The 137157-nt window shown below is 43.0% G+C and overlaps 2 protein-coding genes and 1 long non-coding RNA gene across 6 annotated transcripts in view; 2 read left to right on the top strand and 1 right to left on the bottom strand.

Moving 5' to 3' along the window:
* Positions 1 to 17138: 17138 nt before the first annotated feature.
* LOC143286817 (nuclear receptor subfamily 1 group D member 2-like) lies at positions 17139 to 65703 on the bottom strand. 2 transcript variants are annotated; one of them, XM_076594621.1, is made up of 7 exons: positions 65571 to 65703; positions 54423 to 54600; positions 52404 to 52545; positions 24444 to 25270; positions 22741 to 22969; positions 20651 to 20875; positions 17139 to 19207 (listed from the first exon to the last, which is right to left on the bottom strand). In XM_076594621.1, exons 1-7 carry the CDS (start codon positions 65576 to 65578, stop codon positions 18960 to 18962), a joined length of 1857 nt encoding a protein of 618 aa, XP_076450736.1. In that variant the 5' UTR covers positions 65579 to 65703; the 3' UTR covers positions 17139 to 18959. The 2 variants fall into 2 exon arrangements, with proteins under 2 accessions (XP_076450736.1, XP_076450737.1); XM_076594622.1 differs by lacking the exon at positions 65571 to 65703 and adding an exon at positions 61736 to 61776.
* On the top strand, positions 61888 to 110800 carry LOC143286818 (uncharacterized). Of its 3 annotated transcripts, none has more exons than XM_076594625.1 (8): positions 61888 to 62191; positions 63074 to 63249; positions 71625 to 71781; positions 82352 to 83073; positions 84387 to 84518; positions 93113 to 93209; positions 109979 to 110202; positions 110662 to 110800. In XM_076594625.1, the coding sequence occupies exons 1-7, from the start codon at positions 61888 to 61890 to the stop codon at positions 110152 to 110154; spliced, it is 1764 nt and encodes a 587-aa protein (XP_076450740.1). In that variant the 3' UTR covers positions 110155 to 110202; positions 110662 to 110800. The 3 variants fall into 3 exon arrangements, with proteins under 3 accessions (XP_076450740.1, XP_076450739.1, XP_076450741.1); XM_076594624.1 differs by having other exon boundaries at positions 61888 to 62203; XM_076594626.1 differs by lacking the exons at positions 93113 to 93209; positions 110662 to 110800 and having other exon boundaries at positions 61888 to 62203; positions 109979 to 110141.
* A 16771-nt stretch (positions 110801 to 127571) lies between these two features.
* LOC143286816 (uncharacterized) overlaps positions 127572 to 137157 on the top strand; it is an 11072-nt gene continuing 1486 nt past the window's right edge. Inside the window, exon 1 of the long non-coding RNA XR_013055857.1 lies at positions 127572 to 132168. This is a non-coding gene — a long non-coding RNA (uncharacterized LOC143286816). The remainder of the gene's footprint in view (positions 132169 to 137157) is intronic.

Genomic DNA, 137157 nt, shown 5'->3' with positions numbered 1-137157 from the left:
CTCTTAGCCCTTTACAAACATGGGGTCATTTGCATAACAGGCTGCCTACCTGGGTGGAGCTGACTGACGGCTGCCATTGGGCGCTCATCATTCATTTCCCGTGTCATTCAATCAGATTTCAGGTATGCACACATACACACTCAGACACACATGTAACATTTTACATGTATGACCTTTTCAGAAATCTTTTTTATTTACCCCGCCATGCAGGCAGCAATACTCCGTTTTCAGGGGTGTGCATGCTAGGTATGTTCTTGTTTCCATAACCCTCCAAATGCTGACATGGATTACAGGATCTTTAACGTGTGTATTTGATTTTCTGTGTGCGTATACACATGAAGGGGGTTCAGGCACTAGCAGGTCTGCACATATGTTGACCTGGAAGGGGGTTCAGGCACTAGCAGGTCTGCACATATGTTGACCTGGGAGATCGGAAAAATCACCCTTTACCCACCAGGCGTCGTCACCAAGATTCGAACCCGGGTCCCTCAGATTGAAAGTCCAACATTTAAACCATTCGGCTATTGCGCCCGAGTACTACAGGGAAATACACTAAGCCCCACATTATTCAATATATTTATAAATTAGATTATTGTTGATTGGTTCTTAAATACCCATTCAACAGCAGTTAGTTTGTCTGAAAATAAAAATATCTCTTGTCTTTCATAAGCTGGTGACTTAGTATTACTTTAAAAACCTAAACATGGCCTCAGTTAAAATTACAGCATCTAGATTTAAATTGCAAACAATCGGGTATTTGAATCAATAGAGACAAAACAACAGTAGTCATATTTTAAAAATCAGAATGACAAGTTCATATATATACTTTTTAAATGTGGAACAGAAGTCATAGAAACTACTGAGTATAAATATCTAGGAACAATATTCCATAAATCAGGCAATTTTGAAAAGGCTACAGAACACCTGGCAATACAAGGGAATATAAGCTGATGGAACATATTATCACCAGCCACATCATGTCCCATCTTGAGAACAATGAGATTCTCTGTCCAGAGCAGCACGGCTTCCGACACGGACGGTCATGTGAAACGCAACTCTTAGGGTATGTGGAAGAAGCGACTAGAGAGATAGAGAAGGGAAACCAGGAGGACACTATCATCCTCGACTTCTCAAAGGCGTTCGACAAAGTTAGCCATACCCTACTTGTTCACAAACTACGTCGTTACGGCATCAGAGGACGCACCAATGCCTGGATCAAGGACTTTCTCAAGGACAGACAGCAGGCTGTGGTTGTGGAAGGAACAAGATCCGACCTTCTACCCGTAGAATCTGGCGTCCCTTAAGGCTTGGTTCTAGGGCCGAGTCTTTTTCTTCTATACATAAATGACCTTCCTGATGGCATCAAGTCGAAGATCGCCTATTTGCCGATGACACCCTGTGCAGCAAGACCATCATAAAGAAAAATGACGAGCAAGTGCTGCAAGAAGATCTACACTCCCTTACCACCTGGGAGGAGAAGTGGTCCATGGAGTTCCATCCACAGAAGTGCTCAATGCTGAGAGTTTCCCGGAAAAGGGACAAGACCGCCCCTGCGTATGAGCTACATGGCCAAAAGATTGAAAACGTCAGCACCACAAAGTACCTGGGCGTCAACATTCAGGAAAATATGCAGTGGGAATCCCACATTGACTCCATCACCAAGAAAGCCAGCAAGACCCTAGGCTTCGTCTGGCGCAACCTCAAGATCGGCAACGAGAAGACAAAGGAAACTGCGTACAAAGCCCTTGTTCGCCCACTTCTTGAGTATGCAGCCACCGTCTGGGATCCCTACACTGCAAACGAGGTTGAGGCCCTCGAGAAGATCCAACGAAGAGCAGCAAGATGGGTCTCAAATCGCCACCGCCAAACATCATGCGTGGACTCCATCCTCAATTCACTCAATTGGCCTCCCCTACAACAGCGCCGCAAGAAAGCCCGCTTGGAGATGTTCTACAAATTCCACCATGGTATCATCTCCATCAACTCCAAGTACCTGCCCAAGCCATCTAAGAGCAGGCTGAGCTGTAGGACGAACAACAGCCTGAGCTACGACATTCCCTCCTGCACAACACTGTACAGGCAGATGGCATTCTTCCCAAGGACCATACCAGAATGGAACAAGCTGCCTCAGGAAGTTGTGACAGCCGAGTCACTGGACTGCTTCAAGTCCAGACTGGCCCCTCATCTCTAAAAGTGAATCCCCCCCCCACCCCCCCCATTCCCCCCCTCCTCCTAACCACCCATACACCCCAAATCACCCCCCGCCCCCCACCCCCCACCTCCCCCCGCTCACAGCTGATGCAGAGGCTTGGCATCATGTCAGTGCACGCTGAACGTACACTGGCTGGCCAGGTCGCAAAAAGAAAGGAAGGAGAAAAGAGAAAAAAGAAAGAGAGATTTTTTTTTTTTTTTTTCAATCCTCACAACAGCGCAATCCTCAGCAACCTCCCCAAACTACAACAGAACCATCAATAGAATGATGTTGGTTGTACAAAGGAAGAAGAAGAAGAAGAATAAAGAATCTCACAATCTTAAAAGAACTTTCAAGAATGAAAACACAAGCATACATACATATAATCTTAAAATTATTTGAGTCTTGTTTCACCTATCCTAACGTATGGAGCAAAAATATGGTTCCACACTTGTAAAAAAGTATATAATAATTCTACCTTTGAAAACATGTATTATAATTGTCTCATGAACAAATTTCTACATGAACATGTTCATTTAAGCTTTTGGGAGTCCACAAAGAGCCACAAATTCAACAATATTTGGGGAAGTAAGTAAATACCCCTTAACTGCAAAAGTGATGCCAAATTATAAAGATTTTGGTTTCACAAATCACAGGCATAAAAAAATTTGTATATTAAACTTGTGTGTGAAAATATGTGTAGCCGGGTTGCCTACGATCTTCGTTGGGCCAGCTTAGCAGACGACGTTTGTGACTCGCCGAAGGTTACTGAGGAAGTTGTAAATCGGTCACAAGTTATCTCCCTTTACAGGGAACCGTATGATGATTTTCATCAATTTGTTAAATTATAAACACTTCCTTATAGATGATATTATAGTTTTATGTTATGGGACTTCAGAACGATCATACTTCTCAAATGTAATGATATCATTTGGCCAGAAAGCCTATAACTTTTTAAAACTAATATTTATGCGAACGAGTTTTGGCGCGATCTTCGAAATCCACTCAGTTGAAGCATACAAAATACCTTGTTTTCTGTAAATCGATATAGATGCCGTGGAATTTAGATTGTGCATTAAAATGTAAATGATTAAGCTTCTTCTCGTGTACTGCTTTCCGTGTACACCTAAGTTATAGGCATGCGATGGTACGAAATGTCTGACGGCATTTCGGCGCCACTAAACTATCTCTTCTTCAAGCCATTGGAATTCGTCAGTGCCGATTTGAGCAAAATATGTTTTTACAATACCTAGACATTTTTATAGCGTGTCTTGCAGATGTTTGCATTTCTGTTATTAATTTGATTAGTATCGTGCATGTATAATTGCGTTGTAGTTGGTTTAAACGAAGTATTTCATTGTCGATCACAAGTGCCAAAAGCACCGCCAAGCGGTGCCGACACGGGAGCTGTCCGCTGAGTTTTCTCTTGAATTTTTACATAAAAAATCTTTACTCTACAAGCAGATTCTATTGATGATTTTTATATAGTTGGAAATTCAGGATTTCCAGTTACTTAACTGTTGCAATTATATTACATATCGCGACGTTTTAATTGTTGTAATGTACAAAAATGATACATGAACTCGTTAAAAGCTCGTTCATTCAGTGACTCTTTTTGTTTACAGTTTTTAACGACATTATTTTTGTAGAAAATGGTTTAGCTTAAGAAAATGCTCGTTTCTTGTAGTTTTGTGTGATATATAATATGTCTATGTTAGTTCCCCGAGCCGAAAGTCAGAAGCCGCTAAATTTGGTCAAACAAACACAAGCTTGGCCCCTCAAGGCTCGCGGAGGGCCGGTTTCGTGAGTCGCTTCGCGGCGCTGGCTTTGCGGTTCGGCGGAACAGAATATAAGGAGTGAGCGAGTGCCAGACAAGGAGAGAACTCTCCTGGCCTGGAAGAATGCAAGAATAAAAGAAGAAAACCAGCGCACTGCCTTCCTGAGTCTACCTTGCCTGGCTGCAGGTCTCTTCTGCTAACACCTTCTACCTGTCTTCACCTTCTCTAACACTACCTTACCACCCCATCACATATGCTTACACACGAGACAAAACAGCAAATATGGATTAACTTGATAGGAATCAGTCCACATTTAATATTCACATTCGTAGTCACATTTTCATGAATAAACTTGAATATGAATAATTGTGTCTTATATTGGAAGAAAAACAAATCTTAAAAAAATGAAAATTACTGATGAATACAGAACCGAACCTTATTTACTTGAAGGATATCTTAATTATAATCAAAAACAGTCACTGAGGAACTTCATTAAGAATATCCTGTCATTATAATGCGACAAAAAAGGGTAGATATGCAACACAAAAGAAATGAGGCTATGCCTATAATGTCAAACAATTAAGGTTGAATATCATTTCTTAGCTGATTGCAAACTACAAATACTACTAAACCCAGGATACTGGAAGATAAACTTGTAGAAATGTTTAGAAAAATTATCTGTAACTGCTTCCAAAAATGTCATAGCACATGACAGTTACATAATAACTGAACTTATTGTTCTATATTTCATTTACTGTAAACTTAATTTTTGCATGTGAATATGTGTGATTGCGTATGTGTGTCTTATAAACCTTGTTATGGTTTGACTGATAATCAAAACTGATTCTGATTCACACTCTCACAACACTTGGACAAGCTCAGAAACACATAATCACACAACACATTATGGTAAGTAGGTGCATATTTGTGTGTGTGTGTGTGTGTGTGTGAGTTTATGTCGGTACATATGCACACAAGTGCAAGTAATTCTAGGCAGCTTACAACTCCTAGAATCTGCAATAATAACTATAAATTTATTACCTTACTGAACAGGTGTAATAAATAAAGTTCAAATGTTAAGGTTAATGGTCCCCCATGGCCTTTTAAAGCCATTGGTGCAGTGAATATGTATTCACTGTGACCATTGCTTGGCATAAGAATGCTGGGCCCAATCCTCTCCTGTTGGGAATTGGACCTAAAACACTGATCACTGCTGAGCACTGTATCAGGAGTCCAATGCCTAACTGATTCAGTCACAGCACCCCTAATAAATTAAACAGCACTTAAAAAATATACACATGTGTATTGAACTGCAAATCTTCCTTTTACTTTGCTTACTTTGTGATTACATACAATATATGATCCATAGCAAACATTTCAGGACTGGGTTTTTTTTTTTTTGGTTGTTTTAAAGCCCACTTTTAGTTTCATAATGCATCTTGTGTTACTAATTAAAAACTACTTTCACAAAAAAGGGTTAAAAATGGAGAGGTAATTATGCAGGTACCATACCCATGTTAAAAAACCACACAGAATGTGACCTTAAATTCATAAATCATTCTTCCGAGCAAAACATCTGAATGTTTGTAAGTGGTACATTTCACCCAACACACAACATCCAGACATGGTGTATTTAGTTTCAACAAACAATTATTTTCAAGTCCACCACTTACTTCAAAACACTTTTCAAGTGTCAAACTGTAACAACAATCAACAATAACAAATCACGCACCCAGAACTATCAGTAAAAAATGGGATCATGCAGACTATGACTTGGATCAAGTACACAGACCATGCTGTATATCAGTGTCACAATCAGCAGTCATTTGATTTAAACCCTTTCACTGCTGACATTTTGCTGATAAAATGTCCAGAAAAAAAGAAAAAAATCATGCTTGTGATATCAGTTTGGTCATACTTCCCTAACTATTGGAAGAAACATAAAAAAATTTAAATCACCATGCTGTATTCCTAATATCAATACTAGCAGAAATAGAAATCTTTATATCATGCAACTTGTAAACCATACACTGATACAGACAGCCTGAGACAGAAAGAGTAGGTCACAGTAGTTTTCCCCCATTCACTCAATATCACACACACTTCACTTACATCCCATGTCTAGGAAGATCAAGGGTGTCAATTCTTATTGCCTAGCAGACAACCTATCTGCAATGTTGAGCAAAACAGAAAGTGTGGTATACGGATGTACAGTACACATCAACACAGCATGCAATAGGAGGAGTTTGTATTATACTCCATGTTTGGTGTTACATATACTTACCATGTCAAACTGATGCAAACTAGGTCTATTGGTTTGCTCTGCTTGGCCAAATTTCGTGCGCCTAACAGTGAAAAGACGGGCCCGCCCGCTCTCAGCCAATCAAACGCCTCTAAAAGCTATAAGCGCTGAATCATTCTGTGGCCATCAAAGAAAATGCCCCATGAGAACCACGGCGGAGACGCGGGGACGGACGGGCGGGCATTCAAGTTTGACATGGTAAGTATATGTAACACCAAACATGGAGTATAATACAAACTCCTCCTTTTGGTGTCATATACTGTACCATGTCAAACTGATGCAGAATTTAAAGCAAATGGAGGGCAACGCCTACTGGTTCGTATGGGGAGCCCTTGTAACTGAGACGGCAGTGTTAGCCACGACAAAGGAAATCCCCTTGGAACCGTCAGCCCTGGTCATACGGAAATTCCTGAGGTAGAAGTTGATGAAGGGATTCTCAGACCGCCAGAAGGCTGCCTCCAAGACATGCTGCGTTGGCACTGAGTGCTGGAAAGCAGCCGAAGCAGCTATGGCCCGCACTTCGTGTGCTCTGGGATGAAGACAGCTGATATCCCTGTGTGCATGAGAGTAGGCTCTATGAATGACTTGGGAAACCCAGCGGGAAATTGTGCCTGCAGCGATGTCTTTCTTGTAATTCTCATTGAGGGAGATGAGCAGACGCCTCTGAGAAGAACGCCTATGGTGAGACCTATCCCAATAATATTTGAGACACCGAACAGGGCAGAGATGCCTATCCTCATCATCTTGGGCAAGAATATCAGACAAAGGTCTGACCCTCAGAGAGGGGGAAGGAACCTCAGGGTCTTGGTTCTTAGCCAGAAACTCTGGAAGGAAACAAATAGTGATGGAACCATCTCTGTGGAAGGCCAGATCTTGCGGCATTCCACTAAGACCATGCAGCTCGCTTCTACGACGGCCTGTGGCCAGCCACAGAAGGAAAGTGGTCTTGAGGGTGAGGATGTCAAAAGGAATAGTCCCCAATGGCTCGAAGGGCTGTTTTCAAATGGAATCCAGCACCAGGAACAAGTCCCAGAGGGGCACTCTTCTGGGGTTTCTAGCTTCCTTCAGAGGGGCACCCCTAGCCACCTCTCTGAGCAGGAAATCCGCTTCAAAGGCGGGACCACCTAGCTATTTGAATTGTGGTACAGATGGCAGACCTGTACCCTCGCACAGAACTAGCAGACAGGATGAGAACCGAGGAGCAGTGAGCCAGAAAGTTGGCCACCTGCATGCTCGTAGGGTTCGTAGGGGGAATGCCCTGAGCTGTACACCACCGCAACCATTTCTTCCAGCGAAAGTCATACAAAGTCTCCGTTCCCTGCCTCCTTGCTCTGGTGACTATGGAGAGGAGGTCAGAGGAGGCACACCCCTGGGTCAGTGCAGCCGACACAGAGGCCGACCGAGGGGTCGAAGACTTCAATGGTGATGCTGACAGTTCCGACCGCACAGCAGCCATGCGTGCAGGTGGAGCAGTTGAGGATTGGAATGAGGAGTGCCCGAGCGAGGCTGCCTCAGCAGATGAGATTTGGTTTCAAGTTCCAGGGGTGGAACATGTGTCAGGGACTGAAGGTCCGGAAACCAGGTCTGGGCTGGCCATTTCGGCGCAATGAGGATCAGCTGCGGGCGTTCCAATCTGTCTTTCCGTATCACCTTGGACAGAATTGGAAAGGGAGGAAACACGGAGGCAATCAGACTGCTCCAGTCTAGAGAGAGAGCATCCACTGCCCACGCTTCTGGATCGGCAACCGAAGAGACATAAGTGGGAAGTCTCTTGTTGAACAAGGTCCACCATCGGTCGAAACCACTGTTCCCACCCCCCCTGAAGGCTGTCCTTGTCCAGGGTCCACTCTGTGCGTATGACACTCTTGGATCTGCTGAGAGCATCTGCCAAGATGTTGGCTTTTCCTGCTAAGTGTCTCGCTGAAAGTGCAATGCCCTTGCTGTGGCACCAACGGAGGAGAGCCTCGGTCCGCAGGGAGAGGTCTGCCGAGTGCGCTCCCCCCCATTTGTTCACATAACATGCGACCGTCGTCTTGTCCGTGAACAAGCGGATGGTTTTGCCAGTGGCCTCCCCCATGAAGTGCAGGAGAGCCCTGCGAACTGCCTCCAGTTCCAGAACATTGATGTGGTATAGGCGCTCCTCCGGGGACCAAGTCCCTGCTGCATGGAGTGAGTCCATGTGGGCTCCCCAGCCCAGGGAGGAGGCGTCTGTGAAGAGTGCCACCTGAAGAGTAGGTGGGGCTATGGGCACCCCCTGTGTCCGAAGAGGGGTGATTAACCACTCTGATGTCACCTCGAGGAACCACTCGCCCAGACATACCTGGGTATCCCATGGCTGAGTGCTCTGGGACCGGCGTAACCTCAGTGCCCTCTGGAGAGGGCGCTTGAGAACCCTGCCCAGGGGAATGAGAGGTGCTGTGGACCCCATCATGCCCAGGAGGGAAGAAAGTGTCCGTGCTGTACCTTGGGAGGAGCGGCACAAGTGGCTGAGGAGGCCTGCCAGACGGTCCCAGCGATCTGGCGTCAGAGAGACTATCATGGACCGCGTGTCGAATCTCATCCCTAGTCGAAGAACTGACTTGGGGACAGATCGCATATCTCCTGGTCCATGAGGAAGCCCAGTTGGGAGCAAAGGTCTAGAAGTCTGGCCGTATGACTCAGGCACAGGGCCTGCGACTGGGCCAGGATAAGCCAGTCGTCCAGGTACATACAGAGACAAATGGATTCCGAGCGGACGATGGACACCAATTCCCGCACCACCTTGGTAAACAGGAAAGGGGCAAGGGACAAACCAAATGGGAGGGCCGGGAACTGGAACCCCTTGTCCCTCCACACGTACCTCAGGTACCGATGGGATGCCGAATGGATGAGGATATGAAAATAAGCATCTTCCAGATCGATAGAGGTAGCCCAATCGCCTTGTTGGATGGTCTCCCGAATCTGTGCCTGTGTGTCCATCTTGAATTTGATTTAGGGGAGGAATTTGTTGGGGACAAGTCCAAAACTGGTCTCCACCCTCCCGAGACCTTTGGAATCATGAACAACCAGCCGTAAAAACCGGGGCCCGGGTCCGAGAGTTGAGATATAGCCCCTATGAGGAGTAGGTGCGATATCTCTTTCTCTAAGACGCTCTCCTGCTCCTTCGAGCTTGGCACCTAAGGAGGAGGAGTGGATCTTAGAGGGGGGCAGTCCTCCGCTCAAGGCAGCATGTACCCCGACTCTAGCACCGACACAATCCCGTCGTTGAGTCCCAGAGCACGCCACTGATGTGCATGCCGGGACAAGTTTCCTACTTGGAGGGGCTGAATGACTGGCGGTGATGAATCGGGGCCCAGTCATTGGGGGTGCTGCCTTCTGGCCTTGGGCATGGCCGGTCGGCTTGGACGGACATAAGGTGGTTTATTCCTCTGCCGCTGATTCTGCACACGCTGCTTTGACTTAGGCGACGTGGTATATGGATGGGCCCTGGTGGCTGGTCTCTTCAATGGCATAGAACCCTGGAGCCCCTGAGAGGTGTGGGCCAAATATGAGGCCACCTCCCTGTTTGTCTCTGCCCTGTGGCTGACAAAATGGGGCGCATACTGGCCGAAAAGGGAGTGCTGCTGTGCTGGGATGGACCGCAGGGCAGCCCTCTCCTCCACAGGAATGTTAGAGAGGCTGAGAATGGCATCATGCCGCGCTAGCACAGTATTGAAGTGAAGGCTGGTAGCTGTGTCTGCAGCTGCCGTGAGACCAGATGTTACCCTATTGCCAAAAGCGTTTAACCTCTGGTCGGTGAAGAGGCCAGGTGGGACAGAGGAAGGAGACCCCTGTCCTGATTAACCGGACGCTGTTCCCACAGCTCACTGGCCCTGTGGAGGAACGCGTCGAAGAAGGTGTAAGCCGTGGAAACCTCAAGGAGGCAGCGGCGGGCCAATTTGTCCCACTCTGCTAACGTTTTAAAGGATAGGGTAGCTGAAGTGGGGAAGGTGGTGCGCTGTGAGACCAACATCCTGTCTTGTGCGGAGGGCTCTGCTTCGCTGTAGGCAGGGTGGTCCTGTGTGTACCAGGACCACACCCCTCCCTTGGAGGAATCTTTAAGGAACTTTCCCGGGGAAAAGGCGCCCGGGGCAGAGAGGGACTCCCTGCCTGGAGGAGGGATGGAAGCAGCACCCCTGACAGTACAGGCTGGCTTATTAAGCCATTCCTGCACCATTTCTGGCACTCTGAGTCGCCTTGTGGTTCTGGAGTTAGAGTCACATGGCGTAAGGAGGGTCAAGGGTAACAAAGTAGCCTGAGGGACTGATTTGGCATACGTGACCCTATTGGGGAGGGTCAGTTCGAGCTTGGCAAAGTCTGAGTTTGGTTCAGGCTGGTCCCTAGGGAGGCGTGGGCTCAATCTGTCCCCCCTGGGATGTGGGTGAAGTGTGCTCATCTGCTTGTTCGTCCTCATCCGAAGACAGGGGCTCCCACTCTTGTTCGCAGTCCATCCCTTGCTGGGTGCCATCCCAAGTGGATGTACCCACTGGGGTGTCCTGTGAGCTGTGGTCAGCCCAGCGGGATGAGCTGGGACGATCCCGAGCTGGGACCATGGCCGCCACTGTTATGTCCTTGACACCTGAAGCGGGTGGGGAGTGTGTGGACCATAGGTCCAACCATGCTTGGGATGGTGGGTGCCACACCTTTTCAGAGAGGGCGTCCCTGGATGCAAGAGGGACCCACGAGTGGTGTGAGGGGACAAGCACCCACTCATCTCACTGTAGGACCGAGGGCTGGGCAGGTGGAGACAGAGCGTAAACCTGACAAGATGGCGTGGAGAGCCTTGGCCAAAGGAATGATTCAGCGCTTATAGCTTTTAGAGGCGTTTGATTGGCTGAGAGCGGGCGGGCCCGTCTTTTCACTGTTAGCCGCACCAAATTTGGCCAAGCAGAGCAAACCAATAGGCCTAGTTTGCATCAGTTTGACATGGTACAGTATATGACACCAAAATATGTATATGTTCCATGACTTTGCTGTACATCAAAATTGGTAAGATCAGTGTTTGAATATTGTATCATAATCAAACATTTTCATAACATATTTCTTTTACAGTCAAACAACATGATTTTATTAGTTACACTACACTGTGTGTGACCAGACTTTTTTTCAAAATCAAATCAAATATAATAATAATAATACTAGAAATAAAAACAAGACAATATCTAAATTTTTAATCTATTCTGTGTAACAGACAATTCTAACAAATCTGCTACAAAACTTGCTCAAGAACACACACACACAAAACTGGGCCAGTTTAATTTCAACATAACTGCTAAATCAATCCCTTGCAATTCAAAATATTTTTTTTTCTTGAATCTTGAATACTTCACCTGGATATGATCATAAAACGGAAATAAAATGAAGCTGATATCAAAGTTATTTGTTGTCCATTCACATGGATCGTTTTGTGACAATTTTGTCAGGATGGATGAGCCACCATGGAATAGAAAACCTGTTCTGTAATGTTCTTTCTTCTTCTTCATTTGTGGGCTGCAACTCCCATGTTCACTTGTATTTATTTACATGAGTGGGCTTTTACGTGTATGCCTGTTTTTACCCCGCCATGTAGGTAACCATACCCCTTTTTCCCGTATTAATGTTCATTCATGTTGTTTGTGTACAATAAAGGATGGATTGTATGTTCTTGAAATCAACAGTACTTTCAGATTAATCTAAATTTTCCTCAATAAATGTAGGAAAAAGTATAGATTAAGTAGGCCTGTGCGTAAACATAACTTCCATGCAGATCATTTGAATGTTTGTTATATGTCAGGTCAGAGGCTTTTCTCTGCTACTGGTAATCATGTAACCCAGTACTACCTGCCGCATGTGGGGAGTAAACCCAACTTGAAAAATCTGATCAAGAGAGGGATAATCTCTGCCAGATTCAGCACATCATTAAAGATGGCTTTTAATGGAGGTGGTTGCTGGCCCCCTATACATAACATGCGGCAAGCCTGCCCCACAGGTGTGTGGATACGCCCTGGCACCCACGAACCAGCCCCATGCATGGGTCAAACACCAAGAGGTAATACCAACGGCAGAGCAGGCGGAAGAGGAGACATCTCCCAAAGGCTGCAATGGCAGACAAGGATGCCAACAATGGGCAGGGAGACTTGCCAGCATGCCGAAAGAATTGCCGTGGACCCACAACATTTAGGGCTTGTCTACCTAGAGTGTGAAGCCTGGATTCAGTGGACTGCCCAGAACCATCATTGGTTCAACGGGCAGAAAGGCATTTCTCAGCAATGTGCCATGAAGCACTAAAAGGGCGCAGTGAGACACAAGCAGAACACTGCTGGCAATCCGCTGCATCCTGATCTATCTCCAGCTGTCTCAACTATGTCTTGCTACTGGGTCCAGACAGGCTGGGACGAGAGAGTGAGGCTGACGACCTGCGCAACTCTCCCTCACTCTAATCCAAGTCAAGCGCAAGCCATGACTTCAAAATACACTGCGCAACAACTAAAGTCCTGTGGCGACTGGGAAGTGGTGAAGCAGCAGGTGTGGAAACACTGGAAGCTGTAGTTACAAACCTGTACATTGGCCGCCCAGGGCATAGGGTCACTCTCTACTGGACTGAAGTGGAGTTTGGCAGCCCCCTGAGTGTCTGAGCAGCCCTCTTTACAACTGCTGTGCTCACCTCCATGGAGAAAGGGACTAGAAAAGGTGCCCCAAACATAGCCTGCTTCACTTCTCCATGGCCAGCTTATCGCTCTTGGTGGGGATCCCTCATAGCAGTCAACAAACAAAGAAGAACAAAATAATGGTGCTCAACCTTGGCACATGGAATGTGAGAACTCTGCTGGATAACATCAGGGCAGACAGACCAGAGAGAAGAACTGCACTGGGTGTCAGAGAGCTGTCATGTGGACATAGCAGCTCTCAGCAGAATACGCCTAGCAGACACGGACCAGCTTGCAGAACGTGGTAGTGGATACACGTTCTTCTAGAGTGGTTGCAGCAGCACTGACCAATGAGAAGCAGGCATGGGATTTGCCATCAAAACTCACCTCGCCTGTAAACTTACGAAGCTTCCAGAGGGTATCAACGACCGCCTGATGACACTTCAGCTCCCACTTTCAAACAAGAGTGTAACGCTGATTAGTGCCTATGCTCCCACCACGACCAACCCAGATGACATTAAAGACAAGTTCTATGAAGAACTCAACACCCTCATTTCAGCAGTCTCACAGTCTGAGAAGCTCATTGTTCTTGGGGACTTTAATGCCAGAGTAGGTACTGACTACCAAACCTGGGAAATGATCGCTGGAAGACATGGCACTGGCAAGTGTAACAGCAATGGCCTTCTGCTCCTCAAGACATGTGCCACACATAACCTTGTCATCACCAACACCCTGTTCCATCTAACCATCCATAACAAGACATCATGGATGCACCTTCACTTGAGGTACTGGCATCTCACAGACTACATCAAGACCAGGAAGAGGGGCAGACAGGACATCAGAGTGACGAGAGTCATGTGTGGTGCTGACTGCTGGACCAACCACTGCCTTATTGTATCCAAATTCAGGCTTCGCATTCTGCCCATGAGAGGAACCCAAGGTCAGAAGACTGCCAAGAGGCTGAATGTTTCCAAGCTGAAAAGCAGCAAGGTTGCAGAAGAGCTCGCTGATGACCTTGAAGGCAGACAGCCAGACACACCACAGAAAGATGGGACCAGCGTTGAGGAACAGTGGGGGTGGCCTTAAGAGATACTGTCTACACTACTGCCTTTGAACATCTCGGACCAGCAACCTGAAGAAACCAAGACTGGTTCAATGAGAAAGATGAAGAAACAGAGGCACTGATAACATAGAAAAATAAACTGTTCAGAGCGCATCACAACGACCCCACATCACAAGCCAACGAAGATGCCCTTACTAATGCAAAAAGAAAGGTGCAGAAGAAACTTCACGAGATGCAGGACAGCTGGTTCAGCAAGAAGGCAGATGAAATCCAGATGAGTCCTCCGGCTCCTCAACCATCCTCAATGCAGATGGGACACAGCTGCTGACAGAAAAGAAGCAGATTCTGGAGTGGTGGGCTGAGCACTTCAAAAACGTCCTCAACCACCTTGCCAACATCAATGACGAGGCCATTGCTCGCCTGCCCCAGGTAGAGATCAACGAGGACCTCGACACTCTCCCTACAGAAGATGAAGTCATGAAGGCAGTGAAGCAACTCTCCTGTGGCGAAGTGCCAGGATCTGATGCTATGGCTGCTGAGGTATACAAAGCAGGAGGCCCTGTCATAATGCAAAAGCTGACTGAACTCTTCCAGTCCATGTGGAATGAGGGACAGATCCCACAACAGTTGAAAGATGCCAGCATAGTCCACATCTACAAGAGGAAAGGCAACCGCCAGTCTTGCGATAACCACTGAGACATCTCCCTCTTGTCCATTGCTGGGACGATTCTGGGTTGTGTCCTGCTCAACTGCCTTCTCCAACATCTTGTGTTTGTTCTGTATTGTCCATGTGTTCTGTGTGGCTTGTTCAGGATTAAAGAGGCTATGCCAGACTTGAATAAAAGCTAATTTGTATTTGCACATTTCTTCTGTCTTTGCTGCTGTGTGCACATGCCAAATGATCAGTATAAGGACAAGCCTGGCACCTCCTTTTTTGAGGTTTGTTCCAATGTACCTTTTATTTACCTGTGTGCTAGCTGAATCGGTAGCGTAAGCAACACTGACTTGAAGTTGTGTACCTTGTGAATGGAGAGAGTTACCACTCTTTACTATTTGTTAATCTTGAGCAAGGTCTCCTCCCAGAAAGCCAGTGCAGCTTCCGTGCTGAATGTGGGACTGCCGACATGATTTTTGCTGCGCGCCAACTCCAGGAAAAATGCCAGAAGCAACACAGTGACCTCTTCATGACATTTGTCGATCTGACCAAGGCTTTCGATACGGTCAGCAGAGAAGGCTTATGGAAGATCATGGAAAAGTTTGGCTGCCCCAGCAAGTTCACCACAATCGTCCAGCAGTTCCATGACGCCATGATGGTGAAAGTTCTGGATGATGGAGATTAGTCAGAGGCCTTCCCAATGACAAACGGCATCAAACAAGGCTGCTTTCTTGCCCCGACTCTGTTCAGTATGGTATTCTCCGCTAAGCTAACAGATGCCTTTCCTGACTGTGAAGAAGGAACCCATGTCAGGTACAGAACTGATAGGACATTGTTCAATCTCAGGCACCTGCAGGCTGTTACAATGGTGAAAGTGACTGTCATCAGAGACCTCTTGTTTGCTGATGACTGTGCACTCAATGCCAGCAAGGAGCTGAAGATGCAGTGTGAAATGCACTGCTTCTCACAAGCCTGCGACAACTTCGGTCTCACAATCAGCTAAAAAAATACGGAAGTTATGTACCAGTGTGCCCCAGGAAAGTCATACCAGAAGCTGCGCATCACGGTAATGGGGCAGAACCTCCAGAACTACCTGGGAGCATGCTCTCTCGTGCAGTGAACATTGACACTGAGGTCAACAACAGGATCGCCAAAGTCAGTGCCGCATTTAGGAGACTCCGTGAGAACGTCTGGGAGCAGACAGGACTCAGCTCAGAGCTACCACCAAGCTGAAGGCCTGCTGTGCAGTGGTCCTTACCACCCTCCTTTACGCCAGCAAGACCTGGACAGCAGACATGCCAAACAGCTCAATCACTTCCATCTGAGCTGTCTCCACAGACTCCTCCACATCAGGTGGCTGGACAAAACCCCCGACATGAAAGTCCTGGCCTCTGCAGTGTCTACAACCTCCTGCAGAAAGCCCAAGCCAGGTGGGCTGGACATGTGATCAGAATGCCAGACAGTCAACTGCCTAAGCAACTGCTGTACGGTGAGCTGTTAGGACAAGAGCTCAGTTGGAGGGCAGAAGAAACACTACAAAGACTGCCTCAAAGTGTCCTTCAAAGACCTGGGCATCGACAACACATAGGAGGTTCGCTTACTCTAGACCGTCCAGCTTGGCACAGAGAGATCACCACAGGAGCCCATGCAGCTGAAGCTTGGTTCATCACCAAGGCACAACAAAAGTGTGCTGTGCGCAAGGCCCGAGCAGCATCCACTGCCACAATAGCACCTGCTCACATATATCCCACAAGTGGGAGAGCTTTCCGGGCCCATACTGGCCATATCAGTCACATCTGGACTCAAAGCCATCAATCTTCTATCTGATTTTTGCAGCCATGGTCATCTTTGAATCCGAAGGACGATCATCAATCATCTTCAGATGAACAGTTTGAATCATATCAGGAAAACGATAAAACATGACATTCATCAATAATATTGGTATTCCTAGGAGACGATATGATTAACAAATAGTAAAGAGTGGTAACTCTCTCCATTACACAAGATACACAACTTCAAGTCAGTGATGCTTACGCTACCGATTCAGCTAGCACACAGGTAAATAAAAGGTACATTGGAACAAACCCAGACACTTCCTCAAAAAAGGAAACGCCGGGCCTGTCCTTACACCAATCATTTGACATGTGCACACAGCAGCAAAGACAGAATTATTTGTATAATTTCCAGTGGATAAACTACCGAGGCAACCATGTATTTGTTCTGTATTGTCCATGTGTTCTGTGTGGCTTATTCAGGATTAAAGAGGCTATGCCAGACTTGAATAAAAGCTAATTTGTGTTTGCACATTTCTTCTGTCTTTGCTGCTGTGTGCACATGTCAAATGATTGGTATAAGGACAGGCCCGGCACTTCCTTTTTTGAGGAAGTGTCTGGGTTTGTTCCAATGTACCTATTATTTACCTGTGTGCTAGCTGAATCGGTAGCGTAAGCATCACTGACTTGAAGATGTGTACCTTGTGTAATGGAGAGAGTTACCACTCTTTACTATTTGTTGGTATTCCTAGAAAAATTAATGCCCAACATTTTGTAATCATGTCATTAAAGTATATCAACTGTCCATTGCTGTATTTCATGAGTTTCTATGATAGTCCTATCAAAGAAATATAACACATACCACCATTAACCAATTCCAGATGTTGAATACCTTTTATGACTATCATATACACCAAACTAACAAAGAACATTCTGTTTTGAAGTGATTAAGTTTCCATGATTGTCAAAATCAAATTATATTAGACATATACTGATATTTGTAGAAAGACCAGTAATTCAATTATTCTATTCATGATAATAAAACCATTTCATAGAATTGCAGTGCCCTCATTCCTGACAGCTCATGATCCTATTCTCCAGAAAATATGATAATAATAATAATGAAGAAGAAGAAAAGCTGCAAGATCTCAATACAAGCACACTACAACAATAAAACTGATTATCATGTCCACAACAGAAGCAGTAATAAAGCAAATCCTAATGAACCCTTGCCACCCATCAACATCTCACTAAACACTAATGAACCACTCTGCCCCCCATAAACAATCTCATCAAATACTAGAAAACCACTCTGTCACTAATGAACATCTCATCAGGAGGACCATTCAGCCAACCATGAACATCTCATTAACTCTTTCGTTCCTATTTTTCTATGAACCATCACTCCCCCTTGTTCTGAGATCCCTACCATCCGCATATTCCCTTCATTCCTGGATTTAGAGAAGTGAAAGAAAGTATGAAGCAGGGTACTTATTTTGGAGGCTTACGGTAACACGGCTCATTACAGTACACTAAGATTGTCATATACTGTTGTGTTCACAACTGATGTGAGAAGCTGTCTGAGACCCTGTTGACACTATAGGGTGACATCTCTGGTGACACTCAGGTGTAAAACGGGTGACTTTGGGGTCAAACACAATGCATACAACTACGTACTACATGCAGGACAGTGTTTTGCTTGCAGAGTATGCACATTATGCAGGTATCTCAGTGCCACACTGCTAGTCATATCCACAAAAAATTGTCACTACTATTGTCCTTATCATATGAATGATTTGAACTTTGTCTCAAAGAGAATATATGCCTTTCACTACACTAGCAGTCACTGAGCCAGAATCAGATCATTATCTACACAATTCTTGAACAAAAACTATTCAGAAACGATACTGTCTCTAAATACGGATGTCCATGTCACAATCATCACGTAATATGCCACACAAAGGTGACACGTGTGTGATATACCTTGAAGCAGTCATGCCAGTTACTGCACAAGTATACACCACAATTTTCTTACTTTTAACTTTTCATCACCCGCTATCTGTGCTTCTGTAACAACAGCTAACTGCACTCTCTCCTTATCATTCATTTAAAACAGATCAAAATCATTATCTGTTAGAGCGTTGTAAAACTCATGTTCAGAAAACTGGTCACAATCCGAACTTTCTACACATTCCGTTTTTCTGTGTCCGTGTGTCTACACAGCACATCAGCAAGAATGTAGTGGCGCCCACTTTCCCACGGCCTAGGGAGGGGGAAGCAGGTGTCTGGCATCCATTCCACTCATAAACACTGCCCCGCTAGTGACCCGATCAAGGATAGATGACGCGCACTGATGACGCGACTCGCAGGAAGTTCAAAGCGCTTACTGCGAGAACCGATTTTCCGGGCTGCAGGAAGGAAAGGGGGAATTCTCTGCTGCACGGTTTTCCGGCCTCCAGGAATGAAGTGTAAAAATCCTGTAAACCGGTAAACCATGCTGCAGGGATGAAAGAGTTAACGCTAGAGGACTACTCTGCCAACCATGAACATATCACTAAACACTGGAGAACCACTCTGCCATCAAAGCATTCTCCTGAAGTGGTTTGAACAGATGCACAGGGTTGGACTTCAGCCAGGTGTAAAACCCCACTGATAGTTCTCGAATGTAACACATTTTGCTGATGATGTGTGCAAACATTCTGTTGGGGTCTGGGCGGTTCTGCCTGAGCAGCCACAGCAGACACTGGGCTATGCGCCACTGGATAATGCTGACCTTGTCTGACTCCTCCATGTCCTCTTCCCCTGTCACATCAACAGCCAATGGCAAGATTATACATCACATCAATTGCATGTCAGTAAATAAAATAATACACAGTCTAAGTTATTGTCAGAACAGAGAAACAGCAAAGTGATAAAATGGTTAAGAGGCTTATCTAACAATAGTGTTCATGAGGTTCTGGGTTCAAATCCTGTTCTCACCCTTTCTCCAAAGTTTGACTGAGCATCTAGCCATTTGGATGAGATGATAAACTGAGGTCCCGTGTGCAGCATGCACTTGGCACACTGAAAAAGAACCCATGACAACAAAAGTGTTGTCCTCTGGCAAAAATTCTGTAAAAGGACTCCACTCTGATAGGTACACAAATATAAATGCAGGCACTCATTAAGCATGTTGGGTTATGCTGCTGGCCATCATTTGCCAAACTGATGTGGTGTAGTGTATATGTATTTGTCTGAATGCAGTGACACTTCCTCGAGTCTTGTGTGTATGTTTGTGTGTGTGCATACAAGCAAATCTAATAATAATAATAATAACTGGACATTTATCAGTGTTCTCCTCATTGCACAAAGCGCTTTACAATCCACACACACACACTCATAAGAAACAGACTCAGTCCTCAACTCACAATCATGCACAATAAACATATGTATGCGCATAGAAACTCGTATGTACAATACAAAACATACATACATGAATGCATACATGCAGCCATACATACATATATTTGATGCACACAAAAAACAGCATTACAAATATACCTACACAATCAACTACTTTCATGTATGAGAGAGGGTCTAGAGGAAACGCTGCTGGAAGAGGAAAGCCTTGAGGTTAGATTTAAAGGAAGGTAGTGAGGGGCTGTGACAGACATGGTGAGGCAAAGAGTTCCATATCTGAACAGTAGATGATGAAAAGGCTCCACCACTGTGCTGTTCTCTTTTGTATTTTGGGACGTGGAAGGTTCTATCATTGGCAGCACAGCAAATAGAACGGGAGGGTTCATAGATTTGAAAGATGTCACAGAGGTACCGGGGTGCAGTTCCAGATATGACATGGTAGCAGAGACAGGTGGCTTTGTATTTGATTCTTTGCTCTATGGGTAACCAGTGCAACTCTTTTAGAAGGGGTGTGCTGTGTGCAGATCTTTTTGCTTTATAAATCAGTTTGTTGGTGGAGTTTTGTAACTGCTGTAGTGGTCTGAGGAGTGTTTATGGACAACCGATGAGAAGAGAGTTGCAACAGTCTAATCTGGAGAGCATGCATGAACTAATAAAGTTTAATGCAGATTTGTATGTAACTGAGCATGTCATACCCAAACTACATTCATCCGTGTGGAAAACAAATGTGCATGTATACATGAGTGTGTGAGTATGCTATTGCCAAAGCAGAAGTCTTTTTTTCTTTCTCTCTTTCTTTCGTCCTTCCTTTTCTCTCTCTCTACATGAGGGAGACTTGACACTGACCAACAGTGACCACCAACAGAGACTGCAGCAGCACAGCCTCATCACGTGACAGACCAAGCTTTCTGATGGTGTGTGCGCAGTCAAAGCGCTGCAGCACGGTGTGTGTGTCCAGGATCTTGGCCATCTCGTGGAAACAGATGGTGCTGCCTGACTCCAGTGTCATCACTTTCAGCTGGTAGTTGTAGTTCCTGAAGGTACACAGCATTCGGAACTCACATCTGTTGTCTGTCAGACAGAAATGTATAACTGATCATTTAGAACTCACATCTGTTGTCTGTCAGACACAAACATGTAAATAGGTAAATAAATAAATAACAAGAAAGGCAAAGCCATCAAGACTTGTGCACTTAACCCGACAAAGGAATTAAGAAGAAAAAAAAAGAAGAAAAAAAGAAATGGATAATCTGGCAAACACACACACACACAATTTGATCTAGATATATATGTGTGTTTGAAAAAAAAAGTGAAATACTGGGAACGTGGAATGCTTCATAATGGAATTGTTCCATTTCTAGCATGCAATTTTCAATTCTACGAATTGTCGAAGCTACACCTTGCCTCAAAAGCCCACAATACTAGCAAACTATTTACACCGTCTGATGAGAGTAAATAAATAGCGGAGTTGTTACACAATAGTTCTTTCTGAACTGTGAAAAAACAATTAACGGGAATCCCCAAACCAAAAGTATGTGATATTCTGCATTTCCAGAACTGTTCCATTTCATTTTATATGGGTTACTTTGTGACCTCAGTCATGCCACTTGCATGTTCATTATACCAACCTGCCGCCCCTTTCGTGTCAGCTGAATGGACTATTCTGCAACAGCTATTTCTAGACAGGCAGCAAACAACTAAAACATCCTTTGGTACCTCGAAACATCGCTGTCTGTTAGGAGTTGCTTAGCATATTTGTACTTGGCCTCCAAATGATATGAAAAACAGTACATTAAAGATTATGTTACTATCAAAAATGTTTAATACATCTTTCAAAGCTAGGTACCCTATGTTTTAACAGATGCACAGTTGGCAAAGGTCAGAGTTGTCAGAATGCAACATGATGTAACTGAAACTGTTATTGGAAAATCAGTTTTGTATATCTGTATGCTTGTTGGGGACATTTGTGCAGTAAGTTTTTTTTTAGGCCCATGCGCAAATCTCTCTTAGAATAAAAACTCAGCTGCCTTCTTCGCCTCATGTCAATTATATGTTATCGCGAATTACTGAGTGAATGTGGCACACTGTATTCCAAGATATCCACCTCTGTCGATTCGTGTGTGGTCTGTCAAGTACAGTTTCTGTTGTGTTAATTCTAGTTGATGCAGTAACATCTGTAAAACATTTGTACGCAGTAAACACGTCAATGTTGTAGTTAGCATCATTCTCAAATGTAAATAGTGTAAGACCTTCCCACCGAGTATAAAACACAAAAGCCTTTTTCTGGCTTGAGTCATGTTTTAAAATGTAATGTTTAAGATGAGTGTGAGCTGTTGTAAGAAAATTATCTCTCTTACTAATACTGAGTTTTCAGCCTATAAGTGTAACGTCCCATTAACAGGCACATTGAAAGACGTGTGTGTAAATGTAACTTCCACACTGAGCAATGAAGTTCCATTTTCAGCAAAAAAATACTAATGAACTGCTATTATTCACTGTGTCAGTATGTCACATAAAAATGCTAAGTTTTGTGAATAAAAAAGAAAAATGTAACAGTAATTTTTTGGTGAAAATATTTAAATCTATTTTGTGCCCTTCTCAGGGATGCAATATCATTATGATTAGAATGTATGGAAAGAACTGATCATTTGCTATTGTTGTGCCAAATTTGGTATCAACTGACTAAGTATTTCCAGAGAAAATGACAATGTTAAAGTTTACCTCAGACGCACAGACACAGACATACACGCAGATAGACAGACACACACATAGACAAACGAACACCAGGTTATTACACAGACTCGCATTGTTTACACAACCGAGTCAAAAAGGAAAGATAAACAGGAAACATAATTAACATATTAATAAGATGGGACACATGAGTCAAACTCTGTGAACTGAATACTAACACAGCCAAAGGCATTCTCAACCCTCACTTTTGATCAGGTTGATCTGATCAGTTAAGGACAGCTGCGTAAAGCCGGGGATGGTCTTGCAGAAAGCGATGTACTTGCGGATGGTCTGGTCAAGCACGGGCACCAGGTGTTGTCCCATCAGCCACTGCCGGTTATCAATGTCAAGCCCTGTCTTGGTGTAGATGTCCAGGTATTCTTCTTTGGACAGCGGTTTGCAGTGAAACAGCTCTGCCTTTGCCTTGCATGCTTCCTGTGATTGAAAAAGTAATGTATCTCTGACAGTGAGACACGGGAACAGCCAAAGAAATTTTCTGCAACAATCAAGGACTTCAGTGTTTGTGGTGTTGAAACTCCCATGTTACTGACCTCACTAGTTTTCAGGCACTTGTGGTATTTCCTGCGACTGATAAGGGGACGTGCCTTTGACAGTGAGACATGGGAACGACTGATGAAACCTTCTTCTGCAATAGTCAAAGACTTCTGTGTTTGTGGGGATCAGACCCTGTGTTCATTATGTTATGTGTTTCTATTAATGGAGTTTCATCAACCTGTACTTCCCCACCACACAGGAACTTACATTTCACTTTTCTTTCTCGCTTATAAATGAAGACGCAAAGTTAAAAGGGAAGGTGGTATGGATCAGGCACAAGCTGCGAAAACCAGTCCTGACATGGGAAGAGAAAAAGTGGCTGACCAAGGAACACCTGGTGAAGAGACCTCTGGGCAAATACCAAGAAGATGGTACTTATCTGGAGTGAAACACAGGCAAAGGCACAGGATAGGGGACTATGGAGGTCTCTTGTATTTTTGCCCCCCCCTTTTTTTTTTTTTTTGCTGCCCCATCATCAGCACTGTTTCAATGGTGTTTCTCCCATGCCTCTCATTTAGAATCACCCTCACACCCAAAGTTCGTCTGTTCCAGTCTCCACATCAGCAGTCCACAGGAACTATCAATGTTTAGGTCACCAGGAGGCCACATGCCTGAGGAGACCCCGCACTGCTGCTGAGTTACCTTGGTGATGTTCAGTAGCACCTGTTCTGATTCAACATACAAAGGACACCACCTGCTAAGCCCCCTACTGATGACAATAATCACTCACTAAACTAAGTTAGTCACAGAGCCAGACTGAGTAAGTGTATACGCCAGAGTGGAGACCGCCACCACATTCCTCTGACAGTCCCACATGAATCTACCAACACCAGGCTCTTGTTGACAACCATAATCCCAGGTGGGATGAAAGGCCTTAGTAAAGTAACTCAGCCACTCCCACTCATGGGAACAAGCAAAGAAATCTGTGATTATGGGCTGCAACTACCATGTTCAATATTTTGTTTCTATGAGTGGAGTTTTATGGACTTTTTTTCCCTCCACTAAGGCGTTCATGGTATGTGTATGCTATGTGTGCTCATCATGACCAATTACTGCACTGAATGCTGGCATACATTACAGGATACATGAAACTAAATTATGTTTAACAGATATCTGTGTCTCTGTGTGTGTCTGTGTGTGTCTGGCAAGTCATAATTACTGCAACAGGCTGTCTGCTGGTGTAGTTCATTTATAAAGTCCACATATTTTTTTGGCATTTAGCTGTCATGTTCATTACACACACACACACACACACACACACATGCGTTATCATCCAAACAAACACACAAGAACCACTCAGATACACATACAAGAATTTGTTGCTTCTGGATTAAGCCTATCTCAAATTACTCACAAAGCAAGCCATCTGTTTTGCCAACAGTTCCTTGTCACTCAGTCTGTCAGAAGGCATCATACTGATGTTGTCATGGGACCGGAGAAGATGGTGTACAATCCTGGCACACTCCTCATCACTCAGATCCTCCTCTCTCCTCTCACCTGGCAATGAACACGCCTCCTCTGGAGCCTCCCAGTTCAGATGTGAAAACTCAGTAGACAGGGACAAACTGGTATTTGATGATAAGTTTTTCTCCTCCAAAAATGGAGATGAATCAGTAACCAACCCAACACTTGACCTCTGCACACACTGTGACAAGTCAGTATCAGACCAAGATCTTGACCTCTCCAATGACGGGATGACTTCAGATTGTGATGCAGACAACGGCTTTTCCAAGGACTGTGATGAGCTAAAACCAGAGAATATAGAGACATCTGATGCTGATGCTGATGCTGATGCTGATGATAAAGATGATGATGAAGCATCAACAGCTCTCCCTGTCTCACCAAACACATTGATGGGAATGAATGGCAGTGATGAAGGCACTGTTAATTCCAATGGTCCATCCAAAATTGAAGCGACTGATTCTTCTGTGGAGAATGAGATAAGTGAGGCATCTGTGAAATCCATGAGAGGTGATGTGTCACTTGTTGGTGAGCAGTTGTTGACTTTTGGAGAACCAGGTGTTGAGGAATCCCTGCTACAACTACTGCTGTGTATGCTGAAGGGAGTGGCTGCAGAAGAGGTTGAAAGGGGAGAGTCCACAAGTGATTTCTTCATCATCTCTTGATACTCTAATATGTCCTGTGTGCGTTTGGCATGGGTGTACCGCCCTGTTTTGATGGCTGCAGAAAGCACATATGAATACTTTGTTAAATGCTAAACCACTGCTGAATATACACATCAGGTGAAAGCAAAACATCATGATACATAATTTCATGAATTATATCTATACACTTGCTTCTACCCTGTGTGTGTGTGCATGTGCATGCAGGTGCCAGGTGTGTGTACATGCTGGCCTGCACATATAGAGCATGTGTGCATATATGTACCTGTGAGAGATGGTGTGACTATATGAGTTTATTTCTGCTAACATCTTCCCTGTTCTGGGTGGTTTCTTAAACTACAATTCATGGCCATAAAACCAAAATGTGTGCAGACAAAAAAGTTTATATTTAAAGAGGACAGAATTGGTAAGTGACGAAGAACCACAGGAAAAGAGTTCTGTGGTACTTAACATAAAAAAAAAAGTAGTATAAGGGATGGGGGTTCTATATACAACGATTTTGGCGTTAATAAGGCCCAACAACGCCCTCAAGCATAAAAAAAACCCCCGTGCGATCGGGTTTTTTCGGCTTAAAAAGGTGTAACAACGCCTTAAACCATAAAAACGAAAACGGCTTAAATATGTGTATGGAGAGCCAAATCACAAGATAAAAAAAAAAAAAAAATGATGGTTGGATATGTGTATGGAGAGCGAAACGGTCATGGGGGTTCTATATACAACCGACCCCAGCCCAAAACCGCGCAATACCGCCCTCAAGCATAAAAACGAAAAACCGGCTTAAATATGTGTATGGAGAGCCAAATGGTTCTTAAAGAGAGGAGGTTGGGTCAACCGTTCACATATGAACGTTTGACCTAGTTTGCTTTTTGGATGGTTTACCATCTTGAATATCAAATAGATTTTTCTTTAACAACTGAGTTTTGTGTTTCGATTTTATGTCTGTTTTCATTGCATTGAATTTTTCAACTTCAGCCAGAATGAGACTAAATTCTTCATCGCTTATTTTATCATCTTCTAATGCTTTTGAAATAAGATCATTTATAGTGTTCAGTTTTGACTCGGCCAACACGCGAATCTCGTTGTGCTTCATAGCTTGTGACATTAATTTTTTATGAATAAATTTACAAGTTAAACCAACCACACCAAGGAGACCAGCTCCCACTTCTATTCCAATAGCTACGGGAGCAGCGGCGACACTCAACAGTAATCCAACACCCGATGCCCAAAGGGCGAGACTAAGAGTCGTCAGCGTTGTATCCGCGGCTGTAGCGATATTTACACCGCGTTTATATTTTTTATAAAATAAAGTTCTTTCATCACGCTCTTTTTCGAGGTTGTTTTTTATATTCGATATCTCTCGTAGGCGAAACTCCATTATTCTATAGTAATCATTTTTTGTTTTTAAATGATGGTAACAGGATGAGGAGAGTAGCGCAGTCTTTTAAGCTGAAGAGGTCCGATGTGAATAAAGTCGAGAGATATTTTATCTAACGATGGACGTTTGATGACACCTTCGAGCGAGAATTCTATAGAGGGATCGGGTTGATCAGATGGGCCAACCACTGGAATTTTGATGGTAATTCTCAAGAGTTTATTTTTAAGATTTCCAGACCATTTTATCTGCAACCCTTTTAAAACTTCTACAAAATCATCTGGCACCCCACTAAGGAGTATATCTAAAACGATAGTTGACCCCTGAATAGGCGGCTTAAAATCAAACTCTTTAATTAACCGCAGTGTACCAGTCTTTTTACCTTTCATACCAATAACATATCCAAAGTCGTCGCTGTTAACGACGATTAGATCTTTACGCGTATGATAGGAAGCCAACAGTTTACCACTATTTTGTATTTTTTGTAGAGCGTGATTTCTTCCAATACTAACATAGGGTTGTTTTATTTCAAAATCTAAATCCCAGTTATCCACCGGATAAGGTACCCACGTATCATCGTCGGAAAGAATAAGATGATGTGGTTTGTTCACAACAACACCGTCAACGTTCACGTCTGCAAGTTCGCTGAATTTGTTGACACCACCACCATTACTCGTTATTTCTTTTCTTTTGTACGTTCCTTCAGAAAGTTGGAAGGCGTACAACTGATTTTCTATTCCCGACGCATCAAATCCGTCTGTATCTCCGAGATCAACCAAACCGAGCGTAGTGCAGGGTTTGATATTATGTGTTCCTGGCCCTCCGGGATCAACCATTTCTAATATTTATAGTATATTCTAAATGTTCAAATTGGTGCAACGTAGTCTTCTAAAGGAAATATTTTGAGGAAGACGGAGGTTGATCCACACACTCAGTTCTTCATGTATTGTAACAATACCTTCAAGCGAGAATTCTATATGACTACCCTGTTGTATAATATCATACATAACATCATCTTGTTTTTCAATGGTGATTCTCAGGGGTTGATTTGCAAGATTTTTGGGCCATTTAATGTAAAACCCTTGAAAAACTTCTATAAAATCATCAGGCTCTTCACCGAGAATTACATCAAAAATAATACGTAAACGACGGAAGCCCCACAAACTAGTTAGATCATAAAAATTTATTTGAAATCCAGATTTATCCTTCGAGCGTTTCTTAATCACATAACACCTCTTCTGGTATTTTACTAAATCTGCATTAAACGCTTTTAAATCAGCGAACATCCAGCCACTGTTTTTTATTATATAATTATTATTTTCTTCTTGGATAATGTAAGGTGATTCAATTTTTAAATCTATTATCCACTTGTCGAGGGGTTTTAGCTGCCATGTACCGTTTAAACGAACAAGTTGATAGGGCTCATCATTGACAACATCATCCTCACTCACAATATCACCAATTTTTACTTCTTTTCTTTTGTATGTTCCTTCAGAAAGTTGGAAGGCGTACAACTGATTTTCTTTTCCCGACACATCAAATCCCTCTGTATCTCCGAGATCAACTAAACTGAGCGTAGTGCAGGGTTCAGACATATCTTATATGTAATGTAATATTTAAATAATCAATAGAAACGGGATTATGATTTTCATCTACTATAGAAAGTGTTAAACGTGGTAAATCTCCGTGAGAAAGTCTTTTGTATTGGGGTGATGTCAACGTGGTTGTTCGACCACCCCCGCATCTTTCATTTTCTACTGGGATTGATTGTAACAACGTAGAAGGCAATCCGTTATAGAAATTATCGGTGGTACTAATTTGAGAGAGGTGAATGTAAAGTGCTTTATGTATCGCGAGCCGCGGATGCCTGTTTCCTATCACCATTATTCCCGGCGCGATGAGTTTTTTGGGGAACCCCAGAGTATGTGCAAGACGCTCAGAAAGTTCAATCGATTTGGTGCTCTTTATTCTCAGATAGCCACTCGGAGTGTGCAAGTCTAACTCTGCACCGTGGGGGGTGAACACTTCTTTATTCAATTCACACACATTATAATAACCATCTGGGATTATTATCTTACGATCGGTAGTAAAGAAATTGTTTCCGAGCTCATCACTGATATTTTTCCAGTTGGGATAATAAGTTATTTCACGCAGCGCGATTTCTAGTCTTCCACTTTGATTAGATATGCACCGCGGTAATTCGTCTTTTTGAATATCGGTTGTTATTATATACATAGCTATGAATAAGAAAATTTACAGCTTCAATAAGGACACGTCCTATACAACCGGGTATAAAGAAAAAAGAATAAGTTGTACACAAATGATCTACGTGAACAGCGAATATTCTTTTACCGCCAAGTTTCCCGATGTTTTTCAGTCTTATGCGAACCCCACTATGACTGGGGAGATGAATGCAGCCTGGCTTGCGTGGAGAAACAACCCGATAGTGTGGTGGCAGAATCAAATCAATTTTGTGGTATGGTGCGCGACCGCCGGGTGTGGAGTAACGGAAGAACATTTTCAAGCTTCTGATCCGTTTATTCGAGCCGTGTATAGGTTTCATTTTTACTATCAGATTCGGAGGTTATTGGACGAGTTAAAAATCCCGCTACCCACTGACCAAGCATTTAACATGTATAATAATCCGTTTGATAAAACAGTTTATCAGCGTTTGTGTGCCGAATTTGGGCAGAGGGATTGGAGACAGAAAATAGAAAAGCATGGCTTTGGTTTGGGAGAATTTATTCAGGCTGAGACCCCCGGTGGGGCTGCACGACAGGCAATGAGAAACAGAGGAGAGGGACCTGTGTTCTTTAGCCCCCACGATAAAATCAGACATACGGTGGACATCACCCGTGCTTGGACAACATTTATTCCTGATAAGGGGTTGGGTTTTACACATGCGGGGATAGTTCGTCTCAACGATAGCATTCGCACTTATGTGTGGGCTCTAATAGGGTCACAAGCGCAAACGTGCACGAGTATAACAACAAAAGGAACTGGATTTGATGCGCAAAAACAATTTTTAGCCAATGTTGAAGATGCGATTAATGCCCCCGAAAACCTACAAACGGCGATAAAAAAATACCAGGACGTTCTCCAGTACGCGAGATCCGAAGTAAACTTTGCATTTGGTGTTGGCCTTTATATGGCCCCATCTGATATGGCATTGAGGGTTGGTACACGCATTAATTATAATAATAAAATTGTCATTGCGACAGAAGAACAGAATATTGGTGTTAATGATGGATTAAACGAACAACCACACATTGTACCACCTACCCAGAGTGTTCCACCTACTCAACATCCAAGTGTTCCACCACCCAATACCCAAAGTGTTCCACCAAATGCATACTATTTTGTTGCCCCATCAGGAAAAGCTCTTCAATGGTCTAGAGGTCACTGGGCTCTTGTACCACCTTCTGATGCAGACTTGGCAATGCTTGATGCGAGTAATACGGTGCTCGATTATAAATCACACAAGCCTTTGACAACACCGAGGACAGGAGCGGGTGAAACGAGAGTTTTGTTAGGCATTCGCGGGTGGTTCACTCTTACCTATAGAAATAAAAAATTAATACAAACATCTCGACCAGGATTTGCAATAGCTACTGGTGTTGGTAATAGACCGTTTCTGTATGGTGTAGGTTCTTCGGATAACAAATTTAAACTCAAACCAGCGAAAGTATCATACGAAGAAGAGCCAACAACTCACAAAGACTATAAAGTCGCTCTTACTTTAGGATTGATAGGTCTAGATGGTATTTACTTTCTCTTCTTTAAATAATCAAACAGGAGGAGGCCAGCACCGAGCACGAGTGCCCACAGGTTGTTGGCTAACCACCCAACCGCTTTACCCAACGTGCTTAATAACCACGAAACAATAGCCCCAATGACTCCTGGGAGGGCATCAATCGCCTTTAAACCTAATTTTTTAAGTAATTCTCCCAAATCTTTAAGTCTTTTTCTTATCCAGTTGTCATCTTTTTTACCCGGCGGCGCCCGTGGAGTGCCCCCTCCACCCGTGACGGCCAAAACGATAGTGCTGATAATCATACCAAAGGCAGTAAGAATGGAAACGATAGTAATGCCTTGTTCTCTAAAAAGCGTTCGAATACGTTCCGCTAGTGTTGTGTCCTCCTCAAGAATTCTGCGTATCGTTTCACGCATTCTGCTGATTTGAGATCGCAGCGCTTCTTTGTGTGTTGATATCGCTTCTAGTCGTGCAGCACGCTCGATGTTTAGATCGTCTAATTGTAAACGCAAGGGTTTGATTTCGCTTTCATCTTTATCAGCTAGTTCCGCAGACTGAATTCTTATTTTTAAAGTTGATATTTCTTCATCCAGGTGAGAGAGTTTTGAGAGGTTGTCAGAAAGATTACCGCGCTGTCTTTGCATGGCTTTGTCTAAACCTTTGAGTTCACGAATATAACCACCCAGTTCATCGGTGCCATCCAGGGGAGGATCATCTATAGTTTTAAGTACTTCATCGATTGTATTTGGTGAGAAATCATCCATCTCAATTTCTTCGCCCAGTTTGGCTTCAACCTTTTGGAGAGCCGCGACCGTTTGGGGTTTCCTCCTCCAGTCTACAAAACCAAGTTCCTCGCGAATAATATTTGCTCCACCAGGTTTTCCCGCTAGTGTTGAAAGTGCTAGGGGTTGTTTCGTGCGGACGTTAATGATATTAAAATCTGGATTATTTTTTAATCGTAGTGTACCTCTACTATCAAGTACAAAATTGGCATAATTTCGCCCAACATCGGGCTCTTGTCCAAATGCATCATAGTAATCATCAACCGCGCTCTTTAATAATTCTGTTTGCAAGAAACCAGATTCTATTATTGACTCACCACCTTCTGCGAACCCTTCCGCCATATTAAACTTATAATATAAAGTTATATCCTTATATCTATATAAAACAAAAAATGAGTGGAAGAAAGCTTAATCCAATGAGAAGTTTGCGGGAGCCGTGGGGGATAAAGGGCGTGCGGCAGACTGTCGTGATTACTAACAATCCGTTAACTATCGATCAGAATCAACAACTTCTTGTACGCTTTCCTAATTTAGGTGTTGACGATGTGATCGTTCCGGGGAGTGTTCGACTAGCATTCAAAATTTCTTTGACTTCTACAACAGATGTGAACAGAACACTCGTTGATAATATTGGTAGAGCCATAGTACGTAAAACAACCATTCGCATTTCCGGTAATGAAATCATGAGCGTTGAAGATAGTGATGTATTTTATACTTATGGAGATCTTTGGCGAACTCGACAAGAACGAAGAAACGCCGTTTATCAAGGTATTGACTTAACTACAAACCGTAATGTGACACGATTGCGTATTAACGCGGATAATAAAGATGACACGATCGCTAGAGATGCCGCCATTGCGGAGGCTTATGGTAATCGATTTTGATTCCGCTTGATTTCGAATTGCTAGAATCTCATGCACCATTTTATCAGAGTGCTCTCAGCGATCGCCTGGAGTATGAACTTACCTTTAACACTTATAACAAGGTTATCCGCAGCACAGACCCGGATGCATCCTATACGATAGAAGGGATTAGTCTCGAGTTTGAGAAAGTCACACAACCCGAACTTGCGAGACAGATAGCCGGTTATTATTCGGGTAGGCTCGCTATTTTATATGATAGAATACTACGACATCGTAAAATTCCTCTGGACAAATCTGACACACTCTGGAATATTAATCTCAACGTGCCGGCAAAAAGTATGAAGGGGGTACTGCTGTTGTTTGATGAGTATTACAATCCTAAGATCAATAAGGTTGAAGTGACGATCGAAGGTGTGCCCAATCAACTGTTTAGTCAAGGTATGCGTTCCTATCAACAATGGGATGAAATCAGAAAGTTTTTCGGAACGCAAAAACGCGACCCCGAAGTAGACAAAGTGGTAAAAGATTTAGAACTAGCGGATGTCACAGTCGGCGAATATTTCACGAATAATTATGCTCTTTGGTTGGATATGCGCACCACAGATGATAATTCTCTTCACGGGAGTGGACGTCGTATCGAAAATGCGTCTGAAGGCATTACGATTCAGATTCAGAAAAAAGCTGAAACGGCAGAACCGCTCAATGCGTATGTATTTGTAATTATGGATGGACAATTAAATATAGAAGATGGAAGATTTGTCGAGGCTGTTTACTAAAGAAGCACATTCCGCAATTATTTGCGGGCAAACTGGGTGCGGTAAGACCGAATTTATTTTAGATTTATTACAAACGACATATCGTGGTGTGTTCGAGAATATTGTAATTCTATGCCCTACTCTCGAATATAATAAAGCCTATCGATCCCGAGTGTGGGTAAGAAAGGACCGCGGGGTATACACCGTTAATCCCGGTGATAAACTTCACGAATGGCTTGGGCTGTTTTTTGAAATATTTGCCGGGGAGCCAACGTTGTACATCATCGATGACTGTAGTGACTTAAAGGCTCTTACTCAAAAGAAGCAAATGTTGAGTAAACTCGCATTTTCTGGAAGACACGCGAAACAGTCTGTGTGGGTGTTGACTCAGAAATACAACTCGGTTCTTACTGACCTTCGCGAACAAACAAAATGGGTGGCTTTATTTCACTGTAAGGATAGGGACTCGTTTGATGAGTGTTTAAGAGAAAACGATGTCATTCCAACACAAAATGAACGTAAAGAGGTTAGGAAATCATTGGCAAATACCAAACACTCCAAGTTGATATTAAAAACTGATCAACCAGTTGCATATAAAATTTGCTAGTAATAACAATGCTTAACAATTTCTTAACACTGCTTAACAGTTCCTTAGCACTGGTTAGCAATTTCTTAACACTTTTAGTCGTTGGATTTGTAGTTTTTCATTATTTTAAACTTAAAAGGAGGTATATAGAATATAAGAAGAAGATGGACCCATTACTAGCCGAGGATCCCAAACGCGACAGGCTTATGGCGGTGGTCTCAGCCGGTGGAGCAAAAGAATATTTAGGGAAAGAGTTTAGTGTTGATAAAATCGAAGCGATGAAAGATCCGGATATAGACAAGCTTTATACGAGATACGAAGCGAGTTTAGGATCGATGATTACAAAATCACTCGGTAATACAATTATACAACTGTATACCAGAGCAGTTTGTATGTATCTCCCAATTGATGACCAAACAAAATTAAATAGTGATCTCGAGCACGATCCATTCCTGGGACATGCGCTTAACAGCTTTACTTGCGAACTATATCACAGATTTGGTATGTTCTTAGCTCCGCTCACCACAGCTGTAACTACTGTTAAACATTGTCAATTTAATAAATATAATGGAGGAAGTAACGAAACCAAAGAATCAGAAGAAAGTTGAAGCGGGTCGAAAAGGTGCTGCTGCTAGAAAAGCAAAACATGAAGAACTTCTCCAAAAACTTCGAAAAGCGAAAGAACAACAACAACAAGAAGAAGAAGAACCATCATCGAGGGGACCAGATCACGTTTTTATCAATCCCTTGTACATTGCTGCTGCTGCTGCGATGATAATAGGTTGTGGTGTTTACATATATTTTAATCGGTCGAAAAAACCAGTACAACCACCACCACCTGTGGTAACAAAACCCAACCCATTTATCATGTTTTGAACATTAATTTGAACACTATTTATAAACAATGGCAACACCAAATATAAACGGTAAAGAAATTGCAAACACTGTATACCACGCGGTTGTGGTCAGCGCATTGGCCGCTGGTTACTCGAGATTGACAAAATTAATATTTACGAAAGCCCCGACACCTAGACTGGCTTTCAACCTCGAAGATATCGGGATGGTCACTTTGGATATAGCCCTCGCTATGGCTACGAAGGATATGTTGGAAAAACAAGGTATTCTCCCACATGATATTTTGAAGTAATAATAATATCATCATTATAGTATGGCATCAGTAGCGTTACTCGTTGGTGGGGCAATAGTAAACGCTTTAGCATTTACCGGAAGTAATTTTTTATTTAGTAAACTGGGGTCTTCAGACGCGTTAGAAGAACAGAAACGACACAAAAAGCGCAAGAACAACTTCAGGCAGCGACCGCAGAATGGCAGAAAGAGAGGATTCAACGTTTAGATTATATAAATGAAAAACTAAGACAACAACAACATGCTGTGAACACGTTTAAGGATGTGGATATGGCTATGCAAGAATATTATAAAGTGATGGGGGAGCCACTACCCCCTCTTTCTCATAAACCCCAACTTTCAGATTTTTATACACCCTCAGAGGGACAAAAAGATCGAGAATACGTATTTATTATCATGACCATGGTCATTTTTGGCGTTGCGATTTCAAAATATTAAACATTTACTTTCTTAAATAAAATGGAAAAGATCTATTACAGCCCAAGCGGTTATTGGAAGGGTTATTCGGCGATTAAAAAACTCGCGAAAGCAGCCAAGGTGTCTGAGGATGAGGCTAGAAAATGGTTACAAAAACAAGCTATATGGCAAATTTATCTACCCCCTCCAAAGTATATTCCGAGAGCAAAATTTGATATTACTGTCCCAAATGAGGTTCATCAGGCTGACCTTTTATTTTTACCCTATGACAGAATCGGGCGTAAGACGTATAAGTATGCGCTGACTGTCATTGATGTTGCGAGTCGATATAAAGAAGCCGAACCCCTAACAACGAAAGACAGCGTCGAAGTGGCGGCCGCTTTTTTACGTATTTACGACCGTAGCCCATTGAAGTTGCCCAAACTTCTTCAGGTAGATCCTGGCCGAGAGTTTATGGGTGCTGTGAACAAAATTTTTTAAAAAGTAAGGCGTGGAAAGACACACAGAAGCCAGGCTATTGTAGAAAGATTTAATCGTACGCTGGCAGAACAATTGTTTAGTCATCAATATGTGGCTGAAATGAAATCGCCGAATCGATCAACAGAATGGGTCACTAGATTACCGGCTGTTGTGGCTGCATTGAATAATGAGGTGACGAGACTTATTGGTAAGAAACCGTCGGTCGCAATAAAGGTCAAATCGGTAGAAGCCGAATCCTCTGCACCGACTAAAGATGATAAAGGAGAGTTACCGCATGATGCGCAAGTTCGGTACTTGTATGAGCCCGGTGAGCTCGAGGGTGGAGCTCGCAAACGAGCAACGGATCCCGTTTGGTCTCTTAAAGTTTATAATATTAAGTGTATGATGCCCGGCGATCCTATTCTTTATTATTTACAAAATGGTCCATCCAGAGGGTTTGTACACGAAGAGCTTATGGTTGTTCCTCACGATACAGAAATACCATAGTGCCCGTAGGCGTAAGATGTAATACCATCATCTAGCCAATAGCGTTTGGAATCGTACAGTGAGAGTGATGTCTTCATTTGCTTGATCGTGTACATCTTGTGCTTATACGATCTGAACGTTCTCATACAATTAGTAAATTGAACAGATCGATCAATACACTCCTTATACATATCGGGTTCAATTTCATCCTTCACCACACATTTTTTTATGCCCTTGGCTTTCTTGATAACTGATCCATCATCCGCTACAACCGAATACATCTTCGAGCGCAAGCCGCAGAATTGTCGGATCGGTTTACATCCGAGCTCACTTTTCATGTATCCTGGCACTTTCTCTATCGATTTATCGTACAATCGATGATCTTTTGGAAAATTACTGCGGTCATGTACATTATCATCCATACAAGCGATAAAATCCTCGCATTCTACGTGGAGAATGAATGAATCGGTATCAGTATATAACAACCTGCATCCATATTTTTTCTTGTAGTGGTTGTAATACAAATCATACATGAGATACTTTGATAGGTCGAGAATGGCCATCCCGATATAGATAGGTTTATTGAGCACAAGCTTATTTTTTTTGTAGTGAATCGCTAGAAGTTTCTCGTTGATGATCATATGATCGACATAAGCCGGTTTGTTTATTAGTTTGCGTGCCTTGTCCTCTTCATCTAACTTGAATAATTTGATATTCGTTCTCATTCTGATATTTTCCATAGTTTTACCAAATACCGAGTTGTTCATTAATTTATACAGATCTTTATCGGCATCGTTAGTAGCGGTTTGTCTCAGTTTGGTGTTCATCAATATATAGGGCGCCATCCAGGGACTTTGATTAAACTTTAACACTTTTGTGATTTTAGTTACTTTCATGCCAAGTTGCGTGTATAGCTTGAGATTTCTATAGTGAACGACATAACCAACCTTATTCCATAGATTCGGAACTAATTTTCTCGTTTCCTTTCCGCGCATCTCGAGTTTTTCACGAAGGCGTCGTTGATAGGGTGAGAGGTTTTCGAGTTTTATTTCTATTTTCTCAGGAGCTAGGGGATAATCGTTATGTTCGTCGTGTAATTCCTTAGGGTACTCGATATCACACTCCACAATATATCCCGTCTCATCATCGTCGGGGTGATTTAGAATCTTTTCGAGATTGGCATCGTTATCCCAGATAAATCCACCCGTGGGTAAAGCTTGTAACATCGCCCAACCATACAAGTTGTTCGCGTCGAGATACATGATATACGAATCCGTTTTTTCAGGCCTGTAATCTTTCATATACTTGTTATTAGCCTCTGCATATCTTCTTACAGTCATACTGATTCCACCGCGTATTCCCGCCTCTATCATGTTATATTGTTCGATATCCGTCAACAGTTCGAGTTCTATTCCCGTACTCTTGAGTAAAGCATCCCAAGACATTCCGGGAAGCGTGTAATAATGAACAGGATCGAGATTATGAGTTCGCAAACACGTATTTCTAAAATTCTGGAACACATCGGCAAGTAACAGCACATCAGTGACTAAGTACAGATCGTTATAATTGTTGTGTTTCTTTCATTGTATCAATATATACACATAAGAAACTAAATGTGGATTAACAAGATCTATTTATTGAAGAGAACGTTAAGTTGCCATCTTCCTGTCTAGTCGCCAACCAATCATATTTTTAGATAAACAATGATAACATGCATAAGGGAAGTAATTCAAATGTCACATCTCCCTTCTTCAGTATAATGTTCATTAAATCTACATCTCCCTTCTTCAGTATAATGTTCATCAATGTCACATTTCCATTCTTCAGTATAATGTTCATCAATTTCACATCTCCATTCTTCAGTATAATGTTCATCAATGTCACATATCCATTCTTCAATATAATGATCATCAATGTCACATCTCCATTCTTCAGTATAATGTTCATCAATGTCACATCTCCATTCTTTTTATACTTTTGAACAAATTAATATAAACATTTCTACTATGCTTATGAATAAATTTTGAACTATTATAACATTCATTATTCTTTTATAAGGTATTGCTGAAATGGCAATTTTTATAATGACAAACATTTGATATTGCTTTGCTTTCCTTTTTTTTTTTTTTTTTTTTTTTAAACACAGTAAAATATCGGATGATAATAAATATTTGGATCTTGAACAGAAACCAAAGAATTTATACTGTACTCCAAATAAAAATTTAAAAAATCATTCATTCTGTCACTGTCAGGCACTCTCACATTTTTACCACCACTTCTTGTTAAAGAAAATAATCATTCAGTCTTGCAGGCATTTTCACATTTCTACCACTCTTTGTTGTTTTGTGTCTGGTGTCTTGCTTTTCTGGTGAATTTTCTTCACATGTTTTGTTTGTTTGCTGGGGAACAAATCGATTGTTTCTGTCATCATCATTGTCACTATCACTTTCTTCTAAATGAGTATAGTATTTGTCATGTTTTGTTTGTGAGCTATTCTTTTGTGTGCTTTCATGTGTGGTTGACATTGTCTTTTGTTTGGAGTTGTCTGGGTTCATACTCATTTTCTCATTTACCTTTATCAGATCTCTTCTGTTTCTTCTCAATGTACTTTTCTCTGTTTGAACATAATATGATCTGGGTGTTTTTGCTGCTTTTACAACTCTTCCTGGTATCCAACCATTGTCATTCACATAGACTTTATCATCTGGTTTGAGTTTTGATAACTCCTTTGCTCCTTTGTCATAGTAGTCTTTTTGTTTCTTTTGTTTTTCTTTCAACTCTTTCTTGACTTTGTTTGATTTTTTCCTTTTGTGTTGCTTTGTTGGAACACTGAGTCTTGTTCTGAGTGTTCTGTTCATGAGTATCTCTGCTGGCGATGGAAGTGTACTGTTTATTGGTGTGGATCTGTAGTTCAGTACTGCCAGATACACATCTTGTCCACTGTCCCTAGCCTTTTTGAACAATTTTTTTAGTGTTTGTACCATTCTTTCTGCAAATCCATTTGATTGAGGATATTTGGGACTAGATGCAACATGTTTGAATTCCCATTTTTGTGCAAACATGTGAAACTCCTCACTTGTATACTGTGGACCATTGTCTGAGACTACTTCTTCAGGTATGCCTTGTCTGCTGAATATGGATTTCATGTATGTAATGACAGTTTTGCTTTTTGTGTCTGGAAGTAGTGCAAATTCAATGAATTTTGAATGATAATCTGCAATAAGCAAATAATCATGTCCTTCCCAAGTGAACAGATCTGTTTCTACTTTTTGCCATGGCTTTTCTGGTATATCATGATTCAGCAAAGGTTCTTTTTGTTGTTTGTTTCTGTACTTTATGCATGTTGCACACGTTGTGACAATGTTTTCAATTTGTTTATTCATGCCTGGCCAAAACATGTTTCTTCTTGCTCTGTTTTTACATTTCTCTATGCCTAAATGGCCCTCATGAATCCTTTCAAGCATTTCTGACTGCATTGATTTTGGAATTAGGATTCTGTTTGCCTTGAAAATTAGACCATCAATGACAGTTAGTTCTTCATTGTACTGAAAGTACTGTCTGATTTCTGCTGGTATATTTATTTTATTTGCAGGCCATCCTTTGTATATTTGTTCTTTGAGCATGACAAATTCAGGATCTTTGTTTGTTTCTTGTCTCATTTCTTCCAGTTTGTAATCTTTCACTTTTATATTTTCCAAAAGTGTGTTTACATGTATTCTGAGAATTTCCTCTTCCTCTGACTTTTTTGTTTGATACTGTGACTCTGTTGCTGTTGCTCTTGACAGTGTGTCTGCAACATACATTTCTTTTCCAGGTCTGTATGTTATGTCTAAATCATATCTTTGCAATCTCAACATGAGTCTCTGTATTCTGGGTGGACATCTGTTTAGTGGCTTTGACCAAATGCTTTCAATTGGTTTGTGATCTGTTTCAACCTTGCATTGTTTGCCATATATGTACTGATGAAATTTTTCGCATGCAAAGACAATAGCAAGTGTTTCCTTTTCTATCTGTGCATACTTTTGTTCTGTTTCTGTAAGTGCTCTGGAAGCATATGCAACAGGTTTTTCATTTTGCAGAAGTGCACATCCAAGACCAATGGAAGATGCATCTGTAGTGATTTTGACTGGTTTGTTTGGATTGTAATGAGCAAGTATGGGAACTTTAGTCAACATTTCCTTTGTTTTCTGGAATGCTTCCTCTTGTTCATGATTCCATTGCCAATCTGCTTTTTTCTGCAAAAGTCTGCGCATTGGTTCAGTGTAATCAGCCATCTGTGGAAAAAATTTTCCAAGATAATTTATCATCCCAAGATATCTTTGCAGATCTTTTTTGCATTTTGGTGAAGGCATGTTTGTAATGGCCTCAATCTTCTGTGGATCTGGTTTAATACCATCTTTGTTGATGATATGACCAACATATCTGATTTCCTTTCGTGAGAATTCACACTTCTTTTTCTTCAAGGTAAGATTTATCTTTTTTGCTCTCTCAAGAGTTGCTTTCAAAACATCATCATGTTCTTGTTGTGTGCGTCCTGATATCAGAATGTCATCAACCCAATTTTCAACTCTTGGAATGTCACTAAACAGCTGTTTGATTGTTTTGTGGAACACTTCACTAGAGCTAGCGAGACCCATTGGTAATCTTTTAAAAATGTATCTGCCAAATGGTGTCTGCATACAGCACAGCTTTGAGCTTTCCTCATCTAAGGGTATTTGCCAGAATCCACTTTGTGCATCTAGTTTTGTGAAGTATTCTGCTCCATCTAATTGTGCTGTAACTTCTTCAACTGTTGGCATGGCAAAATGCTCTCTTTTGATAGCTTTATTGAGATCTTTGGGATCCATACAAATCCTCAAAGTTTTGTCAGTTTTTTCCACCACCACCATGCTACTAACCCAATCTGTTGGACCTTCCTGTTTTTCAATGACACCTAGTTTTTCCATTCTGTCTAATTCTTCTTTGATTTTACCTTTCAATGCAAAAGGTACTTTTCTAGGAGGCTGTATGACAGGTGTGACTGTTTTGTCCACTTGAATGTGATGTGGTTTACTGAGACACCCTAATTCTTGAAATATTTCAGGGTAATCTGTTTGCACAGTGTCAGCATCAACAGTCAAGATTTGAATTATATTCAACTCTTTTGTTGATTCAAGTCCTATGAGCGCTGACTGATTTGTGTCTACCACAAAGAATTTGAGATTTTTGCCCATCACATCAATTTGACATGTGCCTGCAGTTTTCAGTGTGTTCCCTGAGTAACTGGTCAGTTTTGTTTTAGTCTTTTTTAGTGTAGGTTTTGTTGTGAATTTGTTGAATGTCTTTAGTGGCAAGATGTTTGCTTGAGCACCTGTATCAATTTTAAATTTGATACTTTGATTTTGAACATCTGCAGTGACAAACAATTCTTTTCCTTCTATTTTTGCTTTTGTATCTTTCACCTCTCCTACACTGTATTCGCTCTCTGAATCTGTATCTGAATCAGTTTCTGTGTCACTCTCAGTGCTTGATTTTTTATCATGCATGCCATGTATATTTTTTGTTTTTGTTTTACAGCATTGTTTGAAATGATTGTATTTTGAACACTTTGTGCATTTTTTTCCAAATGCTGGGCACTTTCTTTTTGCATGTGTGTATCCACATCTTGTGCATTTGATTTCTTTATCATCTTTTTCCTTTGCTTTGTCATGTTGCTTTTTGTCTTTTTCTTTCTTGTAACTGGTTCTGTGATTATGTCTTTTAATTTTGTGAACCTTTTCATCTGATGTTGTCATTTTTTGCATTTGTGATTTGGAACTTTCATGTGCTCTGCATATTTCAGTGCATTTTTCTAATGATAGATCTTTGATTTCAAGTAATTTTTGTCTAACAACATCATCATTCACTCCCACAACCATTCTGTCCCTAATCATTCTATTTTCTAGCTGATCAAAGTTACAAGTCTTGGCAAGTATTCTCAGGTCTGCTACATATTCTTCAATACTTTCTGTGTTGTTCTGTGATCTCTTGTTGAACACAAAATTTTTATAAACTTCGTTGGTTTCACCGACAAAAAATTCTTCATATTTTTTCATGACAGTGTCAATGTTTTCTTTTTCATCGTCGTTCACAAACGAGAAACCGTCAATAAGTTCGGCTGCTTCTTCACCAACGCATGACAGAAAAACTGCACATCTGTATTGCGGAGTTTCGTTTTGCAATCTTGTGGCGACTTCGAAGTTTTTCCACGCTCTTTTGAAACGTTTCCATTCTTTGATGGACGATCCATTCTTAATAGCTAATTTTGCTGGTGGAGGAACATTACATGTAACCTGTCGTCTTCTTGATCTTGATGAGCTGCTCGCTGTTCGATAGTCTTCTTCTTCAGACATTGCTTTTCTTTTAAATCTTCAATCGATTCCTGAACGATCGTTCTAGCGTCCTTGGTCACTAACGTCACAACGTGCTAGCAGCTTCCAGCAACAACGGTTTTACAGCTTCGTTTTTATTTCGAAACGATAATTTTCCGTTTAAAAACTCACGATCTTGTTACTGGATCCCACTTCTGACACCATGTTGTGTTTCTTTCATTGTATCAATATATACACATAAGAAACTAAATGTGGATTAACAAGATCTATTTATTGAAGAGAACGTTAAGTTGCCATCTTCCTGTCTAGTCGCCAACCAATCATATTTTTAGATAAACAATGATAACATGCATAAGGGAAGTAATTCAAATGTCACATCTCCCTTCTTCAGTATAATGTTCATTAAATCTACAATAATCACCTAGATTCTTACATTTAAACTTCTTCCACACATTCTTGGCATGCTTGTGGTCACTTTCTGATATATCCGTGTTGTTAAGTTTACTAAAGAAATGACTTTTCTTTGGTAGTTTCGTATTTTCGTATTTACTCCAATCGGTAATATATTCGTACGGAAAGACTCCTTTTCTCGTAACGAGCTTGAACTCCTCCTCATCTGTGAAACGTTTGCGCGTTAAAAACTTCTTATCATCCGGAAGGTTCTTCGCAAGCTGGTCGAGACTCGAACTCAAGAATGCGAAACTATCTAAAAACTTCAGTTTCAGTTTCAGTTTCAGTTGCTCAAGGAGGCGTCACTGCGCTCGGACAAACCATATACGCTACACCACATCTGCCAAGCAGATGCCTGACCAGCAGCGTAACCCAACGCGCTTAGTCAGGCCTTGAAAAAAAAAAAAAAAAAAAAAAAAAAAAAAGGGGGGGGGGGGAATAAATAATAGATAAGCTTACATACATAAATAAATAAATAAATAAATAATAATTATAATATAGAAAAAGGTAGTAGTAATAATAATAGTAATACTAATAAAATGATAATAATTAAAAAAAAAATAAATAAATAAATAAGACAACAATGGTGATAATTAAGCGAATGAATGCAAAATATGACGACACACATTCACACATACACCCACACATGCATAACAGAAATGCACCAAACATGCAGTTTCACAGATATGAAAGTACAGTCAAATACATATAAACGTACATGAGCTCCAACACACACACACACCCACACACACATTACCTTGCACCTCCTCCAACCCCCTCCTCCACACACTCATTTCTAGCCTACGTATCGCAGCTTCCACGGCACACACACACACACACACACACACAGACACACGCACGCAAACACACACTCACAGAGATGAACACTTACTTGTACAAGCACACACATATACGCCCATATCTCCCACCCCCAACCCCCACACATATATACAAAGATACATATATATATATATATATATATATATATATATATATATACACACACACCCCCGTACACAGATCTCTCCTGACACTTGTGTACACTTACACTCTCGCGCATTCACAAACGCACTCAAAAGCACAGACCCACACATCCACACAAACACACACATACACACACGCACAGAGGCTGCCAAGATGGATGGGAAAAGATCTCTGATGCCAAGAACGTGGCGTCTAGTGTGTTGCTCAGTCTATTGTATTTGGAAAGGCCCACAGAGACTCTGTTCCGTTTTGAAGAAATCTGCGCAATGTTGGTTTGGAAATGATGCCGATATTTGTTTGATTTGCAAAGCATCGTGCTCTACCTTTCATGTTAGACTTTCGGCCGCTCCCTCTCTCTGCTTTTATTTCTTTGAGGCGATCGATGGTGTGATGGCCTTGTACCTGTTCTTTTTGGTATTCTTTGACTTTTCTGAGGATTTCCGATTTTCCTAGATGTAGGCCGCTCGTTGGTGTTGCGTTACCAGCAAGTCTGTCAGCTCGCTCATTTCCCTTAACACCTGCATGTCCCGGGCAGTATGACCATGTGAGTTTTTTAATCTGAAAGTTGCGCATTGCCTTATGCCACTCTGGGCTTCCCATTCCGTTTTCAATTTTCTGTATGAGGTTCATTGAGTCGGTTAGAATCATGGCATGTTGGTTTCCGGGCGTATGGATGGACGATAGCCACTGGAGGGCATGTGTCGCAGCTTCAACTTCCATCGTTAGGCTGGAGGTTGTGACTTTGTAGGCAGCATTCTCTTCCCAAATTGTTTTTCCATTTTGTTTCGCAGTGAATCCCCAACCAGACTGGTCTTTGGTGACTGAGCCATCTGTGTATATGATGATGTCCTCTTCTTTACTGTTTTCTTCTATGAGTAGCTTCACTTCCGCATCTGTTTTGCCCTCTGGCCATTCCCGACAATGTCTTCCTAGAGTGGGTGAAATGACTGTGTTGAATAGATGGTTGAGGTTTTTGGGGTTTTTCTCCCATTCTTTTGCTTCTTTCAGGTCTTGTAGTCGGCATACTAGCTGGATTGTGTCTTCTGCTTGTCCCATCCATGATCTTCCTCGTCCTAGACGGCTGCCTTTTGGTTCTTTGACTGCGTCATGCAGTGGGTTTTGAGGGTTTTCTAATGCTTTGAAGTAGGTCTTGACCTGTTCTAACTTGTTTCTGGCCTGTACTGAAGGAAGGTCAAGCAGGTATCGCATGGTTTCTGTGGGCGTGTCTTTTGTTGTTCCAAGGATCAGCCTCATAGCTTCATTTTGTACTCTTTCTAATTTTAGGAGGTTGCTTTGAGACGGTGTTGTAAGCCCAAGTCCGTAGTCGATCACACTGAGGACGAGTGATTGGTATAGCAGGAAGAGGTGGCGTTGTTCAATTCCTTTGGTTGCCATTGCTTTTAAGACTGAAAGGCCCTTTTTGCATTTGAGAACAGTATTTTCCGTATGTTTTCTGAAGGTCAGCATCCTGTCGAAGTGTATTCCTAGGTAGCGTAGGCATTCAGTTTTCTCAATTTGAATTCCATCGAATGACACAGAAGGTGGTGATTTGCTCGCGGTTTTGTTGTTAAGGGTGCACAGCAACGTTTGGGCTTTCGCTGGATTGATGGAAGATCCTGTGTCTTTGCACCATTGAGCAATATTGTTTAGTTGTTTCTGGACGGCTTTAGTTCTTTCCTCAGCAACTTCAACCTTCCCCAACTGAATGTGATGTACTTCTCTTTATTATTCGCGATACACGTAATTCTACCACCACCTTTGTTCGCGAGCTCCGAAATGATCGCGTGAGAGTCGTAACCTTTGAGGTTGTGAAATAATATCGGTAACACAAATTCGTCGGGTTTTATTCTCAATTTAAGATTACACAATGCATGCGCGGCACCTCTATAGTTCCCTGTGATATGGTCATGATCTCTTACTTTATCATTTGCGAGTAGTTCCCCTCTACATATCTAACAAACTCGTTCGTTTTCAAACGATTTGTTATCTTTTTTGGTCATCTTTATTGGAACTGGTTTTTTCAATTCCTTGACAGTATGATAATATATTATTCGAAGTTTATCGAGAAAATGACTGACCGCATTCTCACAACGAAATAGTTGCGGTTTGTACGCCCTTCCATCAGACCTAACATGCACAAACCCGTATGACGAGATGATGTGTTCGCTTTCTTTGATGGTATTATTCGAATGGGAATCGTCTTTTATTTCTTTACAAATTGCCTCAAAATCAGCATATATCACATCACTAACTTGCATTTGTTTTTGAAAATTGGTAAATTTGATCATTTTTGTCTTCTCCGATGGCATTTCAACGCGAGAATAGTTCTTGTGGTTGATCTGCGCGCATCGCTTAACCTTCACCGTACTTGGTTATTTTCCCACTTATCCATATTTTGTGGGTCTCACAGACCCACACTCGCTAAAGAAGGAATCCAGAGCTTACCCCCTATTCATACATCGTGGGTCTGACAGACCCATACAAATTAATGTGGGCTTTTCCAACTTCAATAGACTGAGCAACACGTTCCTGTCATCAGATCTTTTCCCACCCCTCTTCCGGCCAATCAATAGCAGCCTCTGTATGTGTGTGTCTGTGTCTGTGTGTCTGTGTGTGGCAGCCTCTGTATGTGTGTGTGTGTGTATGTGTGGCAGCCTCTGTATATATATATATATATATATATTTGTGTGTGTGTGTGTGTGTGTGTATTTGTGTGCGTGCGCGAGCGTGTACGTATACACGTCAGGAGAGCTCTGTGCGCGCGCGCATGTGTGTGTGTGTTCGTGTGTGTGTAGAGGATGAGGTATGTGTGTGTTTGCATGTGTACTGTAGGAGCAACGGAATATTGGAATGTGCGGGTGTACACACACACACACACACACGCACGCACGCACACGCACGCACGCACGCACACACACACACACACACACACACACATATATATATATATGTCATCGTCAGGAAAAGGGATAGGCAAGATGTACGTGTAACAAAGACCATGTGCGGCGCCGAGTGTTGGACAGACCATCGCCTTGTAGTCTCGAAGCTGAATATTCGAATCCAGCCCAAGAGACGCCCCCAAGGCCAGAAGGCTCCAAAACGGCTTAACATCGCTAAGCTGAAAAACATCACCATCAAACAGTCCTTTGTGGAGCTGCTGGAAGATCGTCTGGAATCCGCCTCTCTGGACAACCAGAATGTGGAGTCTGACTGGAGGACCCTGCGTGAGCTGATCTATAGTACAGCTTCAGAGACCCTGGGGCCCATGACCAGAAAGCACAAAGACTGGTTTGATGAAAACTGTGATGAAATCAAGCAGCTTCTGGATGAGAAACGCCGTCTGCATCAAGCCTACCTCAGCAACCCAAAGTCCACATCAAAAAAGGATGCGTACGATGCCATCCGCAGGACTGTTCAGCAAAAGTTACGCCAGATGCAGGATAAGTGGCTGAGTGACAAAGCTGATGAGATCCAGGGATATGCTGACAGGCACGATATGAAGAGGTTCTATGATGCCTTAAAAGAAGTCTACGGCCCCACATCCTCAGGATCATCCCCCCTCCTCAGTGCAGATGGGAATACCTTGATCACCGAGAAGGAGAAAATTATCGAACGCTGGGCTGAGCACTTCAACAGTGTCTTAAATCGCCCTTCCTTCATAAATGATGAAGCCATAGACCGTCTCCCACAAGTCCCCATCAACGAAACACTGGACGATCCGCCAACACCTCTTGAGACCCAGAAAGCAATCCATCTGCTATCCAGTGGCAAAGCACCTGGCTCAGACTCCATACCAGCAGAGGTCTACAACGATGGAGGCACTGTGCTGACTGAGAAGCTCCATCAGCTGTACTCACTCATGTGGAAAGAAGAGATGATCCCCCAGGATTTCAAAGATGCATCTATCATTCACTTGTACAAGCGAAAGGGGAACCGGCAAGCCTGTGATAACCATCGGGGCATTTCCTTGCTCTCCATCGCAGGCAAGATACTTGCCAGGATCCTACTAAACCGCCTCACAGCACACCTTGACCAAGGTCATTTGCCTGAGAGCCAATGTGGATTCCGGAAAGAGCGCGGAACCACCGACATGGTGTTTGCTGCAAGGCAGCTGCAAGAGAAATGTCAGGAGCAAAATGCTGCTCTGTTCTCCACCTATGTCAACCTCACCAAGGCCTTCGACACCGTGAGTAGAGAGGGACTGTGGAAGATCATGGCCAAGTACGGATGCCCTACCAGCCGCCGTGGCGAAGTGGTTAGCGTCGCGGACTGACGGCTGGGAGGACGCGGGTTCGAATCCCAGCGGAGGTGGGTTTTTCGGCCCGTGGCCGGCTCCTACCCAGAGTTGAGTGTGCTGTGGGCTTAAATGGGGAGACTGGGACCACACAGTCGAGTGTCATCCACTTCAAGGATGCGTCTTTGGGTGTGTTGCTCTAATTACCTGACCAACACTGCAAGTGTCTGTATCTCTTGGGCCTGGTTAACGCCGGGATATCATTATGACAGGAAGCGTAGAGTACAGCCTTGTCACGCAGTCCCAAACCAAAATGGACCTCCATAGCAACATCGTCATCATCATCATCCTCCTCCTCCCCCTTCATCGTCATCAATATAAACAAAATAGTCTCAAAGTCTGTGACCTTTCATGCCCTGCTCTCATGGTGACCTGTTTCGATACCCCTCCACTTCCGTGCTTTGAGTGAGTCCTGTCAATGTCGTCAGTGTCGGCAGATTCATGGGGGGGCTGTTGTTTGAGGGACGTGGTGGCGGTCTCCACTCTGGGAGAGACGCTCGCTCAGTCTCGCTCCGCGACTAAGCCATTATTGTCGTTAGTAGGGGGCTTAGTAGGTGGTGTCCTAAGTACGTTAAAACAGAACAGGCACCACTGAACACCACTGAAGTGACTCAGCAGCAGTGCAGGGTCTCCTCTGGTGTGTGGCCTCCAGGCGACCTAACATCGATGGTTCCCTGTGGACTGCCGACGCTGGGACTGCGACGGACGAACCCGGGTGTGGCCGTGTATGGGGGAATCTAAATGAGCGGCGTGGGAGTAATGCCACTGAAACGGCGCAGATGATGGGGCAGCAAAACAAAAAACAAAAAAAAAAAAAAAGTACGGATGCCCTCGGAAATTTATTTCCTTGGTCAGCCAGTTCCATGAAGGCATGCAGGCTCGAGTCCAGGACAATGGCGAAACATCTGCTCCTTTTGTTGTCACAAAATTAATGGTGTCAAGCAAGGCTGCGTCCTGGCTCCAACGCTGTTCAGCCTCATGTTCTCTGCAATGCTTACTGATGCCTTCAGAGATGGCGATGTTGGAATCGACCTAAAGTATCGAACAGATGGCAAGCTAACTTGATGGCAATTAATAAACTTGATAATCATCAAAATATAACTTGCCTGAGGCAATGACACCGGTAGCCTGCTGTACTGTTGTGTTCTCCGTGAGAGCCGGATGCGATGTGCCAGCCAACTACAGAAGCAGTGAGGTAGCCTATGTGTCATCAGTCATGTACGCACAATCACTTCGTTCCACGTAGTACAAAGGGATTATTGGTTTGTTCCCTTCTTTTGCGAGTATGGGTCTGAGAGACCCACGAATTACGAATAAGGGTACTTAGTGTTTTCTCTTCTTTGGGGAGTATGGGTCTGTAAGACCCACAACGTAGGAATGCAGGTAAAAATTTTCACAATTACGTAACTGATTAACTAATCAGTTAAAGTGTACATTAATTTACTAAAATGATGCATATGTTGTGACAACAAAAGTCATGAAATTTCAAATTAATCGGACACCAAATATATTTTAAAGGCATTTTTTAAGGCAAAAATGGGTCTGTCAGACCCACAAAGTACGGTGAAGGTTAATATGTTCTAAAAGTTCTGATGATGTTGTACCTGTCAAGCAATACTCACAAAAGTACATGGCTGCTTTGTGTTTGTTTGTATTACTAAGTAGTCTGTTAAAGTTCTTAATATAAGTATAATGTTGTCCACCATTTTCATTTTCTATAAGAAGAAGTTTAATACGCTCCATGTTGGCGGGCTGTTTTGATATTCTTGCACGTTCAATCGTTTTATTTTTTAAATAGTATACATTAATAGCAATATTATTTTGAGTCTCAATCTTTGTAATTTGTTTTATAGGTGTAGGAAAGTCAATATTTTCAAAATTTAACCCATCATCAGAAGGATAGGAATAAGTTAAATTAGAATTCGCTTTTGCTGGAAACTTGTGTGCACGTAAACAATGTCTTATACATTGATCATCTTTATTTTTAATATTAATCACAGCTCTTTTATTTTTTAACCACTGTGGTGATTCAATAAAGGATCCTGGAGATGTAATAGAAACTCTATTCACCCATAAACTAAAGATTCTTTTAATGAACCATCCTGAACCTTCATTTGTAAAATTTTCTATTTTTAACATAATATGTTTTATTTGTTTTTCAATATCTTGATCATCAACAACATCAATAATACTTTGATATTCCGATCGAAATACAGCTACAGTAGTATCATTATTTTTAATTTGAGCAAACTCCACCGTTAAAACAATATTTTGTTTGGTCAGTGGAATAGCTCTTTGGTTAATAGTGTCCACTTTACTCATCATAAACGAAAGCGGATCTATTTCATTTGGAAGAGCCGCAAGTTTATAATTTTTAATAATACTACCAAACTCCTCCGTGGATTCAGCTTTATGTTGTAGTTTACGTATATTTTTAATAAGTTCATCTTTTTTCATTCTACTAAAACCACGAATTTTGAGCTTTCGTGCAATATCTTTAAGCGTAGCATTGGTCTCCCCCTCCAAAGCATCAAACCCCAGTGCTTTAATCAACTCAGTTTTATTCATAGATTCATGATTAGGAATCTCTTTTCTTGAAGCGAGATCACGGTAATATTTTTCAGAATATCGTTGCACCATTTTTTTTTTTTCTCTATATATACTATTATATTTTTTTCTCTAATAGGATTTTTTTACAAGTTGATCAATCTCTGAATCCAATGATTACTCCACCAAAGGGTGGAATATACCCTCTTGAATAAGTTTCAAAAGGGTCAATTTCATCATCGTCATCATCATCATCCTCAGAGTCGCTTGAATGTTCTCCACAATCGGGTATAGGATCAATCTTTTTTCTCATGGGAGGAGGCTTCTCTTTTTTATGCTTACATTTACAACAAATAACATACTTCGTACGTACATAAAGGTTGCATTTTATACAAAGTACTGGAAGTGACATTCCTTTTCTATGACATTTAATATGATCTTTACAATAGAGCCCCATGCAAGCTCGACCGCATACTCTATTTGTTTTAACTTGGGGGTACTCACAAATGTTATGTGGAAAAGGCATTATTTTTTCTATATATACAATATAATCTTTTCTCTAATAGGGTGATCACAATCTTCGCGCGCGGGTGGGAAGATACGCGGAGGCAGGCTGTGCGCGCGGGAAGATACGCGGAGGCAGGCTGTGCGCGGGACCACTCCCACTACACACGCCGTGCGGTCGCTTGCCAGCACACACGGGGAACGGGGCGACCGTTTCGCTCTCCATACACGTAACTGGTTATAACTGGTTTTAACTAGATTTTTTTTTTTTTATGCTTGAGGGCGGTATTGCGCGGTTTTGGGCTGGGGTCGGTTGTATATAGAACCCCCATGACCGTTTCGCTCTCCATACACATATCCAACCATCATTTTTTTTTTTTTTTTTTTATCTTGTGATTTGGCTCTCCATACACATATTTAAGCCGTTTTCGTTTTTATGGTTTAAGGCGTTGTTACACCTTTTTAAGCTGAAAAAACCCGATCGCACGGGTTTTTTTTTTTATGCTTGAGGGCGTTGTTGGGCCTTATTAACGCCAAAATCGTTGTATATAGAACCCCCATCCCTTATACTACTAAAAAAGATAAAATATGAAGGTAAAAAACATAACCGCACTCTACTTACAGTCCACTAACCACATTTATATTTTAATTAATCTGGTGTTGTTGTTTCTTTTAAATGAGCATGCTGGCACAGCTGCAACTGAACCATCACAATCAATGTCCCTATAAACCAACTGCTGCAGGATATAAAATATAATGAGCTCAGAAATAATTAACAAATTAAATCAGTTCATTTATAAAAGCTGTTGCCCTTTAATGCTTGGGTGTATGATGGATTATTTCAATAAAAATATTCAAAATGCTGGATAAACAGGACAATTTCTAAACACTCATTTAACAAACACTCTGACAGTAAACTGTGCAGACATAATTTTGTCATAAATGCTGACATACGGTCTATACCAGTTTCTGGAGCTGATATGTGTGCACACGTGTGTGGTATAGAATTAAAACTGAATTAAAGTATTAAAAAGAAGGAAAAAATGAGAATATATATATATATATATATATATATATATATATATATATATATATATATATATATATATATATCTTTGTGTGTGTGTGTGTGTGTGGATCAATCCAGAGAGAGAGAGGTAGGTGGGAGAAAAAGAAAAATCAAGTCTTCTTCTGCTGCATTCATGGGCTTCAATTGCCATGTTAACAAGTATCATTATGCGGCCTTGCTCCATTTCTTGGGATGTGTACACAGTTAATGCTTACTTAACCCACTGAACACTTGCACACATTACATGATCTTAAGTATTCATCTTTGATCTTCTCCAAGTGCACACACTTAGGCTTAAAGTCCAGTGCTGTAACCATTTGGCAAGACTGTCAAACAGATACAGAGACAAGGGTTAAAGGCTAGCACAACATACCCTCTTTGGACATGCCCACAGCCAGGCATTTTCTGTGTCGACACTTGGGACAGATATGTCGCTTTCCAGCCTGGATGTTACAGTTGCCACTTCCCAGGCATTTATATGGCTTTTCCCGCAGTAAGCTTCTTCGAAAGAACCCCTGGACAGGAAAAAAAAGGAAACAAACAGAAGGAAACCCTTAGAACGTAAAGAGAAAAGAAAACTTTGGGGCATTGGATGAGAGATAAATGGGTTGGGTTGGTGGTGGGGAAGGGTGGGGGTGAGGGTAAGGGAAGGGTGGGGGAAGTAAAAAGGGATGGGGTATGTTTGGGGGAAGTTAAAGGCAAATCTACTATAAAGCCTTCACAGTATGGTACAGCTTACAGCTTTACAACTGTTGCAAATTTAAAATCTGTTTATCAAAACATGAAGCCACCACTACTGGTTACAAAATGCCTTTTTAGTTTTAACAATCTGTTGTCCACCACATGGCCCGTATCCCCTCCCTACACAGTCTGCTACTTAACTGTTGGCTGTATTCACAAGGTGTCCAAAACATTACCCTGATTAACTTGAGGGGGAAAAAAAACACATAAAAAAACAGATATACAAATGGTTTTTTGTGTGTATTTAAATGTTAATTATTTACCAGGTATTTATGAATATGCGTGTGTGTGTGTGCACGCACGCATGCATGTGTGTGTGTATATTATATATACATAATACATGTACATATGCACATACACACACATATTCATGCATCACACACACACACACACACAAACACACACATACACACACAGATGTCAACACTAAAATAACATATATTTATGTAAAGCTGAATTTTGTGAGGAAACAAAACAAAGCACATTCACATCAGTCTTTCACATGAATGTATAACTGATTCAGAGGGATGGAAAAACAAACAAACAAAAATGAAGACAAACCTTTTAATATATGAAAACAGGAAAGCTAGAGAAACTATAGACCAGAAAGAGGAAGGGTACAGGGGTATGAGGGGGTATTTTGGAAAGAGGCATAGGGTTTGAGGCCAGACTTGCAAGATCTGAGTCCAAAGATCTGACAAAGGTCCCAGTATAAGGTTCCGGAGACAGGTGTCAAAGTGGTGGCCAACTGTCAAATGCTTGAATCTGGGAATCCAGAAACAAAGTGGGTCTGACGCTGAACACAGATAATATGACATGATATAGATGTGAAGGCAGTCAAAGAGATAGGAAGGGGCAGATTTATTTAGGTGTTTATTACAGACGGTGCTGTCTTGCACTTTATTCTGTGTGAGACTTGGAGATAATGGAAAGACTTCAATGTCAAATGGACTATGGAGACGGGAAAGAAGAACTGAATGGTCTGTTATGCCAAAGGTGGCTGACAATTGGAGAAGAGTGAGAAGCGAGATTTTTCCTGAGTTGGAGGATAACTGCAGATTGTTCAGGATATGGTTAGGAGAGTGGTTTCAGTGCTGTGATCAGCATAATGGGCACACGACAAATGGTGGAGGAGATTGCTGAAGCGAAGGTGTTATTGAGTTGCTTCAGAACAGCTTTTTCTAAATGTTTTGACAAGCAAGGAAAATAAAGAACAAGCTGTAAAAAAAAAAGGGGGGGGAGTGGGGTGTGTGTGTGTGTGTGGGGGGGGGGGGGGGGGGGGTCAAGGTTAGGTTTCTTAAGAAGAGGCTGCATGATTGCAGTTTTGAAAATGGGTAGAGAAGTTCCTGAAATATGAGACGAATTGACAATTTTGGTGATTGTAATGAGAAGCTATGAGACAAACTGGGAAAAGAGAAGTTGGTATAGGATCAAGCTCACAGGATTTTAGTGTCATTCCTTTTGGATATCTAGGATTTCTGTCTCAGTCGTGGGATTGAAGGAAGAGATGTTTTTTTCAGTACCAACAGGAGCTGACATGATGGAGTAAAGAGATTCAGTGGATGAACACACACACACACACACACACACACACACACACACACACACACACACTGTAAAACATACAATTATGATGCATGATGATGTGTACCTTGCAAGCCTCACAAGTATTGACACCATAATGAAAGCCTGCTGCTGGTTCCAGGCACACTTTACAGGGAGGAAGCAAGGAAGTGTTTGTTGGCGTTGTACGTGTTTTCTTTTCCTTCAGCTTCTCACGTGCCATTGTCAGCAGAGATTCTGATATATCTCTCGGTCTTTTCCCTGCCCTGTGAAGCCACAATGATATAAAAATGATCTTGCTTTCCAGATCAAATTCTTTCTTTTTTGCTTTTCTTACTGCATTTATTCATACTGCTCATCTCAAATCTCAATATGCAGCCATACCTAGGCACATATGTCACAGCAACAGCAATTATGGTATACAGGGAGACATCAAAGTTTGGTTGCTGTGAGCCCACACACCAGAGTAGACCTTGCACTGCTGTTAATGTTCAGCACCAGAGTAGACCTCGCAATGCTGATAGTGTTCAATTGCATCTATTCTGATTCAACACATGCAGGACAAAACTTACCAATCTCCCTTTACTGATGACAATAATTCAAGAAACAAACTGAACAAGTGAGAGATAAAGAAAACAGCAATGCTGGTTAGGGCATTTGAATAAATCTTCTACATACACATCAGTAAAGTGGATGAAATTCAACTGTATGGTCCTTACCTTCCCGTTTGAGTCCACAGAACACTCAACTTTGGATAAAATAAGAAGATGGTCATAGGCTGAAAAATTCCTCCCAGCCATTAAGCAATCCAAAATGTGAACAACTTCATGATATATGATGGCTGGTCACATAAAAACTTAAAATGTACATGTGTGTGAGATGATTGCATAGATCACTTCCATGGCTGGTACTGTACCCTGAGTCCATAGGTCGAATTATTTGTCCACAAGTGAATTTTGAAGTGCTAAGTTTCCTTTTGTGGCTGCATGGTCTTGACTCTGTGTTTACCCCTGCCTGCTTGCGATTTCAATTTGTGTTGGCTGTAGAATTTTCACAATGGCTGTTTAATAAGTTCTGAAATGTGGCTTTCTGAGTACAACTGCAGGCGAGCAGTCCAGTCCAGGTTCTTGAAGTAGGTACCCTTCCTCATTCAACTTTGGTACAATAAGAAGATGGTCATATGCTGAAAAATTCTTCCCATATTCAATCACATCTCAAAGTAAGTGCTTCTGCTGCAGTGAGAGTGCTGGCATTGTTATGGTGGAGCGGCAGGCCGTGGATTTTCATATGTAGGTGGTGCTTACATTTCGAAGAGCTAGGGTAAACAATGGTTGATATGGTTGACATATCAGTGCTGGCTTCCTTTCCTTGAGAGATACCATCGCTACAAGACCAGATTTGGAGACAAAACTCGCCACCATTTGTTTGCCAGGACTCCTAGATCTCTCACCTGGGAAAACCCACATAGCCAACTACTGCTTGGTTCCAAGATCATACTGAAAGGCCCATGTTTCGTCACCAGACAGGACTTCCCAGACATGATTTGAATGTCCCCCACTGAATTTCCTTAGCATGACATATGTATACCATTCTACTCTAACCCTCTTGCCCTCCTTAGTTAAATTGTGAGAGACCCCACAGCCACCAATCTGATCATGCAGAACTGTACTCAGGTTTCCCATTGAAATGCCCAGTTCATGCTGTATTTCATGGTATGCTATTCTGGGATTGTCTTTACACAGTACTGTCCTTGGTAGCTGCTGTTACTGGACAGCTGGTACAATGGTTATCTTTCAGTGTCAGTCTTCCAAGCTGAAATTCTTTGTACCACTTGAAAACTGAGGCCATGGAAGTGGAAGCAGACAGTTTCCCAAAACACTTTGACAAGCTCCTAAGGCATTCATCTGGAACCATGCCTTTCTGAATGATGTATAAAACCATTGCACAAAAATCATGTCAGCTCTGTTCAGTGTTGGCTTTAGAAGCACGGTCACCCTGGATTAACGTTTAGCCATGCAGTTAAAAATTCAACAGTCAGGTGTTCTTGAAAATAGGTGTGCATGCAATGGTGAAAATGCCAATGATCATGACACAATAATGTCTTTCATCACTTCATAAGTTAAGTCACATCTCAGAATTTATTGGAAAGCCCAAGGTTGCATTGTACTGTACTGTACTGTACTGTACTGTATCATATCATATCATACCATACCATATTGTATTGTGTTTAGTCACAACAGATTTCTCTATGTGGAATTCTGGATGCTCACCCAAGGGTGATTTGTCACACAGTATAGCACCATCTTTTTTTTTCTTTTTTCTTTTTCTTTTTTTTTTTTGCCTGCAAGTGTATTGGTTTTACTATCAAAGTGAATTTTTCTTCAGAATTTTGCCAGGGACAACCCCAGTTTGATGCCATGCTTTATCTTTTATTTTTTACATATACTAACTACAAACTGCACATGGGACTTTGGTTTATCATATTAGCACCTAAAAGACTAGACCCAGATCAACACTCAAGGTCTTATGGAGGGGGAGTGGTGAAGCGAAAGTTTGTGATGTGATGGAGAAAAATCAAATCATTCATACAATGAACAATGTGATGGAGAAAAATCAAATCATTCATACAATCAACATTGTGATGGAGAAAAATCAAATCATTCATACAATCAACATTGTGATGGAGAAAAATCAAATCATTCATACAATCAACAATGTGATGGAGAAAAATCAAATCATTCATACAATCAACAAACACAAATTGCTGAGGATTCAGCCACTGGGAAGCAGAAGCTGGAAGTTCCCGTCCCAGTCATTTATTCAAACTGACATCCAACCCCAATACAAAGATACTACGTCCTACTAGCCATACCCAATTATAAGATCACACATCCAACTGAGAGTAAATATTCTGGTCCATGTGTGACTCAAACCTGTAGATACTCGCTTCTTAGTTAAGTGCATTTCCACTATGTCACCACTCTACCGAATTACTCAGGTTATACAATTCCTGCTGTTGTTTTCAAGGTCTGTGAGTCTGTCATTAGAGTGTTTTGGGGATGGCAGATCTAGTATCTCCATCCAGGTACCCATTCACACCAAGGTGGAGTGAGGAAACTCTGAATAAATTGCTTTTCCGATGGATACAACACCCTGCTGGAATGTGGCCTTGAACTCTGATCACTGGTGAATACACAATCCAAAGTTCAATGCTAAACTGAATCTGTCACAGGGCCCCCCATGTTTAGATCACTGTTAAGTATCAACTGAAAGGGGTGGTAATTCACACAGAAAAATGTACAGGAAGTCTGAAAGAATGCAAAAAACTTGTATTTAGAATGTTTTTGCCTCTTTCAGTTTTAGTTAATCAAATAATTAATTGATTGATATCTTTCATTCTTTGATATGTCACATATTCTAATTTCTATTTACCTATTTTTTGTATCTTCCTATCCCTCAGTGAGTCAGCCATACTGTGTGGTTTGTGTATGGGCATGTGCGTGTGTGGGGATGCATGTGTGTGAAGATGTCAATTGTTCATCAGCCTTGTTGCCCAGATGTTTTTTCAAAGGGTACAAGCATACTTTGCACAGTTTAGTAATAACCCATATATGAATGTAAAGCCAACCTCACATCTCCCTTTTTCCTTTGTAAATTTGAAATTATCAGTGGCCATTCACTTTACTATTAACCTGAATAACTTTAATATCTAACACATAAATAATCAAGAATTAAGTCTTGTTTGTATTTGTTTAAAGCACATTTTCTTTTCTAACAACTGTTCATTCGGCACCATTTATGGTATCTTTTCACTTTGCTGTTGGTATCTTGAACACAGTTTATAGCACAGTCTTTTTTTTCAAAACTGTTTATAGTGCAGAGCAGTAGTATGTCCAAAGGCACAGTTCATAATTGTAAACTATAGCACATTCACCGGCACTGTCTTTATTCTATTTTGTAAATTTAGAAATTGTCTTTCTTTCTTTCCCTGTCACCCTAATCTTAAAAAAAAGAAAAAGAAAAGAAAAAAAGGGGCCACTGTTAATTCTACCTTTAAACTAGACTTAAACTATCATTAATGTCACTTCAGTTCAACAGTTCAAAGGTCTAATCTATCCGGCTTCTTTATTTCCCTGCCAAATCTGGTGTAGGTTGTTGGCTTGGGATCATGTGTTGGCTTCAGGTGTTGCACAATGGCTGCTGGTAGCTGGTGTTGAGCTGGGGCTGTTGGCTTCCATGCTGGCAGCTCTGGTTTCAGTGACTGCTGGTTGTTGTAGGTGAACGCCTGATTCCTAGTTGGTAGTGGTTTTGATGGCTGGTGGTGGTGGTTGTTTGGCACCCGCTTCCAGCGTGATGGCAGGTTCAGCACTGGCAGCTTCGGCGAAGGTGGCTTCAACAATGGCAGCTTTGGCGAAGAGGGCTTTTTGACCATATAGAAGGGATCATAGAAGGCAGGAGGATTGGATGGGTTTTGGACATGTGGTGGTTTGGAAGGACCTTAGACTTGGGGATGGTCAATGGAATCAGCATCAGGGGCATTTTTGGGAAAGAGTGGGCTCTCCCTAGGATGAAGGATAGACAGTTTTTTGTTGAGCTGTCTGGGGATCAGGGATAGGCGGTTTCGGTGCTGTCTCCTGAATGGTGTGGAAACCTCATAGGAACTGTTCCCAAGACATCGCACAACAGTTCCTGGCACGTTTTGCGGTTTTACCCACACTGGCTGGTTTGGTACAAGGGGTGTAGCGTCTTTGGCACAATGCTTTTTATCAAAGGTCACTTTCAGTTTGTTTTTCTGTCACTCGTTTCTGGCACGAAAGTTTGTTGGCTGGGCTGGCTAAAATTTAGATTTCAACATGGGAACTGTGGTTCGTAGCTTCCTTCCTATCAGGATTTCTGCTGGGCTGCTACCTATCTAAAGAGGTGTTGCACGATATATTAGCATGGCCATGTAAGGGTCGTCAGTCTTCATCATTTGTTTGACTGTTTGTATGGCTCTCTCAGCTTCACTGTTTGACTGGGGTTAGTATGGACTACTGGTTGTGTGGCAGAAGCCATAGTGTTGTGCAAAGTTGCTAAAATGATGACTGCTAAATTGGGGACCAATGTCTGAAACAATTTCTTCTGGGATACCATGTCTGGAAAAGATGCTTTTCATGTGGTTTACTACAAAGCTTGCTCTGGTGTCTTTGTGATGTGCGATTTCAATGAGCCTTGAGTAGTTGTCTATGACTAGTAGGTACTGCTCTTTGTTCAATTCGAACAAGTCTGTACCCACTTTTTGCCATGGGTGTTCTGGTATAGGTGTAGGTATGAGTGGTTCAGGTATGAAGCGTCTCTCTTGAATACAGAGATGGCAGTTTTCTGCAAGTGTTTCTATTTGAGTGCTGAGTCCTGGCCACCAGATGCTTTCACGAGCAAGGGCACATCACTTTACAATGCCCTGGTGTCCCTGGTGAATTCATTGAAGCATTTCTTGCTGTAACTTGTCTGGTATGACCAGTCTTGTGCAGTAGAGAAGTAGATCTTCTTGTATGCTGAGGTCGTAGCGTACTGTCCAATAAGAGCTTGGCCATCCTGACTTGCAGCAGTACAACAGTTTCTGGCAAACTTCATCTTAGTTCTGGCAGCGCTTGATCTCTTCCAATTTTCGGTCTGTGGCTGGGAGGTTTTGTATCACCTGGTTAACATGGAGCTCGACTACTTCCGCTAGTTCCTTTTTTTCTTCTTTGGGTGGAAGCTGGAAAGGGGCACGAGAGAGTGCATCTGCTGAGGTCGATTCTTTCCCCTGGTGCAGATGATGTAATTGAACGTCATCATTTTCATCCAGAGACTTTGCAGTCTGGGGGAAAGTTCGTTGAGGCTTTTCATTTTCAGTAGTGAAAGGGTAGAACACCAGTTTGTACTTTCCATCATCCTGCTTCAGAGACATCACTGCTACCAGGCCATACGACGAGGCATCTGCTGAGATTTTTTGTTGAATGATTGGGGTCGTAGTGTGCCAGAATCGGGGCAGCGATCAATTTTTCTTGGATTTTCTTGAAAGCTTCCTGCTGCTGGCTTCCCCAGTTCCACTTGTCTTATTTCAAAAGCTCTCTCAGAGACTTGGTGTCTTCCGCAAAAGTACATCCCGTAAATCTGGATACATGGTTGGCCATCCCGAGAAATCTCCTGAGTTCCGTTATATCTGTCAGTGGCGTGAAGTTTGTTATGGCTTTCACCTTCTCTGGGTCAATGGTGATTCCTTCCACTGAGATAACGTGTCCGAGGAATTTCACCCTTGTTAAAATGGCACTTGTCTTCTGTGAGGGTGACATCCGCCTCTTCTAGTTTGTGCAGATCAGCACTGAGACATTTATCATGCTCATCTTGTGACTTCCCGTGGATCAGAACATTATCAATGTCTCAAAATTGTTCCTTCTTGATCTGCTACCAGATGCATCATGTTGCATTGAAAATGTGTTAAAAAGTGTTAGTATCTTTTGCAAATTTAACTGAAGGTGGATGTTGTGCCTGTGATGTGCCTGTATTGTAAAGATATTGTGCCTGTGATGGATGGATGATCACTATGGCAAAAGAACACACTGTTAGAAATTCGGTCAACATAGATCAGTAGCTGTCAGATGTAACAACCCATACGTGAACATAAAACTAACCTCACACATACAAGCATAATCATGCACACACATGCATGTACATCGATCAGCGCCTTCAATCCCCCTTTCCCAACCTCCACCTACTCAAAACACACATATAGAGCATATCCCACTTCCTCCATACTTTTAACATCAATTCCTCTCCACCCCCATCTTGCCCCATCATCCCCTCTCCTCACATATCTTGCCAAGAGAGAGATTCTTGAAGAACTGTTATCATCTATTATTCTTCTGCACTCAAGACACATGTAGAGCAATGTTGTTTGCCATTTGGCTGGCATGTTCAGATGTTAGTAGTAGTAGCAGTAGGGACTGGCATTTTGACTTTAGGCCTCGTGGCCTATAAAAGTCCACTCTTTGTATTAGTATCTTTTTGGTCTGCACTGCATGCTTAATTTTTTTTATATATCAAAACAATTATTCGTTAAATTCATAAACATATTACCAAAATTTGGATCGAAGTCCAGAAAGTTCTTAAAAGTGTTAGTATCTTTTGCAAATTTAACTGAAGGTGGATGCTGTGCCTGTGATGTGCCTGTATTGTAAAGATGTGCCTGTGATGGATGGATGATTCATCGATGATCACTATGGCAAAAGAACACACTGTTAGTAATTCGGTCAACATAGATCAGTAGTTGTCAGACGTAAATGTTCAAAACACGCGCACGCGAAAACGTCTGACATCCAACTGGAACAAAAATAAAAAAAGAGAGAGAAAATATTGCGAAAATGACAAAACAACCTGTACCTTTGACCTCATGTGCGTTGTTAGGTTGTCAAGCGATCGACCTTGAAACCGGAAGGCTTACGAGTCCAGTATGGGAACAGTCCCAATACAGAATGGTTGCTTTTTCTTCTTTCTTTTTCTTTTTTCTGCCTCGCTTTTCTTATCTCAAGTAAATGTTATCATTTCTGCCCATTCTATGCACTAAAAATGAATACAACAAATCGTATGCTTACAAAAAAATGTTTGATTTATTTCTTTTTTCCCTTACACTGTTGCTAGTTTCAGTTTGTTTCACATGGACAAAACGGGAATCCTGGCTCCCAAATATCCCCATTGCAGGCAGCAGAAAAAAAATAATGATACGGGGTGAAAAAGTGGACCAGTCGTGTTCCTGCAAACATAGGTCACACGGCAGTTGTGTTCGCTCGGACAGACAGCGGTGGACGTCTGTGGCAGGCGGTTTCACACTGGATACATGTAAGCTTACAGGTTAGCACGGTTTCTGTCATGGTTTGCTAAGATTGAAGCACACACACACACCTTTTCAATCTTTCACGGTTTTGTTGTTTTGTTCAGAAACCATAGCGTTGTTTTCTTAAGAACTGAGAAATCACTCGGTTTCTGAGGTGGGTATATATCTGTTGAAAAGAGTTAAAGACATTGAAAAAGAACAGCCATTTACTTCTTTGTGATTAAACAGAAAGTTTCTTTATGAGCCAAGTTGGTATTGTCATTTGATTAGTTTCCAGATTCACCCACCCACCCACGACGCACACACCCCTTCACCCCAGTATATCAAGTTTTAGAAATATTTGTTTATTACCATCCGACCATCGGACCTCGGCTTTATACAATAGTATCGTGAAATTAATCTGATGATTGTGGATACTCAAACGGAAGAAGAAGAAGTATGTTATTTTCATGTACAGGTCTCATTCAATATTTTTCTGAACCTCTCCCCCCCACCCCCACCCCCGCGCCCGCGCCTCTTTGCACATATCCTCGCACACAAGGACAGAAATTTTGATGCTTTGTCTATATATATATATATATATATATATATATATATATACATATATATATATATATATATATACACATATATATACACATATATATAATATATTCATTCATGCCTGTCAAGTTCATGCTCATGGACCCCACTTTATCATAACATGTGAAACAAGACTAGCACACAGATTATGATTCATGATTCAGGCCATGGAAAAATAAATCTGGTTCTGAATCAAGAAAAATATGACATTGTTTTCAAGGCAGACACTATGTCACTCTGCCTGTCGGCAATATTTCTCTGCATATTTCAGTTTTGTGAATTGATCCAATTTTGATTTTCATCAGTCATGGTGAGACAACCCAGGAAGAAGGTTGCAGAGGAGAGAGATGATGACCGGGTGGTGAAGCCAGCCAAAAAACGCACCGCCCCCACAAACACGTCCTTGCTTCCACCATGCAAAGTGTGCCTGGAACCAGCTGCAGGTTTCCATTATGGTGCCAATACGTGTGAAGCTTGCAAGGTATGTTTTTGTTTATTTGTTATTTTGCTGCCCCATCGACTGTGTTTCAGTGTTCTTACTCCCATGCAGCCCTGATATGTCCTCCGCACAGTATCACCCCACCTAGTTTATTAAATTATCCCAGACCATTTGCAATCTTGACCCAATTTCCTCTTCATTTCTGCTTGACCATCTTGACATTCTCCTTTCATACATCACCAACATTATAAATGATTCATTGTTAGCTTGAAATATGCCTCCTGAATTCAAAACCACCATTCTTAAACCACTTATAGTATAGTAGTAGTATAGTATAGTATTTCAGCTTAACTTAGGCTGCAAAGCCTTTTGCTGATCTTTTCATCAGAGCTAAGTTACCTAACTGTGGAGCTAATTCTACAATCTTTTGACCGTATCTAAGCTTCAGCTGAGTCTGTAACTGAGTGGTAGATGGCAGCAGGAACGACTTGGGTGGTTCAGAACAGATGGCGAAGGTCTCTGCAGAACATGTGGTCTTTGAAGACATGGTCTATTATATTTTCGAAGCTTTTGAGTGTTTTTGCGTTTACCACATTGTCGTCCAAGTTGTTCCAGGTGTCCACTGCTCTGATCGTGAAAAAGTTTTGTTGGAGATTCGTGCTGCAGAACTGTTTCTTGAGTTTGTAATTGTGACCCCTGATGGGTCCATTCGGGCTTAGTACGAAAGGAGAGGTGTACTTGTACAGTCCATGGGTATACTTGTATATCTCAATTGAATCGCCTCTTATTCTTCTATTGCTCATGCTGGGAATACCAGTGACTTTCAGCCTCTTCTCATTGTCCACGTTGTGTAGTCCAGGAATACACTTTGTAGCCCAACATAGTAATTTTCAATTTGGTTCTTGTCTTTTTCATTATAAAGATAACATCTATCGATCCCAATGTTTAAAAAATAACACAAAAAAACACTCTATAGGCTATTTCTCTAACCTTCCTTTCTTGCCAAAAATCATTGAGAAAGTAGTCCTTCATCAGCTTTCTGTCATCTCGACTCCAACCATCTTCTCTCCTCATATCAACCTGCTTACCACGCAGGACAAAGCACAAACCATTTGCTGTGGTTAAAGATCATTCAACTCCAGCATTTGGTGTTCCACAAGGTTCTGTGCTAGGGCCTACACTTACCCTCTGTCTGAGTTGATCCACAGTCATTCAGTCACACATGAAATGTTTGATGATGACTCACAGCTACTAAAATCTGATGTTTCTGTTGACTATCCTTTGCTCTTTACAGGTTTGTTTTTCTGATGTTAATAGCTGGATGTCAAACAACAAACTAAAATTGTGATAAACTGAAGCCATCCGTTTCTTTAAAAAGTCTCGACCTACTTCCCTTTCATTTCCTATTCCTACTTCACTCCAACTGGCTGATTGCGAAATCATGTTGTCTGACTGTGTCTGTGACCTTGGTGTTCTTATTGACAGCGATCTTTCCCTTAAACAGCATGTCACAAAAACTTGCCAACTGGACCTACTTCAGGCTCAAAGGTATCTCTTCAATTCATTCATAGCAGAAGCAAACAAGACACCAGTCTTCTTACACCCCTTCTCATCTCAACATTAGCAACTCTGTCTTCACTGGCTGTCCTCAAACTGTCATTCAACTTCTTCAGCGCATTCAGAACTCATTTATAAATCCTGTAGAAATCAACACTGCACTGCTCAACTTTATAAATTGCACTGGCTTCCAATTGAACAAAGAATAAAATACAAGTGCTCCTGTCTCTCCTTCAAAGTTATCAGAGGCTCTGCTCCTCAGTATCTATCTGAACTTTTCCATATACATTCCATCCAAGACCATTTGATCCTCTGCTGACACCAGGCTCTTTCAGCTTCCTAATTTCACATGCCAACAGCATGGCCAGTGAGCCTTTTCTTTCTCAGCAGCTAAGCTCTAGAACTCTCTGTCATACTCTCTCCGACACAGCCAGTCCCTAGAATCTCTCAGGTCAGGCCTGAAAACATATACAACCACTTTACCTATTACTATGATTAAGGCCTATCCCCTCCCTACCATTTAAGAACATGCTGTTTCCATCCAAATTGTGTGTGCATGAGGACAGAGAGGAAGTGCGATTGCGATTTCCTCTGTGTGTGTGTGTTTGTGTGTGTTGTGTGCAAGAGCGTTTTGTGTGTGCATGTGGGTGTGCATGTGTACGTGTTTGTGTGTACATGTTTGTGTGTGTGTGTGTGTGTGTGTGTGTGTGTGTGTGATATGTTGTAACTTGCTATCTCTGTTAAAGTGTTATGTGTCAGGTCAGGGGCATAGTCCTTGCTACTAGTACCATGTAACCCAGTACTACCTGCGCATGTGAAGTCTCCCAACAATGGACCAGGCGGAGGAGGAAACCTTTCCCAATGGCTGTGAAGGTGGAAGAGGATGACCAAAGGGCAGGGGCAGCTGTTATCCTTGGCTGGAAGTCCTCCTAGGAGACGGAACTCCGAAGAAAAAACCTGCACCTGCCAAGGCCGTTCTACATTGACAGTATCTGCACCTGTGGGACTGTGAGCATTGGTAGGCGAGAGAGTGGGGAAGGGACTGCACAACTCCTCTTCACTAAAAAAAAGTCACCTGTGCTGGTCAGGCAACCAGGCTAATGTCGGAACGATGAGCTAGTCTTTCAACACCCAGCTTTCCCAAGCCCTGCGGCAATGGAGAAGTGGTAACAGGGACAGGCAGAGGATGCTGCTGGCTGTTTCTAGTCACAACTCTGCACGCAGGCGGCTGTGGGGTGATGGTCGTCCGCCGTAGACTGGGGCAGATGTGGCACCGGTATCCTCCCACAGTGTCAGAGCAGCCCTTTTTAGGGACAGCACTGCTCTCCCCACATGGGGAAGGGGAGATAAAAGGATCCCTAAACAAAGCCTGCCTCGCCTAGTACCTAGTAGGAAACCGCACCTACTTGGACATCCAACACTAGCGGTCGAAAACAACAGAAGAAAAGAACCAGGAGTCATGCCCTGGCTGGGTGCCTGGAATGTTCGCACCCTTTTAGACAGAGATGACAGACCAGAAAGGCGCACAGCACTCATTGCTAGAATGCTTGATCGCTACCAGGTGGACATAGCAGCCCTGAGCGAAACCAGGTTTGCGGGTGAAATCCAGCTGGAGGAAGTTGGAGCGGGCTAAACCTTCTACTGCATTGGGAAGCCAGATGGCACCCCAAGAACTTCAGGTGTGGGCTTTGCCATACAAACCAAACTTGCACGACAGCTTGACAGCTTTCCATGTGGGATAAACAATAGGCTGATGGCCCTGCATCTGAAGCTGTCCGAGGATTGCTTCTCCACAGTCATCAGCTGCTATGCCCCGACGATGACCAACCCTGATGACATCAAAGAACCTTTCTACGAGGAGCTCAGCTGCACCATTTCAGTGGTAGACAGAAAGGACAGGTTGATCATCCTTGGGGATTTCAATGCCTGCGTCAGCATGCACTTCTCCTTGTGGCCAAAAGTCCTATGACAGCATGGCACTGGCAAGTACAACTCCAACGGACTGCTTTTGCTCTCGCTCTGCGCACAGCATGGACTGACCATCACCAACACCCTCTTCCAACAAGCAGACAAGTACAAGAGCACATGGATGCACCCCCGCTCCAAGCAATGGCACATGCTGGACTAAGTGATTGTCCAGTAGAGGGAAAGAGGTGATGTTTCCATTACACACTGCATGAGAGGAGCAGTCTGTTGGTTGGACCATTGCCTGGTGCGCAGCAAGATGAACATCAGACTTGCATGCAAGCTCCAACCAGCCAGGCAGAAACCCCCTAGGAAGCTGAACATCCACCGCCTCCCTATCACCAAGGATGTGCTGCAGCAGCAAATCCAAGCAGCTCTCCAAGAAATTCCTGCATCGACTGATGTAGAAGAGGTATGGAGCACCTTTGGAGATGCTGTGTACACAGCAGCAGCTGACACACTCGGCTTTGTAAAGAGGAGCCACAAAGACTGGTTTGACGAGAACGACTCTGGAATCTCCAAGCTCCTGAACACACTGCATGTACGGCATCAGGATCACATTTCCGATAAAGACTGCCAGAGGAAGAACCAGTACTTGCAAACCAAGCAACTTGTACAGAAGAGGCTGTGTGAGATGAACACCTGGTGGGAGAGAAAGTCTGAAGAGCTTCAGTCCGCTGCTGATGCTCACGACATGAAGACCTTCTATGATAGTCTCCGAGCTGTATATGGGCTGACATCTACTAGTGTGGAGGCAAGGTGCTGACAGACAAGCTGACTGCCCTGTTCCAGTCTATCTGGGAGAGAGGGGAGGTCCCCCAGGATTTCAAGGATGCTCAATTGTCCACATTTACAAGTGGAAGGGAGACAAAACATCCTGCGATAACCACCATGGAATCTCTCTCCTGGCAAGATCTTCGCCCGCATCATACTGAACAGACTGGTTGACCATGTCTCCAACACAGTCATCCCTGAAGCACAGTGCGGCTTCTGCTCATGCAGGGGAACATGTGACATGGTGTTTGCCATACACCAGATGCAAGAGAAGTGCCGTGAGCAGAACAAGGAACTCCACATGGTGAACAGCCGTGGTCTGTGGAAGATCCTCTTAAAGTTCAGCTGCCCAGAGAGCCTAATCCAGCTGATTGCGTCATTCCACGATGGCATGCAGGTGAGAGTACAGGAAAATACTGACATGTCGGATCCGTTCCCTGTGGTAAATGGAGTGAAGCAGGGCTGCATCCTGGCACCCACACTGTTCTCTATTCTCTTCTCTGCCATGCTGATTTACGCCTTCCAAGACAGTGACCAGGGCATCTACTTTCAGTTTCACACAGATGGCAAACTTTTCAACTTGCGGCGACTCCACTCCAGGTCCAGGGTGTTTGAGGCACTGTTGAGAGAGTTCCTTTTGCTGATGACTGCACGCTTGCTGCACACACCCATGAGGACATGCAGTTCATTATGGACAGGTTCTCAACCTCCTGCAGGCACTTTGGACTCACCATCAGCCTCAGCAAGACCGAGTCTATGTACCAACCAGCTAGCTCACAGAACGCCAGTGCCTCCCCCCCACCTGCAATCAAGATCGATGACACAGAGATTAAGTCAGTTGACAAGTTTTGCTACCTGGGCAGCACCCTATGCAGCAACGGAGCCCTTGATGCAGAAGTGACGCTGCGCATCGCCAAGGCCAACTCCACCTTTGGCAGACTCAACAACAGGCTGTGGAACAACAAAGGCATCAGGCTCAGCACCAAAATCAAAACCTACAGAGCTGTTGTGCTGACCACCTTGTTGTATTGCTGTGAAACATTGATGACGTATCGCCGTCACATTCAACAACTTGAGCGGTTTCACCAGAGATGCCTATGTAAGATCCTCAGCATAAAGTAGCAAGACAGGGTCTCTAACCTCCAGGTCCTAGAGAGGAGCGACCTGCCCAGCATCAAAAGCCTGCTGATCCAGTGCCAGCTACGCTGGACAGGACACATTGGCCGCATGACAGACAGCAGGATCCTGAAGATGCTCTTGTATGGCCAGTTGAAGAAAGGCCACCACGAACCTGGAAGACCCTGCAAGCGCTTCAAGGACACCTTGAAGACAAACCTCAAAGCCTGTGACATAGACATCGCTTCCTGGGAAACATGCTCTTGACCGCTCTCGCTGGAGGATGCTGTGCTCTAGTGGCATAAAGATGTTTGAAAACAAGAGAACGCTGGCCATTAAGGAGAAGCGTGAGCGAAGGAATCAGGGCTCAACTCCTGGAGACATTTTCCTTTGCAACACCTGTGGGAAGTGCTGCGCGTCCAGAATCGGCCTCTTCTCCCTTATGAGGACACACACTGACAGATAAGCCTGCCTGCCTACTCATCCGTTGGTCCGACAGGAGACTCCATTGCATTTGCTATCCCTGTGTATTATACACCATACCATATTATTGTTTCTTTGGTATTACTTTTTGCCGTTACTGTGAAGCACCTTGAGTGTTGGAAGGTGCTATATAAATTTCTATTGTTGTTATCATTTTGCCATTTATTCCAAATCCCCCACGCACATCCACACCAAGGTTCATCTGCCTCTTTCTGAGCACCAGTTGTTCACAGGGAACTATCAAGTTGCCAGGAGGGCACACACCAGAGGAGTTTCTGCACTGCTGGCTGCATCTGATGATGTTGAGTATAAGTGCCTGTTTTAATTCATCATACTTCATACGCTGGATGCCCAGCCCCTACAGTGATTGCTAAGCCACTATGTCCCTGCAGCTACAGTCACACATCAGTCTGCTGATACCAAAGACCTTGACAGGAACTAACCACCAGCATCAAAGTGCTAAATGGAGGAAGATCAAAACTGAGGTCATCATCAGAGCATGGCATGAAAGGCCACAGTGTCTGGGACTATTTTTTTGAAGACATAATTGGACACAAAACAGAAACACCAAAGAATCAATAGACAGATAGAAAATGTGAAAAAAACTTAGCCGTATGAAGTGCACAGGAACAGGTGTTGAGATGGCTGCTGGAAAAAGAGGGCGCTAGCCAGGGGGACAAAGGGGAGGTTACCTACTTCCGGGAGGTTATCGGCCGTACTACTTTCGTTTTCTCTGCATAGGCGGATAGTAGTTTGCACAGGACAGGAATGTCAGACCCCTACCGGAGTCTGCACTAGTTGGGTCACGGTAAGTATGTTATTTAAACATAATTTTAGATAGAAAATTTCCTGTTAAGTGGATGATCCTTGACAGTGTGGATGCAATTTCCCATTTGAGCCTATGGTACACTTAACTCTAGATAGGAGCCAGCCACAGACTGAAAACCCCCACCTCTGCTGGGAAACTAACTGCTTTGCTATAGCAGTTGGTCTGATATCAATGATGGTGGGTTTTTTTTTAAAAATTATTTTTATTTTATTCAATTTTTTTTAAATGATTGGATTAATGATTAAGTATATACAGTATATATATATATATTTTTTAATTTCATTTTCCTGTAAGATAGATTGAGATCATTTTCCATTATTGATGTTTTGTTTGTGTTTTATTTGTTTATTGGAGTATTTGCATTATATAAATAGATTATTTATTATTTGTCACATAGATCTTGTGCATGGGCAATACCGTACTCATATTTTTTAACAAATACTTCCTGTCTAAAAAAAAACATAGACACAAATATTCCTTGTGTAAGACTGTTTGACAGAAACATGACAGATCTGTCATAACAAGAACTGAAAAAATGAAAACATGCCTTCTACTAACATGTTAACTTTCCCTATTCCTACAGCCAGTGTCAGTTTCTTTCTCTCTTTCTGTCTCTGTCTCACATTTTTGCAGACTTTGTCTAACTATATTCACACAGACACTCATGGACATTTATATCTCCCCCAAAATATATGCACTCACACACAGACACACACAGACACACACAAACACACACACACAAACTCATGCACACAAACACAACACACACACACACACAGAGGCACATAATCACTCACACACACACACACACACACAGACACACACACACACACAGACACACACATGCATGCACACACGCACGCGTGCGTGCACACACACACACACACACACACAGAGGCACACAATCACTCGCACACACACACACACACACACACACACACACGCACACACACACACAAACTCTTTCTCTCTCCCCCTCAAGTCAAATAGCAGTATAAGAACTTACAAGGTTTACAAATCGGAGATCTGGGTTTATTTTATTCTATTTTCTTTCTTGTCAGGCCAGTTGAATAATTTGATAAATGCATTTGTGTTTGTATTTGTATTTCTTTTTATCACAGCAGATTTTCTGTGTGAAATTCGGGCTGCTCTCCCCAGGGAGAGTGCGTCGCTACACTACAGCGCCACCCATTTTTGGTATTTTTTCCTGCGTGCAGTTTTATTGTTTTTCCAATTGAAGTGGATTTTTCTACAGAATTTTGCCAGGAACAACCCTTTTGTTGCCGTGGGTTCTTTTACGTTCGCTAAGTGCATGCTGCACACGGGACCTCAGTTTATCGTCTCATCAGAATGACTAGCGTCCAGACCACCACTCAAGGTCTAGTGGAGGGAGAGAAAATATCGGCGGCTGAGCTGTGATTCGAACCAGCGTGCTCAGATTCTCTCGCTTCCTAGGCGGACACGTTACCTCTAGGCCATCAATCCACATATGGAGACTCCACTTATGTGTGGCTGTTAAGATTAAGAAATAAGAAATAACATAAAATAATGCACGTTATGACAAGTCTACCTAAAACTTTCTTTTAGTGACTGCCATATTGCCTCAAGAAACTGAAATTAAATTCTGACTGAATGTCTGTTCAAATCCTTATAAGTACACATACCATAATATATGTTTTGCTCTCTTGTCCAGGGATTTTTCCGAAGAACCTTAGTGCGACAAGGAAGTTACGAATGCATCAATGGAGATGAGAAGTGTACGGTGGTGCTGGCAGAACTGAAGAGCAAAAAGAGAAGATGCTCCAGGTGCCGGCATTTGAAATGTCTTGCTGTTGGCATGTCCCTGCATGGTATGTGTCTTCTGCCTATTGTCTTGTGGAGTAAGGACAGCTGTTTATTATGATTATGATGTTGAAATTGAAATTTAATTACACATACTTAACCATGACTCACTAGTGCAGACCCTGGTTATTTCTGATACAATGAATGACAAAATTAAAACAGTAGTGATAATTAGATTAAAACAATGATTATTATTTATGTTTCACTTGCAAGGAAGCATCAAAGCATGCAAGCATATCCACATGCACTAAGCAACATCTGTTGTTGAAATTATAATAATGAAATCAGAACAACAGTCACAATAGAGAAATCTGAACAATGAATTTCTTATCATGAAATGAAAACAGTGATATGATAAGTGAACAAAAAGAGAATGACAATGAAATTGATAGGACATTGAGATGAAAAGAATGATTGTGATAATCAAATCAGAACGCTGATTGTGATAATGAAATCAGAGCACTGATCATGGTTATAAAATCTGAACAGTGATACAATAATGAAATGGGAACAGTGATTATGCTGCTGCTACAGAGGTCCATCTGGGTGTGGGATGACATGCCAGGGTTGTACTCTACATACATCCAGGCATTAACCAGTACAGAGTGTTACAGACGCCTTCTGAAGTGACTTAAGACTAGTGCTGAGTAAGGCCGCATCACCTCACACACAAATGATGACTTATTTTAAAGTTTATGTGTGTGTGTGTGAGTGTGAGTGTATGTGTGTTTGTGAGTGAGTGTGTGTGTGTGTGTGTGTGTGTGTGTGTGTGTGTGACAGATAGAATCGCACACAACGTTCGCATTCTGGCTTCACTCTTACCCAGGGATAAACAACATAACAACGTAAAGACTGATTATTAATAATCAAAGAAAATAAACAGGAATGTTCATATTTTCCCTTCAGGGATAAATCATATGAAAAGTCCAATCCAAGAAAACACAATCAATACTTTCTGTTCTCTCTTACACTTTCTGTGATAGTTTTAAATCGTAATGATGATTTTCATTTGTTTCTTTTCACGACTGTTTTGTCAGTTGGTGCTTCCCATACATCTTTTGTGGGTGATATATCAGCCAGACACCTTTTCCGAAAACAGGCCAGGCGCTGAGGATCCTGAAACATCCTCAGAACCAAACTGTAGTTAAATCGAACAACTAGTAAAAATAGTACTCACATAACTTGCGTCAGCATTCTCGTTTTACTGAACCAGTGTTCAGAAACGTAAATGAAAAAAAAACACATCGAAATTCACAACATTTTGATTAAATGATGTCACCAAATTTCTCATTACCAAACTCGAAATTACTGACTCACCAGTACTTCAGATCAGTTTCATTGAACCTCCACAGTTCAACAAGACTATGTCTCACATTCTCTCTCAGAATGGTAACAGTGTCTGTTCTATGACTCTCAGACCCCAAGGTCTGTTTTGTCCCAGGTCACTCCTGTGACCAGTTCAGCTGTGCGCAAGAGAGGGAAGTGGCAAGAAGTTTGGTGCACTTCACAACACAGCTCATGAACACATATTCACCTCAGCGCCTAAAGACACATGCATCACGAACCTTTCTCCAAACATCAAGTTCAAATTAATACAGTAACAGCCACACCATACAGGAAATCTGACATTTACAATAAGCACACTGATTATGACAACCAACAAACTTGTTGTCATGACAGTGTTTATAAAGTGTTTTGATATTATTCAAAGCAAAACATTTTAGAGCACCCCCTCAAAAAAGTAATGATGTTGATAACAGACAACAGATAACACATACATTATCTTTGCTTCAAGCTTTTTGACTCACTTGTGTCAACAATATGAGTCTGTGTAATAACCTGGTGTTTGGTTGTGTGTGTGTTGTGTGTGTGTGTGTGTGCGTGTGTGTGTTAAACATTGTCATTTTCTCTGGAAATACTTCATCAGCCAATACCAAATTTAGATTAAACTCTGTGGGAAAAATATCTTCACAATCATATCAGTAATAGGTTGTTAGTTTTTTTGGGATTAATTAATATTTGGGTTTGAAAACAGCTTGACCATGTTTTTCTTGTTGGCCTCTAAAAGAAAAGATATAGAAATTCAGGACATAACACATGCAATCACACCAACTACACCATCAACGTGTTTACTGCATATGTATATTTTACTGCATATGTATATTTTAAAGTGACTACTGAATATCTGCTACTGGTAACCTGGATCCCAGTACTACCTGTCACAGAGTCGAATTGCTGGCAACTAAACCAGCACCCCAACCAGTCCTCTCAGGAGGATGGTGGATAGACACCCCGGTGGAAATAAATGACCCATCGAAGGGCGCCAGCTCTGGAGAGCTACCTGCGGCCACCTAGCTAAGGGAGTAAACCCTGACAGAAAATCCGGTGCGGGGCCCCTAAGGCCTTTGGATGGCAAACTTTGTCACTTTTCAGCAGCCCCTGCGGCTGCGTTGGCACCAAAATGTAACAGCCTTGCTGTTCCTTTGGATCTGCCAGCGAGGTCGGGAGGGGGGACAAGCTGCATGGGCAACAGCCTGTCTTCCATATTACATTGCCCAGGCTTATATCCGTCCATCCATCCACAAACACCTTGCACCTACAACCTGGAGAGGACACTCCAGCTTCGCTACTAGCACTAGCGTCAGAACAACACGTGAAGCAACAGTTACTGGTTAAAAGTTAGCACTCAATTGCCATAGAGCCGACACCAGGGGTTGCTTTTGATGGTGGGAGGGACCCTTGCATCCCACTAGACAGCTACCGCCCACCCAAGCTGGGCAACCCCCAGCCAATTAGGTGCTGTCCCGCCATGACCTGCCTTCTTCTATGGGTGTATGAAGATTAGGAGAATATCCGACAAGCAGGTTGTTAATTTCAACACCAGGCAAAAAGAAAACTTCAAGAAACGGATCAACAATGTTAGAATGTCTGGACAATGATGCCTGTGCTCTCCTAAGATCTGCAAGACATCAGTGACGCCAGAAAGATGGCCGTCATAAACAGTGAGCTAAAGGGACTAAATGTGGACATTGCCACTCTGCAGGAAACATGGCTGGCTGACTCAGGAACCCTAAAGGAGAGGGACTACACCTTCTTCTGGCAAGGAAAGAGCTCTGATGCCCCAAGAGAATACAGAGTAGGCTTTGCAGTCAGGTACAGCCTGCTGAACATGATCGAACCAGGCAGCGGCGGTTCAGAACGACTCCTGACTCTCCGCCTCAACACCTCCAAAGGCTATGTCACTCTCGTCAGCGCATATGCCCCAGCTCTGTCCACCTCTCCAGACGCCAAGGATGAGTTCAATGAAAATCAACTATAGGAACATCCCCAGGATAGAACAACTTGTTCTCCTGGGCAACTTCAATGCCAGAGTGGGTGCAGACAACGATTCGTGGCCCTCCTGTCTCGGTTCCTTTGGAGTTGGGAAAATGAATGAGAACGGACAGCGACTACTTGAGTTTTGTGCCTGCCATGAATTGTGCAATACCAACTCCTTCTCCAGGATGAAGCCCCAACACAAAGTCTCCTGGAGGCACCCGTGCTCAAAACATTGGCACGAACTGGATCTGATCCTAGTAAGACAAGCTGCCATCAAAAACCTTCACCACACTCGCTCTTACCACAGCGCAGACTGTGACAAGGACCACTCTCTGGTATGCTGCAAGATCAGACTGCAACCAAAGAAGTTCCAGTGCTCAAAGAAACAATGGAACTCTGGCATTGACGTCAGCAAGATGTCTCAGCCAGACCTTGTAGAACAGTTCACGGAGGCCTTTGAGAGAGAATTCGATGCATTGCAGCCCAGAGACTCTGCCACAGAAAGATGGGAATCGCTACGAGACACCACGCACCACATTGCTATGGCCACCTTTGAGAAGAAAACCACGAAGTCCCACGACTGGTTTGAGGCCAAATCATCAGAGATGACTCCCATTATTGAGGCCGAGCGCGCTGCACTCACCGAGTACAAACGGTCACCCAGTGAGAAGAACCTGCAAATCCTCAGGGCTGCCAGGAATAAGGTTCAGCTTAATGCCAGGCGATGTGCAAATGAGTACTGGACAGAGCTCAGCAAAGAGATACAGAATGCTGCTGAAAAAGGCAACATCCGAGGGATGTATGATGGCATCAAGAAGGCACTGGGACCAACACAGAGCAAGACTGCCCCCCTCAAATCCACCACTGGGGAAGTAATCAATGATCCTAGCCAGCAGATGGAGAGATGGGTGGAACACTACTCCAACCTCTACACAGAAAACATGGTGTCCAACTCGGCCCTCGATGCCATCAAGTGCATGCCGGTCATGGAAGAACTTGACGCAGAGCCAACTGAGGATGAACTCAGCAAGGCCATTAACAGCCTGACACCAGGCAAGGCACCTGGCAGCGACAGAATTCCCAAAGACCTCATTAAAGACTGCAAGACTACTCTTCTGCATCCTCTGCACACAGTCCTCTGTCAGTACTGGAATGAGGGAGCTGTACTGCAGGACATGACGGACGCCAAGATCATCACCCTGTACAAAAACAAGGGCGAAAGGAGCGACTGCAACAACTACAGAGGCATCTCGCTTCTCAGCATTGTAAGCAAATTCTACGCTTGGGTCCTTCAAACTCGCCTGCAGAATCACAGTGCAGTTTCCGAGCAGAGAGATCCACAGTAGACATGATCTTCTCCCTTCGCAAAATCCAGGAAAAGTGCAGGGAGCAGAGGATGCCCCTGTATGTCGCATTCATTGACCTCACCAAGGCCTTTGACCTAGTCAGCAGAGACGGCCTTTTCAGGGCTCTTCGATTGAGTCCATCCACTCCAACATAAAAGGGACGGTGCAGTTTAATGGTAACCTCTCCAAGCCCTTCGACGTACACAGCAGTGTCAAACGAGGCTGTGTCCTCACCCCCACCCTATTTGGAATCTTCTATGCTCTTCTCCTGAGGCATGCGTTCAGCGCAGCGCAAGAAGGGATCTACCTGTGGACCAGATCAGATGGCAGGCTCTTCAGTCTCGCCCGCCTCAGAGCAAGGACAAAAGTCCGCTACGCCCTCATCAGACATGCTCTTTGCCGACGATGCCGCAGTTGTGACCCACACCCAGCGGGACTTCTGGTCGCTAATGGACCGCTTCTCCCAGGCCTGCAAAGATTTCGGTCTGACCATCAGTCTCAAGAAGACAAACATCCTAGGCCAAGACATGCCATCTCCACCAGCCATCACCATTGGTGACTACGAGTTTGAAGCCATCCATCAATTCACTTACCTTGGGTCCACCATCACTGACAATCTCTCCCTTGACACAGAGATTGACAAGAGGATTGGGAAGGCAGCCACAATGCTATCCCACCTCACACAAAGAGTGTGGACAAATCCCAAGCTGACCACAAAGACAAAGATGGCTGTATACAACGTCTGCGTCCTCAGCACCTTGCTGTATGGCAGTGAGGCATGGACCACACATGCTCGTCAGGAGAAAAGGCTCAATACCTTCCACCTGAGAAGCCTACGGCGCATACTCAGCATCTCCTGGCAAGACAAGGTGACAAATACCGAAGTCCTGACTGGCGCTGGCCTCCCGACCATGTATACCATGCTGAGACAGCGTTGGCTGTGCTGGCTGGGCCATGTTCGCCGCATGGAAGATGGTCGCATCCCAAAAGACATCCTTTATGGAGAGCTCACCATGGGGCAGAGAAGCATCAGCTGCCCACAGCTGAGATACAAAGACGTTTGCAAACGTGACATGAAGACGCTTGAGATCAACACTGAGTCCTGGGAGGACCTTGCAGATGACCGCAACAGCTGGAGAAGCACTCTCAAAAATCAGCTACGGATTGGTGAGGACAAACTGTCTGCTGCTGCAGGAGAAAAGCAAGCTCACAGAAGAGGGACGGCAGCCAACAGACCAGCATCAGCTTACACATGTGACCGCTGCGACAGAGATTGTCTCTCTTGCATCGGTCTCTACAATCACAGGCGACGCTGCTTGGTCCAAACAGGCAGCCCAATTAGACATTAGGTCGGATATACTCTATCCATGGTCTGCCATGACTGAAAGAGGCCTACTACTACTACTGAATGAACTAGAATGAATATAAAAGAGAAATTGAATTGACTGGATTGTAGTTTCTGTAAGCCTGTCGAACACTGATCTCCACAGGTCTGGAGAAAACAGCTATATGTTGCAGTGTGCCTGAGGCGATGGCAACGTTTCCTTTACCTAGTACTTTAAAGAATTTCTTGAATAATCAAGATAAACCAAAATAACATGATTTAAATGGCTTGATCACCCCAAGTACCATAATTGATTTATCACTCTAAAAAAACATAAGTTTAGATGTTAATTTTTGAACTCCATTGGAAGGTGTGCTTTAGCACTGTAAATGTACTTGATCTCGACTGTTGGAAGGTGTGCTGTAGCACTGTAAGTGTACTTACTGACTTCTGGAAGGTGTGCTTTAGCACTGTAAGTGTACTTACTGACTGTTGGAATGTGTGCTTTAGCACTGTAAGTATACTTACTGACTGTTGGAAGGTGTGCTTTAGCACTGTAAGTGTACTTACTCAGTTACTGATTGTTGGAAGGTGTGCTTTAGCTTTGTAAGTGTACTTACTGACTGTTGGAAGGTGTGCTTTAGCACTGTCAGTGTACTTACTCAGTTACTGATTGTTGGAAGGTGTGCTTTAGCACTGTCAGTGTACTTACTGATTTTTGGAAGGTGTGCTTTAGCACTGTAAGTGTACTTACTGTTGGAAATTGTGCTTTAGCACTGTAAGTCTGCTTACTCTCGACTGTTGGAAGGTGTGTTTTAGCACTGTAAGTCTGCTTACTCTTGACTGTTGGAAGGTGTGCTTTAGCACTGTAAGTCTACTTACTCTCGTCCGTTGGAAGGTGTGCTTTAGCACTGTAAGTCTGCTTACTCTCGTCCGTTGGAAGGTGTGCTTTAGCACTGTAAGTCTGCTTACTCTTGGCTGTTTGAAGGTGTGCTTTAGCACTGTAAGTCTGCTTACTCTTGACTGTTCGAAGGTGTGCTTTAGCACTGTAAGTCTGCTTACTCTTGGCTGTTCGAAGGTGTGCTTTAGCACTGTAAGTCTGCTTACTCTTGGCTGTTCGAAGGTGTGCTTTAGCATTGTAAGTCTGCTTACTCTTGACTGTTCGAAGGTGTGCTTTAGCACTGTAAGTCTGCTTACTCGTGACCATTGGAAGGTGTGCTTTAGCACTGTAAGTCTGCTTACTCTTGACTGTTGGAAGGTGTGCTTTAGCACTGTAAGTCTGCTTACTCTTGACTGTTCGAAGGTGTGCTTTAGCACTGGAAGTCTACTTACTCTCGACGGTTGAAAGGTGTGCTTTAGCACTGTAAGTCTGCTTACTATTGACCGTTGAAGGTGTGCTTTAACACTGTAAGTCTACTTACTCTTGACCTTTCGAAGGTGTGCTTTAGCACTGTAAGTCTAGTTACTCTTGACCATTGGAAGGTGTGCTTTAGCACTGTAAGTCTGCTTACTCTTGACCATTGGAAGGTGTGCTTTAGCACTGTAAGTCTGCTTACTCTTGACCGTTGAAAGGTGTGCTTTAGCACTGTAAGCCTACTTACTCTCGACTGTTGGAAGGTGTGCTTTAGCACTGTAAGTCTACTTACTCTTGACCATTCGACGGTGTGCTTCAGCAATGTAAGTCTACTTACTCTTGACCATTGGAAGGTGTGTTTTAGCACTGTAAGTCTACTTACTCTTGACCATTGGAAGGTGTGCTTTAGCACTGTAAGTCTGCTTACTCTTGACCATTGGAAGGTGTGCTTTAGCACTGTAAGTCTGCTTACTCGTGACCATTGGAAGGTGTGCTTTAGCACTGTAAGTCTGCTTACTCTTGACCGTTGAAAGGTGTGCTTTAGCACTGTAAGTCTGCTTACTCTCGACTGTTGGAAGGTGTGCTTTAGCACTGTAAGTCTGCTTACTCTTGACTGTTGGAAGGTGTGCTTTAGCACTGTAAGTCTACTTACTCTTGACTGTTGGAAGGTGTGCTTTAGCAATGTAAGTCTGCTTACTCTTGACTGTTGGAAGGTGTGCTTTAGCACTGTAAGTCTGCTTACTCTTGACTGTTGGAAGGTGTGCTTTAGCACTGTAAGTCTGCTTACTCTTGACTGTTGGAAGGTGTGCTTTAGCACTGTAAGTCTACTTACTCTTGACTGTTAGAAGGTGTGCTTTAGCAATGTAAGTCTGCTTACTCTCGACTGTTGGAAGGTGTGCTTTAGCGCTGTAAGTCTGCTTACTCTTGACTGTTGGAAGGTGTGCTTTAGCACTGTAAGTCTGCTTACTCTTGACTGTTGGAAGGTGTGCTTTAGCAATGTAAGTCTACTTACTCTCAACTGTTGGAAGGTGTGCTTTAGCATTGTAAGTCTACTTACTCTTGACCATTGGAAGGTGTGCTTTAGTACTGTAAGTCTGCTTACTCTTGAACGTTAAAAGGTTTGCTTTAGCATTGTAAGACCGTTGGAAGGTGTGCTTTAGCACTGTAAGTCTGCTTACTCTCGACTGTTGGAAGGTGTGCTTTAGCACTGTAAGTCTACTTACTCTTGACCTTTGGAAGGTGTGCTTTAGTACTGTAAGTCTGCTTACTCTTGACCGTTGAAAGGTGTGCTTTAGCACTGTAAGTCTACTTTCTCTTGACTGTTGGAAGGTTTGCTTTAGCACTGTAAGACCGTTGGAAGGTTTGCTTTAGCACTGTAAGTCTACTTAATCTCGACCCAAATATGCTTGGTTTGAACCTGCTAAGTATAAAATATACACATATTTATACTGAATTTTTCCTATTTTTATGCCAAATTTGGTGTCAACTGACAAAGTATTTGCAGAGAAAATGGCAATGTTAAAGTTTACCACAGACACACACACACACACACAACCGAGCAGCAGGTTAAAACATAGACTCACTTTGTTTACACAAGTGAGTCAAAAATTCAGTTTTTTCCAGTCATCTTGTCTAAAACAATAATGCACCTCTGGGATGGGCACAAAAAAAATAAAAAAAGAAGCCAAATTATATGCAAACTGAATTTACTGTTATTTTTATTTTTATTTTTTTTTATATTCTCTGCTTGGCACTTTGATCTGATATTCTGACACAGCATCAAGAGCAGTCATTTTTATCATTTTTTGTTCAAACAGGAACTTCTTTTGCTAAGCATGGAAATTATATTTCTGGTGCATGTCTTTGGTGCATATAGTAAAAAAAAGGGAATTAATCTGTAATTAATGCTAGGGGGGTTAATTTGCTTTAAACTGTTCTTTCTCATCTTAAACATTACATTTTGAAATTATACTCAATACATAAAAAGCTTGTGTGTTTTACTCTCAGTGTACAGGGCTTTCACTATGTTCATTTGCCCAAGTGGTCTTTTTTGAAAAATACTAAAATCAATACTACGAGTGGACTTTATAAACCTATTGGCTGAGCCCTGAAGGTCATGGGCAAAAATCAATTATGTACACATATTTATTCAAAGCGCGTGCTCATATTTTTTACAAACATGAAGGACGCCATTTTGTTTCAAGTTGTTGACCTGCCCGTTCAATCCTATATTCAATTGACAATACACGATAACATGTGATGGAAAGTTGGAGAAGGAGACCGTTAAATATTTATTCAGAGAGAGATTTGTGAACGCCTCATCACTAACTGGATTATGCCCCAAACTGCCATAAAAATATCAACAATATCAGTTGGAATTCACAGTTTGAAATAATAAACCATGAGAGTTAATACCCTTCATGAAACGTAAAAATTTCCAGCCTTGACTTTTCTCAAAATTAAGTCCTTTTCACTTCATACGACGTTTAGAAGTACTTGTACTTGGCTCTACATAAAAGTAGAATGAACATCACAGAGAAATTGAATCAACCGTGTCGTACATTCTCGGCGGGTGTAACTAAACTTGTACATCTATCTAGATCCAGAGAAAAGGGCTAAATGTTGCAGTGTGATTGCGGCAATAGCCATGTCTCCTTTACCGCGGACTTAAAAAGAATTTTTAATTGCCCTTAAAGATTTTTTGAATGCCCAAGATACAACAGAATAATATGACTTAAACAGAGTTCTCACTGCGAATACCACAATCGATTTATCGCCCTTAAAAAAGCATGTTCAAATGTTAATTTTTTTAACATCAGTGAAGGAGCCACGATAGTGTATTCGGTAAGACAGTTTCTTCTCACCCAAACACACAGGGTTCGAATCTGCCTTCAGGACTGGTTCTTGTTTTTTTCTATTTTTCTTTTTTCTTTTTTTAACCCGAAGCTTTATAATAACAAATACATAACACATTTTAACAATTAGATTTTTTTTTTAAAGTGTGTCACAAGTGAGTCTTGAAGGCCTTGCCTCTGTAGTTTGTTGTTGTTCTCAAGTTCTACAGGATTAATATTTGCAGTTTCTCAGCCCTGATACAACACTCTGTGGTCAGCTAGGCTTTGTATAATTATACATAATGATGATTAAATAAATAAATGACTGTACATTGGTATGCTGCTGCTGCTGTTGATGTTATGTTCATGTATTGTGATTTTTCACACTTCTTATGTTTGCAGCAGTGAAGACAGGTCGTTACACTCACACCAAGCGCACACAGGACATACTAGAGTACAAGCAGGTGATGGGTCAAAGTTCTCACAGTGTCACCTGCCTCTCTGTGTCGACTGTGTCTGGTGCCACACCAAACAGTGCCTCAACCTCCGCATCATCATTCCATACATCCTTCAGTGCAAACAATCCTTCTCAACCAGTAGCCACATCCTTCGAGTTTGCTTCCACCATTTCTGGTCCTGTTCCTGGTAGTGCAACTTTGCCTTCCCAGCAGTGTGATTATAGTTTACAGTACACAACTTTGACCCCCACCCCATTCTCCAGCTTACAAACCAGTTCTGTCTGGTCTTTGTCACACGCTAACAGCCACCACTTTGAAAATGATCCTGAAGTGTGTTTGTACAGTCTGCCTCGACTGCAGTCATTGCTGTCGACATCTTCATATGTGAACAATGTGCTTGACTGCATGGTGGAGACAGAGGGTGGTCGATGTGATGGTGCCATTTCTGTTTCATCACAAGACTCTAGCAGCACATCATCATCCATGTCTGTGTCCTTTGGGGAGCCTGTGGCTACTCAGTCCATGGATGTAGTTGGTGGTGGTGATCTGAGTGATGAGGAATGCAAGAAGCTGACCCAACATATCCTTAAGTCCTATGCTGACAGCAACTTTGCCAAGTACGCTCTGTCTGCCGAGGAGATACTGGAGCGGCAGAGAGCATGCTATGTGAGTACAGCTTTTTTTGTGTCTTATATGTGTACTCATGACTTGTATATTTGCATGTACAGGATATACTTATGCTTGTGAAAACACATTCACCATGCTGATGAATATGGAAGATGTTGGTTTCACAGTTTTCTGATCAGGTGACCACAGTGCATGAGGATCGGCACTACCAAATCAGTGTTCCCTCAGACCAACACTGGTGCTCCCCAGGGCTGCGTGATGTCCCCGACCCTGTTCACCAAGTTCTCAGACAACACCTCCCTCACTGGCTTCATCTCAACTGATGAGACTTCCTACTGGAGTGCAGTGGTCGGTGGGGTGGTGCAATGACAACTTCCTGAAACTGAATGTTGGCAAGACCAAGGAGATGACCGTGGACATGTGGAGAGATCCACCGAAGCAACGTCCACTCATCATCAAGGGAGAAGTGGTTGACATTGTCTCCCAGTACAAGTACGTGGGTGCTGTCCTGGATGACAGACTGGACTGGACGGATACAGGCCACTGCCTTGCTGAGGCGGGGGAACCAGAGACTCTTCCTCATGAAGAAGCTAAAGGCATTCCATGTGTGCCCTAAGCTCCTTTAGCTCTTCTACAGGACCACGGTGGAATCCATCCTGACCTTCAACAGCCTGTGTATCTTTGGTGCGATGAAGGAGCATGACAAGGCCAGATTGGTGAAGATCCCCAAGACAGCCAGCAGGTTGACTGGTGCGCCAGTTGCTGACCTCCACATGCTGTTTGAGGTCAGGGCTGTAAAGTGCTTGTGGGAAATCCGTGATGACGAGTCAGATCTGCTGTCTGAGGAAGTGGGGCGCCTCAGCAAGGTCAGGCAGAATGCTAGTGTGAGGACCAGGACCAACAGGTTCTACAACTTGTTCATCCCAACTGCAGAAAGACTTGGCAGTTATTTGTTGGAGGCTCTGCTCCAGTGGCTGGACAAGTGGTGGAGACTGATCCCCCTTCTATCCACTGACCGACTGTGTGTGTGTGTGTGTGTGCGAACTTGTGAATGAGTGTGTGTGTGTGTGTGTGTGTGTGTGTGTGTGTGTGTGTGTGTGAACTTGTGAATGAGTGTGTGTGTGTGTGTGTATATGTGTGTGTGTGTGTTTGTGTGTGTGTGTGTGCTCTTTTACTTTCATTTATTTATTCTAACTTACTTATCCATTTATCTATTTATTGATTTATTTATGTTTAACTACTGTGTGTTTTTACTGTGGTATGTTTGGTTGTCTGGGCTATAGGCAGCATTGATAAATAGATAAAAACGAAATGCTTTACTGTGGATTGTTTTGCCATCTTTTTCATTTAAGGAAAACTTCCAAGCTCGAATTGAAGTTTTTGGGCCCATGGAGAACCTGAGTGAAGAAGAGTATCAGGAGGTTTACCAGTCAACTGGAATTGATGTGGACAACAGACAGACCTTCATTTCTACTGTGTCCAAGGTTTGGGGTTTTGAGATAGATCAGCTGTCAGTTTGGACTTTATGGACCTATCTATCTATCTATCTATCTATCTCTATCTATCTATCTATCTATCTATCTGTCTGTCTGTCTGTCTGTCTATCTATCTATCTATCTATCTATAGATATATTGATAGATATAAATATAGATATATCTTCATTTCACAGCATCCCAGGTATAGTGATTTTGTGACAGATTGCCAGTCAGTTAGAACTTTGTTGATTTTATAAAAGGCAGAATTTTATTTCTTTCACAGCTTCTATGGTACAGTATTTAGGTTTGGTTCAGGACACAATGTTTTTTTTGACCAGTTCACCACTAAATCAATGAGCCGTTTTGATAATCAGTGGGTCAGGAAAAACACCCCCTCCATCCAACTCAATCAGCCACCCCACAACCCCCAATTTTTAATTTAATTTGTACTTTATCCATCATACTCTTTGATATTTGAAATGTTGAAATAGTTTCAAGTGTGTGTGTGTGTGTGTGTGTGTGTGTGTGTGTGTGAATGTGTGTGTGTGTGTTTGTGTGTGTGTCACTGTTATTTGTATCAGTCTGATAGTAATACCTCTATTTTATACAAATATCTTACTCTGCTTTGTGGAAATCCGGATCTTCACATTTCCAAAATATCTCTAAGATATCCTGTACAATGTCAGTCAATGTACGGACCTGTCCATGCCTTCGTTAATCTTTCTCTTGTGTTCACAAATGTATGGTAAAGATCATATTATTCATATGTCAGTGAATAGAAAAACATGAAACACACTGAAAACAAAGTATGGCTGTTCAAATGATAAAGTAAAAACAGTCATGCCCGTAAGAATGCTCTTGCAAGTCAGTATCTTGATTGTATCCAAGTTTTACTCCAAGATGACTGGTTTGCAGAATGGATGAAATTGCAGCCATAGTCATTTGATCTTTCTTGACATTAGGTAGCTTTTTTTCGTAATGTGTTGCAGATGTGGAGTGTTGACCTAGAGGCAATGGGTCCACATAGGGAGCATGAGAATCTGAGCACACTGGTTCTAATCCCATAGTCGCCAGTATTTTCTCCCCCTCCACTAGGCCTTGAGTGGTGGTTTGGACGCTAGTCATTCAGATGAGATGATAAACCGAGGTCCCATGTACAGCATGTACTTAGCGCATGTAAAAGAATCCACAGCAACAAAAGGGTTGTCCCTGGCAAAATTCTGCAGAAAAATCTGCTTTGATAGGGAAACAAATAAAATTCCAGGCAGAAAAAAAGAAAAGAAAAGAAGAGTGTCGCTCTCAGTGTAGTGACGCACTTTTCCTTGGGAGAGCAGCCTGAATTTCACACACAGAAATCTGGTGTGACAAAAAAGAGTAATACAATACAATACAATACAGTACAATACAATACAATACAACTGATTATTTCTAATATTGAAATGTCCATATACTGAAGCCATCCTCAGAGGAGAATGGTAGGAAAGTAAATGGTTGAACTGGTTCTGTATTCCACTGGAGCTTGAAACACACATGCAAGAATGGCTTTGTATGAATATAGCTTATTTCTTTTCCCAGCTGAGTACACATTTCAGTTTCTTTTTTCTGTACAATGCTTGTCTGCTTGACTGTGAAATGCAGAAAAACAACAATAACAAAGATATTTTTCAGAGTTTGAAAACTGCATTCACAATTATTTTGCTGGAGAATGAGACTCAAAAGAGAAATCTTTTACCAATGCAGTACCAGAGAATTTTGTAAAAGAGTGCTCTCACCTTGCCAGTGAATTAGAGAATCTGGGGGTATTAAACTGAAAAACAAAAACAAATTTAGTACAAAAACTATGGGAAATGCAGAAAGAAAGTGAATATTTTTTGTGAAGGAAAATGAATGTAGACTCTGAATCTGGGTTTCCCCAATTACCGTAAAGTTCGGTCTATAAGCCGCGACTTTTTACCCCAGCTTCAACCTCTGCGGCTTACACAATGATGCGGCTTGTTTGCGGATTTTAACGATCCTGGGAGTGTCACGTTCTCGTCTATTCTTAGCTGCCCTTCAACTCACCAAAATTATGATTTCTGTCCATGAATTTTTGGATGAGTTTCAGGATAGTGTGCTAACTTTTCACATTTTATAAATCAAATCCACACACATTAAAGCCTTCAGATCAGCATTCAGTTCTACTCTGCTCAAGCGTACACCCTCATCATGCCGAAAACGTGATGTTATGCCTATGATGCAGCCTTCAAATTGAAGGCGATCGACCTAGCAGACGACAGTGCAAGCGACGAACCAGCAGCGACCTTCATGAAGTGAAAGCGAGGCTAAGTCAATGACAAGATGGCGAAGATTTTAGTGGATTCAGTGAGCAGGATGACGTTGAATAAATGTGACTATCCCTAAATTATGGATCTTATTTTCGTTGTGTTTATTTATTATTTTTTTGTGGCACTAGCAGTATTTTCGGTTGCTTTTTTTTGTGTTGTTCCCGCTTGTGTTTATTTCATAACCTATAGTATCGACAGCTTTTCTTAGTATCAGTATATGTTCCGATACTGGAAACAAGTGCGGCTTATAAACCGGTGCGGCTTATGTATGTATAAAGTTCAAATTTTTCCAAAATTTAGTGGGTGTGGCTTATATACCAGTGCGCTCAGTAGACCAAACGTTACGGTGGTTTGATTGTAGATAACTGTTCAGGCATGTAAAGTGAAGATAGTATTTTGTTGTGCAACAAAAAATGTCTGTTTCCACCTTCACAGAGCATCCATAAGAAAACAAACATACAGCTGGAAATAGCATGCCTATTGTCAGATTATACATGTAGATGAAATTAGAACAGGCTTTAAATTTTATAAAAACAAATCACAACATGTAGACATGTGAATGAATAACTGTCCCAAAAATGACAAATGTGGGTGCAGTCAGTACAAAAAGTCAGTCATGTTCTCAGAAACTGGGCTGACAAACTTTTTGACAGCTGAGATATTTCCCGAATTAGATGGTGCAGTTCTTTAATGACACTCCCTTCAGGTTGCACCTGGGTCAATTAAAGTGTCTTCTGTACATACAGCTTGCCTCCTCTTCAAACAAGTCAACCATCTGATTCAGTGACAAAAAGTGTTAAAAATAAAAGCACATGTTTCACATCCAGTACATGTTCAATCCTGTGTTTCATGAATATTGTGGAGCATGGGCAGTTGTCTATTTCCGACAGTTTGCATTGACATAAGAGTTCACTGATGTCCATCTGTCATGCCCAATTCCACACCCTCTGGCTGGCATTCAATCTATCGTCTTACATATCTCCCTGTCCACCTCTTCTTAGGCCCGCTGCATGTATTCTGTCAGTCATAGTCACCCGGTGAACAAAGCTGTCTGACTGGATAGATGGACTGAATTAACATCAAATGACCCATCAGTTTCATTACTGTCATTGTCATTCACCTTCATGTTCAAACCAGTCATCAGACGAGAAAGATCCTCCTTCATCTTTGTAGCTGTCCATCATGATTATCACAGCTTGTAAAATTGTGTAAATCCACTGATGGGGACTGCTTTTTTTCTGGACTAAGTTTTGAACTCCTTTTTTTGCATATGATGCAACCCCCTTTCCATGTGTGTTCCACGTGGTCCAGTCAGAAAATTATTATGGAGAAGGAGTCTTCTACCTGATGTATGCTCATTTAAATAGTACTTTTATAATCCACACTCATCAAACTAACTGTTCAAAGTCTATGTGCACTTAACCAATCTCCAAGAAGGAAAAATCGGAACATATGCAGGATGTCAGTGGACGTCTGATACTGATGGGCACTATGACACTTTTTGCAGGACGTCAGCTGAGGTCTTGTAGGCACTCTAGTTGAAAGCCCTTTTGGTATGACTGACTTTCCAAAAAATAGGTACGTCTAGTGACTGACTTGCTGCCATGTCAATGGGTCATTTCAGATTTGCATCTGTCAATGACCGATAACTGGTATGAAATTTATACCCTGATAAGGCATCAGAAGGGAGTGATTTTTATCTTAATATTACCGTTTGTTTTTACAACCAGCTGCCTTGGTGAAGTGGTTAGCATTGCAGACTGACAGCTGGGAGGACGTGGGTTCGAATCCCAGCGGAGGTGGGTTTTTCATGGGCTTAAATGGGAAGACTGGGACCACACAGTCGAGTATGATCCACTTCATGGATATGTCTTTGGGTGTGTTGCTCTTATTTCCTGACCAACACTGCAAGCGTCTGTGTTTTTCGGGCCTGGTTGACACCGGGATATCATTATATTATGACAAGAAGAGTAGAGTACAGCCTTGTCACATAGTCCCAAACCTAAATGGACCTCCATAGCAGCAGCATCATCATCATCAACATTGTCATCCTCCTTCTTCATCATCAGTATTAAAAAAACAACAACCCAGATTATATGGCCTTTCATGCCCTGCTCTCATGGTGACCTCAGTTTTGATACCCCTCCACTTCCGTGCTTGGGTTGAGTCTTGTCAAGGTCTTGTGTGTCGGCGGATTCATGGGCGACTGCCGTTGGAGGGACGTAGTGGCAGTCTCCACTCTGGGGGAGAGGCTCACTTAGTCTGGCTCTGTGACTAAGCCATTATTGTTGTCAGTAGGAGGTTTATTAGGTGATGTTCTAAGTACGTTAAATCAGAACAGGCACTACCAAATACCACTGAAGTGACTCAGCAGCAGTGCAGGGTCTCCTCTGGTGTGTGGCCTCCTGGTGACCTAACATCAATGGTTCCCTGTGGATTGCCGGCACTGGGACTGCGACAGATGAACCCGGGTGTGGCAATGTATGGAGGACTTTGAGTGAGCGGTGTGGGAGTAATTCCACTGGAACAATACAGACGATGGGGCAGCAAAAAAACCCAACAAATTCTGTTTATGGTTATCATTGTTTGTCTGTTTTTTTGTGTTTTTTTTGTTGTTGTTGTTTTTGGTGTTGTTGTTTTTTTTTTGGGGGGGAGGGGGCATGGGGGGCGGGGTGTTGTGTGTTTGTTTTCTTTTGTTTTGTCCTGTTTTGTTTTTTGTTTTTTTGTTTTTGTTAGAGTGTGTCAGGCGCCTATGGTGGAAGTGTGGGATTTTCTCAGACACACTGCTCACTGATGGACCCCTCCTTCCTACCTCCCTACTCTTCTCCCCCCACCCTCCTTCCATGGTATCTATCCCCACCAGCACCCCTCCCCATACCCTCTCTCCCTTTCCCCCCTTCCTTTGGCCAAGTGCAGAGGGAGCAAGTTATCAAGAAATACTAAGTAAAGATGGTATCTCCTCTGACCGTTCTCTTCCTATACATTCCCCTACGCTTTTCCCTTCCACTTCCATCCCCCCCCCCCAAACCTCCCTCCTTACCCCCCATGTCTATTTCTGGCAGGATGGCATCTGCCTGAATGGTCACCACATGGTGTGGTGTGTTTATCATGAGCTGTTTAGAACAGAATCAGGGCTGGGCAATCTTTCCTCCTCCTTCCCTTCCTCTTTTCATCACCCCCCCCTCCCCTTCTCCTTGGCAATGCAGGGTTCTGTGAGAAAAGTGCTGGATGTGCAAGTCTAGCACTGTTGGTCCCAGATTGGTCTGTTAACTTCAGCCAATTGGAAACGCTCTGGGTTGGAAGATAGTTTGCATAGGGCACCAGCTTGTGAAGAGGATAAAATGAATAGGCAAGTGGGGTTCCTTCCTTTTCCTTGCTTGGAGCAGGCCAGGAGAGCCAGACGGACAAGACAGTACCATGGGGGCTGTGTGCTGTTTAAAGTTAGAGAAATGAACACCTCAATTCTTCTTTCTAAAAGACCCTGCTGTGGTACGAGGAGAGAGTGGATTGTGCACCTATCCTCTGCCTGTTATCCTACTCTACCCCTTCTTCCTTCTTCCCCCTACACCCCTACCACCCACCGCCTTTTAACATTTTCTTAAAAAAAGAAAAAAGACAAAAAAGACAAATGTATGCGATTGTTTACCACCTTGTACTTGTGCAATGAATAAAAAACAAGTTAAAAAAAATCTTAAAAAAAGAAGAAGAAAAAAAGTTTTACTCATTTCTTTGAGCTTTGTTAGGTAAAGTGATCTAATGCCAGTTCAGTCACCAGCTTTAATTCTCAAGGTATTACTGTAGATCAACAGCATACCTATTTGATTTGCAGTAACTTTTGTCAGACTGTCTGTGATTGAATACAATGCCTGTCTTGTTTCTATGTGCTATTTTTAGTTCTGCAGAAGCCATTAGATAACATTGGAGTGCTTGATCTAAATCTGACCCAGCCGATTTAGTTGCTTGTTTTGGTTCTCGAGGCATTGCTGTCAGCTGGTTCACACAGTCAATGACTTTTGTAAGACTGTGACTGAATACAATGTCTGCCATGTTTCTGTGTCCTATTTTTAGTTCTGCAGAAGCCATTAACAAATGTTGGTGTTCCTGATGTAAATCCGACCAGCCTGTTATAAACCCAACCATGTTGATCTGATCCCGACCATAGATCTGAATATGTGTATCTGGATCTGGATATGTAACTTGTTGGAGCTGAAATTGACTGTAACTGCAATGGGGAGGGGGTTCTGCACAGGAGTGGGTCAAGTTGTAATGGCTCTGAACTGTTTGCCTGAAGCCAGTTGACATCAGGCAGGTTGTTCCACTCCCTTGTTTTAAATGTGTGAATGTGTGCATGAGGGCACATGTATGTGTGTGTGTGTGTGTGTGTGTGTGTGTGTGTGTGTTGTGCAGGGTGTAAAAATTGGTAGAGGGATGATACAGACAGACAGACAAACACTATCATACACACAGTCATAACGTAACACACACAGACACACACACACACACACACACACACAAAATACACACACCAGGGTTCAAATTTAACTTTTTGTTTTAAGTGCGAGTTGGGCACTCTGGACAAAACATTTGAGTGCCCAATTGTGGTTTTGGGTGCCATCATAATAAAATGAAATAAAATTTTTGTTTGATTTATAATTTGCATTTGTGTTGATGTTTGGAAAACTGCATTCAAAATGTCCACATGTCTGAACCCCATGGGCCTGTTGATAGCTTCTTTACTCTCTGCCACATCTTGCTCAAGAGAGAGCAGAGATCTCCCTGCTGCTGTCTCTGACAACCTTTTTTCTGGCTTGTCTTTCCACAGACAACTTGTGTGCTTGAGATTGGGAGTGCCTGACGAGTGTGAACCTTTTGATCATTTGTGATCCATCAACAAGTTGATTTTTTGCTTTTCCAGTTCCACCTTCCCTCTGTTCAGTCTCCTTCTGACACGGAACACACACACGAGCACTTGGGTGTCATCTTCCTTGGTTTCAGTTGTGTGCCAAGGAAAGTCTTTCTGCCAGGCTTCATTGTACACGCACTGGCACTTTGAATCATACACTTGCTGTTTGTTCTTTTTGTCATCCTGAGGCTCGTAGGGAGCCTTTCTTTTAACATTGAAGATGGGAAACATCGTTCGTCGCTAATGTGCCATGAATGTTGACATCCGATGAGCAGCAGATGACACTTTACATTTTGATCAACCACATTTGAGTTTGCTTTCTTGATGGTCTTTTAATTAATTTTCTTTCGCCTCTATCAATTTTTGAGTGCCAACTGGGCACTCTTGACAGAAAATTTGTGTGCCCAAGCCAACTTTTCGTAGCATTTGCACCCGGACACCTGCTAAATTCGAACCCTGCACACACACACACACACACACACACACACACACATTAAAATAAAGACCCTGTCACATCTGAACTGGTCAGGATTAGAAAAAGTGGATCTAACCTTGACCAATTTTGTCTGTCATGGCGTGGACAAAAATATCATTGAAACCAGCTGAAATATAATGTAATCACTGCCTAGACTCATGTTCTATTCATAGGTATTTAAGACAAAGCTGGTGAATCAACTGTTTCTTATATGGTCATGTGACATTTGCCAAACCATTGTGTTGAGTCACAGTGATTTGTTGCCAAAACTGTTGTCTAGGAAGTCACACACACAAGGGGCGGTTTTCGCGACACTCAGTGTCACAGTTTGGGTACCTGTACCTGTTAATTGTTCTTACTGGTCAAAATGATTGGTTTATTCCGTTGGCAAACGGAACAAGGATTCCCTGAGCTGCTACCATGAATAGCTCGGCATTTGGTAAGCATGTAAGAAGGTGACTGTGTAAAGCGGTTGGGTTTAGATCCACAAAAAAATTGGTCGGAATTAGATCAGCTTACTCTGCATATAAAAACTTGCATTTGTACAGTTTCAAAGATAATGAGGCTTCACAATTATTCAGAGTTGGTTAATTCTTTTTTTTCTTTTTTTTTTTTTTGGTATAAATACTTAATTCAGTAATTTTAATGGGATTTCCTTCTTCTGCAAGTTTGTAAACAGACTAGGTTGATTTAAATTGGCAGTATCCATATAATGGACTGTAAGCAGAAATTGTATGTGTGTGTGTGTGTGTGTGTATATATATATATATATATATATATATAGAGAGAGAGAGAGAGAGAGAGAGAGAGAGAGAGATGAAAAGACTGTTTTACTCAGTAAGTTAATATGGCAGACTTGTGAATAATTGTCTCACATTCTACTTTTTCTGTCTCTCTCAGGTTATGGAAGAAAGCATCCATGAATATATCAGATTTGTCAAAGGTATACCAGGCTTTTCACAACTATGCTTGAATGATAAAACTACATTGATTAGAGGTAAGTAGCACCAATTTTTGTATACATGTTATGAATATCAAGATTTTCGACTTGTGTAAGAACAAGTCACTGTGCATTTATTCCTCTTTTGCATAATTGAGGACACAGGATACATTCATATACTTATATACTGATTAGAAATAATCATTGATTCACACACATCAAATGAAATCCTTCACACAACATAAAATTACAATGACATTATAAATCCAAATTATAATCCTATTCCCAGGATATTCCACTCTCTTACCTGGCCAGGTTTTCACTCACACATTCATACCACAGTGTTCTGCCCCAACAATCACTCTTGCCAACTGTAGTTGGCTCCAAGAATCTGGATGTCTGGCAGTGTCCTTTCTGCACAGGTGTAGAACCTTATGCCCAGTCAGTCTTTAGGATATTTTGTCCTCTGGTGCTGATAGGCTGGAGAGTATCCTTGCAGACGTTCTTCAGGAAGATGTCTCTGCTTCTGTGCCTTATCTTCTTCACTCCTTCTCACTTCAGTCTCTCTGTTCTCGTCACTTCATGGTGTGACCTCTCTCTCTCCACCTTTGCTCTCACCAGTATTTCTCACAAGCCTCTCACTCTGTTAGTCTGAACTCACTCCATGCCAAGAGTTTTTGCCCTTGCGAATCCCAGAAAACCCAGGGTTTGTATAGGATGGGAAAAAAAATTCTCAAAAAAACAAATAAACACCCAGACAATTGAAATTTTGTATGTGTATTCAGTGGATGTTGTTCCATATTTGTGCAAAAAAAATAAACTATTTACTCACCATCTTGTTGTTGATCACGGTATTCATTTTTTGTGTAGCATTTTTGCACCCATCAGAAAGGTATACCAAGTGTCCTTGAACAGCTTACAAATGTTCCACATCACATCCTAACACTATTTGAGTAACTGAAGACCTAGTACATGCAATGAAGTATGAACAGATGGTGGAGAAAGTTGAAAATCACGCACACAAAAGAAACTATTGTCTCTATATAAAAAAGGGAGTTCACTGTACACAAAAACCTGATGTATTATCACTGACAGTAGTCTTGTCTGGAGTGAAAAAGCTCATGGCAGGTGATGTTGAGTCCTGGGCACAGCTTCACACACAGTGGAACTCCACATTTTGGACACCAGTTGGCTGTTTGGTGTTTTGGTGTGTTGTGGCGCTTGAACAGGTCTTCACAGACCTTGCACTTGCAGTAGCTGGTCACTCATATCCACTCCAGCCATGTTGGTGATGTAGTCTTGTACTGCAGCTGGCTTCTGTCTTCCAGGACGGTGTCATGTTGTCACACTGACCATGGTAGTTGGCAGCATGACTGTTGTCAGCACATGAACTGGCTTTTTGTCCTGCCACTTCAGCACAGCAACATGCCCTGCAACCATACACACACACAAATGATCATGCAGGTCTGACTCTTTCTTCTTATTGTTGTTTAAATTATTTGTTTGCTTATTCCCTTGTTTATTCTAAATATTTATGTGAATAGAAGCATAATGTGGTAAGTTTTTTTTTACATGTAGTCAAAGAAAACCACTTCAGATTTTTTTTTTTTTACAATATTACAAACAATAATGTCAGTATCATCAGTATTAGTACTATTACTGTCATTTCTACACCACCTTGTTCTACAAATAAACTCCATGTTATTGTAAAACAGAAAATAAGTAAACATATGCATGGAATCGCACACACACACACACACACACACACAGAGTTGTACACCTGAGCATGTGACAATGTTTTCTTTCACACACACACACACACACATATATATATCACTGGTAAAAACACCAGCAAAGTCATCCGTTTCCTCAGTGATTTCGTTGTCAGTGTCAGTCAGCTGGCACATGGTCAGGACTCGCTTTCCTCTCCACTGTAAACACCCTCTTCAGCGGCCGAATCTATTTTTAGTTCATCAGGATATGGTTCAAAATCACTGTCCGATGAATCAACATTATCTCCTTCAACATCGGAGCCTTCAGTTTGGATCATTCCAAAGTAGCTTCGACGCTGTGTTGCGTTTGACCTCTCCTACCGTGTCGAACACTTCGACGCGACGCCATCTTGTCAAACAACTTGCAGAGCTGACCGAGGGTATGCTTCGTTGTCGTCTGCTAATGAGCATGTCACTGCACACACGCATTGTGTGTGAATGAAAAGTTGGCTGGAGATAACTTAAGAATCAGTTCTGCTTTTGAGTTTCGTATCCGACACGTCACTCCAACAGTGCGACTTTTCAAAATCCAAATCCGCATATGCGGACATTGGCATCCAACGCTTTGTCCTACGACATCCGCATATGCGGACATTGGCAGCGCGTGAGTTAACCAGAAGTCCCCACACATATCTGGGTGGCTTCTTTTATCCTCCTTCAGTGTGTGTACGATTGCATGTCATGTGACCACTCACGTGACACCACTGTAGCTGAACCAAGTGGTTATTCAAGGGTACGGTACAAAAGAACTAACTAAATGATTTATGTGATAAAAGGATAGATAAGAATTCCCGCGCACAGGCCAGGAACATATAGAAGCCAGTCACAAATGGGTTTTTCTATTGTTTTATTTACAATAGTTATTAGATGAGAAGAAGAGCTAAGAAGAAGATATAAGAAAAGAATATATAAAAAGAGAATATAAGAAGAGAAGACATAAGAAAAGAAGACAGTGCCTGGAATGACACAAACAAATGTCATTAGTACACATGTACAACATGTCGGCACAAGTGAATAATAAAGCACATGTATACATATTGCATGGAAAGACTACCACTTGGTAATGCATATGTGTGAAGACAAAACACTGACATCAAATGACATTTCTAATACATTTAAATAGTGCAGTTAAAGTGATTGAAGCTAGGCTGATTTAGTGAAAGCACACTGACGGTATAGATTAGGTAAAGCTTATACTCTGTCAAAGTGACTCAAATAATCAGTTTATCATGTAGCACTATACTGGAGTAAGCCGTATAGGAGAGGGCATGATAACTAAATTACAATTAACAGACTGGTGCATATCAGGTGGTTTTAACCAATAACTGATATTAATCCAACGCTATCTTGTAGTCACCACAACAGAATACTACACACATCTTAAGAGTACTGAGCACACTGTAGCAGTACAACTGATATCAGCATGAAGGATAATACCTGAATAATAAACAAGATAGAGAATCAGTGGCTTACATATAATACTGGCAAACTGACAGACCAGATAGTAAGTGAAGAACGATCATGGCTTAACCATTAAGTGGTGAATGAACTTACACAAGTTATCCGTTACATCAAAGCCAAATAACAACACAGCTAAGCTTGTGCTCAACATTTAAATCTCCTCCGCCAAAGTGGGATAGTAACCTAACCTTCATCAGTGACAGTAGATGAGAAAGAATGCGTCATCCACTAGAACATTCTGGAACAAACTATGTGTCCTGAGACGTCGTTGACTGTGACGTTAAGAAGAATCTAATGGAATACTGCTACGAGCATATGACGACATGGTGATTTTCTAGATCAATCATAGCCAAGCTGTGACTAACATGTCAAAGCAATAACTGAACAAAACAATAACTGAACATACTCATGAACACAAGTACTCTGTCGAACGATACAATTTACAAATCAACACATTCTACACACTAGTACTTACAGCGATACATAGCAAGATGTCAGCCGTTGTAGGAACACACGACACACACTCACACTGCTCATGACGCAGCAAGAGAGAGAGCAGCTCTGGTCAGATGACTGACCAGGTATAAAGTGACCACTCATTACTCACTGTGCCAATTTATGCAAGTTAAGCGGACTGCAAAGACAGTCACGTGTGCTGCAAAGCAGATCGACCAAATCTGGCCAAATCTGACAACAACTGTGTTTCTTACAAGGTGTTCGGTGACAGATTTCTAAATGATGTAAGCGGCTTTGCATTCAAACTGGGAGTGACATCACACATTCTGCGCGCGGGTTAGTTGCAAAAACTGTCGACTGCTGTAGCTTGTGTGTGAAACAATTTTTGAAGCAAGCATAGCGCTTGGTCACACCACATTTCGATTTTTCAGCACAAAAATGTCACATTTGTCATGCTTGATGTTTGTAAACACTGTAAAAAAACTTTGTTACAAATGTAAACCAGAAAAAGCCAAGAATTCTATGCAGAATGTATCCACTATAATGCTAATGTGATTCATGATAAAAGAACAATACACATGCAAGAATGGGTTGAAAATGGTATAATTAGCATTGGTCAACTGACAGACATCACTGGTTATCGGCTTAGTTTTGACCACTTTCAGCTTAAGTTTCCTGGAATATCTACCAATTTTTGTGTGTATGTTTGGATAATATAAGCTGTCAAAGGATATAAGCAAACACCTGGGGTGGCATTCAGTGATCCTGATACTAGCGGAGATAAATCTTCGAAGGTGTGGAAATTATTAAAACATGGAGGGACTCATGTGATGTATTTAGCTCTCACAAACAATGTCACTCCACGTTTAAACAAATGGGAATTACTATGTCCCAATGTTCCCATCAAGTGGAACAAGATATTTCTCATGCCGTTTAAATCTACTGTGGATAATCATCTTAGATGATTCCAGCTTGCAGTCTTGCACAGATTCATTCCCACCTAGAGATTTTTTTCTTCAGATTGCAGATTCCCCTTTCTGTTTATTGTGTACCAATGAGGAGGAAAACCTTGTGCATATGTTGTGGAGCTGTCCAAAGTCACAGGAATTCTGGTCTAGTTTGACAAATTTACTGCATGAGAAATGTGAGCATTGTCTCCATTTCACATTTTCAGAAACTCTCATTATTTCTGGTTTAACACACCAACTTTCTTCAGAAAATAAAATGAACTTGATAATTTTATTGGCAAAGTTCAATGTTTACAAGAGTAAATTGCAAAATACAGCTCCAAGTGTGACAGTCTTAACTCACTCGCTGCCATTGTCCGCATATGCGGACATCGTCGGAGAAAGCGTTGGATGCCAATGTCCGCATATGCGGACTTGGATTTTAAAAAGTCGTGCTGTCGGAGTGACGCGTTGGATGCGAAAATCAAAAGCAGATGTGATATCTTACGTCACCTCTGGTCAGCTTTTCATTCACACACGCTGCGTGTGTGTCGTGATAAGCTCAACCGCAGTTGATAACAAAGCGTGCCCCCTGTCAGCTTTGTAAGTTGTTTGACAAGATGGCGTCACGGCGAAGTGTTCGACACGGTCGGAGAGGTGAAATGTTACTCAGTGTCGAAGATGCTTTGGAAATGATCCAAACTGAAGGCTCTGATGTCGAAGGAGATAATGTTGATTCTTCGGACAGTGAATTTGAACCAGATCCCGATGAACTAGAAATAGATTCGGCCGCTGAAGAGAGTGTTTACAATGGAGAGGAAAGTGAGGAACATGTGCCAGCAGATGAGACAGACACAGACGACGAAACCACTGAGGAAACGGACGATTTTGCAAGTGTTTTCACCAGTGATTGGACTGACAATTTTTCCTTTTTCCCTCTTGCACATCCCTTCACTGGCATACCAGGTTTGTCAGCTAACTGGCCAGTCAACACCCAGCCGGTTGAGGTTTTTTTTTTCTTTGTTCTTTGATTTTCATTATGTAGAGACAATATTTTTTTTTGTATGTGTGAATTTCAACTTTCTTCACCACCTGTTCATACTTCATTGCATGCACTAGGTCTTCAGTTCCTCAAATAGTGTTAGAATGTGATGTGGAACATGTTGGTGTACCTCTCTGATGGGTGCAAAAATGCTAAAAAAATACACAAAATATGGATACCGCGATCAACATCAAGATGGTGAGTAAATACTTTGATTTTTTGCACACATATGGAACAACATTCCTTGCATACATATACTAGATATCAATTGTCTGGGTGTTTATTTGGTTTTTTTTTACAATTTTTCCCCCATCCTATACAAACCCTGGGTTTTCAGGGATTGGCAAGGGCAAAAACTCTTGGCATGGAGTGAGTTAATAAGATTATTAAAACACAGATATGCAGTTTAAAAATATCAACATATGTTACATGGGAAAACAATATGAGAAATCCAAAAGAAACTAGTATCCATGTAACATACTTTGTGATTCTTGATGCAGTGATTTCATAGAGACTGTGTTTTGTGTGTGTGCGTGTGAGAATGGATATAAGGTTTTTGATTCAAGTTAGTGAATTGAGAATATCTGCTCACTCATAGATCGTAATACGTAAATAAAATTAGAGTATTGTTAACTCATATGATGCATGATGACAAATCATAAGGCTGAGAATGTCTTTGTTCATTGGATACTTTACTTTTCATGCCTTGCTAGATGATAAGTATATAGTTGTGAGTAATTAGAAAACAAACAAACTGACAAAACAAAACAAAAAAAAGAGAGAGATAGAGAGCAGTTGGACTGTATTGAACATGGGCGGGTCATGGAGGTTGATGTTTAGAGAGTGCAAGGGGATTGGGAAAAGGGTATACAAACTCACATTCTTGTTAGCCTAAACAGTGAGTCAGTCTTGCAGGTTTGGATAATATTACATATTTAGATTGTGATTATATGAAGGTAAATCCTGCATTTATGATGTTAACACATATGTGCACCACAGTCATTACCTGATGTTATTATCAGTGATGCTGACTTCATTGAATGTCCAATGTTGTTGGTTCATTATGTGTTGAATGTGAATTGTGCTGTACTGATTGAAAAGAATAGAAACTTCTTTGCAAGGAGAAAACAAAAGTCACAAAACTCTTGCACATCAACTCACTATAAACTTAATATGCATTTATATCTGCTTCTGCCTGACAACGGCATCACTTCTTTATGTTGAGATATGATATAAAAGGGCTGTTTATTTTCAGTGCTGTGAGTTCAAAATGTTTAGACTTTCTTTGTCAACCTGTTGGAGAACTACATTACACCTCACAATGTTCAGGTTCCTAGTTACCATCCAGCCACCTTAACACATAAGCTCATCCACCCTGGTTCCTGAAAGTCTAAAACCTCTCTGACACTGTTTGTGGACTTCACTGCTGACTGAGGCGTTACCTAGGAGGTGGGCCGCACCGCCTTACCTACCTCTTGGCTGGACTGGCTGTTCAACTGTCTCCATGATTTGTTGTACTCTAATTACCCTGCCCTCTTAAGTTTGAATCCTCCATGAAGTGTGGACACATTTCTGGTATCTATTCACCTTAATCTAGCCTGCTTCTCACAAGGTTCAAACCTAGCCTAAAGCATGCTAAACAGATCTCTGCTCTCTTGACAGTGTGTGAACTCAGACACTGACATCACATGACATTCCTATTACATTTAAAAAATGCAGTAAAAAGTGACTAAGGCTGTGAAAGTAGATTATGTGACACTTATACTGTGTTATAAGTTATAAGTGTGCGTTCACAGACACACCATCAGTCCAGTTGTGGCATTGGTCTTCTTGATTGCCATATAGTTTGGTTGCAAGTGGAGTTTCGACGGGACACAAATCTTGTCTTGTTTGTACTTTGGAGGATGTGCTCTACTGTCTCATCTTCCTGTCCACAGGACAGGTGGGAGATGGCTCCAGCTTCCCTTTTAGGTACATGTGACTGTTCAGTCTGTTGTGACCGGTGTGAAGTCTCACCAGGACACTCTGCTGCTTTCTGGGTAATGTGTGGCAGTCTTCTCTGATTGCTGTCGGCATAGTAAGTGCCCTGATGATGGAGTTCGTCTCACTGAAGCTGATGCTGTTGTTGGGTTGCTCCCCTATGGTGCCCTTCATGACCAGCACATCAGCTTGCTCATTCCCGGGTATTTGCTATGGACTGGAATTCACTGGAAGACCACCCATCTGCTTCTTGACACTTTCTGTAGCACTGCCATCAAGGGTGGGAACTTATTATTCTGAAGGGCTTGTAGCACTGACAGAGCTTTTTGTCAGGAAGACAACTTGGCTGCAGTCATTGTTGTAGTCCTGAATCATGGAGGTGGCATTGCATGAGTGCTTCAGTCTGCAGGTTAGCTGGTGTAGTGTTTGCCAATGGCAACACTGACAGCAGCTGTCTCTCCTTCAGGGAAGTGCGCCATGATGCCTGCACCTCCACTGGGCACTGTGTTAGTTGCTGATCTGTCAACATATACATGTATACAGTTCTGAAGTCATTAGTACTTCTCTTATTTACATATCTATTTATGATCTTGCCAGACTCACCAATGCAGCTACTGAAGGACATCGAAAATGCTGTTTCAATTTCTTTGGAATGGTAAACATTCTAAGATTAAAGAAAAATGTCATTTGTAAAAGTTATTTGGTGTCATATACTGTACCATGTCAAACTGATGCAAACTAGGCCTATTGGTTTGCTCTGCTTGGCCAAATTTCGCGCGGCTAACGGTGAAAAGACGGGCCCACCCGCTCTCAGCCAATCAAACGCCTCTAAAAACTATAAGCGCTTAATCATTTCCTTTGGCCAAGGCTCTCCACACCATCTTGTCAGGTTTACGCTCTGTCTCGTCTTACGCTTTTTTCGGCTATTCAGCGTATCCTTTTGGCCTTATTTTGTTGCATGCGGCTTGTGTTTATTGTATTCTTACATTCTGTGTACTCGATTCGACTCGGCACCCTCGATTCGTTCGATTTTTTCTGCCTCTAAGTCGATCCTGTCTTTCCTTTCTCTGTTGGGGGTCGGATTTTCGCTGGGTGCCTAAGCGCGGGTTCCATGCCTCGTGTGCCATACCACGAAGGCAGGGAATCATGATGCTGGGATTGAGACTCGGTAAGAGACTCTCCCAGGCCCGGAGCTCATGATTCCTCCCGATACGGACCGCGGCGATGCGTCGTTAGACGCTGATCGCGGAGGCGACGTTCGTACCAGTAAAACGGTCATGAAGGGGACCGGGGGGAAAGAGGTACGAGCGTCGCCTCCCGAGGTGTCCCAGCGCGAGGCAGGGAGAAGGGTGAATGGCAAGTCATCTCCGTGCTGTGGGGACTCGCAGCTAGGCGCGGACTCCCAAGGGGAGGCCGCGCCCGGCCATTACCCGGGTCCCCACTCGGAGACGGCCCTCACGTGCCCCATTGTTGTTCCCCCTCCTCCCTTCTCTGTCGACCCCCCTCCCCCACCTCCTTTTGGGGGGGGAGAAAAATTTGGTTCCGGGGGGGGATCTCTACTTTGCCCACCCCGGACCAAGCCACCCCAGTCTCCCCACGGGAGGGGATTCGGGGCGCGTGGCAACCTGCTCTGCAGGTCTTCCCGCTATCCGGCCGGTCTCCCCTGCTGGGGGAGGCCCGTGCGTGTCAGGCGGTTCCGGGCAGTCAGCCCGCTCGTCTTCGGGCGGGACTGACACCCAAGTCGGACCTGACCTCCCTCCGACTTGGCCAGGTTGTTCCCTTCATGGAGGTCAACGCACCAGTGACCCTTGGGGTTCGGGTCACAGTATGGCTGGTGCCCACGGGTGGTTACCCCCATTCTACCCGTACTGGGGTGCACCTAGGGTGCACACTGGGTTGCCGGGAGCACCAAGGGCCAGCCCCTTGTCCGCTCCCCACCGGACCCAACCCAGCACATCTCACAGGGTGACACACACAGCCCCGACAAGTGGGATCGACTTCTTGTCGGTCAGGTCGAGCTCCTCGACCAATATTGCCACTCTGTCCACAAATCGGGCCTCTGTCAACCCACAGGTGACCTCCACAGTCACAACGGCCTCCTTGTCAGGACCGACGGCTGCTCAAGGGCCCTACTCGGCCCGGCGAAGCCGGCAGTCCCCACCTGCCCAGCCCTCGGTCCTACAGTGAGATGAGTGGGTGTTTGTCCCCACACAGCACTCGTGGGTCACTCTTGCATCCAGGGACGCCCTCTCTGAAAAGGTGTGGCACCCACCATCCCAAGCATGGTTGGACCTACGGTCCACACGCTCCCCACCCGCTTCAGGTGTCAAGGACATAACAGTGGCGGCCATGGTCCCGGCTCGGGATCGTCCCAGCTCATCCCGCTGGGCTGACCACAGCTCACAGGACGCCCCAGTGGGTACATCCACTTGGGATGGCACCCAGCAGGGGATGGACTGCGAACAAGAGTGGGAGCCCCTGTCTTCGGATGAGGACGAACAAGCAGATGAACACTCTTCGCCCACATCCCAGGGGGGACAGATTGAGCCCATGCCTCCCTAGGGACCAGCCTGAACCAAACTCGGACTTTGCCGAGCTCCAACTGACCCTCCCCAATAGGGTCACGTATGCCGAATCAGTCCCTCAGGCTACTTTGTTACCCTTGACCCTCCTTACGCCATGTGACTCTAACTCCAGAACCACAAGGCAACTCAGAGTGCCAGAAATGGTGCAGGTATGGCTTAATAAGCCAGCCCGCACTGTCAGGGGTGCTGCTTCCATCCCTCCTCCAGGCAGGGAGTCCCTCTCGGCCCCGGGCGCCTTTTCCCCGGGAAAGTTTCTTTAAGATTCCTCCAAGGGAGGGGTGTGGTCCTGGTACACACAGGACCACCCTGCCTACAGCGGAGCAGAGCCCTCCGCACAGGACAGGATGTTGGTCTCACAGCGCACCACCTTCCCCACTTCAGCTAACCTATACTTTAAGACGTTAGCAAAGTGGGACAAATTGGCCCGCCGCTGCCCCCTCGAGGTTTCCACGGCGTACACCTTCGACACGTTCCTTCACAGGGCCAATGAGCTGTGGGAACAGTGTCCGGTTAATCAGGACAAGGGGTCTCCTTCCTCAGTCCCGCCGGGCCTCTTCACCGACCAGAGGTTACACGCTTTTGGCAATAGGGTAGCATCTGGTCTCACGGCAGCTGCAGACACAGCTACCAGCCTTCACTTCAGTACTGTGCTAGCGCGGCGTGATGCCATTTTCAGCCTCTCTAACATTCCTGTGGAGGAGAGGGCTGCCCTGCGGTCCATCCCAGCACAGCAGCACTCCCTCTTCGGCCAGTTCCCGCCCCATTTTGTCAGCCACAGGGCAGAGACAAACAGGGAGGTGGCCTCATATTTGGCCCATACCTCTCATGGGCTCCAGGGTTCTATGCCATTGAAGAGACCGGCCACCAGGGCCCCTCCATATACCACGCCGCCTGTCAAGGCAGCGTGTGCTGAATCAGGGTCAGAGGAATAAACCACCTTATGTCCGTCCAAGCCGACTGGCCATGCCCAAGGCCAGAAGGCAGCACCCCCAATGACTGGGCCCCGATTCAGCACCACCAGTCGTTCAGCCCCTCCAAGTAGGAAACTTGTCCCGGCATGCACATCAGTGGTGTGCTCTGGGACTCAACGACGGGATTATGTCGGTGCTAGAGTCTGGGTACATGCTGTCTTGGGTGGAGGACCTCCCCCCTCTAAGATCCACTCCTCCTCCTTAGGTGCCCAGCTCGACGGAGCAGGAGAGCGTCCTAGAAAAAGAGATATCGCACCCACTCCTCATGGGGCTATATCTCAACTCTCGGACCCGGGCCCCGGTTTTTACGGCTGGTTGTTGGTGATTCCAAAGGTCTCGGGAGGGTGGAGACCAGTTTTGGACTTGTCCCCCCTCAACAAATTCCTCCCCAAAATCAAATTCAAGAGGGACACACAGGCACAGATTCGGGAGACCATCCAACAAGGTGATTGGCCTACCTCTATCGATCTGGAAGATGCTTATTTTCATATACTCATCCATTCGGCATCCCGTCGGTACCTGAGGTTCGTGTGGAGGGACAAGGGGTTCCAGTTCCCGGCCCTCCCATTTGGTCTGTCCCTTGCCCCTTTCCTGTCTACCAAGGTGCTGCGGGAATTGGTGTCCATCGTCCGCTCGGAATCCATTTGTCTCTGTGTGTACCTGGACGACTTGCTTATCCTGGCCCAGTCGCAGGCCCTGTGCCTGAGTCATACGGCCAGACTTCTAGACCTTTGCTCCCAACGGGGCTTCCTCATGGACCAGCAGATATGCGATCTGTCCCCACGTTAGTCCTTCGACTTCTTAGGGATGAGATTCGACACGCGGTCTATGATAGTCTCTCTGGCGCCAGATCACTGGGACCGTCTGGCAGGCCTCCTCAGCCACTGGCGCCACTCCTCCCAAGATACAGCGTGGACACTTTCTTCCCTCTTGGGCATGATGGAGTCCACGGCACCTCTCATTCCCCTGGACAGGGTTCTCAAGCGCCCTCTCCAGAGGGCACTGAGGTTACGCCAGTCCCAGAGCACTCAGCCATGGGATACCCAGATATGTCTGGGCGAGTGGTTCCTCGAGGTGACATCAGAGTGGTTAATCACCCCCCTTCGGACACAGGGGGTGCCCTTAGCCCCACCTACTCTTCAGGTGGCACTCTTCACAGACGCCTCCTCCCTGGGCTGGGGAGCCCACATGGACTCACTCTATGCAGCAGGGACTTGGTCCCCGGAGGAGCGCCTGTGCCACATCAATGTTCTGGAACCGGAGGCAGTTCGCAGGACTCTCCTGCACTTCATGGGGGAGGCCACTGCCAAGACCATCCGCTTGTTCACGGACAAGACGACGGTCGCATGTTATGTGAACAAATGGGGGGAGCGCACTCGGCAGACCTCTCCATGCGGACTGAGGCTCTCCTCCGTTGGTGCCACAGCAAGGGCATTGCACTTTCAGCGAGACACTGAGCAGGACAAACCAACTTCTTGGCAGATGCTCTTAGCAGGTCCAAGAGTGTCATACGCACAGAGTGCACCCTGGACAAGGACAGCCTTCAGGGGGTGTGGGAACTGTGGTTTCGGCCGATGGTGGACCTTGTTCAACAAGAGACTTCCCACTTCCGTCTCTTCGGTTGCCGACCCAGAAGCGTGGGCAGTGGATGCTCTCTCTCTAGATTGGAGCAGTCTGATTGCCTCCGCGTTTCCTCCCTTTCCAATTCTGTCCAAGGTGATACGGAAAGACAGATTGGAACACCCGCAGCTGATCCTCATTGCGCCGAAATGGCCAGTCCAGACCTGGTTTCCGGACCTTCAGTCCCTGACACATGTTCCCACCCCTGGAACTTGAAACCAAATCTCATCTGCTGAGGCAGCCTCGCTCAGGCACTCCGCATTCCAATCCTCAACTGCTCCACCAGCACGCATGGCTGCTGTGCGGTCGGAACTGTCAGCATCACCATTGAAGTCCTCGACCCCTCGGTCGGCCTCTGTGTCGGCTGTGCTGACCCAGGGGTGTGCCTCCTCTGACCTCCTCTCCATAGTCACCAGAGCAAGGAGGCAGGGAACGGAGACTTTGTATGACTTTCGCTGGAAGAAATGGTTGCGGTGGTGTACAGCTCAGGGCATTACCCCTACGAACCTTACGAGCATGCAGCTGGCCAACTTTCTGGCTCTCTGCTCCTCGGTTCATCCTGTCTGCTAGTTCTGGGCGAGGGTACAGGTCTGCCTTCTGTACCACATTGCAAACAGCTAGGTGGTTCCGCCTTGGAAGCGGATTGCCTGCTCAGAGAGGTGGCTAGGGGTGCCCCTCTGAAGGAAGCTAGAGACCCCAGAAGAGTGCCCCTCTGGGACTTGTTCCTGGTGCTGGATTTCATTCGAAAACAGCCCTTCCTACCATTGTGGACTATTCCTTTTGACATCCTCACCCTCAAGACCACTTTCCTTCTGTGGCTGGCCACAGGCAGTCATAGAAGTGAGCTGCATGGGCTTAGTGGAATGCCACAAGATCTGGCCTTCCACAGAGATGGTTCCATCACTATTCGTTTCCTTCCAGAGTTTCTGGCTAAGAACCAAGACCCTGAGGTTCCTTCCCCCTCTCTGAGAGTCAGACCTTTGTCTGATATTCTTGCCCAAGATGATGAGGATAGGCACCTGTCCTGTTCGGTGTCTCAAATATTATTGGGATAGGTCTTGCCATAGGCGTTCTTCTCAGAGGTGTCTGCTCATCTCCCTCAATGAGAATTACAAGAAAGACATCGCTGCAGGCACCATTTCCCGCCAGGTTTCCCAAGTCATTCGTAGAGCCTACTCTCATGCACACAGGGATATCAGCTGTCTTCATCCCAGAGCACACGAAGTGCGGGCCATAGCTACTTCGGCTGCTTTCCAGCACTCAGTGCCAACGCAGCATGTCTTGGAGGCAGCCTTCTGGTGGTCTGAGAATCCCTTCATCAACTTCTACCTCAGGAATTTCCGTATGACCAGGGCTGACGGTTCCAAGGGGATTTCCTTTGTCGCGGCTAACACTGCCGTCTCAGTTACAAGGGCTCCCCATATGAACCAGTAGGCGTGGCCCTCCTCCATTTGCTTTAAATTCTGCATCAGTTTGACATGGTACAGTATATGACACCAAAAGGAGGAGTTTGTATTATACTCCATGTTTGGTGTTAAATATACTTACCATGTCAAACTCGAATGCCCGCCCGTCCGTCCCCGCGTCTCCGCCGTGGTTCTCATGGGGCATTTTTGTTCATGGCCACGGAATGATTAAGCGCTTATAGTTTTTACAGGCGTTTGATTGGCTGAGAGCGGGTGGGCCCGTCTTTTCACCGTTAGCCGCGCGAAATTTGGCCAAGCAGAGCAAACCAATAGGCCTAGTTTGCATCAGTTTGACATGGTAAGTATATTTAACACCAAACATGGAGTATAATACAAACTCCTCCTTTTAGAAGGTTGTTTGCAAAGAGTGAATGTACATATTTATCTTTCTGCATTAAAAATTACCTGGTTATGTCAACTGAAATACTCGACAGACTTTCAACATTTTGTTTTTGACCTGTTTGATGTATGGAAAAAATGGATACATTTGGTGAAGAATATTTACATGTTTGCATGAGACATTTTAACTCACTGCAGACAAAAGGCCCCAATCAGGGCCCTACTATTTACAAGCGTTTCAGACGAATGGCCCTGATCGGGGTCTTGGATAGTTTTGATTTTTTTTATATGGCACCTAATTTCCATAATGACGTTATGAGCAAAGAATATCTTAACTGACATTTACACTCTCCACTGCTACCAGTGTGTGTTACTGTGTTTGTGAACAAGAGTTATTTTCGTGGTGACTGGTTCACGTGAACAGTGGGTGTCAACAATGCCATCTGACCCAGTTTCATCTCAGTCACAAGGCAGACAACAGAATTAGACAAACGGCCTCTGTCATGGCTGTTTTTACATTCTGAATTTAATCTGTTTCAAACTCTTTGTGCTTTCCTGTATTCGTTTACAAGTCATTATGTGTGCAAATTTCAAACAAAAAATATGGATACTTCCATCATCTCACTGTATGATAGCATATTTTGTTCCCAACTAACTTATCTTACTGACCAGTTTTGAAGTTTTCTGTTCATAGATTCTAACCTTCTTTTTTTTTTTTTTTTTTTTTTTTTTTAGATTTTATTTGTTACCCATACAAGTGGGTCATCTGTGGGGGATATTCAGGGGAGATAATCAGCAGTACGAAGTGAGTTAACAATATGAATATGTTTTGGCGGGATGTTTTGAAACATAAGAAACATCACAAATCATGTATTCCAGTGGATGTAGATGAATTCATGGCAGATTATATCCATTTGAATGTAAATGTTTTGAGGGGTGGTAAAACTGTCTTCATTAACCCTTTCGCTGCCAGGAAAATAAGATTTAAGTGAAATCTCTTTGCCAGGGGTTTTTCACAAAAAAACAGGTATAAATTTTCAAAAAATTCTGTGCTCTTTGTTATTGGAGAAAGACCCATAAAAGTATACATTTTCTGAAAGGGAAATGAATAAAGAATACAAAACACATGATGTTTTCCCATTTTATATATTTTAAGTGACATGCTGTTGTTTTGAAATCAGTGGTTTGTTTTTTGTCACATTTTCAACTTGTTCATTACAAACATTAGTCAGGTAATTTGCACAAAAATATCATTTTCTGGACAAATGGACATCTGCACACACAAAATCATACTAGAACAACCACAATATAAAAAAACTGAAAAAGAAATAAATGCATTGTGACTTCTGCAAGTGATAATATGGATGTGAGGCCACGCCCCCTCAGTCTCCACCCCCTCCTCTTCACCCCTCTCACACGGTCACTTCATCCAGTTCTCATCAGACCGCGTTGGCTGAGTGCCAAGAAAATAGCTCATACGGTGTCCTGCTAAAAATTCGGTGACCTGTCGTCTGCTAGAGTTGAACAGCCGGCATCACTCACTGATAGTCGCATCTTGGCCACTCTCTTGATTGCTCCCTTTATTTTCTATCAAATCGTCCTATAAATGTTCACCACTGTCTTCTCCTTCGAATTTATGCTCCAATTCTTTCTGAGCATCAGCTAAAGAAAGTAATCTTGGTTGATTTAGTTCGCCACGAGCGCATGTCTTGAGCACGGAGTCAGTCCGACATTTTGTTGAGCGAGTGAGGAGAGGAGCCAGGCAAAGACTGCGGCCAGTAACCCAACCGAAACGTTCAAATAAAGGACTGCCTTATGACGCAGATGGTGTTTCTAGCTATGAATAGAATCTAGAATGATTCCCCAAGCTAAAGCTACCAGCATTTTTGTCAACGAACTGAATGCAAAGCAGGGAAAAGTCAGAATATTTCGATGACGAGTTATCTCGTCATTGTGGCAGCGAAGCATACATGCTTTCCATGACGAGTTATCTGGTCATGCAGGCAGCCTGGGGATTAAAGAATGGGTAGATAATGATATTTTATTAATTAGTCAACTTTTTGATACTGAAAATGCAGGAATTTTTCAAAAAAGTGTTCTGAAAATGCAGAAATTGTGCCTAAACTTTGTTGGTATGTTACTTGAAAGAGTTCAGTGAGTGTGGGTTTTTTTTAACATTGTATTCAGATAATCGAGCAGAGGTGATGGCCATTTCCCAGACAATGGGCTACAACCATGAGCTTCAGGTGTTCACTCTACCATCTGGTCGCACCTTCTCCATGCATGATATGTCCAAGATCGGGGGCAAGGAGCGACAGAAGATCCGTGTGAATGTCTGCACTCCATCCAGAGGCTGGAGCTGACCATGGAAGAGAAGATTCTGTTCAAGTGTGTCGTGCTATTCACTGTGGGTCAGTAACACTCTTTCTTTGCACATGTGTGTGTGTGTGCGTGCTTGCTTTTGTGTGTGTGTGTGTGTGTGTGTGTGTGTGTGTGTGTGCAAGATTTTAGATTTGAATCTTTTGGGGATGAAAAAATTCTTTTCAAGGTGGGTCTGCCAAATTTGTTCTCTTTTCTGACAACAGTTTGCAGGTTGAAAATGATAGGTTTTCCATCGTTTTCATCCACAGCAAAAGTTTTAATGTTTCACTTGGTTTTTTTTTTCCTTTCTGTCTTTGATTTGTAATTGTGTTTTCTTCTTTGTTTTATTGGTTTCCGAATTTTTTTTATTATTACAAATTAAGAATGTTTTGTTCTTTATTTTATTTGTTTGTTTGTTTTGTTTCTGGTCATCTTTTATTTGATAAAACAAGTTCCAACATTAATATCATTTCATTATCATCTTTGTCACTTTTTTCCATGTTCCGTAGGAAAGGATGATGTGGAGGAACCAGAACGTGTCAGTTCCATACAGTGGGAAATGATGCAGTGCCTCAGGTGGCTGCTAAAGCACAACAGGCGTCCGAACCCTGACATCATCCTGGCCCGTGTCATTGCCGTCTTTGGGCGCCTGAGGGAATTCGCCATGGTCTTCTATGAGTGGATGAAAAGCAAGCCCTTCGCACACTATGCCCAGTTCAAGCAGAACGACTTGTTGGCAGAATGGTTTTCAAACAGCTGAGAAGTGTTGTGTGTGTGTTGCTATATGTGGTGCTATGTGTGTGTGTGTGTGTGGAGCTTTGGCTTAACTGTTGTTGGCAATATGTCAAAAGGCCATATGATACAAGAAAAAGATTCTGTAAAAAAATAAATAAATAAAATAATAGTTTTCCAGGCCAGCATGTACAGACTTCACTGGTCACCCAATTCTCTTCATGTGCTCATGCATGCAGTGTATGAAATTTGTGTATTTAAGATTTTGAAATCCATGCCAGCTCAGTCTCTTACACCACGTATACAGAAATGTCAATTGTATCTAAAACTGAGGAAAATATGAGGTACTTTTACATTTAAGTTGTTGTACACACATGCACACACACACACCACATCTAATATCACTCAAAGTGAAAAGACCTTAAATTAAAGAAACATACACACATAAACACACAGACATGTGCTCACACTCACTCTCTTTAAACCATTCCCCTCAGTCCCTTCTGCCCCCCTCAACCCTCATCCCACTTTTCTCATTCAACAACAGCTCAATTTCTTTTAAGCTGAGAGAAAAAGGAATGGAAAAATTGTCTTACCTTACATGTCTTTCCCCTACCCCATAGAGACATACATACATACATGCTGCTTTTATGATTATATATAAAAAGGTGTTGTTTTTCAACTTTGTTTTATTTATTTTATATATATATATATGTGTGTGTGTGTGTGTGTGTATTATATATATGTATATATATATATATATATCACCGAAGGCGAACTCTATGAGCGAGGCGCAGGCTACACCTTCTTTTGGAGTGGTCGCGGACCTGAAGAGAGACGTGAGGCTGGAGTTGGCTTTGCAGTGAAGACAACCCTCGTTGGCAAGCTGGCTGGCCCCCCGAAAGGAGTGAATAATCGCCTGATGACGATGAAACTCCCTTTATGCAACGGGAAGAAGTTTACCACCATTGTCAGCGCCTACGCACCCACCATGACCAACCCGGATGAGATCAAGGACAAGTTCTACGAGGACCTGAACGCTGTCATCACCACTGTTCCCAACGCAGACAAACTCATCATTCTTGGTGACTTTAACGCAAGAGTTGGCTGTGATTGTACCTCCTGGGAAGGCGTGATTGGGAAGCATGGGGTTGGCAACTGTAACAGCAATGGTCAGCTACTTCTCCAGACATGTGCCGAGCATGACCTTATCACAAACACCGTCTTCTGCCTCCCTACCCGTAACAGGACGTCATGGATGCATCCTCGCTCTGGGCATTGGCATCTCATCGACTTTGTCTTCGTCAGGAAGAGGGACAGGCAGGATGTACGAGTCACGAGGGCCATGTGCGGCGCCGAGTGCTAGACAGACCACCGCCTTATCGTCTCCAAACTCAACCTCCGCATCCAGCCCAAGATACGGCCTCAGGGCATGAAAGCACCCAAACGCCTGAATGTCAACAAGCTGGAGCTAGGCAGCATCAAGCAGAGCCTTGCTGACACCCTGGAGGAACGCCTTGAGTCCACCGTGCTGGACAACCAGAATGTGGAGGCAGCATGGGGCGCACTGCATGAGACGGTGTATAACACTGCCATGGAGTGCCTGGGGCCTTCTGCCAGGAAGCACAAAGACTGGTTTGATGAGAACTGCACTGAGATCAAGCAGCTGCTGGAAGACAAACGCCAAGCCTACAGAGCCCACATTGAAGATCCCAAGTCACAGTCAAAGAAAGACATACTGAAGAGCGCACGCAGCACCATCCAGCTGAAGCTGCGGCAGATGCAGGATTCCTGGTTGAGCAACAAAGCTGACGAGATCCAGGGCTTTGCAGACAGGAACGACATGAAGAACTATAACGGCCTGAAAGAAGTCTATGGTCCCACCACCTCCGGATCTGCTCCACTCCTCAGTGCTGATGGTTCTACCCTAATCACTGACAAGAACGGGATCCTTGAGAGATGGGCTGAACACTTTGACAGCGTACTGAACCGCCCTTCCACCATCAATGATGAAGCCATCAACCGACTCCTCCAGGTGCCAGTCAGTGATTCATCGGATGCCATTCCAACTTTGGAGGAGACCCAGAAAGCTATCCGTCTGCTATCCAATGGCAAAGCCCCTGGCTCAGACTCCATTCCATCTGAGGTCTACAAAGAAGGTGGTATGGCGCTGACTGAGAAGCTTGATCAGCTGTTCCAGCTCATCTGGCAGCATGAGGTAGTTCCACAGGACTTCAGAGATGCTTCCATCATATACTTGTACAAGTGCAAAGGAAATCGTCAGGCCTGTGACAACCATCGTGGAATATCCCTGTCCGTTGCAGGCAAGACTCTGGCCAGAGTGCTACTCGACCGTCTCATAGCGCACCTTGAGCAAGGTCTCCTACCAGAGAGCCAGTGTGGATTCCGGAAAGAACGTGGGGCAATCGACATGGTGTTTGCTGCCAGGCAGCTCCAGGAGAAGTGTCAGGAACAGAACGCCGACCTTTACTCCACCTATGTCGATCTGACCAAGGCCTTCGATACTGTTAGCAGAGATGGCCTTTGGAGAATCTTGGCGAAGTACGGATGTCCCAGAAAGTTCATCACCATTATACGGCAACTACACGATGGGATGGTGGCCCTAGTCCAAGACAACGGAGAGACTTCAGAACCATTCCCTGTCTCCAACGGAGTCAAGCAAGGGTGTGTTCTTGCCCCCACCCTGTTCAGTCTCATGTTTTCAGCCATGCTGACAAATGCCTTCAGAGACGCTGACGTAGGCATTGGTATCAGGTACCGCACAGATGGCTCACTCTTCAACCTCAGGAGGCTTCAAGCAAAAACCAAGGTGAGGACAGACACCATCAACGACTTCCTGTTTGCTGATGACTGCGCTCTCAACACTGCCTCTGAAGCTGACATGCAACACAGCGTCAACAAGTTCTCTGCTGTCTGTGACAACTTTGGCCCCACCATCAGCACAAAGAAGACTGAGGTGATGCACCAGCCAGCTCCAGGAAAGCCTTACGTTGAACCAAACATCTTCATCAATGGGCAACGACTGAACGTGGTGGACAAGTTCACATACCTGGGCAGTACACTCTCTCACACAGTTGTCATCGACGACGAGGTGAATGCCAGACTCGCCAAAGCCAGCGCTGCCTTCGGCAGACTCCATAAGAACGTTTGGAACAGGAGAGGCATCACCCTGGAGACGAAGCTCAAAGTATACAAGGCCATAGTTCTCACCACACTGCTCTATGGATGTGAATCATGGACGGTCTACAAACGCCACGCCAAAAAGTTGAACCACTTCCACACCACCAGCCTCAGAAAACTTCTCGGCATAAAGTGGCAAGAGAAGATCCCTGACACAGAGGTGCTCACTCGTGTAAACTTGCCCAGCATCTACACCATCTTGATGCAGGCCCAGCTGTGCTGGGCAGGTCATGTAGTTCGCATGCCAGACCATCGGCTCCCCAAGAAACATGCTGTATGGCGAACTCCAACATGGCAAGCGCTCCCATGGAGGCCAAAAGAAGCGCTTCAAAGACACTCTGAAAGCTTCTCTGAAGGCCTTCAACATCAACCACGACACATGGGAGCTGAATGCAATGGACAGACCAAAGTGGCGTTCAGCTGTCCACACAGGCGTCAAATCCTGTGAGGCCAACAGAATTGCTGCAGCAGAGCAATGCAGACAGGCCAGGAAAAGCAGTGCCAGCAAGTCCCCGACAGCTGCCACCATCCCCTGTCCACACTGCGTCAGAACCTTCCGGGCGCGGATCGGCCTGACCAGTCATCTGCGCACCCACAGAGCCCAACCCACCCACCCCTAGGATGACTAGATGGTCCTCGTTGATCCCGACGGACAAACCATATATATATATATATATATATATAAGGTCACATACACACTGATATATATATATCAGTGTATATTTGAAATTTTGCGATAGAATCAGATTCTTTTGCATTCCCAAATTGAACAGAGAGATACACGGCAGGACAGGAGAGCTTTTAGTTTTTCAGCTGTGCAAGCTGACAGTGTACTGCCTGTTATTGTCTGTCACTGTCCCTCACTTACATCCTTTGAAACAAATCTTCTCCGTTCGTGGGCTGCGACTCCCACATTCACTTGTATACACAAGTAAGTGTTTACGTCTATGACCATTTTTATCCCTGCCATGTAGGCAGTCATACTCTTCCGGTTAACAAATGTTTACGTCTATGACCATTTTTATCCCTGCCATGTCTTCCGGTTAACAAATGGCTGTAAACAAGAAATTCGCTTCATTTTAATTACAATCGACCTGCAATCTCATACATTGTCAGCCAACCATCCACAAATGGCAACAAAACGGAAAGAGAATAAACCGTACGCCGTCAGCAACGGAAGAAAATGCGGAATTTTTAAACACTGGAACGACCTTCAAGATCAGTTACTGGGTTCTCCAGAGCAGCATATAAAGGTTATGAAACTATGGCCGAAGCACTTGAAGCAATGCGACTTGCTGGACATGAAAACCCGACAATCTACGATGTCGGTGAGTACATGAATGATGAAAATGATGAAGTAACAATTGATCAGATGTACCGTGATGAAGATAACCATGAAATGATTGAAAACAAGAAAAGCTGCTTATGTGGACAAGAAACGGAAGAACGCACGTTGCGATGTTCCGACTGTCACAAAAAAATTCATTTTTCATGTACAAACCTCCCAACCTACCAGATTTGTGTGTTCGTGAAATCGTCACGCAAGTATACGTGCAAAGTTTGCAGTGACATTTTCTACGATGAAGCTATAGCAGAAAACATATTTCCCAAAGAAACAGAACATAAAAATGACGTAAACAAAGATGACGTCAGTTATCCTGGCACGGTCACAAATAAGCTATTGATGTCACAACACCAAACAGTGACGTCAATCCTGCGGAACCTCGAGCGCGCAGTGGAAAATGTAACCTCGTCCCTTGCCGATCTTCAACATCCTAAACGCCAAGAGGAACTGATGTCAAATATAAAAGAAGCTCTACGGTCCCACCAACTCCCACAGGAACCATCCATTCAAGTGACCACATCCCATGCCACAGTCCAAACAGAAGAGAAGGCATATACAAACCTGAAATCGTCCATCAAGTCCTTTTTCTCACCAAAGAAACCCACTGTGAATGAACCGTCTACCCCAAAACTTTCATCCATTCCCTCAAATCAAATTGTTCAATCAACATCCACCATAAAACCATCAGTTGAATTGTGCCCTGTCAATAGTCAGAACACATATTCTGCGGGTATTCATGACAAAACCAAACACCAGACACCAGTCAGCAGCAAACACTCAGTCACACCAGGATCAACAGTTGAACGGGCGAAGGCAGCCCCCTCAATCAACATGGCTGTAAAGTCTTCAAGTGACTTATTATCCGCAAGTAAAACCCGAACTGGCCCTTCAAAAGGAGCCAAACACGACAGAAAAGAGAAAGCCACTACACAGAAAAAGAGGTCGCCACAACAGAACGCAGACAGACACGGAAACAATGCCAACAGCTGGGCAAGGGAGAGTTCAGAGGAAACACAGGACTCTGAAAGCGACACAACGGACAACGACGAGGACGAAAATCGTCAGGACACCCACAAGATTTCCCAACTCCCACGAGTTACCCTGCTCCATGACTCAGTGTTGAAAGGAGTGCAAGCAGACAGACTTGGTCGTTCTTATGGCCTGGACATTGATAAAAGAAGATTGTCAACAATTGAAAATTTCTCCATGCACGATTCAGAACACCCAGACGCCATACTTATTCACTCTGGTATCAACGACCTAAAAAATATGACAGCTGAAAAAACATGCAACAACCTTGTTGCAGCGGTCACAACAATCGAACAAAACACCCCACAACAAAAAATATAATCGGCAAAACAACTGCAACAAAGTCAGATGAACTCAACCACAAAGTGGAGCTGTTGAACGCCCTGGCCTTCACAAAACTACACGACGCTGACAACGTGTCCTTCCTGGGACACGACAGCCTTCAGACAACTCGCCATCTCCAAGACGAGATCCACCCAAACAGGAAAGGAGACAGTATCCTTGCAGGAAACATTGGTCGACATTTGGAGGCTATCTTGTGGGAAAGACCTAGAAGGAAACGATATTCCTCGACGAACAATATTCGAAAAACAACAGGCCAGTACCAAAGACCACGCCAGCAACAACGAAGAGAGGGAGAATTCCGCAGAAGAAACTACGACAGGAGCAACAACCACAATGCTGGATTCTACAACGGATACAAGACGACAAACAGAGGTTTCTATCGCAACAACGAAGAGAACGTCACCTACATTGGACAGATGAGAAGATCCCGACAGCACGCTACACAGCATCGTCTACCACGTCCGTCGAACACTGCCACAAGTCAAAGATACAATCAAGGGCGATATAATTCTGTCTACTATGACGTCAGGGAAGATGGTCGTGGCCGTCATGCAGTGGACCAACACTGGAGAAAAAACTGGTACAACAATGACAGGCCAACAAGCAACTATTGCATCTACTGATGAAGTGCTGACATTGTAGATCTTGCAGGCAATATTGTATTGAGTTAACGCGCATTAACTGTATTATATATTTTGGGTTATTTAATTTCTCTTTTTCTTTTTTTCATTGTCTAATGCCAAAAACAATTTTAAAGATATTATCATGGAACCTTAAGGGTTATAAAGAGACAACTGACGGACTTCAGATAAATAAATTAGTTGACCCCGATGTTTCACGGGATTTCAAAGAATATGACATACTTTTTTTTTCAAGAAACGCACCTGAATAAAGAAAGTGCACATGATATCTATCTTCCATAATTCTCACCAGGAATTCACTATGTACGACAAAAACGGAGTCAAGCAGCAAGTTCATCTGGTGGTATATCGGTATATATCAAAGAAAATATCCGAGGATACGTCAAAATTCTACCATGTAGCAACAGTGATCTAGTATGGTTTATGATACCTGGGATCAACAATGACAATGATATTTACATTGGATGTGTATATATCCCACCACAAACATCGTCATTTGGTCGGGACAACACCGCGAGCATATGGGACAAGATAGAGGACAGCGTGGAACAATTAACACTAAAAGGAAATGTTATATTGTGTGGTGATTTTAATGCACGAACTGCGCAAGTTACTGATTACATTAAGATGGATTCTGATAACGATGTATGTAATTTACCACGTACTTATTCATTTGACACAGAGTGTGATAGAAATTCCATGGACTCTTTGATACAAAGAACTGGCAGAAGATTGATATAAATGTGCATTGACAATGATCTGTGCATCCTTAATGGAAGAACACTGGGTGATCTTCATGGGCGTTTCACATGCTATAATCAGCATGGTAGCAGTGTTGTAGATTATTTTATTTGCTCTAAGGCAATTTGTCAGGAAATATTACACATGAAAGTTCACCCTCTTACAAGATTTTCCGATCATTGCCAACTAGAATTAAAATGATTTATGACTGGATTATGGAGACAAAAACAAAATATAGTAAATAAATCTCATGATATAGAAGTTTACTTAAAAATACATTTAAACAAAACTATATTGATAAAAAATACATTTGGGATCAATATTCATCAGCAGCATATGTCAAAGCTTTAGGTTTACCATGGATACAGGAACAAATACATAATATATATAACAAACTGAGCAGTCAAACTGTTAATCAATCTATCGTTAATGATATCGAAGTGAATGACGTTGTTAATGAATTCACACAAATAATGACGTCAGCTGCGAATGTTAGTCTAAGAACAGAATGTAGATTTCATAAGCAAAAACGCCGAAGAAATAAAAAATGGTTTGACAGAGACTGTTATCAACACAGGAGAGACATTAAATCAATTTTGAATGCGTTAAATAGGCAGCCATACAATCAGTCTTTACGTCAAAAATATTTTGCTAAACGCAAGATATACAACAGACTGGTAAAGCAAAAGAAACATTCATATAAAAATCTCTTAGTGAAAGAATTAAACGAGGCGCTCAATAAAGATCCAAAGTCAGCATGGAAAACAATTAAAACTTTACAGACAATGGGAGAACAGAACGTATGTAAACATCAATTAAATGTTTCAAAATGGATTTATCATTTAGAAAATTTAATTGGAAAAGACGTGGAAATAAATGACGAGCAAAAAACAAAAGTTCAAAATGAACTTGAAAACACTGAAATGTTAGATGATGGTAATACATTAAGTTTCAATAAAGAAATTACTGAAGAAGAAATACGAAAGGCATGCCTAAGTCAAAAAAACAAAAAATCGCCAGGAAGGGACGCAATTACAAATGAGATGATCAAAAGCAGTCTTCCGGTTCTGTTACCTGTCATGCAAAAGCTATATAATATAATATATACAACAGGTACATATCCAGACAATTGGAAAACTGGTATCAGTATCCCTTTATATAAAAGCGGCAACCCAATGAACCCAAATAACTATCGGGGGATTACACTGACTAATACATTAGGTAAAGTATTCTGCACAATCCTGAATACAAGAATGAATGAATATCTGGAGACTAACGACGTTTTGATCAAAGAACAAGCCGGATTTCGAAAAAACTATAGAACCACTGATCAAATCTTTGTTTTAAAAAAGCTAGTAGATGAGATAATAAAAAGAAAAAACAGTCGACTATGTGGTGGTTTTGTAGATTTTCAAAAAGCGTTCGACAGTGTTTGGCATGATGCAATGATGCTGAAGCTACACCGGATAGGAATAAAAGGTAAATGTTTTAATATCATAAAAAATATGTATACGAACGCTAAAATCTACGCAAAATCACAAGATCATTTCAGCAGAGAATTTATTATTCGAAAAGGGGTACATCAGGGAAATACACTCAGCCCAACTCTGTTCAATATTTTCATAAATGATATCACCACAGATATGACAGATATGAACTCCCCAACAATTCACAACACTTCATCTACTAGAATCCCATGTCTTTTATATGCAGATGATTTAGTTATTTTATCATTATCTAAAGACGGCTCGCAACAAAAGCTTTTTACACTCTTACTGCAGTCAATGGGGCTTACGTTTAAATAGAGAAAACACAAAAGTAATCGTTTTTTCAAAAACTGCCCCTAAAATACCCCTACATTTTAAATGTGGAGAGGACATAATTGAAACAGCAGAAGAATATAAATATTTAGGGGTTATATTTCATAGAAATGGCAACTTAAGTCAAGCACAAGGTCATCTTAAAAATCAAGCAAATAAGGCTCTACATGTCCTACTCAGAACATTTCGTAATACAAATATGAATATAGATATCATGTGTCAGTTATATGATACTTTGATAACGCCTATTTCAACATATGGAGCAGAAGTTTGGTTCCCATATGATGTTACAGGAAATGTATCGTTTAATTTATTCCAATTATTCAGTAATTGTCTTTTCAACAAATTTCCACATGAAAGACTTCATGTCAAGTTTTGTAAGCAGTTACTTGGTGTACATAAAAGAGCAATGGTTCTCCCCGTTTTAGGAGAATTAGGAAGATTTCCTATTAGCCTAAAAATAATATGTCAAGTTATTGGCTATTGGATACACATATTAGAGCTTCCTCAAAATCACTTGTATACACAATAATAACTGCATGTATCGTCAAACAAATGAAAATGTTCAGTGGCTACTTTTCATAAGAAATGTATTAACTAGCACTGGATTAGATCATGTTTGGAAAAATCAGTTCACTTTTAGTGTTAAAAGATTAAAGCATGCTGTATCCAAGAAGCTTGAAAATGAATATATAAAATTTTGGAAACAGAAACATGACAGTTCATCTAAATTAGCATTTTACAAGAACGCTGTGACAAATTATAAAATTGAACCGTATTTAAAGAATACAGCAAATACACAACACAGGAAAGCACTGACCATGTTACGAATCAGCGCCCATGACTTACAAATCGAACAGGGAAGATATAAAAATACACCGAAAGAACAAAGACTGTGTGATACTTGTAACAGTTTAGAAGATGAGATTCACCTTTTAGACAATTGTGTAAAGTACAATACTTACAGACACAGATTCCTAATCGATATATGTCGTCCAAATGCAAAGCCTAGTGAATTGATCCTTCTAACAGAAATACAGCCAAGGCTGGCGAAATTTGTTCATGAATGTTTCTCTTCTTAATATGCTCATGTTTATGTTTCATTGTGTCTTATAAACTTTAAGGTTTTATGACAATAAAAAGTATTCTATTCTATTATATTCTATTCTACTCTGTTTTCAGGGGGGGGGTGCATGCTGGGTATGTTCTTGTTTCCATAACCCACCAAACATTGACATGGACTACGGGATCTTTATTGTACGTACTTGATCTTCTGCATGCGCACACACATGAAAGGGGTTCAGGCGCTAGCAGGTCTGCATATCTGTTGACCTGGGAGATCTGAAAAATTTCCACCCTTTAACCACCACACATCATGACCAGGATTTGAACCCAGGACCTTCAGATTAAAAGCCCAACACTTTCACCACTCAGCTTTAGTGCCAGTCTAAAACAAATCTAAAACATTCCTTTGCAAGCAGTCTTTACATAATGAAGTCACTCCATTCCATGTCTGTATCTGTAGGATCCACATCTATTTCTTCCATGCGTGTTCATGTATGTGTGTACATTTGCATGTGTTTGTGCGCTCTGTGTCTGACTGATATCTTATTGTAAATCACTTTCAGAGGTTTGAAAGTGCTATATAATTGTATTATTATTATGATGATGATGATGATTATTATTTTTAAATGTCAGCTGAACATCAGCAAATCAAATGGACCACCATCATGATTGTTTTACTTCTCTTGTTTTATCTTATCAGTTCTCACTCCATTGGCCATTTTTTCTTTAACCCTTTGACCACTGCTGATGAGTATTGTCACCTGAGAAGGGCATTCACCTCACTGAGATATGACAAAGCTCACAGATCAGGATGCTAGTCACCATAAAGACTTTCCCACTTGGGTTTGCATTACTTTTGTTCACATTAAATTCAGGTGACAGTGATATGATTTCTTTAAGGTTTAGCAATTTTAGAGATTAAAAGTCTTAGCATTGGGGACTGATACTAGGTACTATCTAGGAAGAAGGAAAATCATAGATAAAAGTTTTAACTTCGAATAATGTGAGGAAAAAAATTAATGTTAGTAACAGCAAAGTGCAAACTGAAAACTCTGCAGTGTTGTACCTGTGGTGCTGGTGATGGAAACAGTTAACTATGGTTGTTGTGGTAAAGGTTAATGCCAGTGTTAGAAGAGTCTGTCAGAATGTTTATCTGTTGTACCAGTCAGAGCACAGGCAGATGGGGTAGGACTGTTGTTGATGGTGTCTGACGGGGTGTGCAGGTTGTTCGGGTGTCTCCTACAGCATGTGTGATATAACATTTAATTTTATATTTTAATTTTTCTTTTAGAATAATGGCATCATCATTTCTGTATTTTCCATTTTATCAAATAAATATTCTTTCAAATATTCAGTACATGGGGAATTCAGTAAATTGATAAGGAAAGCATCTTTTTCAAATTTACATCTGTAAATGATAGTTATGTGATTTGTTTACTCCTATTTATGACTATGTGACATATATAGGAAAATGGTCACTGCATCCGGATACTGGACTGGAGAAAAAAAAAAATTCAATGATGTTCTACTTATATGTTGTGTATCTGATTTATCACGGTGTTGGAAATGCTTGTTACACGTGTTGATTGGTCAATCAGTTAATCTAAATAAATTGTTTTATACAATTGAATCCAGTGTGCTTGTGGTTTTAGTAAATAAATATTCAAATCACTCAGTAGTATAGTTTAATTATTTTCAAGTGTGGTAGCATCTATCATTCTATTAGAAACATCCAATTTGGTTATTCTTTTTGCTAAGTTCCTGTAAACACATTCAATAGGTAACAGTTTGCAGTGTTTTATTCTCATTTCTACCCATAATGTGATTCAATGTGGAACTGTTCCAGGTTTGCCTTTCTCACTAATGTGACAGACTTATAGTAGTACAGCAATAAGCCTGTGTCAATTCTTTTTCCAGGGTCAAATGGAAATGTATTCTAACCTGGCATAGTTATATCAGAATAGGATACAGTCACAGAGATGTGATTCGGAGAAACAGAAAAAAAAAGGTGAAAATTAGTTTCAGAATTTTCTAATATCGAGGGTATTTCTGATTTGTTGTTTGATAAATGGTTGATATTCAAATTACCAATCCATAATCCTCCATTTGTGGGCCTAGTGTTTTGACATAGACATAGGCATTTTAAGAAAACATACAATGAAAAGTTTTAAACAATAGCTTGGTAGAGTTATAAATCTAATAACCATTACAAGTCGTCAGAGGGCAATAATGTTTACACAGAATACCCCCTCCCCCCTCCCCCTCCCAAAATATACCACACAGTCACAATTCTGCTCCATGTAAACAGGGGAAGAATAAAAGGGTAGGTGTGTGATTAATCTAAATCACAGTACGCAAGTAATTCAAACAAATGTAGAAATCAAAATAGCAATGTAAAACCAGAAATTACTTAATAACATATAATATCAGAAGCAATTAAAGCATAATGAGAATGTACTTTACTGACCAACACACAAAGAAAATCATCATGTGATTCAAAACTTTGTTGCTCCAATGATCAAGAGAAATCAGGTAAACATTGAGGAGAGCAGGCGGCAACATACTGGCTACAGAGAGAGAGAGAGCTGTCAAAGAATTTCTGTTTTTATCTTTTGTCTTGCATTGAACATGGACTGGGCTTGCAGAACTCACTCAGGACTGCAAGTAAATGGCTGCTTGTTTATATGACTATGAATCTGTGTTGCTGCATTTTTTTCTGGTTTCAAACCCCATCGAAGTCTTGTAGGTCAGCATAAACCAAAGAAATGAAAGTGAAAACGAAAAGGTCATGGCTTGTACTTTTCAAACTTATTAGAAATTAATGTTATAATTATTTTTATGTTTTAGACTGAACAGCAACAACAAATAAATAGGTCTTATCTGTCAGACAGAAGTAAACATGTGATTCAATTATTTTATTTAAAAAAAGATCATGTAAAAAAAATCCATCATTGGGTTTATAAGTTTGTTATGGCATCAAAAGAAATAATCCTGCTATTGATTCTTTACAACACGAGGCACATTCAACTTGAAGCAAGTTGAATATGTCTCAACTCAATATTGTTCACTGAACAAAAGAAGAGCCACTTCAACTCTTTATCACTGATTCTGTGCTATGTCTGCCTGTTGACGTTCATTCCCTTCCACCCCAGAATTCTCTTATTGTCTTGCCATTCAGGCACATGTCTGCACACTAGGAAGTGAAGCAATGATTAAAAAAAGAAAAAGAAAAAAGAAAAAAAAGGATGTTACACACTTCAGGATCAATTTAAAAAAAAAATTAAAAGTGTTCTTTTGTTCTTGCTGCTGTTGGTGTTGGTGTTATGGGGAAATGTTCTTGTTTTGCTGTTCATGTCATAGTTATTGTTCAGAACTGACTCATTTTCTCAGAAACATTTCTTCTTGGTCATGCTGTTGTTGTTGTTGTGTGTATGTCTTGTTTGTTGTTGGCTCTCGTGTGTTGTGGTTAAAATGTTTTGAAGCCTGTCCAGCCATTGAGGCTGTGAATTTATATCCACTGTGTCTAGGGCTTGGCATAGGAAAGCAGGGCTCAGTCATTTCCTTCCGCTGTTTTAACCTTTTTCGACTGGTCAGGTACCTGTTCACTCTTGGGTAGAGTGAGGAAAAATTGGCCAAGACTGGCCCTAGAATCCTGATCACAGGTGAACAATACATCAGAAGTCCAACACCTAATTACTCCTGCCACAGCGCTCCTGTTGTTCAGGCAAACACCATAAATATTTGTTAATGATGCCATGATTACGTGTTAAAAAAAAAAAAAAAATCACATTTCATGGGAAAATATCCTCCTTGTTCATTTTGCTGTTTGTTGATGATTTTCTGGCTTTTGTTGTTTAATGCTGATTGTTGCAGATGTTATGGGAATATATCCTCTGACTCTTTAAAAAAAAAAAAAATGTCTTTCTGTGTCCCTGCATTTGTGGGCTGCGACTCCCACATAGGACGATTTTGACCTTGCTCTATAGACAGCCATATTCTGTCTTCAGGGATATGCATGCTGGTTATTTTGATTTTTTCACAACACTGACATAGTTCACAGGATCGTCAACACATGTATTTGATCCTTTGTATGTACATACACAGTTAAGGGATTCAGGTACTGGCAGTTTTGCACATCATGTTGACCTGTGAGATGGTTAAAATCTCCTCACTTAATCCACAAGGTGCCAATACCATGATCAGATTCAAGACCCTCAGATTGAAAATCCATTTAATTACACATACTTAACCGTGACCCAACTAGTGCAGACTCCGGCAGGGGTCTGACATTCCTGTCCTGTGCAAACTACTATCCGCCTATGCGGAGAAAACGAAACTACGGTCGATAACCTCCCGGAAGTAGGTAACCTCCCCTTTGTCCCGCTGGCTAGCGCCCTCTTTTTCCGGCAGCCATTATGACTCCTGTTCCTGTGCTCTCCATTCGGCTAAGTTTTTTTTTCCCGTATTTTCTGTCTGTCTGTCGATTCTCTGGTGTTCTTGTTTTTTGTCAAATTTTGTCTTCAACCAGGTCACATAGTTATATGGTTCGATTGGGAGATCAGGCTAAAATTAAGGCGCAATCGCAATAGATTCGCAGACACTCTGGGCCCTCTATTTCTGGCCCTTTCAACAACGCCAACCCGCCGCCTCCTCCACTTCCTTTGCTTCCTCTGGTCGACTCCAGACCTCCACCACCTCCTGCACACTCTCTGGCGACTTCTAGGGGTACCTTACCCCATACTCAGGTCAGTGGTGCCATTGATGCTTTCCTTTTCAATTCGCGAACGAACTCGACGCGATCCGCGTTTCTCGGCCCTGCCAGTCGGCAGGATGCCCGAGTCGATCTCCTCTATCACTTTTCCCATGCCAACAATGGAATGTGCCATAACCCCTTTGGGAAAACAACACCATACACTGGCTTTGGATCTGCACGCTAGACTGGCCCCTATGTGCGATGCGTCCGTGGCGGCGGCCGTGACATTGGCTCACGCGCCCCCCACGCGGCATGCCTCTTCCGTCTCAGATCCTATGGCGACCAAGGCGCTTAGGGATGCCCTCCCCAGGGGTAGGGAGGAAGGTGGACCACTAGGGGACATGCTTGCCCATGCGCGTGCACCCTCCCCTTGTCCCAATTTTCCGATCCAAGGGAGACAACTGCTTCGGCACCCTTGCCGGTGACCGCCGCAGTTACTTCCCTTTACCGACACGGCCCCTCGCCAACAGTGCGGGTGCGTGCACGGTCCCTTCAAGCTTTGCGGTGATAACCCCATCTGCCACACCGCCGGTTGCTGCTGTTTCCCATCCACTAATTGCGTCTCAGCAAGCTGCTCAACCAAACAACCAGCAACTCATTGTGAACTTGCTGCAGCAATTATGCACTGGTGCCACTCCTAGTGCCTGCTCCACCCCTTGCCCACAGAGCAGATGCGTGCACAGCCCATTGAACTTCGGCAGTGCCGGTTTTTTCTGCCCCACTGCATATCTCCACTGTTACCCAGACTAATATTGGCAGTTCCACGTCGGAGTGCCTCTTGATAACTCGATCCTGCCACTTGGCAGTGCTAGGGCTGATCTTGTCTATCCCTTTATCCGTCAACACACAACAGTTGAACGTCGGTCCTCTCGCAGGAACTATTTGCGCGATTGGACCGCCGTTCACCTACAGGGGGATGCACATCCCACGGCAAACCGACGGACTTGCCACCCCCTCGTCCACGACGCCCATAACACTGGTTACGGCGCCGTCATGCCACATGTCCCGACCGTCTCGCGTCCGATGGCGACCGATTCGGGTAGGGATGCCCACGGCACTAAGGGACATTATAATTATTCCCCTTGCGGCCGTATTCACCTCTATCGGTTATGGTGGCATCGAACCACAGACTCTCACACGCAGCATGACACTCCTCCCTCTACAGCGAGGAAACGTCACACCAGGGGATATGTGTTCTAAAGACACCATCCTTTTCGCCGAATATCGGCGCCAAGGGAGGCAACTCCGCATTAGTAACCGACACAGCACGTCACTCCTGCCCCCCGTGCTGTCCACCAACGATTTTTCTTTGATTTCTCATTGGGTCCTGATGCCCATTCATGGACTTCACACAACTTTGCAACTGCACCTTTCTTGCTGTTTCTCAGGCTATTGGCGACTGAACCTTTGGGTTCTTCATCCCCCCACACAGGCACACAGCCCTCTGCAGGCAACCAGTCCTATTACCATTTTCTTCTTGTTATACACAATAACAGGAAATAAATCACAATATTTCCCCTTCTATACTTTTGATTTATTATCACAATCAACAATCACGATATATATATATATATATATATATATATATATATATAGATATATATAAATACAAAAAAAAGAAAAAAGAAATTATATATATATATATATATATCATACATATATATATACACACACATATACATATATATCTATGAGATATCTTACTACATTTATACACATTTCTGCTTTCACTTATAGATGTATACTTATCCCTTGGTATACACGTGTGTGCTTACGGGATAGGTTCATACGACTTTCATATTAACATGTACAATTATAGTTCTATCTCTATTCATTCACATCTATTCATTGAGATTCCCTACATAGCAATATAGGCACACTTGCATCTGCGTCCTTCTGTTCACAATGCCCAGAACTCTCTGCGTCTACGTACTGGCACTTTATTCAGATGTGTATGTACATCTCATATATAGGTGCATACACAGATTCCTTTCCATAACTGATTATGCACACTCACCCATTTACTTGGGTATATCTGTGCACGCTACACGTATGCTTATACAGCCGCTTATTTCTTGTGTCTCGATCTCTTGTCATTGGCATGTTCCTGACATCATCACTTGAGTTGATGGAAGTTTATAATCCCTTTGCACATATATGTATTCATTTTCATAAATTCATCCCTACCTTGCTTTCGGAGGACGACTGCACTCACAGACAAAACTGCCTCATTCATGCCTGAATGTATGCTCCTTCACATTTTAGTAGTGGCTGGTCCTTAGGGACCCACACACACCCCCTTCCCACCCACAGGGCTAAGAATGCCCTCTCTTGGTGCAAGGAGGGACAAGGCAACCCAACTCATTTGCCTGCAACAATCACCCATACGGCTGGAGATGTCCTAACCTGGCACAAGGAGGGATGTGGCTGTCCAACTTAGAGGAGCCACTCCGGACACACATGCCCTTCATTCCTTCCAAGTCTGTAAGGCATCCCTTCTTCCCCCCCTTGCCAACAGCAACCCTTGGTTTGCACCACTGTGGTTGTGACAACAGCTCCACACGGGCTACCTATATCCTAGCCAGCCCTCCCATGAAGGGGTGTCTATCTTTGCCTTCCAAGTTTTAGCAGACCCAAAAACTGCCCACTGGGCAGGAGACAATCACCCTAAGCCCATCTCTTCCACTCTTCTCTAGTAGCAGAAGGCCTGGGTCAAAATTGTTTTCCTCTACATTTTGGAGAAAGGCATATTGACGAGGACGGATGCATCTCACAAAGCACAACGAACCATCCATTAGCCACAGGGGTGTACCTTTCTGCCCACTCATACCAGCACGGCAGATGCCGCATTCAAGCACATCAGTTCACCCCATCACCTTGCTTGAACAGAGATCCAGCATCAACGTCTCAAACAATTGGCGTTTGAAAGCACTTTCTGCACTTGGTCCCTGCCCGATCCTTTCAGCCTCAACACACAACCACTGCTGTGGTTACAGATGGTCATTCCTTCTCAAGCACTGTCTTTCCAATGAGACACTTCCAGGGGTTTCTAGCCTAGGCAGGCTATCCCATCATGACGCCCCAGCCAGGCCTGCCAGAGGATGACTTTGTTGTCACTTCGGAAGCAAGCACCATGTCTTTCAGACACACAGTTGCACCACAAGACCCCGTCAACTCCTTCCGGCTTCCTTACATTGCAACATAACCTGCATGGTGGACACCTTCATCCCTCAAGCACACAGCAGCTGTTTCCTGATTTACCCATGCTGATTGTCGTGTACGACAGTCACCATCAGAACAGCAGAGGAGGCAACTGCTGTCCCGACTATTCGGGCTGGAATTCGATTATACAATTTATAGTAGAGAGTGTTTTGCCCAAGTTGCATCCCCAGTCCCTCGACCAAGAGGGCCTTAGGACTCATCAATGGGACGGATCCCAAAGGCTAGTTAGGCCCAAGGCTACAGCACTAAGTCCCAGTGCAATTTGACTTCTATTCTGAGAGACATAGTCATTCATGAAAGACTAAGCTGCAAATGATTTCCCTTTGCAATTAAGAAACCACTGATAATACAGCTCTCACTTTGCAGTTGGCCATACTGAAAACGTATGTCAGATCAGTGCTTTGATGTAAATAGCCAGTACAACACATCTTGAGCCACTTACCTCCCTGCCCCCACCCCGCTCCATCCCAGACTTAGTGCGCACCACACACAGCCAGAGGCCTGTCATGGATCCGGTCCCCTTTCTCACTAAAGAACCTTCAGCAAAACTTTTCCCCATGGAAACCCTCTTTCATTTGGAATTCCACCACAGAATGAGACTCAGTGACCTGTGGGCACATGAAATGCACTTCCACAGCCTGATCCAACCCAGCCATTGACTGCCGACAACTTCTGCAGGTTGCTCCAACATGCCACACTCAGGTAGAGAAGCCACCAAGCCTTCCGTATGCCCCTTCGTGATGGTACCTACCTGGGCAATTGCACAACCCTGTCCCAGAGACACCAGGGACAACAAGTCTTTTGTTGCCAAATGTCTGCCATTCTATGCATAGGCAACAACCAGTGCTGTCATTTTTTGGCAACGACAAAAAAGTGGTGGGGGGAGCGCCCATTGCCTGTCAGCTCGCATGGAGGAGCTCTACAGATCTGGCTGTCATGCCTAAGGCAAGCCCAACATGACGACCTACCTCTGTCTCGTGCCACAGTTTCCTTCAAACACATATATCACTTCCACTATCGGCTCACATCCGATGTGGAATCATCAGATCAAATCACATGTGCACCTCCTTGCATTGACGCTCAACCGCGCTCAAATGAGACAACCCTATAAGGGTACATGTTTCCTTCCCCTCCTTTGATTCGAGGGGCTCTCAGTAAAGTGTGGATTCAACCCACCGACCCGATTTTCTTTGCGCTACATTTATCAGCACAGCTGTGGTCCACAGACCTCCCCCACAATACAGCTGCGGACCTCTGTCTTCTTTGCCCGCACCAATATCCTTAGGCGACACAGTACACTCTACTTTCGTCGAATTCTACTTGAGGGACATCTATCGCTTTAGGGATGATGGCTCATCGACTTCTACCAGAGAGATGTCGCACGCCTGCGGGATGATGGCTCAAGAGGCATCGCTTCGTGGTAGCTGCACAACAGGCCATCACAGCACACAGACAGTAGAACAGGCGAGCCCTCCACCTTGTCGCGCTATTCTGTACTAGTTGGGTCATGGTTAAGTATGTGTAATTAAAAGGAAATTTTCTATCTAAAATTACGTTTGAATAACATACTTACCGTGACCCAAATTTAAGACCCTCCCGTCCTCCCCGCTTCCTGTTCTCCCTGCTCGCTGCGCTGGTGATGGCATATTGTCGTCAAAAGAGAGCGCTAGCCAGCGGGACAAAGGGGAGGTTACCTACTTCTGGAGGTTATCGGCCGTAGTTTCGTTTTCTCCGCATAGGCGGATAGTAGTTTTCACAGGACAGGAATGTCAGACCCCTGCCGGAGTCTGCACAAGTTGGGTCACGGTAAGTATGTTATTAAAACGTAATTTTAGATAGAAAATTTCCTATTGCACCTATTGTCCGTTTTGTTGTGTCATGAGTATTGTTAACAATTTAACCTAATTTTCTCAGGAATGTTCTCGTTTTGTTTGTATGCAGTATTTTTTTTGTTCACTCCCTTTTGTTGCTGTTGTCAATAATTAAATGTTATCCTTTGCGTTGATGATGAGTTTTTAATGGCATGGCTATTTTTGTGAGCGGTTTCCTTGGAGAAATGTTCTCCTTGGCCCTTTTCTTAATTTCACTATGGTTGTTCAGAAGTTACTTTAATCTGCTGAGTTAGTGTTTGAGTAATATTCATTGGCTGTTACTGGAACAGACTGAAGGACAATAGTTACTAATTTTCTTGCATTTGGAAAGGATGGAAAACATAATCCTACTTTTTCTTCTTCTTTTTCTCCTTATTTATATTCTCCATTTTCTTCTTTCTCTGATGATGATGATGATGATTGCTGTTGTTGTATTACTGTTACGGCTGATGACATTATTCTTGTTGTTTATTCTGTTATTTTCATTTTCACCATCATTGTCATTGTTCAGGTTATGTCAGTGATTGCAGTATTTTTCACTTTTTGATGTACATTGTATGCAGAACCATCTTCTAATATGCAGCATTATTTATATGTTTTTCTTTCCTGTTTTTAGATTATGATGCAACCCCTAAGTGATTTCAAAGAGTATTCATTGTTTTATGAATTATATTGCCACATATCAGTCTTCTTACTTTTCCATTTTAATGGGCAATATGTTTTGAAATAAAAAGCTTTTTTTGACTTCAATTTTTTTTTTTTTTTTAGTAAATAGACCAGAGTCAGTTTTCTTCCACACACACACACAGAGAGAGAGAGAGAGAGAGAGAAGGATGTAATTAACAAAGTTAATGAAATTGGTCCAGTATAAATTTTGGTTCTATGAAAATGCCAGTGAATGCTCCATTGTGAAAAAAATGGGAAATTTGAACCAGTTTTGTTGAAGATATTAGCCAAGAAAAAGTTTAAAATTGTGTGAAGATGAAGCCATACCATTTTGTCACTGGGATACACGGACTTTTCTTACCACTGTGTTTCCCGATATCTTTTTACTCACTCTGTTTTCTCCTGTCCATCAAAGGTGTGTTGCAGTATGTATTGTCGCCCCTGCATGAATTGTCACTGGTGACAATACGTGTAGCCCTCACTGCACGTTTTGTCGCCCCTTTGCGCTGGTACTCTTTTGAGGAGTGAGGTGTGACGTACCTTTTACGACCCATTGAGAGTCGTTGAAGGGCTGTGCCTTCGCAGGTAAGATAACACGCACACGCACACACACACACACACACACACACACACACTTGCACACAAGCACAACACACACACACACACACACACACACACACACACACACACACAGTAGCCAAACCTGACCAGTTTACAACCCATCCACTTTTAACTTTCGGTCGACTCGAGATACAGAGCCCACTGGGTGAGAACTCGTGGCGTAACGTTTACAAACCAGTGTGGCGTCGTTGAAGGACTGTGCCCTCACAGAAAAGATAAAACACACACATACACACACAGACATCTGCACGCACTAAACACGCAAACATGCACACACACTCACACACATACCCACACTCACCAAATACACCGGCACGTTATACCCCCACCTCACCACCACACACCCCTTTTACATAAACACGAATGTACTCTTACACACACACACACACACACACACACACACACACGGAATACACGTGCACGCATATACTCACACAAACAAGCACACAGTAATCACATGTGTGCGTGCATACGCAAACACACACACACACAACACCACCAACAGTGCAGAGGTGGAACAATATGTGCCGGCGACATGAAGGGACAATACATGCCGCAACAACAGCACCAGTGCAGAAGGGTGACTACATGCAGTGAGGGCTGCACATATTGTTTCTGGCGACAGTCCGTGCAGGGACGATACAACAAGGTGTGCTGTTGTGTGAAAAGCAAGGCTGGTATATAGTGGACATTTACAACTGATTGGGTGGACACTCCAGTCTTGTTCTCTGCATGCTAAATTATGTGTAGGCCCCTCCTCATTCTGTGGTGTTTTGAACTCTGGCAGCTGATTTCGGACAATGACCACAGATTGTATCCAGAATTATTGCAATCTGGCGTCGACTTGGTTTTTGGTGCTTGCAAATGACATGGGGCCAAGCACTGAAGAATTAAATACAGGACTGGGACAGTCACTCAACATGAGACTGGATGCTGTCTCCACCGTGACAGACGTACCGTCAATAAATTGCCAAATGAAGGGTTTCAGTGAAGAACTCAAGAAAAGAGAAGAGATGATGAAAGGAAGACTGCACGACTGGAAGAAAGACTGATAGAGATGAGCGAAGAAAATGAATGGCTTGAGATACGAACAAAACAAAGACAAAACAATCTTGTGTTCTACGGGGTACCAGAAGGAAAAGAAAGGGACAGAGGGAAGTTCCGTTTAAACACCATCATGCAGCTTCATAATCAGCGCAGCAATGAGAAAAACTAATTGTGTGACGAAATTGACAATTTATACTGCATCAGGAAGAAGAATTGTAAGAGTGACCGAGTCCCCTTTTTAGTGAAGGTGGTGAGAAGCAGAGACAAAAGACACTTGATCTCTCGCAAGTCATTCCGTAAAGCGCTGAAGAAGGAGGGCGTGAGCATCAACGACGACCTAACGTGGAAACAGCGTGGCACACTCTGCCAGCTGAGGGAGGAGGGCAACATGGCGTTCTACAGGGAGGAAGACTGCACTGCTTTCTCAAGGAGCATCAGGAACATGATCGGACCACAGCACCTGCAGCGCATACTCCAGACCACGACGACCAAGAGGCGCAAGAACCGGCGACAGTTTCCGTCTGGGATAATGGTCCGTTCTGCCCCCAGCCCCAACAACAGGACGACTAAAGGCAGACAAGTAGATTTCCAAACCAGAGCGCACGAGGTTTAGGTCGCAGTGGTAGCGGTGGAGGGAGCAGTGAGGACCTGATCTGCAGTGGTGATGGTGACCATGGCGAGGGTCACGGCGGCGACAGCAGTGAGGATGACGGCAGGAACGGGAGATGTGCTACACCACAGCAGCATGGTCAGGACAGCAGTCAGCCATCTCCGCCCAAAGGGGCGGGGAGGAGGAGGAGGCTGCAGTCATAGGCACAGGCACCAGCCACAGGACAACGACAGCTGTTGTAAGTTTCTGAACTAGAACGTTGGAGGTATTCTGACCGAACTGGGTGACAGTGATTTTCGAAATTTTATAAATGAATATGATGTAGTATGAGTTTCTTATCACTGTGTATATCTGACTGAAACATTTCTCAGGTACGCCACCGAGTTGAATTATTTTCCAGAGTTCATTCGGTTTTCTAAGCCAGCTACAAAGGTAAGTCACCAAGGCAGACAAAGTGGTGGGGTGCTCGATTTAGTGAAGAAAAGGCTGTGAGGACACGGGTTCGAATCCCAGCGGAGGTGGGTTTTTCGGCCTGTGGCCGGCTCCTACCCAGAGTTGAGTGTGCTGTGGGCTTAAATGGGGAGACTGGGACCACACAGTCGAGTGTCATCCACTTCAAGGATGCGTCTTTGGGTGTGTTGCTCTAATTACCTAACCAACACTGCAAGCGTCTGTATCTCTCGGGCCTGGTTAACGCCGGGATATCAGTATGACAGGAAGCGTAGAGTGCAGCCTTGTCACGCAGTCCCAAACCAAAATGGACCTCCATAGCAACATCATCATCGTCATCGTCATCATCATCCTCCTTCGTCATCATCAATATAAACAAAACAGTCTCAAAGTCTGTGGCCTTTCATGCCCTGCTCTCATGGTGACCTCAGTTTCGATACCCCTCCACTTCAGTGCTTTGGGTGATCCCTGTCAATGTCTTCAGTGTCGGCAAATTCATCGGGGGCTGTTGCTGGAGGGACGCGGTGGCGGTCTCCACTATGGGAGGGACGCTCACTCAGTCTGGCTCCGCGACCAAGCCATTATTGTCGTTAGTAGGGGGCTTAGTAGGTGGTGTCCTAAGTACGTTGAATCAGAACAGGCACCACTGAACACCACCGAAGTGACTCAGCAGCAGTGCAGGGTCTCCTCTGGTGTGTGGCCTCCTGGCGACCTAACATCGATGGTTCCCTGCGGACTGCGGACGGTGGAACTGTGACAGACGAACCGTGTATGGGGGAATCTAAATGAGCGGCGTGGGAGTAATGCCACTGAAATGGTGCAGATGATGGTGCAGCAAAAAACAAAACAAAACAAAAAACCCATTATATTTCTGAAACTAGATAAAAGTTGTTTTTTTCTTCTGACAAACATGTCATCATAATTATGTTTTGCTTATGTCTGTCCCATTGATTCCCCATACTTAGTGTATAAAGGCAACACAATTAAATCCACAATTGCATTGATAGATAAATGTCTACTTCAGTGTTTAAAGCGATATCGGAACGTACATCTTCTCTGTGGTGACTTCAATGGAGTATCAGTATCAGTATCAGTAGCTCAAGGAGGCGTCACTGCGTTCGGACAAATCCATATACGCTACACCACATCTGCCAAGCAGATGCCTGACCAGCAGCGTAACCCAACGCGCTTAGTCAGGCCTTGAGAAAAAAAAAAAATCAATGGAAGAACAGGCAAGCTGAACAGTTGTGCTGTGGAACAGAATGCTGATCACGACAGCTGTGTTCAATCAGATGGTACTGAGTTTAGACAGTCGCAAGATGCTGTTGTCAATAGTTTTGGTCGACTGCTGCTTGATTAGTGTCCTGCTTTTATTTAAGGATACTTAATGGAACATCTCCTGGTGATGAAAACGAAAACGGTAGTTTTGCCTATGTATGCAAGACTGACTGGCTGTAGCGTTATTGACTACTTTATTACCTCACAGGAGATTGTCAGTTCAGTATCTCAGCAGTTTTGGAGAGATTTGAATCAAAGCATTTGCCGGTGATGCTGACGGTCGGGTGATTAGATCACCTTATTCATGATACAATCAAAGAATGCTTTGTGGAAAAAAATGTTTGGGATGATAACCATTCAGCCGAGTTTGAAGCAAGTATTAGACAGGCTGAATTTCAAATAGTTACAAACAATGCAATATATCTGTTGTCAAATTATGTAAACAATGCCGTCCATTGTCTGACTGAAGGTCTGGTGAAAGCGGCTGACTGCATGAAAAGAAAGATAATACAGGCCCGAGACAAACCCCGTGGTTTGACTGTAAGAGTGTAAGAGAAACCAGAAGACGCTGGAGACAGTTTAGACGCTCGAAAGATATTCGACAACGACAGACAAACAGGACTTGTTACGTAGAATACCGAAAGAGGTACAGACGGATTTTGAAAGAAAAGTGCCAGTTATACAAGACTTACTGAAATATCGAAAAACTCAAAACAGGGAAAGAGGTGTAAACGCTGAACCAGCGGAGTCAGCAGCAGCCTACCATAAGTAAAGCAGACTGGTTCAGCCATTTAATTCAAAGGTGTTCACTGAGGCTACAGGTACTGTGAATGCATCTAGAATCAATTTTTCTATTCACTGATTCAACTTATATGTGGGGAATGGAGCTTGAAATGAACATGTTGGTAGCCCAGATGTTTATTCAATAAAATCTTCTCTCATTCTCTCTGTCTCTGTCGCTCTCTCTCAATGGACGGATTTGAATAATATAACTGATGAAAACCAAGCTGGTTTTAAAAGAGATTGTTCGACAATTGATCACATGTTTATTTGATCTGCCGCATTACAAAAGCATTTTGCAAATAAACGGAAATTGTATGTTGCCTTTGTGGATTTGAAAAAAAAAAAAAATCATCGGTTTTGCTATGGAACGTTGTATGAATGTCTTCAGTTCAACAATTAATTACTTTGTCTATGGTGAGCTTGGTAGATACCCAGTTTATTTGAAATCGAATGTAAAGTGTATGAGTTAATGGTTCCCCCGTGGGGATGCCGGCGGGGGTCTTTCAGTTTAAATAGCATCCCCGCGTCAGTTCTGGAAATACTGCGCAAGAAATTTCCTCTTTTCTGTCACTCTCTTTGTTTATGTCTTTTTTCTTCCTTCACTGTTGTATCTTTTTTGTGCCTTCCCAGTCCATCCCCCTTTCTGTTTTCAAGTAAGCCTTTATACGGTTTTTTTTCCTCTTTTACCACAGTCTATGATGTACTATCTGTGCTGTTTTGTTCTGACGATTTGGTAGTGAGATGCAAACACTGGGGTGGTGGGCACCAGGTGTCCATTCTGTAGT

This window comes from Babylonia areolata, chromosome 10, assembly GCF_041734735.1.
Source record: "Babylonia areolata isolate BAREFJ2019XMU chromosome 10, ASM4173473v1, whole genome shotgun sequence".
In the NCBI taxonomy this organism is placed as follows: domain Eukaryota; kingdom Metazoa; phylum Mollusca; class Gastropoda; order Neogastropoda; family Buccinidae; genus Babylonia; species Babylonia areolata.
The sequence above is the reverse complement of the archived record's forward strand: the minus strand, read 5'-3'. Positions and strand labels throughout refer to the sequence as shown.

Excerpts from the sequence above, each read along its gene's own strand:
- LOC143286817 (XM_076594621.1), bottom strand. Across the intron at positions 52,546-54,422 it reads ATACTTGTGAGGCTTGCAAG|GGGTTCTTTCGAAGAAGCTT; the intron begins GTACACATCATC and ends TTTCCTGTCCAG. Across the intron at positions 22,970-24,443 it reads CAAAACAGATGGCTTGCTTT|GAAGCATGCAAGGCAAAGGC; the intron begins GTGAGTAATTTG and ends TTTCAATCACAG.
- LOC143286818 (XM_076594624.1), top strand. The coding sequence starts at position 61,888 with ATGTTATCATTTCTGCCCATTCTATGCACTAAAAATGAATACAACAAA. Across the intron at positions 84,519-93,112 it reads TCATTTCTACTGTGTCCAAG|GTTATGGAAGAAAGCATCCA; the intron begins GTTTGGGGTTTT and ends TGTCTCTCTCAG. Across the intron at positions 93,210-109,978 it reads TAAAACTACATTGATTAGAG|ATAATCGAGCAGAGGTGATG; the intron begins GTAAGTAGCACC and ends CATTGTATTCAG.